Source organism: Salvelinus fontinalis, chromosome 41 (assembly GCF_029448725.1).
Source record: "Salvelinus fontinalis isolate EN_2023a chromosome 41, ASM2944872v1, whole genome shotgun sequence".
NCBI classification, from domain to species: domain Eukaryota; kingdom Metazoa; phylum Chordata; class Actinopteri; order Salmoniformes; family Salmonidae; genus Salvelinus; species Salvelinus fontinalis.
In genome coordinates, this window is record NC_074705.1 from 8,412,513 (window position 1) to 8,537,800 (window position 125,288).

At 43.5% G+C, this 125,288-nt stretch overlaps 4 protein-coding genes across 4 annotated transcripts in view; 1 reads left to right on the forward strand and 3 right to left on the reverse strand.

Moving 5' to 3' along the window:
* The window catches only part of LOC129840322 (melanophilin-like), a 42,571-nt gene extending 37,932 nt beyond the window's left edge, over nt 1–4,639 (reverse strand). The window contains exons 1-2 of the mRNA XM_055908123.1: nt 4,626–4,639; nt 571–792 (exon numbers count right to left, since the gene is read on the reverse strand). Of these exons, the coding sequence (XP_055764098.1) occupies nt 571–792; nt 4,626–4,639 (236 nt within the window). The remainder of the gene's footprint in view (nt 1–570; nt 793–4,625) is intronic.
* Nucleotides 4,640–13,885: 9,246 nt separating this feature from the next.
* LOC129840429 (E3 ubiquitin-protein ligase TRIM63-like) lies at nt 13,886–15,703 on the reverse strand. Its single transcript, XM_055908318.1, has one exon. The coding sequence runs from the start codon at nt 15,526–15,528 to the stop codon at nt 14,467–14,469; it is 1,062 nt and encodes a 353-aa protein (XP_055764293.1). The 5' UTR covers nt 15,529–15,703; the 3' UTR covers nt 13,886–14,466.
* Nucleotides 15,704–59,774: 44,071 nt separating this feature from the next.
* On the reverse strand, nt 59,775–67,341 carry LOC129840410 (atypical chemokine receptor 3-like). Its single transcript, XM_055908257.1, has 3 exons — nt 66,920–67,341; nt 61,847–62,683; nt 59,775–61,589 (listed from the first exon to the last, which is right to left on the reverse strand). The coding sequence occupies exons 2-3, from the start codon at nt 62,623–62,625 to the stop codon at nt 61,244–61,246; spliced, it is 1,125 nt and encodes a 374-aa protein (XP_055764232.1). The 5' UTR covers nt 62,626–62,683; nt 66,920–67,341; the 3' UTR covers nt 59,775–61,243.
* A 4,239-nt stretch (nt 67,342–71,580) lies between these two features.
* Nucleotides 71,581–120,150, forward strand: LOC129840409 (dynein regulatory complex protein 11-like). Its single transcript, XM_055908256.1, has 16 exons — nt 71,581–71,811; nt 73,906–74,233; nt 74,419–74,541; nt 75,119–75,313; nt 90,842–90,913; nt 92,691–92,899; nt 95,464–95,548; nt 95,644–95,799; nt 99,808–99,883; nt 106,482–106,588; nt 108,579–108,677; nt 111,221–111,288; nt 111,878–111,960; nt 114,000–114,106; nt 114,469–114,576; nt 120,034–120,150. Exons 1-16 carry the CDS (start codon nt 71,717–71,719, stop codon nt 120,064–120,066), a joined length of 1,944 nt encoding a protein of 647 aa, XP_055764231.1. The 5' UTR covers nt 71,581–71,716; the 3' UTR covers nt 120,067–120,150.
* Nucleotides 120,151–125,288: the final 5,138 nt, after the last annotated feature.

Below are 125,288 nucleotides of genomic sequence, written 5' to 3' on the forward strand. Positions count from 1 at the left end.
CTATCCTTCTAAGAGTTGGCTCTACTATAACTATATATTATTACTATCCTTCTAAGAGTTGGCCCTCTTCTCTAACTATATATTATTACTATCCTTCTAAGAGTTGGCCCTCTTCTCTAACTATATATTATTACTATCCTTCTAAGAGTTGGCCCTACTATAACTATATATTATTACTATCCTTCTAAGAGTTGGCCCTACTATAACTATATATTATTACTATCCTTCTAAGAGTTGGCCCTCTTCTCTAACTATATATTATTACTATCCTTCTAAGAGTTGGCCCTCTTCTCTAACTATATATTATTACTATCCTTCTAAGAGTTGGCCCTACTATAACTATATATTATTACCATCCTTCTAAGAGTTGGCCCTCTTCTCTAACTATATATTATTACTATCCTTCTAAGAGTTGGCCCTCTTCTCTGACTGCCTGAAGCTTCATAATGATACAGACGATCTGGGTTCAAGACCTGGTCAGTTTTCCAAACCCATCTGTTATTACTATGTGTTCAGGAGATTCCTTTAATGCTGTGTGTTCAGGAGACCTTGACACCCACGGGCCCCCACCTTGTCATACGACAGGGGTCGCACACCCAGCCGTGATCCTTCTTGTTGTAGCGGCTGCATGCCTTGCAGGTGTACATCTTACAGTCTATGCACTGACGCTTACTGTTGACCAGGAACTTGAAGGGCTGCAGACAGCGGATACAGTGAGAGTCTACCAGGGTGGTCTGAGTACCCAGCAGCTCAATCTTAGTGTCCTCCTTCTCTATCTTAGTCTTTAGGTCCCTAGAGGAGAGGAGACGAAAGGAGGGGAGGGGAGGGAAAGAAGAGGAGGAGAAGGAGAAAGAGAGCGGAGGGGAGGAGGAGAAGAGCGAAGAAGAGGGGAGAGGAGGAGAAGAGAAGAGGGGAGGGGAGGCCATAGAGAAGTGTGAAATCATACGGTAGATTAGTATAAAGCATGAAATAATTACAGTAGATTAGTATATATCAAATCAAATGTTATTAGTCACATGCGGCGAATACAACAGGTGTAGACCTTATAGTGAAATGCTTACTTCCGAGCCCCTAACCAACAATGCAGTTTAAAAAAAAGATGGATAAAAATTTGTAGATTACTATATAGCATTAAATCATTATACAGTAGATTAGTATATAACATTAAATCAGTACACAGTAGATTAGTATGTAACATGAAATCATTATACAGTGTATTAGTGTATAGCATTAAATCAGTATACAGTAGATTAGTATATAACATTAAATCAGTATACAGTAGATAGCATTAGATAGCATATATAGCATTAAATCATTATACAGTAGATTAGTTTATAACATTAAATCATTATGCAGTTGATTAGTATATAACATTAAATCATTATACAGTGTATTAGTGTATAACATTAAATCAGTATACAGTAGATAGCATTAGATAGCATATATAGCATTAAATCATTATACAGTAGATTAGTTTATAACATTAAATCATTATGCAGTTGATTAGTATATAACATTAAATCATTATACAGTAGATTAGTGTATAACATTAAATCAGTATACAGTCGATTAGTATATAACATTAAATCATTATACAGTAGATTAGTGTATAACATTAAATCAGTATACAGTAGATTAGTATAGAACATTAAATCAGTATACAGTAGATAGCATATACAGCATTAAATCATTATACAGTAGATTAGTAAATAACATTAAATCATTATACAGTCGATTAGTATATAACATTAAATCAGTATACAGTCGATTAGTATATAGCATTAAATCATTATACAGTAGATAGCATTAGATAGCATATATAACATTAAATCAGTATACAGTAGATTAGTATATAACATTAAATCAGTATACAGTAGATTAGTGTATATGATTAAATCAGTATACAGTAGATTAGTATATAACATTAAATCAGTATACAGTAGATTAGTATATAACATTAAATCATTATACAGTAGATTAGTGTATAACATGAAATCATTATACAGTAGATTAGTATATAGCATTAAATGATTATACAGTAGATTAGTATATAACATTAAATCAGTATACAGTAGATAGCATATATAGCATTAAATGATTATACAGTAGATTAGTGTATAACATGAAATCATTATACAGTAGATTAGTATATAACATTAAATCATTATACAGTAGATTAGTGTATAGCATTAAATCAGTATACAGTAGATAGCATTAGATAGCATATATAACATTAAATCAGTATACAGTAGATTAGTATAGAACATTAAATCAGTATACAGTAGATTAGTATATAACATTAGATCAGTATACAGTAGATTAGTATATAACATTAAATCAGTATACAGTAGATTAGTATATACCATTAAGAAGATAACATTAAGTCCCTGTTAACTCCATGGATTATAATAAATCAGTTAAAGACTGGCTCTGTGGAATCATGCGTGCAGAATCACACGTATAATGTACCATTCTGTTCTGTTTTGGTCAGTTTTAGCAGGGACTACATTACATCATTTATCAAGAACATTTTACACAATGTCCTTGTGACAGTTTGTGAATAAAATAAAGTGATGTCTGACAGGAAGTCTATTTTCCTTTAAGAGTATGACAAGATGAGGAAGACAGACAGAGGAGGCTTTGTGTCCCAGAGAGAATAGGCCTCCTGGCGACTTGTTTTCCCTGGGACACAGTACAGGCAGAACGGGCCTTGTGACTTAGCCATGATCTCTGTGATGAGCTGACTCACAACAGCAGGCCTGTTTCACACTTACATTCCTGAAGCCTGAATACACACACACACACACACACACACACACACACACACACACACACACACACACACACACACACACACACACACACACACACTGTGGAAAACATATGGCTAATATATAGATCGCTGAGGAACTCAGTGTGATCGACTCGTATGGAATCTATAGTGTTGGCATTCAGATAAAAGACAGACAATAAGTATCTATTGTTGTAGAGTCCTAAATGCTGCCAGCGTAAGACTTCATGATTATATATGTCACATACAGACAAGGAGTTTGTTATGTCAGATATGCTATTGAAAAACGCATCCAAGCCTTCCACCCTTCAACATTGATTCAATTTAATATTTTCTCAATAAAACTAGTGAGAATATGGTCCCTGTAAAGTAACCAAAACTAGTGAGAATATGGTCCCTGTAAAGTAACCAAAACTAGTGAGAATATGGTCCCTGTAAAGTAACCAAAACTAGTGAGAATATGGTCCCTGTAAAGTAACCAAAACTAGTGAGAATATGGTCCCTGTAAAGTAACCAAAACTAGTGAGAATATGGTCCCTGTAAAGTAACCAAAACTAGTGAGAATATGGTCCCTGTAAAGTAACCAAAACTAGTGAGAATATGGTCCCTGTAAAGTAACCAAAACTAGTGAGAATATGGTCCCTGTAAAGTAACCAAAACTAGTGAGAATATGGTCCCTGTAAAGTAACCAAAACTAGTGAGAATATGGTCCCTGTAAAGTAACCAAAACTAGTGAGAATATGGTCCCTGTAAAGTAACCAAAACTAGTGAGAATATGGTCCCTGTAAAGTAACCAAAACTAGTGAGAATATGGTCCCTGTAAAGTAACCAAAACTAGTGAGAATATGGTCCCTGTAAAGTAACCAAAACTAGTGAGAATATGGTCCCTGTAAAGTAACCAAAACTAGTGAGAATCCCGAAGGTCTATCACCCATGTACCCAAGCCAACACAACATAAGGATACATTGACACCCCTGGTAAATGTCCACTTACTCCACAGGGTGGACCAGATTAGCCTGGTTGACTAGACTGACCACTCATCTTAACATTGTTTTACTGTGAGTGCAGCCAGCGGTCAGTCTAGTCAACCAGAATATATCACCAGATTGATTTAAAAAGCAGCATATGAATAGATTTTCGAATTCATGTTTATACATTTTCTTGTACTTACTTTTCTAAAGAAAAATACATTGCATGTCAATTAAATCACGTATGCTACAATAACAATCATCTTTGATTTAGCATATTAATATGATGAATTACCTTTACGCCCAGCGCAGAGCAGACAGCTGTGAGGTCAGTTGTTAATTCCCTGGAGTTGAGGCAACACATTTGCGAATGGCCTGAAGAAGTCGGTTGTTCATCACATGCTCTGAGTCTCACACAAAAGAGAGGATGAGCGAGCGTTTCACCCCTCCTCCAACTCCAAGGAGTTTTAACAACTAAGTAACAGGTCAAAACAGGCCTGTATTTTCGCCAAGTTTTAATTCAGTCATAGAATACTGATGTAAGAGCCTCGGATGGCAGTAGCCCCCAAAAGATACCAAAATAACATCATATCAGTAAGTATGTTTTCCCCAACAGGTTAAATACGAGTACAGCTATTTGAAAAAAAATCTTTTCCTGAAAAATGAATAACGACACTGAAGAGTTCGTCTCGAGCCTAACAACACCCGTGCCAATATATCCTCCAAACACTTCTCGAGCTTTATCACTTAATTAAATGTCTGCATTATTCTACCTGTTTCAATAGAGACCACTGACACCTTGTGTTGCTATCATACTCACTAAACTTCTCGGCATGAGTTTCACTCACTCATAATCCTATTTGTACCTCTCACTGCACATTGGTGACTGCACTCTCACTGCACTCTTGGTGTGAAAAGCTATTCTGAACAGTGATAAGTTACAACCATTAAATAGAGCATCAACAACATGAAGGCCTCTATTGTTGACAGTGTGCTGGAGAAAGGTGCCCTTAGCAGCAGAAAGATAGCACTGGCTGTCCACACAGAGGGAAGAGGGCACATTACCCAGTCAGGAAGACTTCATTTCTGGAAACTTGCTTCCTTTCCCCTGTATTTGATGGCAACTTATTGTGGTGGTCAAAGGACAGGATACAGATGTAAGATCTTAATCTGATCACCCTGTTGCAAGAGAACTTTCCTGCAATGCAGGAAATACACAACTTGTAGTTCATTTGAAGTTTAAAAAATGCTTCTGATGTTTGTAATTTCCACTTTTCAGACAGAATTTTCAGACTTGATTTTCCCTTACAAAAAATGTATAAACACCTACAAAAATGGCCATTAATTATAATCCACATAATCATTCACATTTCCTTTTGCTGCAGGATTATTTTCCTGCTGTAGCAAACTGGCTCAAAGCTCAAATGAAGATCCTAGATCTGTAGGTCAAAGTACTATGGTGGAAACAAGGCAGCGCTACTGTATGTATCAGCAGTGGTGGCTCAGCTACTATCTGGGAACTTCTGATCTGCAAGGGCAGGGTGTGCCAGATCATTTTATTAATTGCTGTTGACTTATTTGATTTGTTTCAACACCGGAGGACAGTGATTTCCCCACTGTTGTTAATAAACCTGTCTAGGATCAGCGTGGCGCTAGCGGCACACCCCCCCCCCCCCCACTGAAAAACCAGTGCCGCGAAATTCAAAAGAAATATTTTTTTAAAATATTTAACTTTCACACATTAAAGTCCAATACAGCTAATGAAAGACACAGATCTTGTGAATCCAGTCAACATTTCCGATTTTTAAAATGTTTTACAGGGAAGACACAATATGTAAAGATGTACATCTATTACCTAAAAACACATTAGCATAATCCACCATCTTTTATTTGTCCACCAACACCAGTAGCCATCACCAATTCGGCTAAACTAAGATATTTATAGCCCCTAACCAACAAAAAAACTCATTAGATGACAGTCTGATAACATATTTATGGTATGGGATAGGTTTTGTTAGAAAAAAGTGCATATTTCAGGTAGATGGCATAGTTTACAATTGCACCCACCATCACAAATGGACTAGAATAATTACAATGAGCAACGTGTTTACCTAACTACTAATCATCAAACATTTCGTAAAAATACACAGCATACACGAATCGAAAGACACAGATCCTGTGAATACAGACAATATTTCAGATTTTCTAAGTGTCTTACAGCGAAAACACAATAAATCGTTATATTAGCTTAGCACATAGCAATTAGCAGCCCAGCATTGATTCTAGCCAAAGTGAGCGATAAAAGTCAACATCGCCAAAAGATATTAATTTTTTCACTAACCTTCTCAGAATTCTTCCGATGACACTCCTGTAACATCACATTACAACATGCATATACAGTTTGATCGAAAATGTTTATATTTAGCCCCCAAAATCATGGTTAGACAATGTGAAATGTAGCTCAGTTGGTCAGAAAATGTCCTTGCGCCACTTAGACAGTGATCTACTCTTATACATAAATACTCATAAACGTGACTAAAAAATACAGGGTGGACAGGGATTGATAGACAATTTAATTCTTAATACAATTGCGTTATTACATTTTTTAATTTATCCTTACTTTTCAATACAGTTTGCGCCAAGCGAAGCTACGTCAAAAAACATGGCGTCCTAAGCCACTAAAATGTTTCGACAGAAACACGATTTATCATAATAAAAATGTCCTACCTTGAGCTGTTCTTCCATCAGTATCTTGGGCAAAGGATCCTTTCTTGGGAGAAATCGTCTTTTGGTGGAAAGCTGTCCTCTTGCCATGTGGAAATGTCAACTGCGTTCGGGATGAACTGAAAAGCGTGCCCAACTTTTCACATCGTTGCAAAAATAAATGTCCCAAAATCGCACTAAACGGATATAAATTGCTATAAAACGCTTTAAATTAACTACCTTATGATGTTTTTAACTCCTATAACGAGTGAAAAGATGACCGGAGAAATATAACAGGCTAAACTAACGCTTGGAACAAGTGCGCGCCGGTGTCCTCTTGGCTCATGACGCAGCTCCCAAAGAATGACTAGCTTCAGGGTTTTTTCATTTGTAGGGCCTGTGAACGCGCAATCGACCCCGTTGGAATCGTCATCACGTAAAGGCATCCAGGGGAAGACGTAAGAAGTGTCCGTATAGTCATAGCTACGAGAGTGCCCTTTTAAATGACTTCAGAACAGTGGCCAACATTTCTCAAATCTGACTCCATGTCAGGGAAATTGCTGTAGAATGGGCTCTGTTCCACTTAGAGACAAAATTTCAACTCCTATAGAAACTATAGACTGTTTTCTATCCAATAATAATAATAATATGCATATTGTACGATCAAGGATTTTGTGGGAAGCCGTTTAAAAAATTAGCCAAATTAGCATAAGTAGTCTAAACAGCGCCCCCATCCCCAATTAACCTGTCTAGCCCCAGCGTTCCGGTAGCGGAACTCCTCCCACTGAAAAGGCAGAGCGCGAAATTCTAAAAATATTTTTGAGAAATATTTAACTTTCACACATTAACAAGTCCAATACAGCAAATGAAAGATACACATCTTGTGAATCCAGTCAACATGTCCGATTTTTAAAATGTTTTACAGCGAAAACACCACATATATTTATGTTAGCTCACCACCAAATACAAAAAAGGACAGACATTTTTCACAGCACAGGTAGCATGCACAAAGCCAACCTTACTAACCAAGAACCAACCAAACTAACCAAGAAACAACTTCATCAGATGACAGTCTTATAACATGTTATTCAATAAATCTATGTTTTGTTAGAAAAATGTGCATATTTGAGCTATAAATCAGTTTTACATTGCAGCTACCATCACAGTTACCGTCAGTAATAGCACCGAAGCAGCCAGAGTAATTACAGACACCAACGTCAAATACCTAAATACTCATCATAAAACATTTCTGAAAAATACATGGTGTACAGCAAATGAAAGACAGGCATCTTGTGATTCCAGCCAATATTTCCGATTTCTTAAGTGTTTTACAGCGAAAACACAATATAGCATTCTATTAGCTTACCACAATAGCCAGAAACACAAGCCATTTACCAGCAGCAAAAGTTAGCGATCGTAACAAACCAGCAAAATATATATCATTTTTGACTAACCTTGATAAGCTTCATCAGATGACAGTCCTATAACATCAGGTTATACATACACTTATGTTTTGTTCGAAAATGTGCATATTTAGAGCTGAAATCAGTGGTTATACATTGTGCTAACGTAGCATCTTTTTCCCACAACGTCCGGATATTTTTCTGACACTCACATATTCTGACCAAATAACTATTCATAAACATTACTAAAAAATACATGTTGTATAGGAAATGATAGATACACTAGTTCTTAATGCAATCGACGTGTTAGAATTCTAAAAATAACTTCATTACGACATAAGGCTTACGTTATGGCGAGAGAGTACCCAAAACCTGGGCGCAAAACTAATAGTGCACAGTTCGACAGATATATGAAATAACATCATAAAATGGGTCCTACTTTTGATGATCTTCCATCAGAATGTTGTACAAGGGGTCCTTTGTCCAGAACAATCGTTGTTTGGATTTAGAATGTCCTCTTCTCCAGTCATTTAGCACGGAAAGCTAGCAAAGTGGCGCGAAGCTCTCCTTCCTGAACATACGCAGACAAAGCAACACGCCTAACGTCCCGAAAAAATTCAATAATCTAATAAAACTATATTGAAAAAACATACTTTACGATGATATTGTCACATGTATCAAATAAAATCAAAGCCGGAGATATTAGTCGTCTATAACGACAGCTTTACAGAAGACAATACCAGGTCACTTCTCGCGCGTTCCAGAAAACAGGAAATTGGGGTCACGTCATGCCAAGAGCTTTTATTCGACCTCAGATCATGTTATACACTCCATTTCTTCTCTCACTGCCTGTTGACATCTAGTGGAAGGCGTATGAAGTGCATGTATACAAATAAACATCAAGCACATTTATAGGCAGGCCCTAGAACAGAGTATCGATTTCAGATTTTCCACTTCCTGTCAGGAAGTTTGCTGCAAAATGAGTTCTGTTTTACTCACAGATATAATTCAAACGGTTTTAGAAACTAGAGAGTGTTTTCTATCCAATAGTAATAATAATATGCATATTGTACGAGCAAGACTAGAGTACGAGGCCGTTTAAATTGGGTATACGATTTTCCCCCAAAGTGTAAATAGCGCCCTCTATCCTCAACAGGTTTTAAAGGATATTTCCACTCAACACCAAAAAATAGCAAAGTGTCTCCTGCCACATCTTCATGAGGATGCAAAACGCCTCATCATCATGATGTGGCAACTGACAGTTTGCTTCACTGCTGACGGGCAATGCAGACTAAAATACCAAAATATCGTTTTTCAATGAATTTTTCCTTCACCGGTAATTGATATAAATGTACTGTATGATATGTTATCAGTAAAGGACTCATGCATGCTGGCTAGGTTTGTCATTGAGACAGTATGCTGTAGTTGTCGTTTCAAGGGCCAAACACAATCCTTGAAGGTCTGAAAGGTCCTTACACATTATGTGGTCCTCTGTTAGTCCCCGACTCCCTGCAACCATCCGTCTAACTAAAGCATTGGCCCACTTCCTGGCTTAATCAGGCTTAACAGGGGCAGTCTGATTCAAGGCTCTAAAATTAGCAGCCGGCAAGGCACTGGTAGCCTTCCAGGGGATGTCCAGCTCTTATTTAGTAAAACTCTGCATTGCTATGGCTGCTACACTTAGAAGTGCTGATCTATGATCAGGACCCCTCTGTCCATATCATATTACTCATTATAATCTAAAAAGCCAAACTGATCCTAGATCAGCACTCATACTTTGGCACTACTCTTACTTAGTAAAACACTGGTGCATTGCTGGCTGCTACACTTAGAAAGAGCTGGCCACTGCAGCACAAAGCTGATCGACCTTGCAGCCCAATCAAACCCAAATGTGGAGGAAGTCAATGCTCTTTAAGGTTACAGTAGAGAGCAGACCTTTAGAAAGGTCTAAGATTAGAAATGAAGGGCAAAGGTTAGCTGATTGGCCAGTGGTACTGTAGTTACTGTACACATTTAAGAGTCAAGGACAAGTTTTACTTGAGCTTTAGTGAATTGACAAGTCCTTGATGCCCAGCTTGCCAACCTAAGGTGAGCTGTAACAGATTTGCATTTGTAAAACGGGCTGGACATCTGCCCAACCGGCGAATCAGAGGTCTAAGAATTGTAATGTAATCGATGATATGACAACAATACAACTTTTCCTCTCCTATGTTAAACATGTTGTACACTGCATTAGATTGAGATTGACAAGGCCACATTGTCTGGTGCCTGTCGTGGCCTGCACTGTACATCCACATGCACCGTCTGTAATATGAGGCACTAGGCCATGCACTCTCATGTACCAGACACATGACACCTATAGGCTTCATACAGCTATAGGCATTGCACACGTTGGCAGGCTTCCATAGGTCTATTACTGACCACCTGGACCTGGCAGAAAGCCAAGAATACACCACCTATCATCTCAAATATACTTATCATCTCAGATCATGTCAATGCTACTTTGACAGGTTATGGTATACAATTCCAGCTGATCTAAAGTCCACACAGTCAGTTCACATTCACACTCTGCCTGGGCTGAGTAGTCTAAAGAGTAGAAGCTTGAAGACAGGTGTGTGAAGTTTTCTTTGCAGAGTCAGGAAACGCAGCCGTCGCCTTTGTCATGTCTAGCTTGTTTTACAGTAGACTACCGTCTAATATGGTAGTACAGTATGGGTTGTTTTACAGTAACCTACCGTCTAGTACAGTATGGGTTGTTTTACGGTAACCTACCATCTAGTACAGTATGGGTTGCTTTACAGTAGCCTACCACCTAATACGGAAGACAGTATGGGTTGTTTTACAGTAGCCTACTGTCTAATACAGTAGAACAGTATGGGTTGTTTTACAGTAGTCTACTGTATAATACGGCAATACAGTATGGGTTGTTTTACAGTAGCTTACCATCTAATACGGTAAAACAGTATGGGTTGTTTTACAGTAGTCTACCGTCTAACACGGTAGGACAGAATGTCATTTTTTTTTTTTTTTTTTACAGTATCCTACCGTAAAATATGGCAGTATGGGTTGTTTTACAGAAGCCTCCCATCTAATATGGTAGGACATTATGGGTTGTTTAACAGTAGCCTAACGTCTAATATGGCAGTACAGTATGGGTTGTTTTACAGTAGTCTGCAGTCTAATACGGTAGGATAGTATGTGTTGTTTTACAGTAGCCTGCAGTCTAATACGGTAGAACAGTATGGGTTGTTTTACAGTAGCCTGCAGTCTAATACGGTAGGACAATATGTGTTGTTTTACAGTAGCCTGCAGTCTAATACGGTAGAACAGTATGGGTTGTTTTACAGTAGCCTGCAGTCTAATACGGTAGGACAGTATGTGTTGTTTTACAGTAGCCTGCAGTCTAATACGGCAGGACAGTATGGGTTGTTTTACAGTAGTCTGCAGTCTAATACGGTAGAACAGTATGTGTTGTTTTACAGTAGCCTGCAGTCTAATACAGTAGAACAGTATGTGTTGTTTTACAGTAGCCTGCAGTCTAATACGGTAGGACAGTATGTGTTGTTTTACAGTAGCCTGCAGTCTAATACGGCAGGACAGTATGGGTTGTTTTACAGTAGTCTGCAGTCTAATACGGTAGAACAGTATGTGTTGTTTTACAGTAGCCTGCAGTCTAATACGGCAGGACAGTATGGGTTGTTTTACAGTAGTCTGCAGTCTAATACGGTAGAACAGTATGTGTTGTTTTACAGTAGCCTGCAGTCTAATACAGTAGGACAGTATGGGTTGTTTTACAGTAGCCTGCAGTCTAATACGGCAGGACAGTATGGGTTGTTTTACAGTAGTCTGCAGTCTAATACGGTAGAACAGTATGTGTTGTTTTACAGTAGCCTGCAGTCTAATACAGTAGGACAGTATGTGTTGTTTTACAGTAGCCTGCAGTCTAATACGGTAGGACAGTATGTGTTGTTTTACAGTAGCCTGCAGTCTAATACAGTAGGACAGTATGTGTTGTTTTACAGTAGCCTGCAGTCTAATACGGCATGACAGTATGGGTTGTTTTACAGTAGCTTACCGTCTAATACGGTAGGACAGTATGGGTTGTTTTACAGTAGCCTGCAGTCTAATACGGCATGACAGTATGGGTTGTTTTACAGTAGCTTACCTTTCCTGTGTCTCATTCTAGTACAGAACTAACTGTATATAGTCTCTGGTGACAGACATTTAAATTTAACATAAACTGCTAGCCAGCGGCAACACACTAAATATTTGGTTTCCCTACATAACACTGTGTGCCTCCAGGCTCGGTAGCTGCACGGTAGAGTAGAGTGCTGGTGGTGGTGAGGTTTCTGGGCTCTGGCTACATTGGCTGGTTCTGTACAGTAACTACAGTGAGTGGTGGTGGGGTTTCTGGGCTCTGGCTACATTGGCTGGTACTGTACAGTAACTACAGTGAGTGGTGGTGGGGTTTCTGTGCTCTCTCAATAAGTGCAGCCTGACAGCCTGTTGACTGTCTTTATCAGTTCTTCACCAGCACCATGTGGTCAGTGAGAGGCTGAGAGCAGTCAGATGGATGGCTCCAGAGCAGAGGGCAGTCAGGTCGTTCCCATAAAGATACAGGCCTACCAACGTCAGAGAAATGAACTCTAGTTCCACTAGAGATGGTGATACAGGCTATGGTTCCACACAGTTTCACTGCTGTTGAGGTTGATGTAAGCTACTTACATAAAAGGGTCGTTCCATTTGATTTCAATCACTTTTTGACTGCACCCTTTTTGATTGGAACTACATTTTCTTTATATATTTTCAATTTTCGGACCTGAATGCCAAAGCATTTAGGAGATAGAGGTGCTCAAAGTTGACCCATGTTGCACACTACACCCTGCCATGAGACATCCATGTCTTCATCACTGGAAAATATAAACCGTTGAGTTTAATATCATTTAAAAGCTTACAAACAGGGTTGTCAAACAATTTAATAATTTTCTTTAAAAAAAAAGTTTTATAAAAATAATTTTTCCTTTAACATCAAATATCTAAAAACACGTAAACTCAGATTCTTTTCATTTTCGCATATGTTGTAGCTTAGATCCTATTTTACGTCATCTGATGTTTGTGTTGCTCCCGTCATTCGTTGAGACACAGTATAGAATATAGACATGGATGTCTCATGGTAGGGTGGCGTCTGCAAAATGGCTCAACTTCAAGCACCTCTATCTCCTAAATGTTTATCTGCTTCAAAAAGTCACTTTCTGACCACTTCTAACATGGGTAAATATGTATGGGACATCCATAACTAAAGGGCTGTGGTCAAAAAGGGATTGGAATCAAATGGAACGACCCGTAAGTCTATCCACAGGCTGGGGATTGTACTGTAGAGACATGTGTCGTTGGTATTGAATGGCGAATGGATTAAACATAGCCTATCATTTGAAGTCATCGTTTTATAGACGATCTGCAGAAGATGATCCACAGTGATAACGGATTACAGTACATTGCTTCGAAACCACAAACATCTCCTATTGACTCAGTGCATTGTCATCGCACTAGTATGCATAGCACGTACCACAGGATTCATATGACCAGCTTAACATCAGAAATAACCCCCGGTCAAAGTGGCCTCGACTCGCAGACCGTTTTTGTAAAGTGCTGCTGCTACCCCCTTTTTTTCCATTCATGTCCGATAATGGTATCAGGCTTGACCTCTGACCAGTAGGCATACCAGACAGAGTCAGACAGCAACTGGAATGATCAAGACAAGTGGAGAAGAGGCTAGGTCAGGGAGGGAAACATGAGACCCCCCCACTCCTCTACCCACCCTGCTACACTGATCTATTCCAGACCTTTAAGGCCCTTCACCACCTCTCCCATTCTAGCCCTGTAAAAATAGACCCTCTTTTTCACTAGCAAGAACACTAAGTAAGGCTATAGTCTAAATTCATGAGGCATGTAAATGTGTAGCGCTAAATAAAGCACTGCTCGTCAGTGAGGTGTGTGGGATATTGACAGGACGAGACAAGTATTTCCGCAACACTTTATTTCTTTAAAGTGTCAATTACATTAGAAATATTACAGTTGTGTTAAAAAAACAACACCAAGTGAATTAAGTGCATTTTGCAGCAATTCAAGTTTTCAATAGTTTGACAGACAATGATATATTATACACAACATGAATAATGCTTTGCTATATTTTTTTTGATTTTTTCAATCTAGTCTAGACTTGAGCAATGTACATTATGTGAAAAGCACTCAAGTGTAAACTTAGTTATTTCCATGAGATATCTATTTCAGGAGATATCAAAAAACAGTACCGTATAAACACGTAGAAATACAAAAGTATAAAAAAAGAAAAAGTCTGAACAAAAGGTTGCATTTTGTTAGTGACAAAAACTACTTTTCAGAATTGCACTTTCCACCTTAGCTCTAAATTGTGTATTCACCACAGTGAATATCCTCGTTCTAACTAGTTGATAAATAACTAGTTAGTCTTTCTAAAAAGCAGCTTGTTCATCAAACCAATCCTTATCCTCAACTCCTCAACTGCAATAATACAGTACTTCTAATACAGTCTTAGTTCGAGTTTTTACTATTCCTCCTCTTCTTACTCCTCTTCTTCTTCCTCCTCCTCTTCTTCTTCCTCTGTCACCACATCATCATCATCATCCCCCAGTCCAAAGCCCATTTGGTACAAGATCACCTCCACGTCTTCTGTGCACAGTGTAAGGTGCTCCATGTTCTCGAAACCAGGCTCGGGCCTCTCTAAGTTGGAGCCTTTAGCTGCCTCTTTGGCCTGCGCAATCAGCTCCTTCCCACTAATCAGGAACTCGGCTGCATTGCCCTTCTCCATGGTCTGGGCCGCCTTCTCCTTTAGGTTGATACTAGCCTGGAGCTGCTCCGTGTACCTCTCCACCAGGGACCTCAGCAACCCCAGCTTCCTCTCCTCCTCCTGGGTGATCTTTTCCAGGAGCTGGCCCTTACGTTCCTCCAGGATGGCATAGAGCAAGTCGAAGCTCTCCCCCAGACGTCTCTTCTGAAGCTGGCTGTTCTCCTCGATGCTCTTGCATGTGTCCTCCATCTGAGCCATCACGGCCTGGACACAGCTGTTACCCGCCGCAAGGAGATCTACGGCGTTCCGCAGCTCGGCCTTCTGGGTATCGTAGATGCTCTGCAGGGGTGACACCTCACAGTCCTTGTGCTGGCCGAACACTTTGCACATGGAGCAGGTGGGCGTCTGGCAGGTCACACAGTAAATATTGATGCGCTCGTCCTCGTGCTCCGTACACATGGGCTCCTTGGTGTCTTTGTCCTTCAGCGGTGGGTCTGCAATGTTACCTCCTACTTCTCTGCCGCCGCTCTCTGGCTGCTGCTTGTAGATATCAATGATGTTCTCCACCAGCAGGTTCCTCTGCAGGCCGTAGACGCCGTGGCGGTCCAGGACGACCTCGAAGCGGCAGGTGGGGCAGCGGAAGATGCCCCCGGAGTAGTGGTAAGGGTTGCGGGAGTCATAGAGGTCGCTGGCGCAGCCGCGGCACAGGTTGTGTTGGCAGGGCAGGATGACTACGGGCTTCTGGAACATCTCCAGGCAGATGGGGCAGCTCAGCTGGCTCTCCAGGCTCTCCCTGGGGCTGGGCTGGTGCGTCACCTGGCCGGTCTGGATATCCATGTCTGGATAGATGGGTTTCTCTGTTCTTACAAGGTATAAGTCCTTCAAGTTCTGAGTGGGTGGCCTAGGCGCTTCGTCTTAGGTGGTGTTGCTCTTTCTCTGTGTCTGTCTCGCCTTCTATTGCAGTCTGGTATAGTGACTGCTTTCTCCACTTGGTTTATTTTGATCTAGCCAGTCTCCGGCCACAGCTGACGATTTATACCGCTGGGCTGGCCGTGACACCCGAGCCTCCACGCGGTCTGAGGCACCGGTTCCACCCTTTGCTTGTTTGCAAGGCTCATTTCTGAGATAATTAACCCCTTCTGGCCCCGGCACATGCCATACTTAGCAACACCCCCCGTCCCGCCCTCCCCTCTCTCTCTTTCTGCGGGAGAGGCTAAATCAAATAGACAACTGGCCAACAGGGTCCCGCCAATAACAACATGTCTCGTCACCCACCACACCACAAGACACGACGATGGTCGTTCACATCTGTTTACATCTTTGATTGACCCCTTTTGGCCTCTGCAGAAATAGATCACATGTAATGCATATCCCTTCTCATAGCCAGACATTAGTAGGTATGTTATAAATGAATCTCTCGTGGACAGACTACGTAAACATAAATCAAGCATCTGACCAAATGATGGAAGATTTTAGTTTCTGGGTTAACGGAGATTAGCGATAACATAAACATGTCCACATTCTGGCGTTATACAGAGAAATTGTAAACATGCTGGTTTCCTTGAAGATGCTCTAGCAGACTGTAAATACAATCCATGGCTGACAGAAAGAAATGCAGATTTGACAGAGTAAACAACATAGAAATAGAATGAACACAAGTTGTAGAATCCACATAGTTTGTAATAGAGCCGGTAGAATGTGCCATATTGCTCTACTATATGTCTACAGAGAAGAGTGACTGAGCTGGTAGTACACACTATAGAAATCTAATGACATGTCCTATCCTCTGCCAGGTTCCCCTCCCCCCTCTTCCTTTACCCTGTACCCCTGCATAGCCTAAAAGACAGATTGTGTGTGTGTGTTGCACAACTCTGGGAAGTTTGGGGGTTGTAAACATGAAGTTATGTGCCCTCATTGACACTCCAGCAGGACATGGTCGACCCAGCACGGGCGACCACAGCAGCTTGTGCAACACTGTCCACATCACACACCACAACACAGAACATCCATGGTACTCATTGTGCCGCTCTGAAAACCAGCATCAACAAAATAACAGGTGTTGTACACAGGAGGCGTGTACTCATGCACATGGGCTTGGTTGCAGGGGTGGTATCCTAAATATTTACACCGTGGAGGGGTGTTGTCAGGTTGTGACACGTTGGAGGTGTAGGGGGACTTTAGCCACGTGGGTGTAATCATGTCAACATGCTGGATATGGCTTAGAGAAGGAGATGGGGCCTATCGTCTGTAGTTTAGGACAGACACACAGTATACTGACTGTCATCTCTACCTGCACTGGTTCACAGGTACTGTAGTTTAGGACAGACACACTGACTGTCATCTCTACCTGACTGTCATCTCTATATACTGACTGTCATCTCTACCTGCACTGGTTCACAGGTACTGTAGTTTAGGACACACACACAGTATACTGACTGTCATCTCTACCTGCACTGGTTCACAGGTACTGTAGTTTAGGACAGACACAGTATACTGACTGTCATCTCTACCTGCACTGGTTCACAGGTACTGTAGTTTAGGACAGACACACAGTATACTGACTGTCATCTCTACCTGCACTGGTTCACAGGTACTGTAGTTTAGGACAGACACACTGACTGTCATCTCTACCTGACTGTCATCTCTATATACTGACTGTCATCTCTACCTGCACTGGTTCACAGGTACTGTAGTTTAGGACACACACACAGTATACTGACTGTCATCTCTACCTGCACTGGTTCACAGGTACTGTAGTTTAGGACAGACACAGTATACTGACTGTCATCTCTACCTGCACTGGTTCACAGGTACTGTAGTTTAGGACAGACACACAGTATACTGACTGTCATCTCTACCTGCACTGGTTCACAGGTACTGTAGTTTAGGACAGACACACTGACTGTCATCTCTACCTGACTGTCATCTCTATATACTGACTGTCATCTCTACCTGCGCTGGTTCACAGGTACTGTAGTTTAGGACAGACACACAGTATACTGACTGTCATCTCTACCTGCACTGGTTCACAGGTACTGTAGTTTAGGACAGACACACAGTATACTGACTGTCATCTCTACCTGCGCTGGTTCACAGGTACTGTAGTTTAGGGCAGACACAGTATACTGACTGTCATCTCTACCTGCACTGGTTCACAGGTACTGTAGTTTAGTTCACCTGTAGCCCAGATAGCTCACCTGTGGATGCTGTGTCGGATATCACATCTTCATTATTATCTTGTGTGCAATGATATCATCACTGAATGGTGCTTTCTAGTACACAACATTTGATTTTGAATCATGAATAGAACATCCATCCTTTCATCTGTTCAGCCCAGAAAACACTCAGAAAATATACATTCACAGTTTGAATATATCAACAGCTATGTAACTGACCTCTCCAGCATCCCTAGAGTACCACAACAAACGCATGAGGTAGTGGTGATGCAAGACTTCTCTGAACCTGCCTGTCCCAGTCCTTCCAGTAATGTTGAGAGACAGAGTCATGTGCTGCCTGGTCCTGCAGTGGGTGGTGCTGTGGGACAGGTGGAAGGGAGTGGACAGGGTAGACAGTGCACTTCAGAGAGAGATATACATGTGTGGTTCCAGGAGACCAGTGGCGGGGTGAAGGGTCACACTCCTCAAAATGTCAGCAGGCTCATCCCAGGCCAAGGTCACTGGCACCAGTGAATGATGGAGGGAGGAGCTACGGGAGGACGGGCTCATTGTAATGGCTGGAATGGAATACATGGAACAGTATCAAACACATCAAAAGTATGGAAAGCACATGTTTGACTCCATTCTATTGATTCCATTCCAGCCAATACAATGAGTCCGTCCTCCTATAGCTCCTCCCACCAGCCTCCACTGACAAGCACTAATAATAAAACCCTAGTCTGGAATCCAAACGTATATGCATGAAACAGAGCAAACTCCAGGCTAGACCGAGAATGTGGTTATGTAATATGCATGTTGTTGTTGTTGTTTGTGTTTGTTGATTTTCTGTTTCTTGTTGATCACTTTATCACTGAATTAGATGTTTTTATCTCGGAACCCAGGACCAACTGTTGAATGCGGTGGCCAACTACTCGATTAGTTGACAGTTGCGTTAACGGTGTGTCATGAGAGACTTTTGTACACATTGCTAAAAACATTGTGTCAACTCTTCTATGACATCATCAGTGTGTGCCGGGTTACCAAGGTAAATAGTCAGTCATGAAACGAACCACTAGATGGCGAACCGTACCATTTATCTGATGAGACAAGTTGTATCATTGACCGCCTAACACATCTTCTAGCATGATGCGTGAGTGGGTTTGAGAAAGACTGACAACTTTTTTCCACACAGACACACCCTTAAATGTCAGTTGTTTGGAAACTAAATGAATTTGTTTCCCCCCTATGGCACAATAACATATCCAATGAGACTGAGTAAGCTGAGAGAATGTTTGTGTTCTTGTGACAATCAAAGATAAACAATCAAATGTATGTTTCCTCTGTGGTGCCACTCAGATACATATCAGCTGTCCCATCGCCGTGTCAGAGCCCTGCCAAAAATAATGATCCATTGTGCTGTTGTGTATGGAAACACAATGATGGGGACTGACGTGGGGAGGATAAGTGGCTGAAGGAGACCTAGGACCTACTGGCGGAGGATCTTAATTTGATCACACTTTTGTTTTGAGAATTTTCCTGTAAAGCAGGAAATGCAAACCTATAGTGTATTTTGATGTTTTAAAAAGCTTCTAAAGTTTGTGATTTCCACTTTAAAATGTCAGACTTGATTCGCCCTAATGAAAAATGTATGAGCCCCTACAAAGAATGTCCATTAATTGTAATTCACATAATAATTCACATTTCCTGTTGAGGCATGATTAATTTCCTGCTGTAGCAAACTGGATCAAATTAAGATCCTAGGCCACAGCCCGGGCACAGGACTGACAATATGGGCAGGAGCAGGAACTAGGCAGCAGGAAAGGTCAGCCTTAGCCCGCCATCTTGTATAAACACCATTTCCGTCTCTGAGACTGTGTTTAATTCCCTGGAAATCAAGGTCCACTTTGAGACATTGTGCCATTCTGAGGGTCCTACCCTGTTTTGTTCTGTTCAGCTCTGTTCTCAGTTGTTTTCCCACGGTCAATTAATATACATGTCAGAATGTTTCCATTTTGGTTTTATAATGGGGTATAGGGAGAGAGAAGAGGACAACATCAACGTTGCCCCTCATCAAGAGAAATAGAAGTGATTGAAACGTGGAAACCTGGGCCCGTATCCACAAAGCGTCTCAGAGTGCTGATCTAGGATCAGTCTTGTCTTTTAGATCATAATTAATAATATTATATGGACAGATCCTAGATCCCCACTCCTACCATGAGACACTTTGTGTATGCGGCCCTGACAGTAGACTGCCCTTTCACCAAACTCCTTCTACCAACTGTGTGTTTATTTTGATTTATTTCACCTTTATTTAACCAGCTAGTTCTCATTTACAACTGCGACCTGGCATGTGTGTGTGTGTGTGTGTGTGTGTGTGTGTGTGTGTGTGTGTGTGTGTGTGTGTGTGTGTGTGTGTGTGTGTGTGTGTGTGCGTGTGCGTGTGCGTGTGCGTGTGTGTGTGTGTTGCGTGGTAGAGGACAATGCAGGGATGTGATCTTACTGTGGCCATTCCCACAGACCATGGCCATGCATTCCCACAGACCATGGCCATGGATTCCCACAGACCATGGCCATGTATTCCCACAGACCATGGCCATGCATTCCCACAGACCATGGCCATGGAGAGAATAGGGCTAAAGTCTTATCTCTCTGTTCTCACACCAGTCAGGCTAAAGGTCAGCTTCCTTCTCTAGCCTGACCTTCTCTCTTGCCTTTGGACAATGTACATGTCATGTTATTTTAACATGGCTGTGTTGTTCATTTATCAAATTGGTATGACATTCATGATGGAGGGTGGATGGAGGGTGTATTTGGCAGTACTAAAATGTTACGTCATTATGAAGATCATTTAAAAATAATTTTTAGATGCTATCTTGATACCCAACAGACGTAGCAACAGAACGTTATTTGTTGTCCCGTTACTTCTTGCCAAACGGTTGTTTTATTTCCCAGAGAAGACACAACATACTGTAGAATCTTGTCACAGCAGTTACTCTTTCAGATGTCTTCAAACAGAAGGGTTTGTTTTCATGGAATATTACACTACAGCTCCCATTTCAGCCGGCTGAAAGTCAGTTGAATCAGAATCTCCCAAATAAATGTGTATATTCATCAGACAGTTAAAAGACAAATAGTTGACTCCCAACCCAACAGGGGTAAAGGAGGTTCCAATTAGTAGTGATCTCTCTACCAACCTTCATGGCTCAGTAATCCCTTCGGGAGGAATACAGTGGTTCTCGTCCCACAATCCTGATGAGTTTCATGTTTGCAGGGCTCACACTTGAATCATGAAAAGCTTCTGGACTATTGAAGATGACTTTCAGTTCTGTCTGCTTGAAAATGTCCTTTGGGCATTACGTAACGCTCATGACACAATGTTAGGTCACAAGTTCACAACCCTCCAAGGTCTTTGAGGGAGCACCTATCTAACCTTTTGAGCAACATCCTTTATTTACTAGACTAGCTGTCAATATAAACCGTTTTTTTTACCCAGTGGTGGCTTGTTTCCAGGTTAAACACTTCTAGAGTATTGAGGTTGGCTCTAAAAAATACTGAACATGAAGGAGTACTCCCAGTCCAGCCTGGTCTCATAAACTAGACGTAACATAGTAAACACTCAAAATTGTATGATATGTTACGTTTGATATGGTTACATAAGACAGAAGGTTACTTAAGAAGGCTAAAGGCTAAAACAAAAGTAGGGTGGTTGGTCAGGGTGAATAGGTAGGCATATTACGCGAACATCTAGCAACCCAGAGGTTGCGTGTTCAAATCTCATCTCGGTTGAGATTAGCTAAATTGATCTAATTAGCAACTTTGCAACAACTTACTACTTTTTAACTACTTCGAAACTACTTAGCATGTTAGCTAACCCTTCCCCTAACCCTAACCTTAACCCTTAACCCAAATCCTAACCCTAACCTTAACCCCTAACCATAACGCCTAGCTAATGTTAGCCACCTAGCCTTCTAATGTGACGTGGTGAGGTTGGACCCAGGTGCAAAGAGTCCAGATGAGTAATCAGTGTTTAAGGATAAACATAATATTTCACAGTACACTTGAACGGGAAAAAGAGCAAACACTAAGTCTCGGAAACTCACTCAGTAAACGACCGAGGACGGTAAACAATTCAAGCTTCTGCAAAGGACAACAGAAAACACAGGGAATTCATAATGAGTAAATTGGACACACCTGATTGGCGTTAATGTCTCTAGGAAGGTCTCTGCCACCCCCTGGTGACAGGTCGAACCATGAGACCTAATTAATGTTAGCCACAACACATTGGAATTCATAACATATCATAGTTTTTGAAAATTCGCAACATATCACATGAATTGTAAAAGTAGCAGATCATACAAAATGGATGATGGACAGTCACAAATAAATGGAGTGTCCTGGATTTACATTTACTATGATATGTCTACCCCTGAGTCCAGGTTGCCCAGTCCAGTTATTATTCCCATGCCCCTACTCTGCCTGCCTGCCTGCCTGCCTGCCTGCCTGCCAGCCTGCCTGGGCGGAAGGCGTGAGAATGTGGTAGCCTAGTAGTGGCATTGTTTACTGTGCCAGCCCCAGCGTGTGAGCCCTCACCCCTGCTTGCGAGGCCCTGGCCCACACTGTGCCCGCCTGGAGCCACTGGCGTGCCCTCATTCTCCGGGAATGGAGTTTCCATCCAGGGGCCTCCCTGGCGCCAGAGTGATGCCAGCCCAGATCTCTCAACTTTGACTGAGGACTCAACCATGGTTTTGCCAGAAACTGGGATTTGTATTGTGTTAATTTATTGTGTGTAAGTTTACAGCATCATTCACCCCCATGCCTGTCCTCTTTCCCCCTTCTTTCATTTTGATTTACAGACAAATATATATAGACCATAATGGCATGTCCATCGCACTCCAGAAACAGCTTTGATCCATTTAGAGATGAAAGGATGTTTGGCTTAAAAGATAGTGCTCACTGGTACTTCCTCCTCTCACATACTGCTGTGTCGCCTGACCCTAAACTGCTGTCTCTGTTTGAGTCTGTATACCTCAGACAGCTCTATGGAATAGCTTAAAGTATTTTAAGTCAGAGGGCCTCTTTTTTTTAAAGATCAGTTCAGATTGTGGGATCTCCTCCTATAGGCAGCCTCCTATAGGCAGCGATTAGCCAATGAACAGAGTTGTCTTTTATTTTACCAAAATTGAGAACAAAACACCATCTGAAAAGAAACTGCAGGATTTTCCTCTCCAACCTTTAAAAACAGAAGACTATTGTATTGTTGAAGATTGTCCATATTACATGTTTTGGAAAATAGGTAAAGAAACCGTCCGAGTCACACAGAACATGATGTGTGGAGGCAGTTTGACTATAAATTATTTTGTGCCTTAACATCCATCAGGCAGAGTCACAGTTTACAATTGGCTCATTCATCCCCCTCCTCTCCCCTGTAACTACTCCCCAGGTCGTTGCTGCAAATGAGAACATGTTCTCAGTCAACTTACCTGGTAAAATAACGGTAAAATAAATAAATAAATAAATAAACACAAGATCCACCGCTGGGCACACAAGAGATTAGACAATCATGCTGTATCCTTGACTAATGGAATTAATGCTCAAACATGTGGAACCGGTAAATCAAAGGGATATTTGCGTATGTCCGCCATGTTGCTTGTTCTCATGGGGCTCCTCTCTTTTCTCAGCGGTGACGGTGAAAGACGGGTGGGTTTTGGGTAATATACTTAAGCAGATAGTACACAGAGCAAAGAAGATCAGCATTGACTGACTGGATGACTGACTGACAGTGACTGGCTGGCTGACAGAAAATCTGGTTGCTAACCATTGAGGAAGTCACATTATTTATTTTGGTGGCCACAGTGTTTGGGTTTACGGAGTAAAAATGTCCTCAGTTGAGACTCTTCTCGGAGATTTATAATGATGGATTGGTACAACGTAGTATTTTACAACGTTTGAACGGATGTTGATGTAATCTAAAAGTGTCTGTTACTGGCAACATTTGGGGAGAGGAATTTCAACCCGAGAGCAAAATAGTTCCTTCTGCTTATTTATATATTGTATGTTTTTTATTTAACCAAATTAATGTTAATTTATATGTTCTAAACATATAGACAAAACCTAATTTAGTAAGATGATCTCTGTGTGTTTGGATAAGCTGGGCCAGTGTCTCTCCAACTGACCTAACCATATTTTCCCATGAACTTTCTAAAAGGCATTAGCAAATCTCCCTCAGAGGGACAGCTGTAGGATTTGATATATGTTGAAAAGCCGTGAAATGTCCCTGCCTGAATGCTAGTGTATAACCTCCATGCTGCTTACCCAGGTCACATCTCTCCCTGATCAGATCAGAAATATACACTGAGACCACGGCAGTTCTCTGATAGAATCTGGAGCATGGCCAATGTGTTGAAACTCAGGTCAAAACACAGGATACATATTACACGGTCTATGGTCAAAACAGGAACCTCGTGTTTAGATAATTTTTTGTTATTAGTTATTTCTCCACTTTAGGTGAAGTTAGTAGGCTATATTTATTTGATATATTTGACTATGTTATTTCTGTCCTCTAGCCTCCAGTAGGGAGACAGTGGCATTCTGGCTTATTGTTTTGGATCGATGCCTTGTTGTTGCCAAGGGTGACCTCATACTGGTAGTGAAATACACTGCTCAAAAAAATAAAGGGAACACTTAAACAACACAATGTAACTCCAAGTTAATCACACTTCTGTGAAATCAAACTGTCCACTTAGGAAGCAACACTGATTGACAATAAATTTCACATGCTGTTGTGCAAATGGAATAGACAAAAGGTGGAAATTATAGGCAATTAGCAAGACACCCCCCAAAACAGGAGTGATTCTGCAGGTGGTGACCACACACCACTTCTCAGTTCCTATGCTTCCTGGCTGATGTTTTGGTCACTTTTGAATGCTGGCCGTGCTCTCACTCTAGTGGTAGCATGAGACGGAGTCTACAACCCACACAAGTGGCTCAGGTAGTGCAGTTCATCCAGGATGGCACATCAATGCGAATTGTGGCAAAAAGGTTTGCTGTGTCTGTCAGCGTAGTGTCCAGAGCATGCAGGCGCTACCAGGAGACAAGCCAGTACATCAGGAGACGTGGAGGAGGCTATAGGAGGGCAACAACCCAGCAGCAGGACCGCTACCTCCGCCTTTGTGCAAGGAGGTGCACTGCCAGCGCCCTGCAAAATGACCTCCAGCAGGCCACAAATGTGCATGTGTCTGCTCAAACGGTCAGAAATAGACTCCATGAGGGTGGTATGAGGGCCCGACGTCCACAGGTGGGGGTTGTGCTTACAGCCCAACACCGTGCAGGACGTTTGGCATTTGCCAGAGAACACCAAGATTGGCAAATTCGCCACTGGCGCCCTGTGCTCTTCACAGATGAAAGCAGGTTCACACTGAGCACATGAGCACATGTGACAGACGTGACAGAGTCTGGAGACGCTGTGGAGAACGTTCTGCTGCCTGCAACATCCTCCAGCATGACCGGTTTGGCGATGGGTCAGTCATGGTGTGGGGTGGCATTTCTTTGTGGGGCCGCACAGCCCTCCATGTGCTCGCCAGAGGTAGCCTGACTGCCATTAGGTACCGAGATGAGATCCTCAGACTCCTTGTGAGACCATATGTTGACACATGCACATTTTTGGCCTGCTGGAGGTCATTTTGCAGGGCTCTGGCAGTGCACCTCCTTGCACTAAGGCGGAGGTAGCGGTCCTGCTGCTGGGTTGTTGCCCTCCTACGGCCTCCTCCACGTCTCCTGATGTACTGGCCTGTCTCCTGGTAGCGCCTGCATGCTCTGGACACTACGCTGACAGACACAGCAAACCTTTTTGCTACAGTTCGCATTGATGTGCCATCCTGGATGAACTGCACTACCTGAGCCACTTGTGTGGGTTGTAGATTCCGTCTCATGCTACCACTAGAGTGAGAGCACCGTCAGCATTCAAAAGTGACCAAAACATCAGCCAGGAAGCATAGGAACTGAGAAGTGGTGTGTGGTCACCACCTGCAGAATCACTCCTGTTTTGGGGGGTGTCTTGCTAATTGCCTATAATTTCCACCTTTTGTCTATTCCATTTGCACCACAGCATGTGCAATTTATTGTCAATCAGTGTTGCTTCCTAAGTGGACAGTTTGATTTCACAGAAGTGTGATTGACTTGGAGTTACATTGTGTTGTTTAAGTGTTCCCTTTATTTTTTTGAGCAGTGTATATTAGCCTAAGTATCTTCTTTTCATTTCTAAAACGTATCTCCGTCTCTCTGTAGTTAATTTGTGGAGATCAAAGACCGAGACTAGACGTCTGCACCCTTTCTCTCTCTCTCTCTCTCTCTCTCTCTCTCTCTCTCTCTCTCTCTCTCTCTCTCTCTCTCTCTCTCTCTCTCTCTCTCGTTCTCTCTCTCTCTCTCCTCGCTCTTTCTCTCTCTCTCTCTCTCTCTCTCTCTCTCACTCGTTCTCTCTCTCTCTCACTCTTTCTCTCTCTCCTCGCTCTTTCTCTCTCTCTTTCTCTCTCTCTCTCTTTCTCTCTCTCTCTCTTTCTCTCTCTCTTTTTCTCTCTCTCTCTCTTTCTCTCTCTCTCTCTCTCTCTCTCTCTCTCTCTCTCTCTCTCTCATCATCTTCATGTTTCCTTAACCTCTCCTTTGTCACTTACTTCTGTTGGTATTTTGGATGCTTGCTAAAACCTAAGGCATTCAGAGTATGCTTAATGAATCATTGTTTTCTTACTGCAATGCTTCATTGTTCTTTTGTGAATCAGTCACAATGCTGGTCAGAAGAACATATTCAGGGACACCTGCCTGAAAGTTGATCTGATGTGATTTTCGTTTCCCTTGTCTGCAGGTGAATATCAGAACACACTTGACCCACTTATCAGAAGCTGACTGGTAATGAGCCAAAAGAGTTCAGTGCTAATTGTCAGGGGTCTAAGCTGTCTTACTTTCTGAAGTAAATCCTAGTAAATCTTTGATGAATCATCTTAGGAATTCCCTTAATTGGAACGTTTTGCAGCTTCTACGGGTCACCGCAGGGTCAAAAAGCAGAGTAATTAGAAGAAGAAAAAAATGATTCTGAATGAAGAGAAAGAAAATGCTTCTTGAGTTGATAGCACATGAAAGATTGGCTTGTTTGTGTGGCATGTTTAAGCCTTTCCCAAAATGGTTGTGTATCTTATTTTATTCCAGGCTTGTTTTTGTTTACAGCACAAGGAAGTGTGTGGCATGTTTAAGTGTTCCCCAATATTGTTACGTATCTTATTTTAAGTTCTAGGAAATGTCTGTGAAATGTGTCAGAACCAGCGAAGCACTGCCCTAACCTGTCCTGTCTGGCTCCAAATGTGATTGAAAGGAAGACCATTTATTTTTACAACACTGATTGACTGTGGTGGGTTTATGTTTGGGTTGATTTTAGCCTCTGTGTGACAATAGGGTTCCAGTGGCTTCATTAAGGAGATCAAACACAGAAGGGTGACTGTGTGAAGGTCCTCTCCCTTTGTCTCCCTTCCTCTCCTTCCTCTCCCTTCCTCTCCTTCCTGGCCATTCCTCTTTCTTCCTCTCCCTTCCTCTCCCTTCCTCCCCCTTCCTCCCCCTTCCTCTCCCTTCCTCTCCCTTCCTCCCCCTTCCTCCCCCTTCCTCTCCTTTCCTCTCATTTCATCTCCCTTCCACTCCCTTCCTCTCCCTTCCTCCCCCTTCCTCCCCCTTCCTCTCCTTTCCTCTAATTTCATCTCCCTTCCTCTCCCTTCCTCTCCTTCCTCTCCCTTCCTTTCCTTTCCTCTCCCTTCCTCTCATTCCTCTCCCTTCCTCCCCCTTCCTCTCCTTTCCTCTCATTTCATCTCCCTTCCTCTCCCTTCCTCTCCTTCCTCTCCCTTCCTTTCCTTTCCTCTCCCTTCCTCTCCTTCCTTCCTCTCCCTTCCTTTCCTTTCCTCCTACTTCCTCTCCTTCCTCTCCCTTCCTTTCCTTCCTCTCCCTTCCTCTCATACCTCTCCCTTCCTCTCCCTTCCTTTCCTTCCTCTCCTTTCCTCTCATTTCATCTCCCTTCCTCTTCCTTCCTCTCCCTTCCTCCCCCTTCCTCCCCCTTCCTCTCCTTTCCTCTCATTTCATCTCCCTTCCTCTTTCTTCCTCTCCCTTCCTCTCCTTCCTCTCCCTTCCTTTCCTTTCCTCTCCCTTCCTCTCCTTTCCTCTCATTTCATCTCCCTTCCTCTCCCTTCCTCTCCTTCCTCTCCCTTCCTTTCCTTTCCTCTCCCTTCCTCTCCTTCCTCTCCCTTCCTTTCCTTTCCTCTCCCTTCCTCTCCTTCCTCTCCCTTCCTTTCCTTCCTCTCCCTTCCTCTCATACCTCTCCCTTCCTCTCCCTTCCTTTCCTTCCTCTCCTTTCCTCTCATTTCATCTCCCTTCCTCTTTCTTCCTCTCCCTTCCTCTCCCTTCCTCCCCCTTCCTCCCCCTTCCTCTCCTTTCCTCTCATTTCATCTCCCTTCCTCTTTCTTCCTCTCCCTTCCTCTCCTTCCTCTCCCTTCCTTTCCTTTCCTCTCCCTTCCTCTCATTCCTCTCCCTTCCTCTCCCTTCCTTTCCTTCCTCTCCTTCCTCTCCCTTCCACTCCCTTCCTTTCCTTCCTCTCCTTCCTCTCCTTACTCTCCCTTCCTCTACTTTGTGTCTTGCTGTTAAGAGATATTGTAAGCACAGACCAGGGTTTCCTCTACTTACTCTGTGTCTTGCTAATTGAAAAACACAGTGACATGAACTCAGAGGCTTGATGTTGTAAGCGAATTGCTGTTTACAACATGATCTGAGATGAGATGGTTGATAGCTTGATCTCCTTATTGTATTATGGAAAACGTCATTGTTTACCTGGAAGCCACACACACTAGCTGTATTATGACAAATCTGATATCTGAAGTAACTAAACACAATATGGCTTTAGTAAGGGTATGTACATGTGTTGTCCATGGAAAAAGAAATATGAGTCACTTCAAACAAGCCACATTCTGGTCTCCACCCTTCACTCCACATTAAAGTCTGTTTGCCTGTATTCTTGTAGTATAACTACCGACAGGACTGGGTGGATGGAACTGGTCTGATCTGATCTGAACTGTCCTCTAGAGGCATGTTGTATGAGGGTCTGCCAGTCCTGGGCTGCACACTGCAGAGAGCTGTGACTGTCCTCTAGAGGCATGTTGTATGAGGGTCTGCCAGTCCTGGGCTGCACACTGCAGAGAGCTGTGACTGGACTCTGATGCTGAGACCACCAAGGGCCAACAAGCCAGGGGAGCTGGTGTTTCTATTTAGTAGTTGGTCCAGAAACCAAACTGCCTCCTCTGGAAATTCCTTCCTGGAACTTGGATTTTTGATTTAGTGGAACTTTTGGATCCAGAGTATAGCAAATAAGATTAGCTGTGAGTGAATGAACTGACCACAGTGTATTTTCCCCATATTTATGTGCATTTTGTGTCTATTTCCCTTCCTTTTTAGAAAGTGGCAAGCGATTGGAGGTTCTATACTTGGCTGTTGAAATGTGTGTCTGTCAGGGAACCACTAATCAACTGGACTGTGTGTGACCAAACCATTACAGAAAACATGTAAATATCCTCTACTCATATTTGTTATATATAGTGTTTTTACAATCTAAAACCATGGACTTTCCTGTCTTTTTGTTCTACTGATATTGTCTGTAAGGTCTGTAAACATCTTTAAACAGTTGGTTTTATATGTTTGAACACTGTAACGGCCCATAAAGAAAGAGACGGAGGGAGTTGATTTGGGAAAGCTAATAGCTTTCAGCACTGGTGGAAACACAACACTGACCATGCCTGGCTTTGAGAGAAGAGTCCATACATGAGGCAATGAGAGAATATGTCTGGACAAATGAGGAAATGAAATATTGCTTTTGTAGCAACATAATGAACACATTTCATAATTTCTTCAGACAATCAGACACATTGCCAGCATTTGCACATGTATTTTGATCCTATTCAAGCCACCTCTCAGCTCTCAAAAGGGGATGTGACCAACAAATGTTATATCCGTAACAGTATATCTCCGTATATCCATTATATCTATAAGAACTATGTAATGATAACAGCTAACCAATACCCCACTGCATCCTCTATGGGCCAATCAACCTCCTCAATACACCCCCTTGTTCAAGCGTTTCCTCTGGCAGTAAATCCCTGACAGACAGACAGCTATAGGAAACACTCACTAACACTCACTGACCTGGTCATTGAAGTGTCTATGGTAGTGAATACCCCTGGTCGAACCTGGTCATTGAAGTGTCTATGGTAGTTAATACCCCTGGTCGAACCTGGTCATTGAAGTGTCTATGGTAGTTATTAATACCCCTGGTCGAACCTGGTCATTGAAGTGTCTATGGTAGTTATTAATACCCCTGGTCGAACCTGGCCATTGAAGTGTCTATGGTAGTTAATACCCCTGGTCGAACCTGGTCATTGAAGTGTCTATGGTAGTTAATACCCCTGGTCGAACCTGGCCATTGTAGTGTCTATGGTAGTTAATACCCCTGGTCTAACCTGGTCATTGAAGTGTCTATGGTAGTTATTAATACCCCTGGTCGAACCTGGCCATTGTAGTGTCTATGGTAGTTAATACCCCTGGTCTAACCTGGTCATTGAAGTGTCTATGGTAGTTATTAATACCCCTGGTCTAACCTGGTCATTGAAGTGTCTATGGTAGTTAATACCCCTGGTCTAACCTGGTCATTGAAGTGTCTATGGTAGTTATTAATACCCCTGGTCTAACCTGGTCATTGAAGTGTCTATGGTAGTTAATACCCTGGTCTAACCTGGTCATTGAAGTATCTATGGTAGTTATTAATACCCCTGGTCTAACCTGGTCATTGAAGTATCTATGGTAGTTATTAATACCCCTGGTCTAACCTGGTCATGGAAGTGTCTATGGTAGTTAATACCCCTGGTCGAACCTGGTCATTGAAGTGTCTATGGTAGTTGTTAATACCCCTGGTCGAACCTGGTCATTGAAATGTCTATGGTAGTTGTTAATACCCCTGGTCGAACCTGGTCATTGAAGTGTCTATGGTAGTTATTAATACCCCTGGTCTAACCTGGTCATTGAAGTGTCTATGGTAGTTATTAATACCCCTGGTCTAACCTGGTCATTGAAGTGTCTATGGTAGTTATTAATACCCCTGGCCTAACCTGGTCATTGAAGTGTCTATGGTAGTTATTAATACCCCTGGCCTAACCTGGTCATTGAAGTGTCTATGGTAGTTGTTAATACCCCTGGTCGAACCTGGTCATTGAAGTGTCTATGGTAGTTATTAATACCCCTAGCCTAACCTGGTCATTGACGTGTCTATGGTAGTTAATGCCCCTGGTCTAACCTGGTCATTGAAGTGTCTATGGTAGTTATTAATACCCCTGGTCTAACCTGGTCATTGAAGTGTCTATGGTAGTTATTAATACCCCTGGCCTAACCTGGTCATTGACGTGTCTATGGTAGTTGTTAATACCCCTGGTCTAACCTGGTCATTGACGTGTCTATGGTAGTTAATGCCCCTGGTCTAACCTGGTCATTGAAGTGTCTATGGTAGTTGTTAATACCCCTGGTCTAACCTGGTCATTGAAGTGTCTATGGTAGTTAATGCCCCTGGTCTAACCTGGTCATTGACGTGTCTATGGTAGTTAATGCCTCTGGTCTAACCTGGTCATTGAAGTGTCTATGGTAGTTAATGCATAGTGGCAGTAGTATAGAAACCAATAACCAATGGCTATCACACCACTAATGGTACTTAGACTGACAGCCTGGCTCCACTCTGTGTTTACAGACCCAGAGCCCTCTATTTAGACCCTATAGTAGCATGGTTGCTACAGTGATATGGGATTGATCAGTGGCAGGGGGCTGAAAAGAGACTGGTCTTTACAACTGGTAGTTTGGACTGGCCGTGTTCTACACCACCTGAGTGGTGTTAATGGTACTCAACTGAAAGTCCAGACAGTCTCAAATACCAGTTAGATTATATAGAATATCTGAACATTAGCTTCCTCTACAGGCTTGGAGCCCCACACATCCCCTTCAGCCAATCAGTCTGAACCAGTCTCTTGTAAAAGCCAGAGAAAGTTCATTGTGGCAAGTGTTAGGAGGTGTTGGGTTGAGTTTCCTCAGTGTGTTAGGAGGTGTCATCTCAGATGTTGAAGAGGTGTCGGATTGAGTTTCCTCAGTGTGTTAGGAGGTGTCATCTCAGATGTTGAAGAGGTGTCATATTGAGTTTCCTCAGTGTGTTAGTGCGGGTTCACATTAGTGGTTTGGTCAGGCCACCGCCATTACAGGCATTAGATGTTTTCCTTTCTAATCAGGACCCCTATCGGGTTTCTCTATGATGAGGCAAGGCGCCACACACGCGCACACACACACACACACACACACACACACACACACACACACACACACACACACACACACACACACACACCACACACCACACACCACACACCACACACACACACACACACACACACACACACACACACACACACACACACACACACACACACACACACACACACACACACTCACTCTTCATCCATCCCCTTCTCCAACGACCGCCGACTGGCTGGCTGTGTGTGGGTGTGTGTGATGATGAATGATAATGTGTACGGCCCGAGGTCCTTTTCTCCATTCCTTTCTCCTCCAACAGGGTTTCTTGTAGGTGTCCTATTGAGCCGTGGTTTGAGGGTGGCTGGGTGGTTGAGTCTAGAGACAGTGATGGATGGGGCCATGCGAGACCCTGTTAGCGTACTGTTATTAATTACAGGCTAAGAGAACAGATGAGTGGGAGAAAGACCACCGAGCCAGGGAGAGACAAGTAGAGTTAATGACGACGGCCTCCCTTGACCGGGCTGAGATGGGCCACTTCATTCTCTGACTGGTGGCTGGATTTAATGGGTTTAGTGTTGAGGTTTACAGTTTGGGGGTAAAGGTTGCTCCTAGAGAGGAAGCTGGTAAATGGAAAATGTGATGCTTTGTGCTGCTGAGGCGTTTTGATGGATTTCAGATATGTATAATGATGAACGGCTCTTCTCCATAGAGCGTCCCCAACCAGGAAGACATGAGGGAACAGAATCCTGAGACAAATGAAACGGCAAGGGGCTAATAACTTCCACCTGCGCTTTCCACCCGAGGTCTGTCATGAGGCTTGAGAAATAAAACTTGGGATCAACTAATCCTAACCCGAGCTTCATATCCATATCCTGGTTCAACCCTAACCTTAGCCTCCATCCTAATCCTGACCATAGCTTCATATCCATATCCTGGTTCAACCCTAACCTTAGCCTCAACCCTAATCCTAACCTTAACTTCATATCCATAACCTGGTTCAACCCTAACCTTAGCCTCATCCTAATCCTAACCCTAGCTTCATATCCATATCCTGGTTAAACCCTAACCTTAGCCTCAATCCTAATCCTAACCCGAGCTTCATATCCATATCCTGGTTCAACCCTAACCTTAGCCTCAAACCTAATCCTAACCTTCACTTCATATCCATGTCCTGTTTCAACCCTAACCTTAGCCTCAACCTAATCCTAACCCTAGCTTCATATCCATATCTTGGTTCAACCCTAACCTTAGCCTCAAACCTAATCCTAACCTTCACTTCATATCCATGTCCTGTTTCAACCCTAACCTTAGCCTCAACCTAATCCTAACCCTAGCTTCATATCCATATCCTGGTTCAACCCTAACCTTAGCCTCAACCCTAATCCTAACCTTAGCTTCATATCCATATCCTGGTTCAACCCTAACCTTAGCATCAACCCTAACCCTAGCTTCATATCCATATCCTGGTTCAATCCTAACCTTAGCCTCAACCCTAACCCTAGCCCTAGCTTCATATCCATATCCTGGTTCAACCCTAACCTTAGCCTCAACCCTAACCCTAGCTTCATATCCATATCCTGGTTCAACCCTAACCTAGCCTCCATCCTAATCCTAACCCTAGCTTCATATCCATATCCTGGTTCAACCCTAACCTTAGCCTCAACCCTAACCCTAGCTTCATATCCATATCCTGGTTCAATCCTAACCTTAGCCTCAACCCTAACCCTAGCCCTAGCTTCATATCCATATCCTGGTTCAACCCTAACCTTAGCCTCAACCCTAACCCTAACCTTAGCTTCATATCCATATCCTGGTTCAACCCTAACCTTAGCCTCAACCCTAATCCTAACCCTATCTCTAACTGGTCATTTTATTCATTGTGATAAACAACATTTACATTCCTGTGCTTCATTGCTTCTGGCTTTCTTTGCCCATAACTAAAAGTTGAGCTCCTCTTAGCGATACGAATTGAATCTAGCCCTAACTGTAGGTCGTGTCTGTGATGAGATGGTTGAATGAATGATACGTCACCAGACAATGACCTAAAATAGCTCCCCAGTCTTTTTGTTACCGTGATCTTTCAGTGAACCTAAACTATCACCACAGGGGAACAACAAATACAAGGACTGAGAATAAGATCATCGAAAATCACCTTGGGTTGCCATGGTGATACTGTACTTTTTAAAATGGTGGATTAACTATCCCAAGACTACACTCCATATTACCACTCCCATACATCAAAATCCTTTGTCTGAATCCACCATTAAGACATGTGGTTGAGTGGATACCATGTATATTTCAGTGTTGGGGTCATGATAATGATGGTGTTATTAATGTGAGGTATGCAATTGAATAGAAAATACCTGCATGCATACAAACACAATGGGAAAGGAAATGATGCAAAATGCCAACAAAAAAAGTATCCAGTTACACAGTATAATCAGATAAATAGTTTAGATTCTGTTCAATTCACCTCCTACATTTTGTTTTGCTAAGTATACCGTTTGGCAACAGAATATCGTACCCAGAGAAGCATTAGAATTAAAGCAACATATTAGTCTGTGGCGAGTGTTTGCACCACTGTCTGTTGTTTCCACTATTCTAGCTTTTTCAGTGTAATATAAGACTTTGGCCCCTCAACAACATGGTAGCCTATAGTGTTCATGTCATGGTTCAGGAAGAGTTTTACAATGTTTAGTATAAATCAAATCAAATTTTATTTGTCACATGCGCCGAATACAACAGGTGTAGACCTAACAGTGAAATGCTTACTTACAAGCCCTTAACCAACAATGCAGTTTTAAGAAAATAGAGTTAAGAAAATATTAACCAACACTGCCAAGTCTCAGACCTCCTCCCTATAGGCTGCCTCATCGTTGTCAGTGATCAGGCCGACTACCGTTGTGTCGTCAGCAAACTTAATGATGGTGTTTGGAGTGGTGCTTGGCCACACAGTCGTGGGTGAACAAGGAGTACAGGACGGGACTAAGCATGCACCCCTGAGCGGCCCAGTGTTGAGGATCAGCGTGGCAGATGTGTTGTTACCTTAGTCTTATTCCTGTATTGACGCTTTGCCTGTTTGATGGTTTGTCTGAGGGCATAGTGGGACTACTTATAAGTGTCCGGATTCGTGTCCCGCTCCTTGAAATTGGCAGCTCTAGCCTTCACACAAATTCCCAATCTGGCCTTCAAAAACATCATGGTCACCTAATAATCCCCAGTTTACAATTGGCTCATTCATCCCCCTCCTCTCCCCTGTAACTATTCCCCAGGTCGTTGCTGCAAACTTACCTGGTAAAATAACGGTAAAATAAAAATATATGTATATATTTTTTTTTTTTAGCTCAGTGCGGATGTTGCCTGTAATCCATGGCTTCTGGTTGGGATATGTATGCACGGTCACTGTGGGGAAGACATCGTCGATGCACTTACTGTGACTGAGGTGGTATACTCCTCAATGCCATTGGATGAATCCCAGAACATATTCCAGTCTGTGCTAGCGAAACAGCATAGCATCTGTCCTGTAGCGTAGCATCTGCGTCATCTGACCACTTCCGTATTGAGTGAGTCACTGGTACTTCCTGCTTTAATTTTTGCTTGTAAACAGGAATCAGGAGGATATAATTATGGTCAGATTTGTCAAATGGAGGGCGAGGGAGAGCTTTGTGCGCGTATCTGTGTGTGGAGTAAAGGTGTAGAGTTTTTTCCCTCTGGTTGCACATGTGACATGCTGGTCGAAATTAGGTAAAACTGAATTAAGTTTGCCTGCATTAAAGTCCCCGGCCACTAGGAGCGTCGCTTCTAGATGTGCATTTTCTTGTTTGCTTATGGCCTTGTACAGCTCGTTGAGTGCGTTTTAGGTGCCAGCGTTGGTTTGTGGTGGTAAATAGACGGCTATGAAAAATATAGATGCAAACTCTCTTGGTAATAGTGTGATCTACAGCTTATCATGAGGTACTCTATCTCAGGCGAGAAATACCTCAAGACTACCTTAATATTAGACAGCGCGCACCAGCTGTTATTGACAAATAGACACACACCCCCACCCCTTGTCTTACCAGACGTAGCTGTTCTGTCCTGCCAATGCACGGAAAACCCAGCCAACTGTATATTATCCGTGTTGTAGTTCAGCCACAACTCGGTGAAACATAAAATATTACAGTTTTTAATGTCCCGTTGGTAAGATATTGTCGAACGGAGCTCATCCAGTTTATTCTCCAGTGATTGCACGTTGGCCAATAGAACAGATGGTAGAGGCGGGTTACCTACTCGCAGACGAATTCTCACAAGGCACCCTGATCTGCGCCCCCTGTATCTCCTTCTTTTCTTCATGGGGATTTGGGCCTTGTCCGGGAGCAGCATTATTTCCTTTGCGTCAGACTCATTAAAGAAAAAATCTTTGTCCAGTTCGAGGTGAGTAATCGCTGTTCAGACTGTGGAATGCAAAATGCTGTGTTTCCTCTGGTCCATTTCCATCATATAGAGAAAGACTGCGAGACAGCACATCTCCAGGGTGTAGTGTCATGACAACGCTGCCTCGAAGCATTCAGTAAATAGAGGTGTCATTTGTCAATCTGAGTTACACCCTCACAAAACAGATATCATGTTTGAGATGTAATTTGTCTCTATGTGACAGGAAGCCACAATGGAAGTCGGACCCCAGTTCAATTCCACATCATAATGCCGCTTTCCGCGGGTCTATGAGTGACCCTGGTGAGTGACAGGGTTCAGGACCCCCAAACAAACACGCACACACAAACGCACACACACACACTGCCGTCAGCTGGCCTTGTGTGCTCAACGGCCCCTCGTTCTAAATAAATGAGCCACTGAGTTCATCACACTACAGAGGCCCTCAGACAGGATGAGGAAGATAAGACCATTTCATGCATTTGCCTATAATATCTCATGATTCACTGCAGCTGTCTCCTCCCTTGTGGATCTTTCATCTCTCTTTTTTCAGTTTAATAAGGGATACACTCCTTCACACATCTTCAGTAGTAAGACTCGTGCAGGTGCGCTGGAGACATTCCCAAAAACAGATTGCTAGCCTGAGTTGAACCTTTTGATTGAAAATGAAGTCATTGTTTCGGTCTAATCATATGAAAGGCTTTAACAGAGGTTGGTAGACCAAAACATAACTCAAATGATTTTATACCATACACGTACATTAGCAAATGCTTTCCAACAGATGTTCAATAGGACCTGTTTAGATTTTCTTTGTGTTATGGTTATCGTACTTTCCCAGCTTTGAGGTTTCTCTGTTGCTTATACATGTCATACGATAGATGGGTGTCCTACGGTAATTACTACTAACCATTCATAAAAACAAAAGCAAAAGAGAGCAGCGAGGCAGAACTAAGACAAACCGCTGGCCAGCCAGGCTTTCGTGAACATGGCATGTTACTTCGCGGAGGCGTGCTTCGTTTGCCAACACTGACATGCCCACATTTCACAGGCTCATCCATCAAACTAAACTCTACCCTTTAAAGTGAACAAGTGAAGGGAGAAATATTAAGTGCATCTCTCCCTTCTTCTTCACAGAGGGCACGACAAAACATGCAATGACTGTTTAGGATTTACAAGAATAGGAGCATGATTATTTTGAGGGAGCTGAAGTAGAAGGCCTACTGAAACAACCAGTAAAAGACATCTGGCCTCAGCCAATGAGAGCTCTTAAACACTGTTGTCCTGGAGTCTTTTAGTCTAGGGCTCCATGCTGGGAGGGGAGGTCAGTGAAGCATGTCGTGAGGTTTGACCCCAACGGCATTTCCTATTGGCCCAGGTCAGGATTCTGGAATGTGTGGAGCCGGTGCCCTCTTTGTTTCACACCTGCTCTCGGTTAACATCTCTGTGGATCTAAAGGTTAACTGCATGCCCATTTCTTAAATAGTTATGTGGTTTTTAGAGCAAGTGGCTTGTTTTGGGTGTGTAGGGGTGTACATTGTAAGATACATTCTGGGTAAGAGCGCATACTAAAATGTAAATGTAAGATTGCCTTTATTCAGCTTCTATAACTATAGTTATATAACTATAGTGTTATATTTCCTTGTTATGCATTACGAATGTACAGTTAGGGATTCATGCTGTTATAAAGGCTGATATAAGGAGATATGAGCTGTTATGAATGCTTAGAATACATTATGATCTGATGGAAGGCTATGTAATGGTTTATTGGGGGATCATTTGAATGATGTGATTGGCATAGATCCAGCTCATACACACTTGACGTATGTTTCTGGAACTAGTTGAAAGAACCCCGTGACAGTCAATCATGCCTGATGATTTTCAGTCCTAGTTGAAAGGGTTACAGTGCTGATAAACCTCCAACACAGATTGAGTAAGGAATGTCTGTCATATAAAGCAGGGTTTGTTTTTAGAAGATTTTTCTATTGAGGCTTTTTCTTGGCAGTCGTTTCCCAGTCTGCATCAGAAGGAACCTACCAGGGAAGGATTGTTTCAATTAGATCGAAATTTAACTTAAGTAAATATCATCACAGCGATTTAATCTTGGAACACCGAGCTACCCTTTATTTACTGATTAATGGTGCATATTATCGGAACTCTGGGACATGGTTCTATTTTGATATGTCACGTCTCACTCTCACAGCATATTTAGCCTTTTCACCAATGTACATTTAGGTTTCCGCTCTCAGAGAGAAGACTGTAAATGTGAACTCCTTTTCTGGCCAAAGTTGTCTGAGCGATCTTAGTCGGACTATCAAATTCACCTTGTACATAACTCAAACTGCTCATGCTAAAAGCAACAATGAAAATGGAGACCTAACTCATCAACATGCCAATACTGCATACTTTTGAGGTCAGGGGTCAAGGGATGTTCACTTCTGTGAGTAGAGATTACCTTTCGTCATGGTGACATATTATGGCATTCTTGCACGCCATAGCTTGGGGTGATTAGAAATGCAAGAAGGTATGAAGAGGTCCATTTCTCAGTATCAGATGGGTTGTCTTTGTCCCAAGCCCATTCTCTTCTTTTGATTCCATTCAGACTTCGACATGGTTTGGAAACTCTATCCAGCATTGGATGACACGGGATGACAAGGCAATATAAAAAATATCCAGCTTTCATGTCAAAAGATATATATTTTATTCAACTTCCATTTCCCCCAATAATGTCTCAATGTTGTTTGTTCTGTAGGCTATATTCAGTTAGCTATGTAGGCTATATTTAGTTAGTTATGTAGGTTATATTCAGTTAGTTATGTAGTCGATATTCAGTTAGTTAAGTAGGCTATATTCAGTTAGTTGTGTAGGCTATATTCAGGTAGTTATGTAGGCTATATTCAGTTAGTTATGTAGGCTATATTCAGTTAGTTATGTAGGCTATATTCAGTTAGTTATGTAGGCTATATTCAGTTAGTTATGTAGGCTATATTCAGGTAGTTATGTAGGCTATATTCAGTTAGTTATGTAGGCTATATTCAGTTAGTTGTGTAGGCTATATTCAGTTAGTTATGTAGGCTATATTCAGTTAGTTATGTAGGCTATATTCAGGTAGTTATGTAGGCTATATTCAGTTAGTTATGTAGGCTATATTCAGTTAGTTGTGTAGGCTATATTCAGGTAGTTATGTAGGCTATATTCAGTTAGTTATGTAGGCTATATTCAGTTAGTTATGTAGGCTATATTCAGTTAGTTATGTAGGCTATATCCAGTTAGTTATGTAGGCTATATTCAGTTAGTTATGTAGGCTATATTCAGTTAGTTATGTAGGCTATATTCAGTTAGTTATGTAGGCTATATCCAGTTAGTTATGTAGGCTATATTCAGTTAGTTATGTAGGCTATATTCAGTTAGTTATGTAGGCTATATTTAGTTAGTTATGTAGGCTATATTCAGTTAGTTATGTAGGCTATATTCAGTTAGTTATGTAGGCTATATCCAGTTAGTTATGTAGGCTATATTCAGTTAGTTATGTAGGCTATATTCAGTTAGTTATGTAGGCTATATCCAGTTAGTTATGTAGGCTATATTCAGTTAGTTATGTAGGCTATATTCAGTTAGTTGTGTAGGCTATATTCAGTTAGTTATGTAGGCTATATTCAGTTAGTTATGTAGGTTATATTCAGTTAGTTATGTAGTCGATATTCAGTTAGTTAAGTAGGCTATATTCAGTTAGTTGTGTAGGCTATATTCAGTTAGTTATGTAGGCTATATTCAGTTAGTTATGTAGGCTATATTCCGTTAGTTATGTAGGCTATATTCAGTTAGTTATGTAGTCTATATTCAGTTAGTTATGCAGGCTATATTCAGTTAGTTATGTAGGCTATATTCAGTTAGTTATGTAGGCTATATTCAGTTAGTTATGTAGGCTATATTCAGTTAGTTATGTAGGCTATATTCTGGTAGTTATGTAGGCTATATTCAGGTAGTTATGTAGGCTATATTCAGGTAGTTATGTAGGCTATATTCAGTTAGTTATGTAGGCTATATTCAGTTAGTTATGTAGGCTATATTCAGTTAGTTATGTAGGCTATATTCAGTTAGTTATGTAGGCTATATTCAGTTAGTTATGTAGGCTATATTCAGTTAGTTATGTAGGCTATATTCAGTTAGTTATGTAGGCTATATTCAGTTAGTTATGTAGGCTATATTCAGTTAGTTGTGTAGGCTATATTCAGTTAGTTGTGTAGGCTATATTCAGTTAGTTGTGTAGGCTATATTCAGTTAGTTGTGTAGGCTATATTCAGTTAGTTGTGTAGGCTATATTCAGTTAGTTGTGTAGGCTATATTTAGTTAGTTATGTAGGCTATATTCAGTTAGTTATGTAGGCTATATTCAGTTAGTTATGTAGGCTATATTCAGGTAGTTATGTAGGCTATATCCAGTTAGTTATGTAGGCTATATCCAGGTAGTTATGTAGGCTATATCCAGTTAGTTATGTAGGCTATATTCAGTTAGTTATGTAGGCTATATTCAGTTAGTTATGTAGGCTATATTCAGTTAGTTATGTAGGCTATATTCAGTTAGTTATGTAGGCTATATTCAGTTAGTTATGTAGGCTATATTCAGTTAGTTATGTAGGCTATATTCAGTTAGTTATGTAGGCGATATTCAGGTAGTTATGTAGGCTATATTCAGTTAGTTATGTAGGCTGTATTCAGTTAGTTATGTAGGCTATATTCAGTTAGTTATGTAGGCTATATTCAGTTAGTGTCACGATCGTGTGGAGGATTGACGGACCAAAACGCAGCTTTAGGAAAATAAGCCATCTCCTATTTATTGGTGAAGAAGGCAAACGAAACAAACACACTTACGAACTAAACAAAACAAGAAAACGATCGTGAAGCTAAATAACGATGTGCACACACAGGCTACAAACGTATCACATAGACAACTACTCACAACAAATGAAAGCCTATGGCTACCCTAAATAAGGCTCCCAATCAGAGACAACCGAAATCAGCTGTCTCTAATTGGGAACTCATTCAGGTAACCATAGACTCTCCTAGACAACTAAACATACATAGACAACGCTAGACACATGTACTCAACACAAACCCATATACTACACCCAACAACCCCTTTACCATAGAAACACCCAAAACCAACAAAACACAAACATTCCCCATGTCACACCCTGACCTAACTAAAATAATAAAGAAAACAAAGAATACTAAGGTCAGGGCGTGACATAACCCCCCCCTTAAGGTGCGAACTCCGGGCGCACCATTAACCAGTCTAGGGGAGGGTCTGGGTGGGCTTCCATCCACGGTGGCGGCTCCGGCTCTGGTCGTGGTCCCCACGTCACCACAGTCCCTAACCGCCTCCTTAGCTTCCTCCAAATGACCCCCCTCCACATTAACCCCACTGCATTAAGGGGCAGTTCCGGACTAAGGGGCAGCTCCGGACTAAGGGGCAGTACCAGGGTAAGGGGCAGTACCAGGGTCAGGGGCAGCTCCGAACTAAGGGGCAGTACCAGGGTAAGGGACAGCACCAGGATAAGGGGCAACACCAGGCTGAGGGACTGCAGCTCCGGACTGAGGGACGGCCCATGACTGCCTGACGGATCTGGCTGCTCATGGCTGGCTGACGGATCTGGCTGCTTATGGCTGGCTGACGGATCTGGCTGCTCATGGCTAGCTGACGGATCTGGCTGCTCATGGCTAGCTGACGGATCTGGCTGCTCATGGCTAGCTGACGGATCTGGCTGCTCATGGCTAGCTGACGGATCTGGCTGCTCATGGCTAGCTGACGGATCTGGCTGCTCATGGCTAGCTGACGGATCTGGCTGCTCATGGCTAGCTGACGGATCTGGCTGCTCATGGCTAGCTGACGGATCTGGCTGCTCATGGCTAGCTGACGGATCTGGCTGCTCATGGCTAGCTGACGGATCTGGCTGCTCATGGCTAACTGACGGATCTGGCTGCTCATGGCTAACTGACGGATCTGGCTGCTCATGGCTGGCTGACGGATCTGGCTGCTCATGGCTGGCTGACGGATCTGGCTGCTCATGGCTGGCTGACGGATCTGGCTGCTCATGGCTGGCTGACGGATCTGGCTGCTCATGGCTAGCTGACAGCTCTGGTAGATCCTGTCTGGTTGGCGGCTCTGGCAGATCCTGTCTGGTTGGCGGCTCTGGCAGATCCTGTCTGGTTGGCGGCTCTGGCAGATCCTGTCTGGTTGGCGGCTCTGGCAGATCCTGTCTGGCGGGCGGCTCTGGCAGATCCTGTCTGGCGGGCGGCTCTAGCGGCTCCTGTCTGGCGGGCGGCTCTAGCGGCTCCTGTCTGGCGGGCGGCTCTAGCGGCTCCTGTCTGGCGGGCGGCTCTAGCGGCTCCTGTCTGGCGGGCGGCTCTAGCGGCTCCTGTCTGGCGGGCGGCTCTAGCGGCTCCTGTCTGGCGGACGGCTCTGTAGGCTCATGGCAGACGGGCGGCTTTGCAGGCTCATGGCAGACGGGCGGCTTTGCAGGCTCATGGCAGACGGATGGCTCAGACGGCGCTGGGGAGACGGATGGCTCAGATGGCGCTGGGGAGACGGATGGCTCAGATGGCGCTGGGGAGACGGATGGCTCAGATGGCGCTGGGGAGACGGATGGCTCAGATGGCGCTTGGCAGACGGGCAGTTCAGGCATCGCTATGCAGACGGCAGACTCCTGCCGGCTGAGGCGCACTGTAGACCTGGTGCGTGGTGCCGGGACTGGTGGTACCGGGCTGGGGACACGCATCTCAGGGCTAGTGCGGGGAGCAGCAACACGCACAGGACTCTGGGGACACACAGGAGGCTTGGTGCGTGGTTTAGGCACTGGTGGTAAAGGGCTGGAGACACGCACCATATAGCTAGTGCGTGGAGGAGGCACTGGTGGTACTGGGTTGGGGCGGGGAGGTGGCGCCGGAAATACCGGACCGTGCAGGCGTACTGGCTCCCTTGAGCGCCGAGCCTGCCCAACCTTACCTGGTTGTATGCTCCCCGTCGCCTGACCAGTGCGGGGAGGTGGAATAACCCGCACCGGCCTATGTAGGCGAACCGGGGACACCATGCGTAAGGCTGGTGCCATGTACGCCGGCCCGAGGAGACGCACTGGTGACCAGATGCGTTGGGCCGGCTTCATGACATACGGCTCAACGCTCAGTCTAGCCCGGCCGATACGTGGAGCTGAAATGTACCGAACCGGGCTATGCACGTGTACAGAAGACACCGTGCGCTCTACTGCGTAACACGGTGTCTGCCCGTACTCTCGCTCTCCACGGTAAGTACAGGGAGTAGGCGCAGGTTTCCTACCTGACTTCGCCACACTCCCTTTAAGGCCCCCCCCAAGAAATTTTTGGGTTGTACTCACGGGCTTCCAGCCTTGTCTCCGTGCTGCCTCCTCATATCGCCTCCTCTCGGCTTTAGCTGCCTCCAGCTCTTCACGAGGAAGGCGATATTCTCCCGGTTGTGCCCACGGCCCCTTACCATCCAGTATCTCCTCCCATGTCCACGAATCCTGTGTAGGTGGGTCCTGTTGCCGCTTTCCATGCCGCTTGGTCCTGTATTGGTGAGTAGTTCTGTCACGATCGTGTGGAGGATTGACGGACCAAAACGCAGCTTTAGGAAAATAAGCCATCTCCTATTTATTGGTGAAGAAGGCAAACGAAACAAACACACTTACGAACTAAACAAAACAAGAAAACGATCGTGAAGCTAAATAACGATGTGCACACACAGGCTACAAACGTATCACATAGACAACTACTCACAACAAATGAAAGCCTATGGCTACCCTAAATAAGGCTCCCAATCAGAGACAACCGAAATCAGCTGTCTCTAATTGGGAACTCATTCAGGTAACCATAGACTCTCCTAGACAACTAAACATACATAGACAACGCTAGACACATGTACTCAACACAAACCCATATACTACACCCAACAACCCCTTTACCATAGAAACACCCAAAACCAACAAAACACAAACATTCCCCATGTCACACCCTGACCTAACTAAAATAATAAAGAAAACAAAGAATACTAAGGTCAGGGCGTGACAGTTAGTTATGTAGACTATATTCAGGTAGTTATGTAGGCTATATTCAGTTAGTTATGTAGGCTATATTCAGTTAGTTATGTAGGCTATATTCAGTTAGTTATGTAGGCTATATTCAGTTAGTTATGTAGGCTATATTCAGTTAGTTATGTAGGCTATATCCAGTTAGTTATGTAGGCTATATTCAGGTAGTTATGTAGGCTATATTCAGTTAGTTATGTAGGCTATATTCAGTTAGTTATGTAGGCTATATTTAGTTAGTTATGTAGGCTATATTCAGTTAGTTATGTAGGCTATATTCAGTTAGTTATGTAGGCTATATTCAGTTAGTTATGTAGGCTATATTTAGTTAGTTATGTAGGCTATATTTAGTTAGTTATGTGGGCTATATTCAGGTAGTTATGTAGACTATATTCAGTTAGTTATGTAGGCTATATTCAGTTAGTTATGTAGGTTATATTCAGTTAGTTATGTAGGCTATATTCAGTTAGTTATGTAGGTTATATTCAGTTAGTTATGTAGGCTATATTCAGTTAGTTATGTAGGCTATATTCAGTTAGTTATGTAGGCTATATTCAGTTAGTTATGTAGGTTATATTCAGTTAGTTATGTGGGCTATATTCAGTTAGTTATGGAGGCTATATTCAGTTAGTTATGTAGGCTATATTCAGTTAGTTATGTAGACTATATTCAGTTAGTTATGTAGGCTATATTCAGTTAGTTATGTAGGCTATATTTAGTTAGTTATGTAGGCTATATTCAGGTAGTTATGTAGGCTATATTCAGTTAGTTATGTAGGCTATATTTAGTTAGTTATGTAGGCTATATTCAGTTAGTTATGTAGGCTATATTCAGTTAGTTACTGTATGTAGGCTATATTCAGTTAGTTATGTAGGCTATATCCGGTTAGTTCTGTAGGCTATATTCAGTTAGTTATGTAGGCTATATTCAGTTAGTTATGTAGGCTATATTCAGTTAGTTATGTAGGCTATATTCAGTTAGTTATGTAGGCTATATCCGGTTAGTTCTGTAGGCTATATCCGGTTAGTTATGTAGGCTATATTCAGTTAGTTATGTAGGCTATATCCAGTTAGTTATGTAGGCTATATTCAGTTAGTTATGTAGGCTATATTCAGTTAGTTATGTAGGCTATATTCAGTTAGTTATGTAGGCTATATTCAGTTAGTTATGTAGGCTATATTCAGTTAGTTATGTAGGCTATATCCAGTTAGTTATGTAGGCTATATTCAGTTAGTTATGTAGGCTATATTCAGTTAGTTATGTAGGCTATATCCGGTTAGTTCTGTAGGCTATATGGAGTTAGTTATGTAGGCTATATTCAGTTAGTTATGTAGGCTATATTCAGTTAGTTATGTAGGCTATATTCAGTTAGTTATGTAGGCTATATTCAGTTAGTTATGTAGGCTATATTCAGTTAGTTATGTAGGCTATATTCAGTTAGTTATGTAGGCTATATTCAGTTAGTTATGTAGGCTATATTCAGTTAGTTATGTAGGCTATATTCAGTTAGTTATGTAGGCTATATTCAGTTAGTTATGTAGGCTATATTCAGTTAGTTATGTAGGCTATATTCAGTTAGTTATGTAGGCTATATTCAGTTAGTTATGTAGGCTATATTCAGTTAGTTATGTAGGCTATATTCAGTTAGTTATGTAGGCTATATTCAGTTAGTTATGTAGGCTATATTCAGTTAGTTATGTAGGCTATATTTAGTTAGTTATGTAGGCTATATTCAGGTAGTTATGTAGGCTATATTCAGTTAGTTATGTAGGCTATATTTAGTTAGTTATGTAGGCTATATTCAGTTAGTTATGTAGGCTATATTCAGTTAGTTACTGTATGTAGGCTATATTCAGTTAGTTATGTAGGCTATATCCGGTTAGTTCTGTAGGCTATATTCAGTTAGTTATGTAGGCTATATTCAGTTAGTTATGTAGGCTATATTCAGTTAGTTATGTAGGCTATATTCAGTTAGTTATGTAGGCTATATCCGGTTAGTTCTGTAGGCTATATCCGGTTAGTTATGTAGGCTATATTCAGTTAGTTATGTAGGCTATATCCAGTTAGTTATGTAGGCTATATTCAGTTAGTTATGTAGGCTATATTCAGTTAGTTATGTAGGCTATATTCAGTTAGTTATGTAGGCTATATTCAGTTAGTTATGTAGGCTATATTCAGTTAGTTATGTAGGCTATATCCAGTTAGTTATGTAGGCTATATTCAGTTAGTTATGTAGGCTATATTCAGTTAGTTATGTAGGCTATATCCGGTTAGTTCTGTAGGCTATATCGAGTTAGTTATGTAGGCTATATTCAGTTAGTTATGTAGGCTATATTCAGTTAGTTATGTAGGCTATATCGAGTTAGTTATGTAGGCTATATTCAGTTAGTTATGTAGGCTATATTCAGTTAGTTATGTAGGCTATATCCAGTTAGTTATGTAGGCTATATTCAGTTAGTTATGTAGGCTATATTCAGTTAGTTATGTAGGCTATATCCGGTTAGTTCTGTAGGCTATATCGAGTTAGTTATGTAGGCTATATTCAGTTAGTTATGTAGGCTATATCCGGTTAGTTCTGTAGGCTATATCCAGTTAGTTATGTAGGCTATATTCAGTTAGTTATGTAGGCTATATTCAGTTAGTTACTGTATGTAGGCTATATTCAGTTAGTTATGTAGGCTATATTCAGTTAGTTATGTAGGCTATATTCAGTTAGTTATGTAGGCTATATTTAGTTAGTTATGTAGGCTATATTCAGGTAGTTATGTAGGCTATATTCAGTTAGTTATGTGGGCCACATTCAGTTAGTTATGTAGGCCATATCCAGTTAGTTATGTAGGCTACATTCAGTTAGCTATGTAGGCTATATTCAGTTAGTTATGTAGGCTATATCCAGTTAGTTATGTAGGCTATATTCAGTTCGTTCTTTAAGCCTTAACTTTTATACTTTTCTTACTTTCTTTTGCAAGGCCAGAGCTGGATCAGTGTGTGATTCCAACAGCAGATCTCCAGGTTGTCTCCTCATTTCTCCTTCTGAAAGGAAGCTGATCTGGAGGAGTTACGGCCTCCCTTGGAACAACAATCCAAGGACAGAAGCACAGCCTGTGTGGGCCAAGTCCATTATCCCAACAGCACCATCAGTGTGATTGCAGGCGCCTGCGGTGGGACTGTGCTAAGTAAAATAGGATTTTCATGTTTCACCACAGTAGAGAGAGAGAGACCACCTTTTGTTGAACCCAGAAGGAGCCCTACTTCTGACAAAAACTGCAATGGTAATAATTTTGGTGCTACTTTTGGGGTTTTGGAGGGATGGTTTCGGATAGGTTTTACAGTTTTTGCCGATTGCTTACACACTGAAAGTGAATGCTTCGACAAAAGCGTCAAAACCTTAACTTTTGTAACCATGCCTTAAACAAAGGCACCAATAGTTCAAACACATTTTCTGCTTTGCACTTTGTTTGTAATTCTGCAACACACTTTGCACTTTGTTTGGAATTCTGCAAAACACTTTGCACTTTGTTTGCACTTTGTTTGCACTTTGTTTGCAATTCTGCAACACACTTTCAAAACATTACACACTGTTTCTTACATTAGACACTTCGTTCAAGAATGACATTTCTTGCAATCATAGGGGAATAACTTCTATTCAAAATGCAAAACATACCTGAAATTTGCAACACCCCCACACACACACACACACACATGAAAACACATACAGTAATTGAACACCAATTAGTCTGAGCCTTAGCACTACAATAAGACCTCAGATAAGCTCACCTCTTTTGTGAGAACTTTGCAAACATGGAGGCAGTGAGAGTGAGAGGAAGAGGAAGAGAGAGAGGAGGAGGAGGACGAGGACAAGAACAAAGAAGGGGACCAGGCAATAGACGGAGACATATTTCCAACGACATTAGGGCCACTTTAGTGGACCATGTCATAAATCAAGGTCTGACGATGAGGGAGGCTGGGCAGAGAGTCCATGGTAGCATCCATAATACGGACATATAGACTGGAGAACAGGTATGTCTCCAACTTTCTACACTAGACTGTACCTATGTAATTGTTGCACATCATTCTGCATCACAGTACAATACAATGCAGTCCTACAATATTAGGTCTATGCTCCTCATTGAACAAAAGAAATAGGTACAGTATAGTGCTGTGAAGTACATGTAATACAGTTTTGATGTTACTGTGTACAGTATAGTATGTATGTTGTCTGTGGGGGCACCTGCCTTGCCTGTAGCTTGTAGTTTTGACTGAATGTGTCTGTACCAATGCACTACATAATGCAGTTGTACAGGACGGACCAGAGCAGCCCAGGTTTGTTGTCATCTGGGATAATGTTGTTTCCGTGAGTTTACAGTAACATATTCTATTGATTATTCTACTGTAATTCTACTTTTCTTTGTGTTTTTTTGTTGTTAAATAAGTTGTAAATATTTTATTTTTTTCTGAAGCATTTATATTTTTGAGTTCATTGAAATGTGAGTAGATGTACTGTACTGTACCGGAACAATCTTTCACAGAACCCTGTATGAGAAAATCAAAAAGGTTTACAAAGTACTAAAGACAGCAGTGTTTTGTATAAAGTACATCAGCGTGTTGTTGCTGCTTTGAAAGAGTAATTCAAATGGTGCATGTGTGTATCATTTTGTTGAAAAAATGCCAGTTTGACAAAGGATTGTTAGGTTTTGATGCAGAGTTTCATTCTGACATAGAAGTGAGATATTTATCTCTAAGTGTTGTGTCTTATTGGGCTGGTGTGTAGAGTTCTGACACAATGAGCCAAATTCCGCAACAAGTAGGTAAGCAATTGCAAAAAAAACTATAAATAATTATGGACAGTAATTTGGCCGAGTCTTCTGGCTCAGTCAATTTCTATGGGACTATTTATCTCTAAACATAAACCAATCTCTGGGAGATTGTTTCAAATTGTAACTTTAGAAAAGTCAAAATGTTGAGCCATCTTTTAAACTACTGTCCACAACCCGATCTTGTAATGGGAGTTAGATTGGCTTTCCAAAACCATTCAGGAGTTTGACTTAACCACTGGGGAAATGGTTTCACTGCTACTGCATAAATATATCAGATTTAGATGGTTTAAGGAATGTATCCCTACTTCTAGGATACAGCAGCTGCATACAATATCCAATATACCAGGGGTTCTGTAGATGCATGGGTTTAATCCACTCCTCCCTCACCCTTATCTGACAGCCCCTTGCTGTGCTGGAGTGTCGGTGGAGTATTAGTGATGCATCGTTCCCTAATGACACAGAATACAATCCTCAGTAGATAACCCAGGCCTAGCCAGGCCTAGCCAGGGATAATGGGCCTCACAACGGGCTGCTGAGCTGTAAATGTAAACCTAATATGCCACTGTTTGGCCAGGACAGATAAGCCTTGCTGAGTCACTGCTAGATTCAACTGATGAGCAGAGACATGAATCCTCAATACAAACGGACCAGAGGAGGAACCCCTATCGGAAAGGGTGTGTGCGCGTGCGTGTGTGCGTGCGTACGTGTGTGTGCGTGTCTAGCTCATGGCAATTTAAAGAATTGGTCAATGCACTGGAACATTCTTTTGGTCACGTTTCTTTGGAGCTGAAAGCTGTGGATTGTGTGTCTATGAAAGATGTGTGTCTTTGAGTTAGAATGCAGATGTACTGTGCCATTGTGATTGCATTATTAGATCATTTGAATATGAATGAAAGAAACCTGCATCTCCGCCATGAAGAGAAACCCTTTTGAGGTTTTCACACACAGCCGTCAATCTCACAGAAGTAGCCCTGGCCATAGAGGCCTCTCTCCTCTCTCCTTTTTCTCCCTCTCTCCCTCTCGTCCTGCCTCTCTCCCTCTCCTTTTCCTCCCTCTCCCCCTCTCCTTCTCCCTCTCCCTCTCCTCCTGCCTCTCTCCCTCTCCTTTTCCTCCCTCTCTCCCTCTCCTCCTGCCTCTCTCCCTCTCCTTTTCCTCCCTCTCCCCCTCTCCTTCTCCCTCTCTCCCTCTCCTCCTGCCTCTCTCCCTCTCCTCCTCCCTCTCTCCCTCTCATCCTGCCTCTCTCCCTCTCCTCCTGCCTGTACAGCGGGTGTAAGGTGATGTAGGCTTGTTTGAAACCTCTCTTTCTTTTCAACAGAAGATGCGGCCCTGCCCTTCCACACTCACACTACTCCTCCCATGTCTCTGAAGGACAGAAGAGCGAGATTCACACTCACACTACTCCTCCCATGTCTCTGAAGGACAGAAGAGAGAGAGAGATCCCTACTCACACTACTCCTCCCATGTCTCTGAAGGACAGAAGAGAGAGATCCCTACTCACACTACTCCTCCCATGTCTCTGAAGGACAGAAGAGAGAGATCCCTACTCACATTACTCCTCCCATGTCTATGAAGGACAGAAGAGAGAGATCCCTACTCACACTACTCCTCCCATGTCTCTGAAGGACAGAAGAGAGAGAGAGATCCCTACTCACACTACTCCTCCCATGTCTCTGAAGGACAGAAGAGAGAGATACACACTCACATTACTCCTCCCATGTCTCTGAAGGACAGAAGAGAGAGAGAGATCCCTACTCACACTACTCCTCCCATGTCTCTGAAGGACAGAAGAGAGAGAGAGATCCCTACTCACACTACTCCTCCCATGTCTCTGAAGGACAGAAGAGAGAGATCCCTACTCACACTACTCCTCCCATGTCTCTGAAGGACAGAAGAGAGAGATCCCCACTCACACTACTCCTCCCATGTCTCTGAAGGACAGAAGAGAAAGGGAGAGAATTCGAAAACAAACACGATTTTGATAAACTCCCATATCTATTGGGTGAACTACCTCAGTGTGCAATTACAACAGCAAGATTTGTGACCTGTCCCCACAATAAAGGTCAACCAGTGAAGAACAAACACCATTGTAAATACAACCCATATTTATGTTTATTTCTTTTCCCTTTTGTACTTTAACCATTTGCACATCGTTACAACATATCGTTACATAATATGACATTTGTAATGTCTTTATTATTTTGGAACTTCTGTGAGTGTAATATTTACTGTTCATTTTATTGTTTATTTCACTTTTGTATATTATCTACCTCACTTGCTTTGTCAATGTTAACATATGTTTCCCATGCCAATAAAGCCCCTTGAATTGAATTGGCCTAACTGACAAACTAAGGCACTTCTGCGTCCGTGCCTGGCCAGGCCTGGGCCCCAATGTACTGACACACAGAACGAAGGACCTTTAATGGAATGCTGCATCTCAAATACAGTGGAGTGTAATGCTTCAACCATTCTGTGGTGTGTCTAATAATGATGTTGGCTTGGCCACATATTAATATAGGTCAACTGCTTAGAGTTGTAGACCTTCTGTCTATGCAAATCAGCAATATTACTTTCTGACAATAACACCAGATCTCCATGGCTACAGACTAGTTGCTATGGAGAGAGGTTAGATCTAAGAAACTAACCTCTCAAGTTGTCTAGGCTACTGAGCCTTGACCCACAATGCCGAGCGCTAGCTGCAGACTACCCCCTTGTCGAGGGGATGTCGGCTTGTTCTCATCTCAGCAGGACAAATATGAATTATGGATTTCACTGTTTGAAAGGGGGAAACCGGGCCAAGGCTTTCCAATTAGTGAATTTAGCTGAATGCCAAGTGAAGTTTGTTGCCCTAGTATCTTGTTCCAATGGGAGCCTTTTATATATAACCCCACTGATCTAAAAAATAATATTATAATAATTAGATGTTTCTAATAATGCACCCAAATCTCTGTTAAAAGGCTGCAAGCATTCCTTTTGTAGTCCAGACATCAATCAGCTTAGCCGTTGGTTATTATTGAATCAAAGGTTAAATCCTACGTAGCCAAAGTATGAAAATCATTTATTTTCCCCTTCTTTCTTTTCAGTAACATTGTCCTCACACAGGAGGGCAGGGAAGGACAGGCTCTGTCTGTCTTCCCCTCGCTGTCTGTCTGTCTGTCTGTCTGTCTGTCTGTCTGTCTGTCTGTCTGTCTGTCTGTCTGTCTGTCTGTGTGTGTTTCCCTCCCTCTCCAAGACACATTTTGCTCCAGATAACTCCTCTATAAACATTATTGTTGATACTTTCACAATTTACAGAACATAGAATGGAGGCAACACCACCTCCCTGTAAAAATAATCACCATCATCTCTTCCCATCATTACATGCCTGTTTTCCCAACATGGTGTCACAGGACAGGAACAAAAGAGGGTTTTCTTCCATTTCGGACCGGCCCAGGAAGATCCCATTTGAGAAAATAATAATGTGATCTCTGTACCCAGATGACCCGATAGACCGAAGGTTGTCCATTCCCCAATGCTCCGTCTCCACTGATCCTTGACCCAGTTAGCTTCACCTTTCTCGGGGTTAGGAATAGGATGTCCTCCCCTCACTGGATAAAAACTAACCAATAAGTTAACCTATAACCAGTCCAGGGACCCCCCATGAGAGACCACTATGTCTATTTGCACTTTACAAGCTAATTACCAAACAACGGAGCAGGGTTAAAGTTAGTTTAAACTAGCAGCTCAGACCATGTATACACAGGCAGCTGTTGAAATCCCCATAAGCGCTATGCTAACAGCTAACAGCAGAAGTAGAGGCCCCACAGGGTGGTGCCCAGTGAAACATGAAAATCCACTGACCTCCGCCCTTTCCCACATGACCTATGCAGGTGTTCACTGATTGGCCTAAGATGCTCTGTTCCAATGTTCAAGGCGTACCAATTAGAAGCAATGTGTTGGACATGCATTCTAAATGGTATTCTGGTATGCATATTGGAAAATAGACTTTTGTCTTGGTGAATGCACTGACTACTCCTCATGATACCAATGAAGAGTCTGATCTACTCACTATCGTTTCAGCACTGACCTGTCTGATTGTTATGCTGGACAGGTTTCCTTCTACAAAGGGAAACGCCCTCATATACATTATGTTATGATAATGACACTCAGACTTCCACATTTGGTACAGTGAAATTGATATCCATTTCAGTGCCATGATTTGGAAAGTGAATCAGATTATGTACAGAACTTGTTCACCGTTGCCCCAACGGAGAGGTCAATTACCTAGATGCAGCATAGATGCAATCTATGTTTATTCATCTGTTCCAAGGAATCCACTGACCATCCGACACTACAGGAACAGGTTCCTACACGGATATGGCAGCTCTCACCAACGGTGAGGTCAACTCCAGAAAGACTTTTAATTGGTGGGAATTAAGATTCCGCACAGGACGGTCTGACGACTCTACTCATGCTTGTCATGACCAGATCAGTCCGACAGGTGTCAGCTTTGCTTCCCGCTCCTGCCTTCTAACAGAACAGGGGGATGAGGGAGGATGGGAGGATGAGGGATGTTAGGAGGATGAGGAAGGATGAGGGAGGATGGGAGGATGAGGGAGGATAGGAGGAGGAGGGAGGATGGGAGGATGAGGGAGGGGTGATGAGGGGTGGAGGAGTGGGGTTGGAAAATGAGCTCATACCTCCTGGGAGACTGATCTGACAGTAGATCAGATCGCTGTTTCACTGCCACATTCATGGCCGTGAGAACGAGGAATCCACACACACACACACACAACCACTCATACACACACACACCGCCTGCTTTTCTGTGTCCCAGGAGGAATGAGGATACAGTGAAAGGCTATTTGTTCTGCTACATGGCTGTGCCGCCACGGAGGCCTTTGGCATTCAGACGCACACTGCTCCCACGATCAGTCCATTCAGGAGGCCCTCACACAGGAGAGATGCTCTTAGACCTCTCTGGCGTTGTTCTGGAAGTCCCATTGATGTTTGGTCGGGAGAGTGAAACAGTGAAATAGCACAGGGATTCGTCTTAGCTGTTGTCTTACTGGATTGGTCTTAATGTCCTGACTGTCATGCCTCTTTCTGTATGTTCTCTTATAGAATCTTATACATAGTGGAAAGTGCTTGATTGGGACAGGCTGGGTAGATGCCAAACTAGTCAACCTGAAAACCAGTTGGATACCAGATACTCATGTCTTTGAGTTTCATTGACTGGACTCCCCAGATATCCCTAAACCAGATTCTGAGTCAGCTCTCATAACAATCCATGTAACAGCTAACCTGTAAGCTTTCAAACATCATTCTGTCTCCTGCCAGAACGGCCTCTCTGCCTACCTGCTAGTCCAAGTAACAAACCTAGCCTGAGGCCCCTGGGTGGGGGACACGTTTAGACAGGGCTGGAGGAATCCTCCAGGAGCCAGTCAGGAGCCACTGTCAGTCAGTCTGTTGCCCCAGGGATCATCACACTCCACTGGGCTAATGTGGATGCGACTGCCCCTGACACAGGGGACAACCCTGCTGGAAGAGCATAGTTCCCACCAGGGAGGTGGTTTGTTTGTGTGTTTATTAAATATCATGTCTAGGTTGTTGTTTGATGGTGGTTACTGGAGAAACATGATTAATTGTGATTTCAATATTTCTCCTTTCATGTCCTGAATCTGCAGCAGCTAAACATATAAACTACCCCATATATACAGAGTTCTTTGGGATAAACAGGGTTTTAACAAGATTACTGAATGTTGTGGAAAAGAAGAGATGTGTCCAATAACTTCCATGCTGTGATATCCATTTGTTTCTCTTTCCTTTCTTCCCATCAGCTGGTTAAACAGGGTTCTACCAGGACAGTGTGATTTACACACAGTTGGTACAGCTTCAGACCACGGTGGGTAGAAAGGTCTCTCATTGACACGGTTAACTGACTTGGTGAACACCTGGTGTTTCTCTTCATCCAGACACAAACTACAGGGAATAACTGGGCTGGAGCACAGTTGGTCCTGATTAGGTTCTGCCACTCACGCACAGATACATGTTGTTCTAGAAGAGAACACAACAAATACATTCTAGAACACACACAGACACATGTTGTTCTAGAAGAGAACACAACCCATACATTCTAGAACACACACAGACACATGTTGTTCAAGAAGAGAACACAACCCATACATTCTAGAACACACACAGACACATGTTGTTCAAGAAGAGAACACAACCCATACATTCTAGAACACACACAGACACATGTTGTTCTAGAAGAGAACACAACCCATACAATCTAGAACACACACAGACACATGTTGTTCTAGAAGAGAAAACAACCCATACATTCTAGAACACACACAGACACATGTTGTTCTAGAAGAGAACACAACCCATACATTCTAGAACACACACAGACACATGTTGTTCAAGAAGAGAACACAACCCATACATTCTAGAACACACACAGACACATGTTGTTCAAGAAGAGAACACAACCCATACATTCTAGAACACACACAGACACATGTTGTTCTAGAAGAGAACACAACCCATACAATCTAGAACACACACAGACACATGTTGTTCTAGAAGAGAACACAACCCATACATTCTAGAACACACACAGACACATGTTGTTCTAGAAGAGAACACAACCCATACATTCTAGAACACACAGACACATGTTGTTCTAGAAGAGAACACAGCCCATACATTCTAGAACACGCACAGACACATGTTGTTCTAGAAGAGAACACAACCCATACATTCTAGAACACACACAGACACATGTTGTTCTAGAAGAGAACACAACCCATACATTCTAGAACACACACAGACACATGTTGTTCTAGAAGAGAACATAGCCCATACATTCTAGAACACACACAGACACATGTTGTTCTAGAAGAGAACACAGCCCATACATTCTAGAACACACACAGACACATGTTGTTCTAGAAGAGAACACAACCCATACATTCTAGAACACACACAGACACATGTTCAAGAAGAGAACACAACCCATACATTCTAGAACACACACAGACACATGTTGTTATTGAAGAGAACATAACAAATACATTCTAGAACACACACAGACACATGTTGTTCTAGAAGAGAACACAACCCATACATTCTAGAACACACACAGACACATGTTGTTCTGGAAGAGAACACAACCCATACATTCTAGAACAAACACAGACACGTGTTGTTCTAGAAGAGAACACAACCCATACATTCTAGAACACACAGACACATGTTGTTCTAGAAGAGAACACACCCCATACATTCTAGTACACGCACAGATACATGTTGTTCTAGAAAAGAACACAACCCATACATTCTAGAACACACACAGACACATGTTGTTCTAGAAGAGAACACAACCCATACATTCTAGAACACACACAGACACATGTTGTTCGAGAAGAGAACACAACCCATACATTCTAGAACACGCACAGACACATGTTGTTCTAGAAGAGATCACAACCCATACATTCTAGAACACACACAGACACATGTTGTTCTAGAAGAGAACACAACCCATACATTCTAGAACACACACAGACACATGTTGTTCTAGAAGAGAACACAGCCCATACATTCTAGAACACACACAGACACATGTTGTTTTAGAAGAGAACACAGCCCATACATTCTAGAACACACACAGACACATGTTGTTCTAGAAGAGAACACAGCCCATACATTCTAGAACACACACAGACACATGTTGTTCTAGAAGAGAACACAGCCCATACATTCTAGAACACACACAGACACATGTTGTTCTAGAAGAGAACACAACCCATCCCTTCTAGAACACACACCAACACAAGTTCTAGAAGAGCATTCTATACATTCCAAAACACAAATATTCTCAGACAAAGAAGTTTGAGGCAATAATAAACTGTTTTGTGCATTTATTTGTTATTTTACACAAGAGCGTAAAAACATCAACTGACTGGCAAGAAACTGTGTTTGCAAATTCAAAAACAGTTGCAAATAATTTTCAGGTTGTGACTGAAATGTACACACATTGTTTTTCTTTTGTGTAGTGAAATAAATGCAAACTAGTTGAACAAAAAGAACAAGATAACTAAAATATAACTAATGGTATATTATTTTAAACAGTAGCATAACTGCCATTTTTTTTAACATTACACAGAAAGCACACCTTCATTGATTCCGTTTCACAAAACTTCACAAAATCACTGCACCTACATATCAACAAATATATAAATATGATATTTACAGAATAAACAATGATCTAATAATGTGGATTTGAAAGTCTACTCCTTCATTCTACATACTAAGCACCAATACTTCCTAAATGAGTCATCTAGAGGAGTGTTTGGGACTGGATGGATCCTCCTGGCTTTATATGGACACCTCACTGACCAACATACATCAACATACACACATCAACATACATACATCAACATACATACATCAACATACATCAACATACATCAACATACATACATCAACATACATACATCAACATACATACATCAACATAGATACATCAACATACATACATCAACATACATACATCAACATACATACATCAACATACATACATACATCAACATAGATACATCAACATACATACATACATCAACATACATACATCAACATACATACATCAACATACATACATCAACATACATACATACATCAACATACATACATCAACATACATACATCAACATACATACATCAACATACATACATACATCAACATACATACATCAACATACATACATCAACATACATACATCAACATACATACATCAACATACATCAACATACATACATCAACATACATACATCAACATACATACATCAACATACATACATCAACATACATACATCAACATACATACATCAACATACATACATACATCAACATACATACATCAACATACATACATCAACATACATACATCAACATACATCAACATACATACATCAGCATACATACATCAACATACATACATCAACATACATACATACATCAACATACATACATCAACATACATACATCAACATACATAGATCAACATACATACATCAACATACATACATCAACATACATACATCAACATACATACATCAACATACATACATCAACATACATACATACATCAACATACATACATCAACATACATACATCAACATACATACATACATCAACATACATACATACATCAACATACATACATCAACATACATACATCAACATACATACATCAATATACATACATACATCAACATACATACATCAACATACATACATCAACATACATACATACATCAACATACATACATCAACATACATACATCAACATACATACATCAACATACATCAACATACATACATCGACATACATACATCAACATACATACATCAACATACATACATACATCAACATACATACATCAACATACATACATCAACATACATAGATCAACATACATACATCAACATACATACATCAACATACATACATCAACATACATACATCAACATACATACATCAACATACATACATCAACATACATACATCAACATACATACATCAACATACATACATCAACATACATACATACATCAACATACATACATCAACATACATACATCAACATACATACATACATCAACATACATACATACATCAACATACATACATCAACATACATACATCAACATACATACATCAATATACATACATACATCAACATACATACATCAACATACATACATCAACATACATACATACATCAACATACATACATCAACATACATACATCAACATACATACATAAACATACATCAACATACATACATCGACATACATACATCAACATACATACATCAACATACATCAACATACATACATCAACATACATACATCAACATACATACATCAACATACATACATCAACATACATACATCAACATACATACATCAACATACATACATACATCAACATACATACATACATCAACATACATACATCAACATACATCAACATACATACATCAACATACATACATCAACATACATACATCAACATACATACATACATCAACATACATACATCAACATACATACATCAACATACATACATCAACATACATCAACATACATACATACATCAACATAAATACATACATCAACATACATACATCAACATACATACATACATCAACATACATACATCAACATACATACATCAACATACATACATACATCTACATACATACATACATCAACATACATACATCAACATACATACATCAACATACATACATCAACATACATACATACATCAACATACATACATCAACATACATACATCAACATACATACATACATCAACATACATACATCAACATACATACATCAACATACATACATCAACATACATCAACATACATACATCAACATACATACATCAACATACATACATCAACATACATACATCAACATACATACATCAACATACATACATCAACATACATACATACATCAACATACATACATCAACATACATACATCAACATACATACATCAACATACATACATACATCAACATACATACATCAACATACATCAACATACATACATCAACATACATACATCAACATACATACATCAACATACATACATCAACATACATACATCAACATACATACATACATCAACATACATACATCAACATACATACATCAACATACATACATACATCAACATAAATACATACATCAACATACATACATCAACATACATACATCAACATACATACATACATCTACATACATACATCAACATACATACATCAACATACATACATCAACATACATACATCTACTTCTCACATTCTACAGATTGGCTTTCGTGTTTGTAATGTCTTTTTTATGGCCCCAGCGAAGACCAGAAGCTAAGAGTCAGCTGAGGGGGATCAGAATAAAGAATACAAAATAAAATATAGTTTTAGAGTTTTGACTCTGGTCTCGGCTGTCAGTCCGTTTAAAATTCCTGACTTCTATGTAAACACAGTGGCTTGATTCAGTGGCAGGTCCTTCAGGGTAATGGAGTCTGGTTGACTGACTGCCTGCTCACATAAACACTGGCAGGGAGAGCACCTCGTCTCCCTCCGCTGTGGCTCCGACCAGGGCAGGGGGAAGGGTGTGTGTGTGTGTGTGTGTGTGTGTGTGTGTGTGTGTGTGTGTGTGTGTGTGTGTGTGTGTGTGTGTGTGTGTGTGTGTGTGTGTGTGTGTGTGTGTGTGTGTGTGTGTGTGTGTGTGTCTGTTTACGGTGTCGTTGAACCATCTGTTTGGGTGACACCAAGTCTCCAGTTCAGAAGTAGTGCTTTATGAAGAAGACCCCCCACCCCTGTTACTAGCCAGGGGGAAGTTAACCAAACTCACTCAAAAAGGGGGAAATTATAACAAAACTGGAGTCACACTGTAAATGAAACAGAGCATATGTATTTGGTCTTGGTCTTTTACAGTGCGTCTAATCTGCTTGAGATGTCCTTCCCAGGGACTGCATGCAGTCAGTTAACGGTTTAGCCCGTTCAGCAGGCCTTAAATAGAGTCTGTTTGGTAGAGAGTCAGTTCTCTGTGGGTTGTGTGACATCATCTCTGTGGGTCCAAGACAATTTTCCCCTTAGAGACAATAAAGTGTATCCCATCTTATCCTGTCCTCTCCCAGCGGGCCAATCACACGTTATTCTCCACCGCCGCCATGGCCGAGTACTCCGTCTCGGACACATGTGATGCGTCAATGAGCTTGGCCAGGCCCGTCTTGGTGGAATACTTGAAGATGAAGGCCTTCATGAGGTCGTAACGGTAGTTTCTGTTGATGAAGTTATAGATGACGGGGTTGATGCAGCAGTGGATGAGGCTGAAGCACTGAGTCAGGTGGAGGGACACATACAGGAAGTTCTCCAGCCTGCAGCTGAAGGGCAGGACGTTGAGGAGAGATAAAGTGTCGACCAATAGGACTCCGTGGTAGGGCAGCCAACAGACCAGGAACACCACAATGTAGGTCAGGATGATCTTCCGGCTGATAATAATAATAATAATAATCATTGATTAATCATTGATCATTGATTGGATTTATAAAGCGTATGTGCGTGTGTATGTGTTTGTGTGTGTGTGTGTGTGTGTGTGTGTGTGTGTGTGTGTGTGTGTGTGTGTGTGTGTGTGTGTGTGTGTGTGTGTGTGTGTGTGTGTGTGTGTGTGTGTGTGTGTGTGTGTGTGTGTGCGTGCGTGCGTGTGTGCATGCGTGCGTGTGTGTGTGTGTGTAAGGGAGGCACTCACCTGATGCGTCGCTCCTGGTTTGAGATGGCGCTGGAGCCTGGCGGGTTGGCGTTGCCGATGGCGCCTGCTAATAACAGGTAGAAGACAGCGATGACCGGGAACGGGATGGCGAAGCCCAGGACGATGAAGCTAAGCTGGATGCCCACCATCCACTCTCGGGGGTTGTCAGTGGGGTAGACGGGCCGGCACAGGGTGGCGTCAGAGTGTGTGGACTTGACCGCCTGGAGAAAGTAAGTGTCTGGGACAGAGGCGGCCAGCGCCAGCAGCCAAACCAGGATACAGATCACCCTCCGCACCACCTTCTTCCTGCGGCTGTTCCCTCCGTCTCCGAATAGCGCCACGGACATGTAGCGGTCCGCGCTCATACAGGTGAGGAAGAAGATACTCCCGAAGAGGTTGACGCTGAACACCAGGTGGGTGATCTTACAGACGGCCTCGCCGAAGGGCCAGTGGCCGCGCTGCAGCAACGAGCTGACCCAGACTGGGAGAGTAGCCACCACACAGAGGTCAGCCACAGCCAGGTTGAGGATGTACAGGTGGGTCTCAAAGCGGTTCCTCTCTGAGCGGAGGTTGACCCACACCACCAGGGTGTTGGCGGCCAGGCCCACCAGGAAGATGAAGATGTAGAGGACAGAGAGGGTGTAGAGCACCGCCGCGTGGCTGAACCCAGCCGGGCACAGCAGAGCCTCTACGTGGTGGGATGACATGTTGTCCCCCGTGAAGTTAAGCTCCGCCCACATCTCCATCAGCTCCGTCAGCTCGTTCACACTCAGACTCATGGTGGCGTTCACCGCAGTGGGGGGAAGGCCGTGTTGTGAAAAAGCCAGAATCCACAATCTGTAAAGCAAGAAGTTTGCTGGTTAGAGTTCGCGCAAAACAAATGGATCAACTGAGGGGCTGTATGAGCGGAAATATGTCCATTTGCAAAACAAGACATTTGCTGGGTGACCACACAAACATATGGACCAAATATGTCAAACAATCATTTGTTTAGAGGGACAACAGGCATTATCTAAAACATCTCAAGAGGCCAGGGGCATCAATGACCCCCGAAATCTGAGGGGTTACAAAGTATGTGAGGATGTCTGGGGGGGGCTTGGTGGTCCTGAAGTTGGAGAATCTTCCATTTTTCAAACACCTGAAACAGCGTTTTCCATGCTTAATTCTATGTAAAAAAAGATATGTTTATTTTTCTGCATATCTAAGCATACCTCTTGAGCTGACTGTATCCTCCTGGACGGCAGTTATTGTTTTAAAGAAACTAAATATGCTCTCTGCATCTCTGCTAAAATCTGGGTAAAAGATTGAAAGGTATGTGACTTATTCAGTACATTTAGTTATTGGTTAAAGTCTTCAAACCTTGCCAGCAGGCATTCCAGCTAAGATAGTTTTAGACAAGCTAGTTACTGGAACTTTATTGATAACCTGAAAAGGCTTCTTGGTAGCTAGTTATCAGGTTGGGTGATTGGGAACCTATCTGGACTAGCTAAAGCCAACTTCATACAATTGCAAGGTGGCTAGTAGTATTACAGAGACTTTTTAGTATTTTTTATTACAGGATAAATCTGAGGGTCATGTCCCCTGTGCTCCCCATGGGCATGGCGCCTCTGTCCGAGGCGGCATGGTGGGATGTCAGGGGTTAGACCGATCGCATGCTGTGTCCAGGAATGTTCTCAATGTTTTCCCTCTAGTTCATTAGACAGAGACATTCCACAGGACTCCCGAGTTCCTCCTAGTACATCAATAACAAGCAGTGTTCCTCCTAGTACATCAATAACAAGTAGAATTCCTCCTAGTCCATCAATAACAAGTAGAATTCCTCCTAGTACATCAATAACACGTAGAATTCCTCCTAGTACATCAATAACAAGTAGAATTCCTCCTAGTACATCAATAACACATAGAATTCCTCCTAGTACATCAATAACAAGTAGAATTCCTCCTAGTACATCAATAACAAGCAAGAGGAGTTATCATGGTCTAGAACAGACAGATTCTCACATCTGAGACTAATCTGACTACTGCAAACTGGGTGCTGAGGGACTATTTCAACTATGCCTGTATTACCACTGAATTGTGAACTGAAGTAAGCCAGTAAATGATTTATTACTGAATCAAAATAAAGGGCTTTTCAGATTATACCATTTTCAAATGTAAATGTGGAGATTTAAAAATTCACTCAAAATTTAGCAAGGTCCATTTTAAGCTAAATCAAATAAATGTCAGTAAATACTGTAGGTACATGTGGAGCATGGACATTTATGACTCCATGTATTTGTGTACATCCATTTTTATGACAGTGAAATAGGGACCTCCCAACCTCACAAGGACCTCTCAACGGCATTCACTTAGCCTTTAGCACAAAGAGAGTGAAGAGTGTACTGATGCTTTCAATGTGACCCAGGAATACCTCAAGGTGAGAACTTCACGGACACGGAAACGTAGCCTGCGATTGAGATATGGACAGGATGGAATGTGTGTGTGTGTGTGTGTGTGTGTGTGTGTGTGTGTGTGTGTGTGTGTGTGTGTGTGTGTGTGTGTGTGTGTGTGTGTGTGTGTGTGTGTGTGTGTGTGTGTGTGTGTGTGTGTGTGTGTGTGTGTGTGTGTGTGTGCGTGTGTGCGTGTGTGCGTGCGTGCTCGCACACACTATGGAAGGTATGGAAGGTGAACGGTCCGGTTATTCACTAGAAACAGTGAACCGGCATCATATCATGGCCCTTTCCTTTGAACCGACAGTTCGAGGGTCAGGGGTCAGAGGGCCGCGTTGTTGAGAGAGAGATGTGAAGCGAGCCAGAGAGCTCAGAGTTTATACTTCATAAGACCTGTTCAGACTGTTCAGAGTTTATACTTCATAAGACCTGTTCAGACTGTTCAGAGTTTATACTTCATAAGACCTGTTCAGACTGTTCAGAGTTTATACTTCATAAGACCTGTTCAGACTGTTCAGAGTTTATACTTCATAAGACCTGTTCAGACTGTTCAGAGTTTATACTTCATAACACCTGTTCAGACTGTTCAGAGTTTATACTTCATAACACCTGTTCAGACTGTTCAGAGTTTATACTTCATAAGACCTGTTCAGAGTTTATACTTCATAAGACCTGTTCAGACTGTTCAGAGTTTATACTTCATAACACCTGTTCAGACTGTTCAGAGTTTATACTTCATAAGACCTGTTCAGACTGTTCAGAGTTTATACTTCATAAGACCTGTTCAGACTGTTCAGAGTTTATACTTCATAAGACATGTTCAGACTGTTCAGAGTTTATACTTCATAAGACCTGTTCAGACTGTTCAGAGTTTATACTTCATAAGACCTGTTCAGACTGTTCAGAGTTTATACTTTATGTCTGTAAAACAAATAGGACTAATATAAATGCAATTGAAACGGATTAACTGGATTTAACCATCAAACAACTTAATCGTTTCTTTATTTGCTTATAACATTAGCCAGATGTTTGTTCATCTAACAAAATTACCATATAGCCTTAAAAGCATTGTGGGTAACATGAGTAGATAGACAGCTGTCTTTAAGATGACCTTAAATCAGTGACAGATGAAAACTAAAAGCCTGACCCATTTGGGAGAGGTGGGTTACATTAAAACCAAAAGCTGCAGAAAGCTTGGTGTTTTTACTGTCGTCACTCCCACCATGCATTTGGGAATGGATGACATTAAATGCTGCATCTCCACGTGCCATAAAACGCCGTGGCCCTTTTGAGGACCCCAGTCCTTGTAAATCTGTTGTGTTTTCACTGGTCAAACAGAGTGGCTCTTCACCTGGTTCCCTTGTCCTCCCTCTAGCCCCCAATGGCTCCAGGGCAGCTAGCACCGTCTGGGGCACAAAGAGCTGCCCGTGTGGACACAGCGTCGCTCACCACCACACCCCAATATTACATCCTACCACAGACATACACAAACACACTCACACACACATGCACTCACTCACTCATTCACTTAATCACACACTCACACACTCACACACACACACAGACATACAGTATACACATATTACACACACCTCCACTCTCTTTCTCGCTCCCAGTCTCTCACTGTCTTTCTGTCTCACTGCTTTTTCCTCTCTGCATACTACACTCCCTCCCCCTCTCCATCTCCCTGTCCATCTCCCTTCCCTCTCCCTCCCCATCTCCCTTCCCCCTCTCCTCTCCCACCCCTCTCCCTTCCCCTCTCCATCCTCCCTCTCCCTCTCAATCCCCCTTCTAGTTCTGGTCTCAGCAGAAACCCTGCAACTTTAAACTGTTTCCCTCCTCCTCCAAGGAACCCTCCCCCCCCCCATTTCTCTCTCCCCACTCTTTTTCACAGTGAAAATTCTGCAACCATCTGTACTAAATGAATACATTGAAAGGTCGGCTATTAACGGTGTCCATCCAGCAAATAGCCTGCTGAATATGTGAATGACCAAAATGGGTCAGTCTAGTGGAATTTTAGTGATAGTGCAGAAATCTTCTGAAGATACAGTAGATGACTGTTGTCCTACTATAAACTACTTTTGTTAACAGAAATACACACTACCAACTACAGAACCTTTCCATTAATTATTTGATGCGTGATTTATTCACATAAACAGACCCACAGTTCCTAAACACGCTATCTCTCTACCTGTCAGCTATAATGCATTATGTTAAGATTAAAAATAATAATAATAATAATAACGTTATTGTGCACAATTTAGGTGCGTCTATCCATTGCCGTATCATTTGCTTACATACAGGGCAATCTAGATCTGATTGAATGTAGACCAGTCTGCGGGGATATAACCCACTGTTAATCCGCTGGACCCACTGTTAATCCACACCCCCAACTGTGAGACCCGGGGCGTTTTTACAAATGTGTGACAACTTCAGAGCACAACAAATCTCAGCGCCATGGAATGGTTGGGTAATGTCAAAGCACTCGTTTTCTAAACTCAATAAAAACTAACAAATAACATACATATAACATGCCAGTTAGAAAAACTATAATAGCCTATGAAAACGAAATGTATTTTATTTTCTGTCAGTGAAAAAGTAGGATAAAATGCACTATGGGTAGTGTTATTTAAAGGTTACTTACAAAATGCCTTTCTGTGTCCTTTGTAACTCCTTCAATACAGAAATTGCACAGAATGTCCCCGTGAATGCTTTTGAGAGTCCCTAGACTGGTGTCAATATTGACGTTATAGTAGGCCTGTTGAAGTCTGTAGGTCATACGCAAATTGACTGAAGAGCTCTCGGGTTCCTGCTCTGTCGAGACTACCTCGCTTTGTCCCGGTGCACTTGTTAAATACTGCAGAGAGCAACGCCTACTAGGGCAACTAGGCAGCTTGGTAAAACTGATTCATTGATGTTTCAGAAAAAAAACAATGGAATCGACGGACTTGCGAAACATCGGATTTCCACTCCCACCAACATAATAGAGATATAAACAGTAGTTAGTTATTTGTGTCCGAGTACTGAAAAGTCTGACGTCCAATGCTGCTTTGCATTCCATCACCTTCCGATACTGGTGGTGCTTTGGTGCTGAATTCTTTAGGGGGAATTTCTTATAATAGATTTACGAGCTTTTCTGTAGGGCCATATATTATCATGATATTATTATAATTTAGTAGCCTATGCTAAATTCATTAGAATATTGGTAGATAATTGACTAAATTTAATGTAAAATATTTACAAGAAACTGTTAGCCAATAGGCTATGTTTTACCCTGAATTATAGTCTATGCCTACTTTTAAACATCAATTTGAATGCATTAATAGGCCTATATAATGATGTATTCACATCTTTAAAGGGATACTTCTGGAATTTGGCAATGAAGCCCTTTATCTACTTCACCAGAGTCAGATGAACTTGTGCATACCATTTTTACATCTGCCTGCAGTTTGAAGGAAGTTACTAACTAGCGTTAGCGCAATTGCTATGGTTGCAGCCAACCATCCAGTCACATGCTAGCAGTCATTGCGCTAGCGCTAGTTAGCATTGGCTCACTAAACTACCTCTATCATTCTGGATGCAGAGACATACAACTGGTATCCACGGCGGCAGGTAGCCTAGCGGTTAAGAGCTTCGGGGCACTAACTGAAAGGTCGCAGGTTCGAATTCCAGAGCTGACTAGATTAAAAATATGTTGATGTACCCCTGAGCAAGGCATTTTGACCTAATTGCTCCTGTAAAATGATGACTAAAATGTAGAAAACAAATGCAAGCCACAAGTTCACCTGATGTAAATAAAAATAAAGGGCTTCATTACCAAATTCCCTAATAAGGCTGTCTATTAAACCAAATCCCATTTGGAGTGACCTGAGTGCGCGCATAAAAGATTGGTGTGAAAATTCGATTATCCTGCGCTTCTAGGCAAAATGTGGATGAAGGAATTCATGTAAACATATTATCTAGACAGAAGAGACACTCTCCTTTATTTGACCTGCAGGTGGTTAAAGTTGAACACTTGGTAGGTGAATGTATTTGGTGTTTAACTATTTTTAACCTTTCTTGGAACAAACTCAAAGGCTTGGCGTTCTTTAGGAGCTCACCTGCTCTCCTGCATTCCCTACTGGGATGAGTTTAAACACACAGGCCCTATGCCAGCTTGGCTCTTGTTATCTTGATTTTGGCAAGACATCTTACCATATGCCATATAAAAAAGCACAATGTGGAATCTCATTCATTGAAATATTTGCCAATGTATTGTCTAATTTTATAAAGGAAGGATGGATGTTTGTTTGCCAGGGAATTTGATACAGTAGATAGATTGTGTCTGACAAAGCCAGGGTGCTGCACCTGGTTGAACAATGCATGTCCATCCTCACTGCATCTGACAGAACCATCAGGGCCAGTCTCTGATGTCCTGCAAGCCAACACCAGATTCTGGTACTTTCTGAGGTTGTTCCCACCTAGCCTGGGAACGTCAGAGGGGAATCCAGTGAGATTCGGTAAAAAGCACTCCTCTCCCCTCCACCTTATGTGTTTACAGTTGGCTACATAACTGCCCATGTTGTGTCCTTAAACCTCTATTTTAATGATATCAAACATGTCAGCGGAATATGAAATTGCACTGTGGATCATTGATAAGATGAGTTTATATATACACTGCTCAAAAAAATAAAGGGAACACTTAAACAACACAATGTAACTCCAAGTCAATCACACTTCTGTGAAATCAAACTGTCCACTTAGGAAGCAACACTGATTGACAATAAATTTCACATGCTGTTGTGCAAATGGAATAGACAAAAGGTGGAAATTATAGGCAATTAGCAAGACACCCCCAAAAAAGGAGTGATTCTGCAGGTGGTGAACACAGACCACTTCTCAGTTCCTATGCTTCCTGGCTGATGTTTTGGTCACTTTTGAATGCTGGCGGTGCTCTCACTCTAGTGGTAGCATGAGACGGAGTCTACAACCCACACAAGTGGCTCAAGTAGTGCAGTTCATCCAGGATGGCACATCAATGCGAGCTGTGGCAAAAAGGTTTGCTGTGTCTGTCAGCGTAATGTCCAGAGCATGGAGGCGCTACCAGGAGACAGGCCAGTACATCAGGAGACGTGGAGGAGGCCGTAGGAGGGCAACAACCCAGCAGCAGGACCGATACCTCCGCCTTTGTGCAAGGAGGTGCACTGCCAGAGCCCTGCAAAATGACCTCCAGCAGGCCACAAATTTGCATGTGTCAGCATATGGTCTCACAAGGGGTCTGAGGATCTCATCTCGGTACCTATTGGCAGTCAGGCTACCTCTGGCGAGCACATGGAGGGCTGTGCGGCCCCACAAAGAAATGCCAACCCACACCATGACTGACCCATCGCCAAACCGGTCATGCTGGAGGATGTTGCACGCAGCAGAACGTTCTCCACGGCGTCTCCAGACTCTGTCACGTCTGTCACATGTGCTCATGTGCTCAGTGTGAACCTGCTTTCATCTGTGAAGAGCACAGGGCGCCAGTGGCGAATTTGCCACTCTTGGTGTTCTCTGGCAAATGCCAAACGACCTGCACGGTGTTGGGCTGTAAGCACAACCCCCACCTGTGGACGTCGGGCCCTCATACCACCCTCATGGAGTCTGTTTCTGACCGTTTGAGCAGACACATGCACATTTGTGGCCTGCTGGAGGTCATTTTGCAGGGCGCTGGCAGTGCACCTCCTTGCACAAAGGCGGAGGTAGCGGTCCTGCTGCTGGGTTGTTGCCCTCCTACGGCCTCCTCCACGTCTCCTGATGTACTGGCCTGTCTCCTGGTAGCGCCTCCATGCTCTGGACACTACGCTGACAGACACAGCAAACCTTTTTGCCACAGCTCGCATTGATGTGCCATCCTGGATGAGCTGCACTACCTGAGCCACTTGTGTGGGTTGTAGACTCCGTCTCATGCTACCACTAGAGTGAGAGCACCGCCAGCATTCAAAAGTGACCAAAACATCAGCCAGGAAGCATAGGAACTGAGAAGTGGTCTGTGGTCACCACCTGCAGAATCACTAATTTTTTGGGGGTGTCTTGCTAATTGCCTATAATTTCCACCTTTTGTCTATTCCATTTGCACAACAGCATGTGAAATTTATTGTCAATCAGTGTTGCTTCCTAAGTGGACAGTTTGATTTCACAGAAGTGTGATTGACTTGGAGTTACATTGTGTTGTTTAAGTGTTCCCTTTATTTTTTTGAGCAGTGTACATATATAAGTTTTCTGAAATACCGTTCCACTTCAAACATTATAGGTCTATCTGCTACTTTTGATGTAGCCATTAGCGAACGCGTGGAAAGTTCATTTCAACAGGCTGTAGCGCACCTGTGTGTCACTGTCTGTCTCACCATTCAGTTATTCAATATACCATGGCAGGCACGCATGACGGATCATATAGCACTCATAATCAGCCTTTGTGTTGGGGGACCACCGGGATAAAGGATGTCCTTAGGATCTATTGATGCGTTCACTGCTAATTGAATTTTACACTATGCTGATATTGCACATTAGAAAGCCATTACATCTCTATTCAGCCAGCTCATTTGACTACGCGTGCATATAGTGGCGTGTGTCTGTCTTTACATGTGCTGGTAATGTTGACTAAATATTGTCAACAACTTTTAAAAAACAACTTGTGAAAATGTAGACTGAAAAAAGAGAAAGGAATGCTCTGTATAAATTAATTTGCTGCCGGTAAAGTGAGAGCAACATCTCTCTGCTATAGTTCTAAACGACAGGAGCGCTCGTTTGGTCAAACCTCATTGCGCAGGCGTGGCGTTTCGTTGCTAGACGCTCTGGTGCACACACAGCAAGAAAGCAAAGACGCTTCAGTCGATGGGACGCGCCTAACTTTTTTGGCGAAGTCTTTAAATTGAAAAATAGGTATAGTATGGCATCTTCAGTGTGATTTTATTGATACAAATTTCAATAACGATTCGTGTTTAAAAATATAATCTTATTCTGTGTTATTTGAGAGTATGACGATATTTTCCCACATCAAATGCGATGTTATTGGCTCCTGTTTTGTGTGATAGAGATTTTAACCTGGTCTCCAAAGCACCTGTCTGACCCATGTTTTGACTGCCGAACGGTTTCTGAGAGTCTGAACATCCCAAGGATGGAACCGATCTAGAACAGCGGTGTTTCCCCTAGAATAACGTAAATATAGCTATTATCATCAATTACCCTATTTTTTAATTAGGAAATTAAATCTATCAGATGCGCAATTTTTTATTTTACTAGGCAAGTCAGTTAAGAACAAATTCTTATTTTCAATACCAGCCTAGGAACAGTGGATTAACTGCCTTGTTCAGGGGCAGAAGGAGAGATTTTTACCTTGTCAGCTCGGGGATTTGAACTTGCAACCTTTCGGTTTCTAGTACAACGTTCTAACCACTAGGCTTCCTGTCGCCCAATGCAATGAATGTGCATTAATAGCCTTGTAGTGCATCAAGAAAAACAGAACTCACAATTCTATTGGAAACAGCTCGTGGAATTCCACTCAAGAATGTCACACAGGTATTCTATTTTGTTTTATCTACATGATGTATCTCATATTGTGAAAATTCTGTAAGCAATGTTGTGGCTAGACTATATAGGCCTATAGGACACTTGGAAAAATCAAAATGACATCCACAGACTAATATTTCCAGGAGAGGCACTGCACAACCCTAAACAGAGGAAACCACTTACTCAGTTGTGGTCATACTTCCTTTATGATTTCCTGACTATTAAACGGGCTATGGGAGAGCAGCAGTTTGCGAAAGAGAGAGGAGGTCTACATTGTGTTTTGCTGTTCCCATAACAACAGACAGGCATGCTTGTATCAACCTCGCTAAGCATTTCAAAAGCAGTTAGTCTGAGCTATATTTCCCATCCCTAGATGTCGTTACTGAAATGTTACCACACAGCTTTATTCACAGAAATATGTCTAGTCACCGAGGACATGTGAAACAAATGAAACAAAATAAAGCCTAATCCTTTATTTCCTGGTCCCCTGACCGGTATAAGCCTTTGTGATTTGTTGACCTTGTATTTTGGGGGGTTTTATTGGGGGTCCTTTGAATTATTTTGACTTAACAGTGTTGTTGCCTGGGCACTAGTTGGGTATCTGGTTGAATTCCCCAACACCCTCTCATTTTTATTGTAATGTCCCCCTCAGAAATGTCCTTTCAGCCTAGTCCTCACTACACCTCCCCCATTCCCACCCACTCACCCCTGGCAGCTTTGATTCAACCAGTCCCCTAACAAGAGTGGGCCATGGAAATGCTGCCTTTAGGGTAATGGCATAGGCCTCATAGCAATATGAAAGGAGCATGGTTTCACCATTGTAAGCCTTGGCTCTTTTAGATTTACAGAGGCAGCAACTATGTTAAAAGAGAAAATAATGACATGTATACAGATGTAGGAGCGTAATTTGATCACTCTTTTGTTGCTGAGACTTTTCCTGCACCGCAGGAAATGCAGGTGAGCTTTGTGATTCACATAAATGAACTGAAAACCCACATTAACACACTGTTATATTAACAGTATTGCACTTTTCATGTAGTCTACTTTTGCCCAGCTGAAAGCAAGATTATGGACTAAATGTTCAAATCTGTTAAAATCCTGTTGCTGTTGGTTTATTTTGCTGTGATAATATAGGTCAAATTAAGATCCTACATCTGTAGGCCTATAATGGTTATTTATTGATGGCTGTTAGGGAGTGACATTAGGGATATCTAGCGGCCATTTTTGTTTTCTTCTATGGCATTGCTAGTTCTATGTGTCAAACTCTAATTTTTACTACAGCTATGCCTGGGTAGGAAGGTATTTTTATACCTACAGTAAATATCAACTATGACCAAGAAGACAAGTGCACCCCTCTCATTCCCAGGTGTTTTAGCCAGGTGGTGTTAGGCTTGTTTGAAGGTTTTGACTGACAGATCACCTGCCAGTTACTGCATGACAAAGAGAGGGTTATTGACAATCTAGTTCAAAGTGCAAGAAATAGGTGTTAGTATCTTTCAATCCTTTTAATGGTACTTATCAGACATTACTTGGAGAGATAACTCTGCCAAGGACAGCTATCCTGAAGCAGGTGACGGTTCTACCATGGCCTTTGTTCATCCAGAAAAGTAAGAGAGAAAAGTGATAAAGAGCCAGAAATAGTAAGAAAGAGAACCCTCCCCTCGAAATATGTCCAGTGAAATTGATCTAGATGGTTTAGTCTGGTCCATCACGTTTCCATCCACATACGATATGCCCTTCTCCTTCGCTCTCCCTTCTCCTCCTCCTCCTTCACTCTCCCTTCTCCTTCTCTTTCCCCTTCTCCTCCCTCCCCTTCTCCTTCTGTTTCCCCTTCACCTTCTCTCTCCTCCTGTTCTTTCTCCTTCACCTCCTCCTCCATCTCCTCCTCTTTCCCCTTTGCTCTCCCTTCTCCTCCTTCACTCTCCCTTCTCCTCCTCTTTCCCCTTCTCCTTCTGTTTCCCCTTCACCTTCTCTCTCCTGTTCGTTCTCATTCACCTCCTTCCCCTCCTCCTCTTTCCCCTTCGCTCTCCCTTCTCCTCCTCCTTCACTCTCCCTTCTGCTTCTCTTTTCCCTTCTCCTCCTTCTCCTTGTCCTTCTCCTCAGCTCCTACACCAGGATGTGGGTCCAGGCCCATGGAGCCTTGGAGGACCTCCTGGTGGATGAGCACCCTCCCACTGCCCCTCGGCCACTGAAGGACCGGCTGCAGGTCTTCCAGGGCCTGGCCACCTTCTACCTGAAGTACCTGCAGATCTTCCGCAGCCTGGAGGCTGTCTACGACCAGATAGTTCACCCCCAGAAGAGGCGCGTGGTCAGGCACGTGTTGGACGGCGTGATGGGTAGAATCCTGGAGCTCAAGAACGAGATGGTGGAGCTGGAGTTCTCAGAGTTCCACTACTTTGATGATGTGCTGCAGGACCTCAAGCTGACACCTGTGAGTCAGTGGTACTGTACCGGGGACTGAGTGGTAGGACGTGAAGGGGGAATGAGGAAAATGAATTTCTGTATCCTGACAGTCATTTTCAAAGTATTTGGAACTCACCCCTTTAACTCAGAGATTCTACCTTTTGAATCACACACAACGACAGAGAAATATTTCTGCAATATTATACTTTGCAGGAGGACCTGGAGGTGCCCATTCCTCAGTATTTTGTGAGAGAGAAGATGCATGTGCTGCGGGACAGAGAGAAGATGCTGGCTCATGTCATGGCTAAAGGGGGACACATTGAACAGGTTGAGCAGGTTAGAGAAACACACTATCAGACTCCCTTATGGAAGAAATTATTACAATTGTTACCATGCAATTCATTAAAGAAATACGTTTACCTCAGCTTAGATAGATAGTGTGGATGTAAAATAAAATATAAAACTAAAACATTACTCTAGTCTCACACAGCAGACGCTTCTTCCCCAAGTTGTATGCCTGGGGAGGAGGTTAACATTACTCTAGTCTCACACAGCAGACGCTTCTTCCCCAAGTTGTATGCCTGGGGAGGAGGTTAACGTTACTCTAGTCTCACACAGCAGACGCTTCTTCCCCAAGTTGTATGCCTGGGGAGGAGGTTAACATTACTCTAGTCTCACACAGCAGATGCTTCTTCCCCAAGTTGTATGCCTGGGGAGGAGGTTACCATTACTCTAGTCTCACACAGCAGATGCTTCTTCCCCAAGTTGTATGCCTGGGGAAGAGGTTACCATTACTCTAGTCTCACACAGCAGACGCTTCTTCCCCAAGTTGTATGCCTGGGGAGGAGGTTAACATTACTCTCATAGTGTTGAGGTCCTGTCTCTCTTATGTCTATACTGCTGTCTGTGTCAGGAGCTGTCGGTTCAGACCATGTGTCTGGAGGAAGCTGTTCGGGTCCTTCAGGTTTGTGAGCGGGCACGGCAGGGTCGGCTCAGGCATCGCTTCATGAAGGAGATACGGCAGGCTGAGGAAGAGGGGAGCCAGGCCCAGAGCCAAACACCCATCAGCACCTTGGACCCCGACCAGGCTGCCACATGCATTCAGAAGGTAAGGTGTGCATACATATTGTTTCGTTTCTCATAATTTGTCCACAAACTTTACTTTCAATACCAGGCCTACATTTCCAATAGCTGTTGAACAGTACAGACTGATGTTTTAATACGAGTGAACCACTAAAGACACAACAGTCAGGGAAGCTGATTAACTGGGTTAAAGTAACTGTTCAGTGTTTCCAGATTTCTATGAAATATTACTTATAATTAACTACAACATGAGTGAAATAGTTTTCCTTTTTTATTTATTAAGTATGTTAAAAAGCAGCTTTTCTGTGTTGGAATGGTGTGGGCATTAAACATATTCATGCAAGTAGACCACTGACTGGCCAGCTCATCCTCAGGATGATGACATCATCCTTTATAAGGAAATAATAAGCATTTTTGAAACGGTCTGTTTGAGATACAAGTTTGAGTTGGTTTTTAAAAAGTCCCCAATTTATGCTTTGTCCACAAATACAAGTATTGGATGAGTTAACAACATAATTTGAGTATGAGTTAACTTTTAAAAGTTAGATTTTCACTGGACATTTACTTTAATATGGTCACAAAGGGTTGTAGTTCATCCCACTCTCTCTAGTCAGAGGGTTGTAGTTCATCACTCTCTCTAGTTAGAGGGTTGTAGTTCATCACTCTCTCTAGTCAGAGGGTTGTAGTTCATCACTCTCTCTAGTCAGATGGTTGTAGTTCATCACTCTCTCTAGTTAGAGGGTTGTAGTTCATCACTCTCTCTATTTAGAGGGTTGTAGTTCATCACTCTCTCTAGTCAGATGGTTGTAGTTCATCACTCTCTCTAGTTAGAGGGTTGTAGTTCATCACTCTCTCTAGTCAGAGGGTTGTAGTTCATCACTCTCTCTAGTCAGAGGGTTGTAGTTCATCACTCTCTCTAGTCAGAGGGTTGTAGTTCATCACTCTCTCTAGTCAGAGGGTTGTAGTTCATCACTCTCTCCAGTCAGAGGGTTGTAGTTCATCACTCTCTCTAGTCAGAGGGTTGTAGTTCATCACTCTCTCTCCAGTCAGAGGGTTGTAGTTCATCACTCTCTCTAGTCAGAGGGTTGTAGTTCATCACTCTCTCTAGTTAGAGGGTTGTAGTTCATCACTCTCTCTAGTTAGAGGGTTGTAGTTCATCACTCTCTCTAGTCAGAGGGTTGTAGTTCATCACTCTCTCTAGTCAGAGGGTTGTAGTTCATCACTCTCTCTAGTCAGAGGGTTGTAGTTCATCACTCTCTCTAGTTAGAGGGTTGTAGTTCATCACTCTCTCTAGTCAGAGGGTTGTAGTTCATCACTCTCTCTAGTCAGATGGTTGTAGTTCATCACTCTCTCCAGTCAGAGGGTTGTAGTTCATCACTCTCTCTAGTCAGAGGGTTGTAGTTCATCACTCTCTCTAGTCAGAGGCTTGTAGTTCATCACTCTCTCTAGTCAGAGGGTTGTAGTTCATCACTCTCTCTAGTCAGAGGGTTGTAGTTCATCACTCTCTCTAGTTAGAGGGTTGTAGTTCATCACTCTCTCTCTAGTCAGAGGGTTGTAGTTCATCACTCTCTCTCCAGTCAGAGGGTTGTAGTTCATCACTCTCTCTCCAGTCAGAGGGTTGTAGTTCATCACTCTCTCTCTAGTCAGAGGGTTGTAGTTCATCACTCTCTCTCTAGTCAGAGGGTTGTAGTTCATCACTCTCTCCAGTTAGAGGGTTGTAGTTCATCACTCTCTCTAGTCAGATGGTTGTAGTTCATCACTCTCTCTCTAGTCAGAGGGTTGTAGTTCATCACTCTCTCTCTAGTCAGAGGGTTGTAGTTCATCACTCTCTCTCCAGTCAGAGGGTTGTAGTTCATCACTCTCTCTCCAGTCAGAGGGTTGTAGTTCATCACTCTCTCTAGTTAGAGGGTTGTAGTTCATCACTCTCTCTAGTTAGAGGGTTGTAGTTCATCACTCTCTCTAGTCAGATGGTTGTAGTTCATCACTCTCTCTAGTCAGAGGGTTGTAGTTCATCACTCTCTCTAGTCAGAGGGTTGTAGTTCATCACTCTCTCTAGTTAGAGGGTTGTAGTTCATCACTCTCTCTAGTGAGAGGGTTGTAGTTCATCACTCTCTCTCTAGTCAGAGGGTTGTAGTTCATCACTCTCTCTCTAGTCAGAGGGTTGTAGTTCATCACTCTCTCTAGTTAGAGGGTTGTAGTTCATCACTCTCTCTCTAGTCAGAGGGTTGTAGTTCATCACTCTCTCTAGTTAGAGGGTTGTAGTTCATCACTCTCTCTCCAGTCAGAGGGTTGTAGTTCATCACTCTCTCTCTAGTTAGAGGGTTGTAGTTCATCACTCTCTCTCTAGTCAGAGGGTTGTAGTTCATCACTCTCTCTAGTTAGAGGGTTGTAGTTCATCACTCTCTCTAGTCAGAGGGTTGTAGTTCATCACTCTCTCTATTTAGAGGGTTGTAGTTCATCACTCTCTCCAGTCAGAGGGTTGTAGTTCATCACTCTCTCTCTAGTTAGAGGGTTGTAGTTCATCACTCTCTCTCTAGTTAGAGGGTTGTAGTTCATCACTCTCTCTCTAGTTAGAGGGTTGTAGTTCATCACTCTCTCTCTAGTTAGAGGGTTGTAGTTCATCACTCTCTCCAGTCAGAGGGTTGTAGTTCATCACTCTCTCTCTAGTTAGAGGGTTGTAGTTCATCACTCTCTCTCTAGTCAGAGGGTTGTAGTTCATCACTCTCTCTAGTTAGAGGGTTGTAGTTCATCACTCTCTCTAGTCAGAGGGTTGTAGTTCATCACTCTCTCTAGTCAGAGGGTTGTAGTTCATCAATCTCTCTAGTCAGAGGGTTGTAGTTCATCACTCTCTCTAGTCAGATGGTTGTAGTTCATCACTCTCTCTAGTCAGAGGGTTGTAGTTCATCACTCTCTCTAGTCAGAGGGTTGTAGTTCATCTCTCTCTCTAGTCATAGGGTTGTAGTTCATCACTCTCTCTAGTCAGAGGGTTGTAGTTCATCACTCTCTCTAGTCATAGGGTTGTAGTTCATCACTCTCTCTAGTCAGAGGGTTGTAGTTCATCACTCTCTCTAGTCAGAGGGTTGTAGTTCATCACTCTCTCTAGTCAGATGGTTGTAGTTCATCACTCTCTCTCTAGTCAGAGGGTTGTAGTTCATCACTCTCTCTCTAGTCAGAGGGTTGTAGTTCATCACTCTCTCTAGTCAGAGGGTTGTAGTTCATCACTCTCTCTAGTCAGAGGGTTGTAGTTCATCACTCTCTCTCTAGTCAGAGGGTTGTAGTTCATCACTCTCTCTCCAGTCAGAGGGTTGTAGTTCATCACTCTCTCTCTAGTTAGAGGGTTGTAGTTCATCACTCTCTCTAGTCAGATGGTTGTAGTTCATCACTCTCTCTAGTTAGAGGGTTGTAGTTCATCACTCTCTCTCTAGTCAGATGGTTGTAGTTCATCACTCTCTCTAGTCAGAGGGTTGTAGTTCATCACTCTCTCTAGTTAGAGGGTTGTAGTTCATCACTCTCTCTAGTTAGAGGGTTGTAGTTCATCACTCTCTCTAGTCAGAGGGTTGTAGTTCATCACTCTCTCTAGTCAGAGGGTTGTAGTTCATCACTCTCTCTAGTCAGAGGGTTGTAGTTCATCACTCTCTCTAGTTAGAGGGTTGTAGTTCATCACTCTCTCTAGTCAGAGGGTTGTAGTTCATCACTCTCTCTAGTCAGATGGTTGTAGTTCATCACTCTCTCCAGTCAGAGGGTTGTAGTTCATCACTCTCTCTAGTCAGAGGGTTGTAGTTCATCACTCTCTCTAGTCAGAGGCTTGTAGTTCATCACTCTCTCTAGTCAGAGGGTTGTAGTTCATCACTCTCTCTAGTCAGAGGGTTGTAGTTCATCACTCTCTCTAGTTAGAGGGTTGTAGTTCATCACTCTCTCTCTAGTCAGAGGGTTGTAGTTCATCACTCTCTCTCCAGTCAGAGGGTTGTAGTTCATCACTCTCTCTCCAGTCAGAGGGTTGTAGTTCATCACTCTCTCTCTAGTCAGAGGGTTGTAGTTCATCACTCTCTCTCTAGTCAGAGGGTTGTAGTTCATCACTCTCTCCAGTTAGAGGGTTGTAGTTCATCACTCTCTCTAGTCAGATGGTTGTAGTTCATCACTCTCTCCAGTTAGAGGGTTGTAGTTCATCACTCTCTCTAGTTAGAGGGTTGTAGTTCATCACTCTCTCTAGTTAGAGGGTTGTAGTTCATCACTCTCTCTAGTCAGATGGTTGTAGTTCATCACTCTCTCTAGTCAGAGGGTTGTAGTTCATCACTCTCTCTAGTCAGAGGGTTGTAGTTCATCACTCTCTCTAGTTAGAGGGTTGTAGTTCATCACTCTCTCTAGTGAGAGGGTTGTAGTTCATCACTCTCTCTCTAGTCAGAGGGTTGTAGTTCATCACTCTCTCTCTAGTCAGAGGGTTGTAGTTCATCACTCTCTCTAGTTAGAGGGTTGTAGTTCATCACTCTCTCTCTAGTCAGAGGGTTGTAGTTCATCACTCTCTCTAGTTAGAGGGTTGTAGTTCATCACTCTCTCTCCAGTCAGAGGGTTGTAGTTCATCACTCTCTCTCTAGTTAGAGGGTTGTAGTTCATCACTCTCTCTCTAGTCAGAGGGTTGTAGTTCATCACTCTCTCTAGTTAGAGGGTTGTAGTTCATCACTCTCTCTAGTCAGAGGGTTGTAGTTCATCACTCTCTCTCTAGTCAGAGGGTTGTAGTTCATCACTCTCTCCAGTTAGAGGGTTGTAGTTCATCACTCTCTCCAGTCAGAGGGTTGTAGTTCATCACTCTCTCTCTAGTTAGAGGGTTGTAGTTCATCACTCTCTCTCTAGTTAGAGGGTTGTAGTTCATCACTCTCTCTCTAGTTAGAGGGTTGTAGTTCATCACTCTCTCTCTAGTTAGAGGGTTGTAGTTCATCACTCTCTCCAGTCAGAGGGTTGTAGTTCATCACTCTCTCTCTAGTTAGAGGGTTGTAGTTCATCACTCTCTCCAGTCAGAGGGTTGTAGTTCATCACTCTCTCCAGTCAGAGGGTTGTAGTTCATCACTCTCTCTCTAGTTAGAGGGTTGTAGTTCATCACTCTCTCTCTAGTCAGAGGGTTGTAGTTCATCACTCTCTCTAGTTAGAGGGTTGTAGTTCATCACTCTCTCTAGTCAGAGGGTTGTAGTTCATCACTCTCTCTAGTCAGAGGGTTGTAGTTCATCAATCTCTCTAGTCAGAGGGTTGTAGTTCATCACTCTCTCTAGTCAGATGGTTGTAGTTCATCACTCTCTCTAGTCAGAGGGTTGTAGTTCATCACTCTCTCTAGTCAGAGGGTTGTAGTTCATCTCTCTCTCTAGTCATAGGGTTGTAGTTCATCACTCTCTCTAGTCAGAGGGTTGTAGTTCATCACTCTCTCTAGTCATAGGGTTGTAGTTCATCACTCTCTCTAGTCAGAGGGTTGTAGTTCATCACTCTCTCTAGTCAGAGGGTTGTAGTTCATCACTCTCTCTAGTCAGATGGTTGTAGTTCATCACTCTCTCTCTAGTCAGAGGGTTGTAGTTCATCACTCTCTCTCTAGTCAGAGGGTTGTAGTTCATCACTCTCTCTAGTCAGAGGGTTGTAGTTCATCACTCTCTCTCTAGTCAGAGGGTTGTAGTTCATCACTCTCTCTCCAGTCAGAGGGTTGTAGTTCATCACTCTCTCTCTAGTTAGAGGGTAGTAGTTCATCACTCTCTCTAGTCAGATGGTTGTAGTTCATCACTCTCTCTAGTTAGAGGGTTGTAGTTCATCACTCTCTCTCTAGTCAGATGGTTGTAGTTCATCACTCTCTCTCTAGTTAGAGGGTTGTAGTTCATCACTCTCTCTAGTCAGATGGTTGTAGTTCATCACTCTCTCTCTAGTCAGAGGGTTGTAGTTCATCACTCTCTCTCCAGTCAGAGGGTTGTAGTTCATCACTCTCTCTCTAGTTAGAGGGTTGTAGTTCATCACTCTCTCTCTAGTTAGAGGGTTGTAGTTCATCACTCTCTCTAGTCAGATGGTTCTAGTTCATCACTCTCTCTCTAGTTAGAGGGTTGTAGTTCATCACTCTCTAGTTAGAGGGTTGTAGTTCTTCACTCTCTCTAGTCAGAGGGTTGTAGTTCATCACTCTCTCTAGTCAGAGGGTTGTAGTTCATCACTCTCTCCAGTCAGAGGGTTGTAGTTCATCACTCTCTCTAGTCAGAGGGTTGTAGTTCATCTCTCTCTAGTTAGAGGGTTGTAGTTCATCACTCTCTCTAGTCAGAGGGTTGTAGTTCATCCCACTCTCTCTAGTTAGAGGGTTGTAGTTCATCACTCTCTCTAGTCAGAGGGTTGTAGTTCATCCCACTCTCTCTAGTTAGAGGGTTGTAGTTCATCCCACTCTCTCTAGTCAGAGGGTTGTAGTTCATCCCACTCTCTCTAGTTAGAGGGTTGTAGTTCATCACTATCTCTAGTCAGAGGGTTGTAGTTCATCACTCTCTCTCTAGTCAGAGGGTTGTAGTTCATCACTCTCTCTCTAGTCAGAGGGTTGTAGTTCATCACTCTCTCTAGTCAGAGGGTTGTAGTTCATCCCACTCTCTCTAGTCAGAGGGTTGTAGTTCATCACTCTCTCTAGTCAGATGGTTGTAGTTCATCACTCTCTCTAGTCAGAGGGTTGTAGTTCATCACTCTCTCTAGTCAGATGGTTGTAGTTCATCACTCTCTCTAGTCAGAGGGTTGTAGTTCATCACTCTCTCTAGTCAGAGGGTTGTAGTTCATCACTCTCTCCAGTCAGAGGGTTGTAGTTCATCACTCTCTCCAGTCAGAGGGTTGTAGTTCATCACTCTCTCCAGTTAGAGGGTTGTAGTTCATCACTCTCTCTAGTTAGAGGGTTGTAGTTCATCACTCTCTCTAGTTAGAGGGTTGTAGTTCATCACTCTCTCCAGTCAGAGGGTTGTAGTTCATCACTCTCTCTAGTTAGAGGGTTGTAGTTCATCACTCTCTCTAGTCAGAGGGTTGTAGTTCATCACTCTCTCTAGTCAGAGGGTTGTAGTTCATCACTCTCTCCAGTTAGAGGGTTGTAGTTCATCCCACTCTCTCTAGTTAGAGGGTTGTAGTTCATCCCACTCTCTCTAGTTAGAGGGTTGTAGTTCATCACTCTCTCCAGTCAGAGGGTTGTAGTTCATCACTCTCTCTAGTCAGAGGGTTGTAGTTCATCACTCTCTCCAGTTAGAGGGTTGTAGTTCATCACTCTCTCTAGTTAGAGGGTTGTAGTTCATCACTCTCTCTAGTTAGAGGGTTGTAGTTCATCACTCTCTCCAGTCAGAGGGTTGTAGTTCATCACTCTCTCTAGTTAGAGGGTTTTAGTTCATCACTCTCTCTAGTCAGAGGGTTGTAGTTCATCACTCTCTCTAGTCAGAGGGTTGTAGTTCATCACTCTCTCCAGTTAGAGGGTTGTAGTTCATCCCTCTCTCTCTAGTCAGAGGGTTGTAGTTCATCACTCTCTCCAGTTAGAGGGTTGTAGTTCATCCCACTCTCTCTAGTTAGAGGGTTGTAGTTCATCACTCTCTCCAGTCAGAGGGTTGTAGTTCATCACTCTCTCTAGTCAGAGGGTTGTAGTTCATCACTCTCTCTAGTTAGAGGGTTGTAGTTCATCACTCTCTCTAGTTAGAGGGTTGTAGTTCATCACTCTCTCTAGTTAGAGGGTTGTAGTTCATCACTCTCTCTAGTTAGAGGGTTGTAGTTCATCACTCTCTCTAGTTAGAGGGTTGTAGTTCATCACTCTCTCTATTTAGAGGGTTGTAGTTCATCACTCTCTCTAGTTAGAGGGTTGTAGTTCATCACTCTCTCTAGTTAGAGGGTTGTAGTTCATCACTCTCTCTATTTAGAGGGTTGTAGTTCATCACTCTCTCTAGTTAGAGGGTTGTAGTTCATCACTCTCTCTATTTAGAGGGTTGTAGTTCATCACTCTCTCTAGTTAGAGGGTTGTAGTTCATCACTCTCTCTAGTTAGAGGGTTGTAGTTCATCACTCTCTCTAGTTAGAGGGTTGTAGTTCATCACTCTCTCTAGTTAGAGGGTTGTAGTTCATCACTCTCTCTAGTTAGAGGGTTGTAGTTCATCACTCTCTCTAGTTAGAGGGTTGTAGTTCATCACTCTCTCTAGTTAGAGGGTTGTAGTTCATCACTCTCTCTAGTCAGAGGGTTGTAGTTCATCACTCTCTCTAGTTAGAGGGTTGTAGTTCATCACTCTCTCTAGTCAGAGGGTTGTAGTTCATCACTCTCTCTAGTTAGAGGGTTGTAGTTCATCACTCTCTCTAGTCAGAGGGTTGTAGTTCATCACTCTCTCTAGTCAGAGGGTTGTAGTTCATCCCACTCTCTCTAGTCAGAGGGTTGTAGTTCATCCCACTCTCTCCAGTCAGAGGGTTGTAGTTCATCACTCTCTCCAGTCAGAGGGTTGTAGTTCATCCCACTCTCTAGTCAGAGGGTTGTAGTTCATCACTCTCTCCAGTTAGAGGGTTGTAGTTCATCCCACTCTCTCCAGTTAGAGGGTTGTAGTTCATCACTCTCTCTAGTCAGAGGGTTGTAGTTCATCACTCTCTCTATTTAGAGGGTTGTAGTTCATCACTCTCTCTAGTCAGAGGGTTGTAGTTCATCACTCTCTCTAGTTAGAGGGTTGTAGTTCATCACTCTCTCTAGTCAGAGGGTTGTAGTTCATCACTCTCTCTAGTCATAGGGTTGTAGTTCATCACTCTCTCTCTAGTCAGAGGGTTGTAGTTCATCACTCTCTCTAGTTAGAGGGTTGTAGTTCATCACTCTCTCCAGTCAGAGGGTTGTAGTTCATCACTCTCTCTAGTCATAGGGTTGTAGTTCATCACTCTCTCTAGTCAGAGGGTTGTAGTTCATCACTCTCTCTAGTTAGAGGGTTGTAGTTCATCACTCTCTCTCTAGTCAGAGGGTTGTAGTTCATCACTCTCTCTCTAGTCAGAGGGTTGTAGTTCATCACTCTCTCTCCAGTTAGAGGGTTGTAGTTCATCCCACTCTCTCCAGTTAGAGGGTTGTAGTTCATCACTCTCTCTAGTCAGAGGGTTGTAGTTCATCACTCTCTCTAGTCAGAGGGTTGTAGTTCATCACTCTCTCTAGTTAGAGGGTTGTAGTTCATCACTCTCTCTAGTCATAGGGTTGTAGTTCATCACTCTCTCTCTAGTCAGAGGGTTGTAGTTCATCACTCTCTCTAGTCAGAGGGTTGTAGTTCATCACTCTCTCTAGTCAGAGGGTTGTAGTTCATCACTCTCTCCAGTCAGAGGGTTGTAGTTCATCACTCTCTCTAGTCATAGGGTTGTAGTTCATCACTCTCTCTCTAGTTAGAGGGTTGTAGTTCATCACTCTCTCCAGTCAGAGGGTTGTAGTTCATCACTCTCTCTAGTCAGAGGGTTGTAGTTCATCCCACTCTCTCCAGTCAGAGGGTTGTAGTTCATCACTCTCTCTCCAGTTAGAGGGTTGTAGTTCATCCCACTCTCTCCAGTTAGAGGGTTATAGTTCATCACTCTCTCTAGTCAGAGGGTTGTAGTTCATCACTCTCTCTAGTCAGAGGGTTGTAGTTCATCACTCTCTCCAGTCAGAGGGTTGTAGTTCATCACTCTCTCTAGTCAGAGGGTTGTAGTTCATCACTCTCTCTAGTTAGAGGGTTGTAGTTCATCACTCTCTCTAGTCATAGGGTTGTAGTTCATCACTCTCTCTAGTCAGAGGGTTGTAGTTCATCACTCTCTCTAGTTAGAGGGTTGTAGTTCATCACTCTCTCTCTAGTCAGAGGGTTGTAGTTCATCACTCTCTCTAGTTAGAGGGTTGTAGTTCATCACTCTCTCCAGTCAGAGGGTTGTAGTTCATCACTCTCTCTAGTTAGAGGGTTTTAGTTCATCACTCTCTCTAGTCAGAGGGTTGTAGTTCATCCCTCTCTCTCTAGTCAGAGCGTTGTAGTTCATCACTCTCTCCAGTTAGAGGGTTGTAGTTCATCACTCTCTCTAGTTAGAGGGTTGTAGTTCATCACTCTCTCTATTTAGAGGGTTGTAGTTCATCACTCTCTCTAGTTAGAGGGTTGTAGTTCATCACTCTCTCTATTTAGAGGGTTGTAGTTCATCACTCTCTCTAGTTAGAGGGTTGTAGTTCATCACTCTCTCTAGTTAGAGGGTTGTAGTTCATCACTCTCTCTAGTTAGAGGGTTGTAGTTCATCACTCTCTCTAGTTAGAGGGTTGTAGTTCATCACTCTCTCTAGTTAGAGGGTTGTAGTTCATCACTCTCTCTAGTTAGAGGGTTGTAGTTCATCACTCTCTCTAGTCAGAGGGTTGTAGTTCATCACTCTCTCTAGTTAGAGGGTTGTAGTTCATCACTCTCTCTAGTCAGAGGGTTGTAGTTCATCACTCTCTCCAGTCAGAGGGTTGTAGTTCATCACTCTCTCTAGTCAGAGGGTTGTAGTTCATCACTCTCTCTAGTCAGAGGGTTGTAGTTCATCACTCTCTCCAGTCAGAGGGTTGTAGTTCATCACTCTCTCTAGTCATAGGGTTGTAGTTCATCACTCTATCTCTAGTCAGAGGGTTGTAGTTCATCACTCTCTCTAGTTAGAGGGTTGTAGTTCATCACTCTCTCTAGTCAGAGGGTTGTAGTTCATCACTCTCTCTAGTCAGAGGGTTGTAGTTCATCCCACTCTCTCTAGTCAGAGGGTTGTAGTTCATCCCACTCTCTCCAGTCAGAGGGTTGTAGTTCATCACTCTCTCTAGTCAGAGGGTTGTAGTTCATCCCACTCTCTAGTCAGAGGGTTGTAGTTCATCACTCTCTCTAGTCAGAGGGTTGTAGTTCATCACTCTCTCCAGTTAGAGGGTTGTAGTTCATCCCACTCTCTCCAGTTAGAGGGTTGTAGTTCATCACTCTCTCTAGTCAGAGGGTTGTAGTTCATCACTCTCTCTATTTAGAGGGTTGTAGTTCATCACTCTCTCTAGTCAGAGGGTTGTAGTTCATCACTCTCTCTAGTTAGAGGGTTGTAGTTCATCACTCTCTCTAGTCAGAGGGTTGTAGTTCATCACTCTCTCTAGTCAGAGGGTTGTAGTTCATCCCACTCTCTCTAGTCAGATGGTTGTAGTTCATCACTCTCTCTAGTTAGAGGGTTGTAGTTCATCACTCTCTCTAGTCAGATGGTTGTAGTTCATCACACTCTCTAGTCAGAGGGTTGTAGTTCATCACTCTCTCTAGTCAGATGGTTGTAGTTCATCACTCTCTCTAGTCAGAGGGTTGTAGTTCATCACTCTCTCTAGTTAGAGGGTTGTAGTTCATCACTCTCTCTAGTCAGAGGGTTGTAGTTCATCACTCTCTCCAGTCATAGGGTTGTAGTTCATCACTCTCTCTCTAGTCAGAGGGTTGTAGTTCATCACTCTCTCTAGTTAGAGGGTTGTAGTTCATCACTCTCTCCAGTCAGAGGGTTGTAGTTCATCACTCTCTCTAGTTAGAAGGTTGTAGTTCATCACTCTCTCTCTAGTCAGAGGGTTGTAGTTCATCACTCTCTCTCTAGTCAGAGGGTTGTAGTTCATCACTCTCTCTCCAGTTAGAGGGTTGTAGTTCATCCCACTCTCTCCAGTTAGAGGGTTGTAGTTCATCACTCTCTCTAGTCAGAGGGTTGTAGTTCATCACTCTCTCTAGTCAGAGGGTTGTAGTTCATCACTCTCTCCAGTCAGAGGGTTGTAGTTCATCACTCTCTCTCTAGTCAGAGGGTTGTAGTTCATCACTCTCTCTAGTTAGAGGGTTGTAGTTCATCACTCTCTCCAGTCAGAGGGTTGTAGTTCATCACTCTCTCTAGTCATAGGGTTGTAGTTCATCACTCTCTCTCTAGTCAGAGGGTTGTAGTTCATCACTCTCTCTAGTCATAGGGTTGTAGTTCACCACTCTCTCTCTAGTCAGAGGGTTGTAGTTCATCCCACTCTCTCTAGTTAGAGGGTTGTAGTTCATCACTCTCTCCAGTCAGAGGCTTGTAGTTCATCACTCTCTCTCTAGTTAGAGGCTTGTAGTTCATCACTCTCTCTCCAGTTAGAGGGTTGTAGTTCATCCCACTCTCTCCAGTTAGAGGGTTATAGTTCATCACTCTCTCTAGTCAGAGGGTTGTAGTTCATCACTCTCTCTAGTCAGAGGGTTGTAGTTCATCACTCTCTCCAGTCAGAGGGTTGTAGTTCATCACTCTCTCTAGTCATAGGGTTGTAGTTCATCACTCTCTCTCTAGTCAGAGGGTTGTAGTTCATCACTCTCTCTAGTTAGAGGGTTGTAGTTCATCACTCTCTCCAGTCAGAGGGTTGTAGTTCATCACTCTCTCTAGTCAGAGGGTTGTAGTTCATCCCACTCTCTCCAGTCAGAGGGTTGTAGTTCATCCCACTCTCTCCAGTTAGAGGGTTGTAGTTCATCCCACTCTCTCCAGTTAGAGGGTTGTAGTTCATCACTCTCTCTAGTCAGAGGGTTGTAGTTCATCACTATCTCTAGTCAGAGGGTTGTAGTTCATCTCTCTCTAGTTAGAGGGTTGTAGTTCATCACTCTCTCTAGTTAGAGGGTTGTAGTTCATCACTCTCTAGTCAGATGGTTGTAGTTCATCACTCTCTCTCTAGTCAGAGGGTTGTAGTTCATCACTCTCTCTAGTCAGATGGTTGTAGTTCATCACTCTCTCTAGTCAGATGGTTCTAGTTCATCACTCTCTCTCTAGTCAGAGGGTTGTAGTTCATCACTCTCTCCAGTCAGAGGGTTGTAGTTCATCACTCTCTCTAGTCAGATGGTTGTAGTTCATCACTCTCTCTAGTTAGAGGGTTGTAGTTCATCACTCTCTCTAGTCAGAGGGTTGTAGTTCATCACTCTCTCTCTAGTCAGAGGGTTGTAGTTCATCACTCTCTCTAGTCAGAGGGTTGTAGTTCATCACTCTCTCCAGTCAGAGGGTTGTAGTTCATCACTCTCTCCAGTCAGAGGGTTGTAGTTCATCACTCTCTCCAGTCAGAGGGTTGTAGTTCATCACTCTCTCCAGTCAGAGGGTTGTAGTTCATCACTCTCTCCAGTCAGAGGGTTGTAGTTCATCACTCTCTCTATTTAGAGGGTTGTAGTTCATCACTCTCTCTAGTCAGAGGGTTGTAGTTCATCACTCTCTCTCTAGTCAGAGGGTTGTAGTTCATCACTCTCTCTAGTCAGATGGTTGTAGTTCATCACTCTCTCTCTAGTCAGAGGGTTGTAGTTCATCACTCTCTCCAGTCAGAGGGTTGTAGTTCATCACTCTCTCTAGTCAGAGGGTTGTAGTTCATCACTCTCTCTAGTCAGAGGGTTGTAGTTCATCACTCTCTCTAGTTAGAGGGTTGTAGTTCATCACTCTCTCTAGTCAGAGGGTTGTAGTTCATCACTCTCTCTATTTAGAGGGTTGTAGTTCATCACTCTCTCCAGTCAGAGGCTTGTAGTTCATCACTCTCTCTAGTTAGAGGGTTGTAGTTCATCACTCTCTCTAGTCAGAGGGTTGTAGTTCATCACTCTCTCTAGTCAGAGGGTTGTAGTTCATCACTCTCTCTATTTGGAGGGTTGTAGTTCATCACTCTCTCTAGTCAGAGGGTTGTAGTTCATCACTCTCTCTAGTCAGAGGGTTGTAGTTCATCACTCTCTCTATTTAGAGGGTTGTAGTTCATCACTCTCTCTAGTCAGAGGGTTGTAGTTCATCACTCTATTTATAGGGTTGTAGTTCATCACTCTCTCTAGTCAGAGGGTTGTAGTTCATCACTCTCTCTAGTCAGAGGGTTGTAGTTCATCACTCTCTCTAGTTAGAGGGTTGTAGTTCATCACTCTCTCCAGTCAGAGGGTTGTAGTTCATCACTCTCTCCAGTCAGAGGGTTGTAGTTCATCACTCTCTCCAGTCAGAGGCTTGTAGTTCATCACTCTCTCTCTAGTTAGAGGCTTGTAGTTCATCACTCTCTCCAGTCAGAGGGTTTTTGCTCAAAGATGGGTAACAGAATACCATCTGTATTAAACCCTGCTATACACTTGGACTGAGTCCAAGTCCATATCGATGGCTGCTTTTACTTTGTGTGGAGAAATGGGTCCAAGTGATATAGTTTTCTGCCTGCTTTGCAAAAAGGCACAAGAACTTCATCTCAACAATGTTATCTCAATGTCACCTCTCTGCTGTTGGTTGGTTCAGAACCATAGTACCACCTGTCACCTCTCTGCTGTTGGTTGGTTCAGAACCATACTACCACCTGTCACCTCTCTGCTGTTGGTTGGTTCAGAACCATAGTACCACCTGTCACCTCTCTGCTGTTGGTTGGTTCAGAACCGTAGTACCACCTGTCACCTCTCTGCTGTTGGTTGGTTCAGAACCATAGTACCACCTGTCACCTCTCTGCTGTTGGTTGGTTCAGAACCATAGTACCACCTGTCACCTCTCTGCTGTTGGTTGGTTCAGAACCATAGTACCACCTGTCACCTCTCTGCTGTTGGTTGGTTCAGAACCATAGTACCACCTGTCACCTCTCTGCTGTTGGTTGGTTCAGAACCATAGTACCACCTGTCACCTCTCTGCTGTTGGTTGGTTCAGAACCATAGTACCACCTGTCACCTCTCTGCTGTTGGTTGGTTCAGAACCATAGTACCACCTAGATGTTCTCGTACAGACACCCAGATGTCAAAACGCAGGGTCATCACATTACATGATCAGCAAGGTCATGGAAACAAACACCTACAATTCAGACTCACTTTCAGTTCCCCCCACCATTCTCTCTCATCGGCCCAAGTGTAAACCATCTCTGGCCTAACAAAGCCGCTGGGCACATTGCTTTCACGGAGGAATCGGGTGTGTAGATATTTTCTGGAGAGGTTGGATCATGTGTCGTTATAATAATGTGGCATGGCTGAGGTAGTGACAGGTGGTTCTGTTGACCTGACCTGTTAGGGTTCATGTTCAGGTCAGAGCGCTGGGTCAATGTTAATCCCTGTCTTGCACAAGGGACAGTATCGATCAAACACTGTTAGACAAACCTGACTTTGTAAGCAGCACCTTGGTAGAACAGGACACTACTTTTATATCAGATGTCACCACCACTGTGACTGATACAGAGGCTCATTCCTCCCTGCAGTAGTGTTGCATTCCTCGTCTATGTCGGTGGGAGATATCATTGGAGCAGAGCAGCCAAAGAGAGGGGTCTCTTCCGTGGGGGGGAAAAAGCAGGTGTTATCATGTGTAGCGTCTGTCTCCTGCCTGCCAGCCCCCAGGACCTGAGTGTTTGGCATTTGTCGGGCTCTGCTCAGCTCTCAGCTGTTCATGCAATGCAGTATGGGCATGCTGGTTATAAAATCCCCTTTTGTCTGTCCCCTTGTGTTGTGTTCTACTCGACTCGTTTTATGTTCTATGTGTGTCTTGTTTTGGGTTCTAGGTATGTCTTTTTGTGTTCTATGTGTCCTGTTTTTCTGGTGTGTTCTAGGTGTCCTGTGTTGTGTCCTAGTTGTTCTGGTGTGTTCTAGGTGTCCTGTGTTGTGTCCTAGCTGTCCTGTTGTTCTGGTGTGTTCCAGGTTTGGCGGGGCTACAGTCAGAGGAAGAGGACCAGGAGAGAACGGCTGGAGGAGATGATATTCCTGGGAATGGTGGGTGTACTTGTTCACTGTTCTCTCTACCAGGACTGTGTTGGGTAACAAAGGGGCAGGGTTACTCTGAGTCAGTAAACACAGACTATCACAGACACGTCAATATTGTGAAGGTCAGCCAATCAGTACCAGTGGTGATAACCAGACAAGCCTTGGTGCCATGGTAACTTTGTTAAATCTGTTTGTCACTCTCTCTCTCTCTCAATTCAATTCAATTTTAATTAAATTTAAGGGGCTTTATTGAGATGGGAAACATTGCCTAAGCAAGTGAAATAGATCATAAACAAACGTGAAATAAACAATAAAACAGTAAACATTACACTCACAAAAGTTACAAAAGAATAAAAACATTTCAAATGTGATATTATGTCTATATACATTGCTGTAACGATGTGCAAATAGTTAAAGTACAAAGGGGAAATAAATGGTGTTTGTTCTTCACTGGTTGCCCTTTTCTTGTGGCAACAGGTCACAAATCTTGCTGCTGTGATTGGATTGGATTTGGATTCAAATTCTTCGTGGTTCTGTGTAATCTGAGGGAAATATGTGTCTCTAATATGGTCATACATTGGGCAGGAGGTTAGGAAGTGCAGCTCAGTTTCCACCTCATTTTGTGAGCAGTGTGCACATAGCCTGTCTTCTCTTGAGAGCCAGGTCTGCCTATGGCGACCTTTCTCAATAGCAAGGCTATGCTCACTGAGTCTGTACTTAGTCAAAGCTTTCCTTAATTTTGGGTCAGTCACAGTGGTCAGGTATTCTGCCACTGTTAATTCTTTCCAATGTGTCAAGTAATTATATTTTGTTTTCTCATGATTTGGTTGTGTCTAATTGTGTTGCTGTCCTGGGGCTCTGTTCACAAACACAAACACACCCCACAGAGCCCCAGGACAGCAACACAATTAGGGTCTGTTTGTGTTTGTGAACAGAGCCCCAGGACCAGCTTGCTTAGGGGACTCTTCTCCAGGTTCATCTCTCTGTAGGTGATGGCTTTGTTATGGAAGGTTTGGAAATCACTTCCTTTTAGGTGGTTGTAGAATTGAACGGCTCTTTTCTGGATTTTGATAATTAGCGGGTATCGGCCTAATTTTGCTCTGCATGCATTAGTTTGTGTTTTACGTTGTACACTGAGGATATTTTTGCAGAATTCTGCATGCAGTCTCAATTTGGTGTTATTCCCATTTTGTGAATTCTTGGTTGGTGAGTGGACCCCAGACCTCACAACCATAAAGAGCAATGGGTTCTATAACTGATTCAAGTATTTTTAGCCAGATCCTAATTGGTATGTCGAATTGCATGTTCCTTTTGATGGCATAGAAGGCCCTTCTTGCCTTGTCTCTCAGATCGTTCACAGTTTAGTGGAAGTTACCTGTGGCGCTGATGTTTAGGCTGAGGTATGTTTAGGTTTTTGTGTGCTCTAGGGCAACGGTGTCTAGATGGAATTTGTATTTGTGGTCCTGGCGACTGGACCTTTTTTGGAACACCATTATTTTAGTCTTACTGAGATTTACTGTCAGGGCCCAGGTCTGGCAGAATCTGTGCGGAAGATCTAGGTGCTGCTGTAGGCCCTCCTCCTTGGTTGGTGACAGAAGCACCAATTCATCAGCAAAGAGTAGACATTTGACTTCCGATTCTAGTAGGGTGATGCCGGGTGCTGCAGACTGTTCTAGTGCCCTCGCCAATTCGTTGATATATATGTTGAAGAGGGTGGGGCTTACGCTGCATCCCTGTCTCACCCCACTAATCTCTATAGCTGTGTCTGGTCCTCCCTGGTCCTCAGGTCCCTCCAGAGCAGCAGCAGCAGAGGCCCAGCGTGGCCCAACTGAAGGCCCAGCAGGTGGAGACGACTCGCAGGCTGGTCCAGGAGGAGAATGAGGCTGAGTACCAGAGGGCCCTGGTCAGCATCAAGGAGTCTGTGCGTGCCGTGGACGGCCCTGACCTACGGGAAACTCTGCAAGAGCAGATCAGACAGTGGTTTATTGAGTGCCGGTGAGACAGGCAGGCAACGGGAAGTCTGTCTTCTTTCACAGTAGCTGTATCTTTTTTGTGTTATCTTCTCTCTCTCCCAACCTAAGTCCTCCCTCTTTCACTGCCATGTCTCTCAGGTTATCACACCCATAGACTCTTCCTGGCTCTTGCAAAACCCTTCACCACCAGTATGTGTCTATCCCTGTTCGTGTCATTAAGAGGAGGTTGGAATGGAAAAGGGGGGAGAACAAGAGCAAAAACAGAGTGTTAGTGTGAGGCCTAATGTCTGTTAGGTGCAGGATATGGCTGGAGGAAAGGAGTCACAGTCAGTGGCTATGTGTGTCTTCCCTCTATGTGTGTCTTCCCTCTATGTGTGTTTCCCCTCCATGTGTGTCTTCCCCTCTATGTGTGTCTTCCCTTTATGTGTGTATTCCCCTCTATGTGTGTCTTCCCTCTATGTGTGTCTTCCCCTCTATGTGTGTCTTCCCCTCCATGTGTGTCTCCCCTCTATGTGTGTCTTCCCTCTATGTGTGTCTTCCCCTCTGTGTGTCTTCGCCTCTGTGTGTCTTCCACTCAATGTGTGTCCTCCCTCTATGTGTGTCCTCCCTCTATGTGTGTCTTCCCCTCTATGTGTGTCTTCCCTCTATGTGTGTCTTCCCCTCTATGTGTGTCTTCCCCTCTATGTGTCTTCCCCTCTATGTGTGTCTTCCCCTCTATGTGTGTCTTCCCTCTATTTTTGTCTTCCCTCTATGTGTGTCTTCCCCTCTATGTGTGTCCTCCCTCTATGTGTGTCCTCCCTCTATGTGTGTCCTCCCTCTATGTGTGTCTTCCCCTCTATGTGTGTCTTCCCCTCTATGTGTGTCTTCCCCTCTATGTGTGTCTTCCCTCTATGTGTGTCTTCCCCTCTATGTGTGTCTTCCCCTCTATGTGTGTCTTCCCCTATGTGTGTCTTCCCCTATGTGTGTCTTCCCCTCTATGTGTGTCTTCCCCTCTATGTGTGTCTTCCCCTCCATGTGTGTGTCTTCCCTCCATGTGTGTGTCTTCCCCTCCATGCTAGCTGCCTATTAGTGCATTCCAGGGTGATTTATGGTTGGCCAGCGGTGGGTGCTGCCTGCCTACCCAGTAGATCAGGAACAATGGACATAAGTCATCCAGGCTGGGGGCCCTGGAGAGCCCTGGGGAGTGAACAGAGAGAGAACAGCTCCCATGGGTACGAAGCAATGACCCACAATGGCCCTGGCCTCCACATTCAGCCCCAGTGTGCATCCCAAAAGGCACCCTATTCCCTAAATAGTGTACTACGTTTGACCAGAGCCCTATGGGCCCATTTGGGATGCAACACCAGTGTCTCAGGCTCCAGCCCGGCCTCCACGGCCCTGCCCTCTGCTGTGACCTCGGCTGAGCTGCTGACAACATTATAAGCACCGTGACGGATGGATGAGGTGGTCACACCCTCCAGGGTAGTCTAAACTCTAAACCCTGTCGGTACAGCTTCCTCAACCTGTCTGATGAGAATCTAAACCCTGTCGGTACAGCTTCCTCAACCTGTCTGATGAGAATCTAAACCCTGTCGGTACAGCTTCCTCAACCTGCCTGATGAGAATCTAAACCCTGTCGGTACAGCTTCCTCAACCTGTCTGATGAGAATCTAAACCCTGTCGGTACAGCTTCCTCAACCTGTCTGATGAGAATATAAACCCTGTCGGTACAGCTTCCTCAACCTGTCTGATGAGAATCTAAACCCTGTCGGTACAGCTTCCTCAACCTGCCTGATGAGAATCTAAACCCTGTCGGTACAGCTTCCTCAACCTGTCTGATGAGAATCTAAACCCTGTCGGTACAGCTTCCTCAACCTGCCTGATGAGAATCTAAACCCTGTCGGTACAGCTTCCTCAACCTGTCTGATGAGAATCTAAACCCTGTCGGTACAGCTTCCTCAACCTGCCTGATGAGAATCTAAACCCTGTCGGTACAGCTTCCTCAACCTGTCTGATGAGAATCTAAACCCTGTCGGTACAGCTTCCTCAACCCGTCTGATGAGAATCTAAACCCTGTCGGTACAGCTTCCTCAACCTGTCTGATGAGAATCTAAACCCTGTCGGTACAGCTTCCTCAACCTGTCTGATGAGAATAGAAAAGTTTCGAGGCCAAGAGGAGAGGACCAGATTTGAAGGAAGTTGGAAGCTAAACTTTGGTTCACAGGGTTGCTCTAAGGTTTAGGATAATGAGAGCTGGAAGGGAAGTGAGGATACATATGTTGCTCTAAGGTTTAGGATAATGAGAGCTGGAAGGGAAGTGAGGATACATAGTTTGGCATTCTGAAGAGCAATTCCTGGTCGGGTGATTATTTTCTCTCCACGTAGAGATAACTGCTCCATGACGTGAACCACCCCTAATTAGTGGAAGTATCTGAAGCATTTAGTAAACCATTAGGAGGGTCTGCCCTCTGGTGACCTTGTTGGAGGTCTGCCATCTAACTCTGACATAGTACAACTCATCAAGAATGATATATCTGTAATGAAAATGATCATTTAAGAACAGGAAGTGTCCCAGATTGTGCCTTTAAAACATGCTATTTATTGTAGAGATGCTACTGGAAAGTTTCCTGACTTCCCCAATGCTGAGGATGGGGGATCAACAGCCATATTTGCACAGAAGACACCTGACCAGGTAGAATAAGGACCCATGGTCTTCATCTAACCCACAGACAGTTAACAAACACTCCCTTTCTTTTTCTATGCTCATCTCATTTTTGTTCCTGCTAGGTCGCTGCAGAATTAGCAGTGAAAGAGGAAGAGAAGGAGAAGAAGAGGAAAGACAACATAAATAAAGATAAGAAGGGTGGGAAGGACCGCAAGGATCAGAAGAAAGACAAGAAGCGGAAAAGCAAACAGAAGAAAGGAGGAAAAGAAGAAGGAGAGGTGGGCTCAGACAAGGCTTGGCCAATAGTGGCTCATGTTATTAAACAGACAAGGCTTGGCCAATAGTGGCTCATGTTATTAAACAGACAAGGCTTGGCCAATAGTGGCTCATGTTATTAAACAGACAAGGCTTGGCCAATAGTGGCTCATGTTATTAAACAGACAAGGCTTGGCCAATAGTGGCTCATGTTATTAAACAGACAAGGCTTGGCCAATAGTGGCTCATGTTATTAAACAGACAAGGCTTGGCCAATAGTGGCTCATGTTATTAAACAGACAAGGCTTGGCCAATAGTGGCTCATGTTATTAAACAGACAAGGCTTGGCCAATAGTGGCTCATGTTATTAAACAGACAAGGCTTGGCCAATAGTGGATCATGTTATTAAACAGACAAGGCTTGGTCAATAGTGGCTCATGTTATTAAACAGACAAGGCTTGGCCAATAGTGGCTCATGTTATTAAACAGACAAGGCCTGGTGGCCAATAGTGGCTCATGTTATTAAACAGACAAGGCTTGGTGGCCAATAGTGGCTCATGCTATTAAACAGACAAGGCTTGGTGGCCAATAGTGGCTCATGTTATTAAACAGACAATGCTTGGCCAATAGTGGCTCATGTTATTAAACAGACAAGGCTTGGTGGCCAATAGTGGCTCATGCTATTAAACAGACAAGGCTTGGTGGCCAATAGTGGCTCATGTTATTAAACAGACAATGCTTGGCCAATAGTGGCTCATGTTATTAAACAGACAAGGCTTGGTGGCCAATAGTGGCTCATGTTATTAAACAGACAATGCTTGGCCAATAGTGGCTCATGTTATTAAACAGACAAGGCTTGGTGGCCAATAGTGGCTCATGCTATTAAACAGACAAGGCTTGGTGGCCAATAGTAGCTTCAGAATTGCTTTATCCAGGCTTTTGATAAGAAGAGCTCAGTTTATTCTCTTCCCCTGAAACATAACTGATCTGAGTCTGACCTTCATTCCATTCTTAAAACAAAGTGAATCATAACTGATCTGAGTCTGACCTTAACGACATTCTTAAAAAAAAGTGAATCATAACTGATCTGAGTCTAACCTTAACTACATTCTTAAAACAAAATGAATCATAACTGATCTGAGTCTGACCTTAACGACATTCTTAAAACAAAGTGAAACATCCAAAACCTTCAGAAGCCCACAGAGTCTCAAAGTCAAACCAGTCGACCGAAAGTGTAAGTGACAGAGTGCTTTTCCTCTTAAGCGAATTGAAGTAGGCGCTTTATTGCAGCCTCTCTCCACCTGTTTTCCTCATGAAGGCCCAATCCCACTGGACGTGCACAATTAAGACCATCAAATACACCTCCGCTACTAAATCAGAGGCTAAGCGGTAGAGCTTTGTCCCATGGTCTTCTCAGATGATTGAGGGTGTGGTGGAACGATAGAGATGTTTACTGCTGAAGACTGTGAAGAATCTGTGAGGAAATGTTTCTGATTTCAGTCAAGTGTTCCTCAAAATGGTTTGTTCAAGCCAAGGATTCAGTCCCAGTCCACATCCCCCTTGCATGAACACACCCCATGGAACAACAATATGTCTCTCGTTGTCCCACATCAAGCCAATGAAACTAAGGGCTATATTCATTCTGTATCGCTGAAGCGTTACAGATTACGCAATACAAATGTAAAGGTAAATTCCTATGGAGCTGACATGTGCAGCGTTTATTGTGAATGAAGGCTCAGCTAATGCTGGAACATTGGCTTTAAATTTAAATCACTCTGTAACACTGTATTTCCTGGATACGGATTGAATAGAGCACTAAGATTATTCATGCCTACTTTGTTGAATGACTTCTATGACTATAAATCTCTTATTGAAGTAGCTAATATGTGTTCCTGAACAGAATAGCAACAGCTATTGGATAAGGAGGTCACTTGTTTTCAATCAAAGTCTATTTAACCGGGTTTACCGTACAATCCTGGACATCCGGTTACAGAGTTTGCTTGAATAGGGCTCTTAGAATAGCTGTGATGATGGTTGAGGGTGATAATGTAGGATTAAAGCCATAAGAACTGAGATGTTCAGGAGAACAGAGCTGAGGCTTGGCAGAGCTTCTCTCCTTTGTAGTTGGGAGTCACTTTAGCCTCTCAGACAGAATGGCACAGTGTGCTTCTGAGTGAGGTGTGTGATTAAACTAGCACTCTGCAGTCTGGCAGAGAGTCTAAAAGCAGACTGACCGTCTCAGAGATAAAACCAATGTGTCTCAGTCTGTCACTCACGCCTTTACCAGAGACAGATAGAGTTCAAAATGGCATGATACTTCTCGTTTTACAGTATGGCTAATCCTGTACACTGGGGACCTTACAATGTTCTAGAATCAGGATGATGTCATGACTAGTGGTTACCGTGCAACAGAAAGAGGATTACAAGTCCTCACTCATATTGTCTGGCTCTGATCCCACAGACTAGAATGGAAGCATTGTTCACGTAAAAACCAAGAAATGCCCCTTTAATTTGCTGTGGAGGAACATGTCACATCCACCTGACCACAGCTCATGAACCAGAGAAATAGCGTGGCTAGAAGGGGACACACTTTACAGGCTTCATTCCTGGAGGAGCATTCCAGATGTGCTTGGTATGGGATGGTCGAACTCATCAAATAGACACGTCATCTCTATACTGCTTTCTGTGACGGGCAGTATTACGTCTGTAACGGAGGTTAAGTTACACATTGACTCATGGTGGTGTGAACGGTTATATTTTAAGCCCTGTGGTTGTGCCCTGACTTGTTATTGGACTTCTATGGGACTTCCTTAACCTTGTCCTGAACAATCCTGAACAGCCCTACAAAGAGAAACAATGAAGTGTTGTCTATAGATAAACACTGGTTTACCAGGTCACTAAAACCCCCCCACTCTTAAGCACGATGATCGACATCAGTTCCTCACTACCTGATCCATCTCTATTAAAACCCTAGTACGTTTTCACAGTCCTGAAACGCAACATCTGACATTCGGATCATGCCTGTCCTGGTCCTGGTCCTGGTCCTGGTCGATCCATAAGGACGCTTCCTGCCTCGCACCATGAGTGTCGTCATCCAACATTGGAGCGTATTATGAAGCACTTAAGATTCCTCCAATATTTTCAAATGGATTTCTCCCTCTTTTGGGAGCCATTAAATGCTAATGGAGAAATGTATTAAAGAATGAGAGGTAACATAAAACATGCCATGTCTGAATAACTGATTCCCTTTGAGAACAGCCCCCCCCAGTCCACTCCCTACCTGTCTAGAACTCTCCTGTGTGTGTGCGTGCATGAGCGCGTGTGTTTCCGTATGCGTGCATGTGTAATGGGACTGGATGTTGATGTAGTTCTATAAGTCATCCACCCAGCATCTCTCTGTCTGCTACTGTTTATCCACATCATCAACGTTAGCATGGATAGTTCTGGATCTGATCTGGTGTCACAGCATGGATAGTTCTGGATCTGACCTGGTGTAACAGCTTGGATAGTTCTGGATCTGATCTGGTGTCACAGCATGGATAGTTGGAGCGATGGGTAACGACGCTTTGTGGGTGACTGTTGTTGATGTGTGCAGAAGGTCCCTGGTTCGCGCCCGTGTCGGGGCGAGGGGACGGTTTAAAGTTATACTGTTACAACAGCATGGATAGTTCTGGATCTGACCTGGTGTCACAGCATAGATAGTTCTGGATCTGACCTGGTGTAACAGCACAGCGGAGGGCAGGTCATCTGTAGAGCAGCTTTGAACTCTATCCAAGTCATGTGGAGTCTCTGAAAACCTCAACTCTCTCCACTAAATTAGCCATAAGACCTGACACCCCTGGCATTACCTTAAACTACAAGGTGCTATTTCCTTTCTGCCTTGCTTAGATTGCATCTATCCTAAAATGCATAGACTATACATAGGACTTTGAGAAAATAATACGGAATTAAACTACTTCTAAAGCTTTAAAACTGTGTCCAGCTGTAATACACCTAATGTAATTGATTGGTTCATTTCTTGTCTCTTGAAGGAGGAGGAGAAGGGCTGGAAAATGCCCCCGAGCAACTTCCTCCCAACTGTTGTGGAGGGAAACAAAATGTACAAAGGTGAGTTAGAGAGTAGGTATGAGGACCATAGTAATGTATAAAGGTGAGTTAGAGAGTAGGTATGAGGACCATAGTAATGTATAAAGGTGAGTTAGAGAGTAGGTATGAGGACCATAGTAATGTATAAAGGTGAGTTAGAGAGTAGGTATGAGGACCATAGTAATGTATAAAGGTGAGTTAGAGAGTAGGTATGAGGACCATAGTAATGTATAAAGGTGAGTTAGAGAGTAGGTATGAGGACCATAGTAATGTATAAAGGTGAGTTAGAGAGTAGGTATGAGGACCATAGTAATGTATAAAGGTGAGTTAGAGAGTAGGTATGAGGACCATAGTAATGTATAAAGGTGAGTTAGAGAGTAGGTATGAGGACTATAGTAATGTATAAAGGTGAGTTAGAGAGTAGGTATGAGGACCATAGTAATGTATAAAGGTGAGTTAGAGAGTAGGTATGAGGACTATAGTAATGTATAAAGGTGAGTTAGAGAGTAGGTATGAGGACCATAGTAATGTATAAAGGTGAGTTAGAGAGTAGGTATGAGGACCATAGTAATGTATAAAGGTGAGTTAGAGAGTAGGTATGAGGACCATAGTAATGTATAAAGGTGAGTTAGAGAGTAGGTATGAGGACCATAGTAATGTATAAAGGTGAGTTAGAGAGTAGGTATGAGGACCATAGTAATGTATAAAGGTGAGTTAGAGAGTAGGTATGAGGACCATAGTAATGTATAAAGGTGAGTTAGAAAGTAGGTATGAGGACCATAGTAATGTATAAAGGTGAGTTAGAGAGTAGGTATGAGGACCATAGTAATGTATAAAGGTGAGTTAGAGAGTAGGTATGAGGACCATAGTAATGTATAAAGGTGAGTTAGAGAGTAGGTATGAGGACCATAGTAATGTATAAAGGTGAGTTAGAGAGTAGGTATGAGGACCATAGTAATGTATAAAGGTGAGTTAGAGAGTAGGTATGAGGACCATAGTAATGTATAAAGGTGAGTTAGAGAGTAGGTATGAGGACCATAGTAATGTATAAAGGTGAGTTAGAAAGTAGGTATGAGGACTATAGTAATGTGGTGATAAGAGGCAGTGATGAACTATTTACACAGCATTGCTAAAGGGTCGAGCTGATAGGCACAGATCTGAAGTCTACCTTCCACAGTGTTTCTCTCTGTGATGGTTCATGATGTCTCACTGAAGACAGCGGTGTATAGTGACAGGAGTCACAGCTTGAGAGGCTAGTGGTTTCTGAATCTTTACCATGGGCCTGTTGTTGGTGTTTTTTGAATCAGTGTGGGACCACAAATCAATCTGATCACCTGACAGACTTCCTGTCTCCCATGGTGCCCTGGGCCCTTAACGAGGACGTGATGCATGCCGCCCAGGCTCCTGTCTCTCAGTGACCCGTGGAGGAGCGTGTGTCCAACCCCCATGTCTGCCTTTACGCAATGACTCAGTGAGGAGCAGTTGGACCTGGAGCCTCCAGATTGTTGTTTCAAGTCAACCACCCTGCTTCCTCCAAATCCAATGGAGATGGATGACTGACTTTGTTTTGGTGTTTTAGCTTTTCGCAGGTTTAGTCATTAGCCCTTTGACAGCTATCCCCTCTTCTGGTTAAGTCAGTTTGACTCTTTCCACATTTTGATAGGCGACCAAGGGAGATTTCAACAGAATGGTGAGTACTGAAGTCTGTGTTGACTGACTCCAGCTGTCTCCCCTAATGGAGAAACAATGCAGAGAAATTACAGAAGCTGCTGCTTCCCTCCTGTTGCTGCCAGATACAGGCCAGACATCCAGGAGTAACTCCACCTATCTCCAAAACCTGCTGCTTCCCTCCTGTTGCTGCCAGATACAGGCCAGACATCCAGGAGTAACTCCACCTATCTCCAAAACCTGCTGCTTCCCTCCTGTTGCTGCCAGATACAGGCCAGACATCCAGGAGTAACTCCACCTATCTCCAAAACCTGCTGCTTCCCTCCTGTTGCTGCCAGATACAGGCCAGACATCCAGGAGTAACTCCACCTATCTCCAAAACCTGCTGCTTCCCTCCTGTTGCTGCCAGATACAGGCCAGACATCCAGGAGTAACTCCACCTATCTCCAAAACCTGCTGCTTCCCTCCTGTTGCTGCCAGATACAGGTCAGACATCCAGGAGTAACTCCACCTATCTCCAAAACCTGCTGCTTCCCTCCTGTTGCTGCCAGATACAGGTCAAACATCCAGGAGTAACTCCACCTATCTCCAAAACCTGCTGCTTCCCTCCTGTTGCTGCCAGATACAGGCCAGACATCCAGGAGTAACTCCACCTATCTCCAAAACCTGCTGCTTCCCTCCTGTTGCTGCCAGATACAGGTCAAACATCCAGGAGTAACTCTCCGTTTGAGCTCGTCTGGCTTCAATATTTTACTCCTTAAAGACTCAAACCCTTTCAACAACGTTTCAACAACCAGATGAAGCTTCTTGGTCCCGAGTAGGGAGGGATCTCTCTCTCTGGAGGAGTCTGCATCCTCCGACCACATACATCCTGGGTCTCATCACTCCTTTCTCTCCCCCTCTCCCTCCCTTCAGTTAACTTATCTGACCCAGTCACCTGAGGTGGAATGGTTCTAGGTGGAATGGTGGAATGCTTCTCTGAGGGCAGCATGTGTTATTTGGCTTCTCACAGGCGGTTCCACTGCTGCACAAACACCCACAAATCACAGAGGGAAATATGCGGGATCAGTCACCACTGCTCTCCGGGCGTGTCTCGAAGGTCTACAGGGTTGGTGCCAAAACAACAAACATTATTCAGAGGAGAAATGGCGTGATTATTATATTACGCAGGCTTATCCCACAAAGCTGTGGGGAGTATTATGGATAGCACAGTAGTTTCATTTAAATGTCTATGAACTCAATAGTTCCATTCTGAATTCCAGGCAGTTTAGTAATTGAAATGGAATTGACTCCCTCTCTGATACAAAGCTACCAGTCAATATCTCGGCTCATTGAACGTTCATGGGCCTGTGATATCCTTGGATGAAAGGTAAGTGAATGAGGCTGAAGGGAAGTGAGTGAATAGTCGCTGTGTGTATATCTGTGCGACAGTGTCGAATTCAGCCCTTTCAAGCTGCTGCGCTACTTCCTAATCTACACAATGAGAGCATTAGAGTCAAATCACTGGGATATCCTGTTGACGTCCCTATGGAGGACAAAGATACAGCCTTCTCAGAGTTCCCAGCTTAATGAGATATGTCATAACAACACAATAACGCCTTTATTCAAAGATACCTATAGTCCAGTTGTAAACACACGTATTCAGAGCAGGTGACCCATGTGGGAATTCAATTGGAGCCACAACATTGGTCTTGCCATCACTGGTTTTACAAACTCCACTTTTTTGGGAGAAGCTCATTGGTCTTTTGATCAGAATCATACTCCAACCAACAGAACCAGCTGGAGAAATCATTACCACGCTGATAGAGACTAACATCTTACTTGTGTCTAACCCTAGTCTGTCAGTGACCGTAGAAGGTCTCTGCTCTGCGTCACCTTTAGTTCAGCATGGAGAGGGTGAAGGAGAGGGTAACAGAACCTACAACCAATAGTCAGTCAGCAGCTGTAGAGTTAGCAGGAAGTCATTATATTCCCAGTCAAAAGTGTTCAATTCTCTCCTCGTTATGATTCACCTCAGAATGTCAACTGGTACAACACAGGGCTTTAGGTTACATTCCTGTTAGAAGCAACACACACACAGACCTTTGAGATGTAATGAAGACCAGATGCTGGCCCAGCGCTTTACACCTCACCACCTGACCTTCACAACGTTTATAATGTTTATAACGTTATATGTGTGTGTGTGTGTGTGTGTGTGTGTGTGTGTGTGTGTGTGTGTGTGTGTGTGTGTGTGTGTGTGTGTGTGTGTGTGTGTGTGTGTGTGTGTGTGTGTGTGTGTGTGTGTGTGTAGTGAGGTCAGCGGTTTCTACAAGGCCATAGAGCGGCTTTGCCTATATCAGGGGCCAGTCTCTCTTATTAGCCCAAACTCGCCCCGGTCTAAGTTAGCTGTAGGTTGAAGGCGTCTAGACTCCAACATGAGAGGGGAGTGATTGATTTTGAGGTTTTTATTAGGAGTGACCTCTCCTCTTAGTGCCTCATAGTAAAGGGGGAGGACAGGGACTAAAACACTGCAGTTGGTCCTCCTCCCTCTCCTCCCACTCTCTCTTCTCCCTCTCTTCCCTCTCCCTCTCCTCCCTCATCCCCCTCTCCCTCTCTTCTCCTCCTCCCTCCTCTCTTCTCTTCCTCCCCCCTCTCTTCTCCTCCTTTCTCTCTTTCATCATCTCCCTTTAACCTCAGCATTAAAGATCCTAAAACACAGTTTGTCCTTAACATTCATAAAGAGCAGAATATAGCTCTTAAACCCATGTAAAACATCCAGCCTGTCAAAGGCCTGATTAAAAATAATAATAATAAACGTCAGGGCGCTTTGTAAATGGTGGTCCTGTCACATCAGCTCTGTTTTATCAGGTGTGTGTAATTGGAAAATGGTTTAATGACTGGCTCGTTAGGTTGATTTAGATGTAATGAAGCGGAAAAGGTGAAGCAAATATTTACCCAGAATTCAATGAGGGTTCAGGTCTATAGGTCCGTTCCTCTGAGAGTTTGTGTTTGTTGGGAAAACAAAAGACGCTTGACTTTCTCGGTAGTGTGAGACTTTGTCATCTTGTCCACACACTAGTCACGGCTAAGTGTTTCATTGAGGTGATAGTTCATTGTGTGCTACTTTATCCTGTTATTTTTGTTTTGTTTTGTTTCCGTCCCTCTCGCTGGGTACTTTTTTTTGTTTATATCACTTTTTTCCCACTACCTCCTCTACTTCCCCCCACACATCCCAGCTGGGCTGCGGGCTGGAAGGGAACCGTGGACGGACAAACCCTGGGAGCGTGATTGTAACTGGAACTCTCTTCCTGTGTGCCCAGGCAAGCCAGAGCCAGCGTCACGGAGCAGCGGTTGGATGTGAACCATGGATATCATTTTAATTTCCTGGCCAGAGGACCGTGCAATAGGAAGCATTCTTTACTTAGTGGACTCACTCTTCCTGTTTGCAGCTCAGCTCAAAACACCTTGTTTTTCCCAGAGTGAACAAGCATAAAAGAAGGGGGCTCTGTGGTAGAAAGGTGTGCAGCAGCATACTAATGGCTAGATATATATTGGAAGCCGAAGCACATACTGTGGATGTAGCAGCCTGTGGCCCTGGCAAAGGAAAACGCTGTTGATCACACTTCAGCTCTAATCTGTGTCTTTCACCAGGCCAGGTGGTATATACGCATGTATATATATATATATATATATATATATATATATATATATATATATATATATATATATATATATATGGCCAACACAGTGTATCCAATGACAGAGCAGCCTGTTCTTACAGGTGTGTGTGTGTGTGTGCGTGGCCGGTATGTGTCGCGAGGAATCATTATATTAGATATGCTTGACGTGAGCTTGTCCAATAGCCAGCTTGGTCAAGTGAACTGATTAAATTGTCGTTGGCTTATCCTCAGACCTAGTGAGGCTTTATTCTCTACCCAGCCTAAGTCTCTTAAACTCTCCTAATGGCAATATAGTGGACTTGAAATGCTGACCACTTGCACCACTGCTTTCTCTTCACACCCTTCTACTTTCAGAGGCATAGAAACAAACAGACAGATTGAGTTTTGGGAACACACACGAGACAAGAGAAAAGGTAATTACGTGTATCAGATTGCCTGGGGGATGTTTTGCAACGGGGGACTTTAAAAAAGCGGGCTTTGTGGAGGAGGAGAGGAAAGGTTGATCTCTGACCTTCCGAGCAGATCTCATTTCAAAGAGACGCCGTATATAGAGGTGCCACCGGAGCAAGCTGTTAAACCAATGGCCTTTGACTCCTGCCTGAACTTGACAGGTCTTCATCCGAAGGGGGGGGTTTATCTGTCAAATGGGAAAACAACGCGGATGTTGGTAATTATCTTGTGATTCCATGTTAACAAAAAGGCCTCACAAAATGGCACATTTTGACCACAACCGTTACCATGCCAATGCAGAGACCAAAGGAGGATTTTAGAAGAGAGATGGCAGAGCAGCTGGGGTCTTCTGTCTGTAATGGCCTTTGGCTGTACCAGTGTTTAGTTGTGTCCGGCATTTTGAGTGGTTGTTTTGAAGGCTCAGATCCCATTCCCCCCACCTGTCTGGCTTGATGTGGAAATCTTTGCTTGGCGTTGTGACAGGCCGGTAGCAGGAACAGGAAGTTAATTTCCTGACCAGGAAGTGGTGCCTGAGAGCGGACAGAGCAACTTAGAGAGGACAATATGCATTGCCTTAGTCCCACACACAAACACATACACACACACACACACACAGTCCTCCACCTGCACCTGCCTCTCTCTCTGGTCCTGTCTGCTTTCCCTACTGACCACTCCAGCATGCTTCCTCATGCTCTACTGTCAGTGATGGATTGTGTGTGTGTGTGTGTGTGTGTGTGTGTGTGTGTGTGTGTGTGTGTGTGTGTGTGTGTGTGTGTGTGTGTGTGTGTGTGTGTGTGTGTGTGTGTGTGTGTGTGTGTGTGTGTGTGTGTGTGTGTGTATAGACGTGTGGCAGGGGCGTGATGAGAAACAGAACTTCCTGCAGCGGTTTGATGCGCAGCTGGTGCGTGAGGAGAAGAGGTTGGAGGTGGAGGAGGAGGTCAGAGTTCAGGTGAGAGACTAGGCCGTTGGTCTCAACACACACTCACCCATAAACATTCACACACACACACACACACACACACACACACACACACACACACACACACACACACACACACACACACACACACACACACACACACACACACACACACACACACACACACACACACTTCAATCATATGTGACCGACCGCCTCGATTCAGTCTTATGTTGCAAAATTTGAAATTGTGTTTTTTACATTGGATAAAAGTAGATGACTCGGAACTAGAAAATGGTATATCATACACTGCAGTTGTGGAACAATGGGAAAGAAATTCTGCTTTGAAAGTTGATAAACTTGTAACCCCCCTTTTGAGAAAATTCTCCTTGAATGTTTTGGTACCTACTGGAGAGCTCTTCATTAAGGATTCACTTGAGACCATTTGCTGAACAGAGTGCGTAGTTTAGTAAACAACCAAAAATGTGAAGACTAAAAGTGGTAAAAGTAGTAGCCTACAATAAGGAAATACACTTGATCTCGTCCTTGGCCTGTTTCCTAATCTGACTTTGTTGCAGGTCATGTTGTTCTTCACATTACCGTCTCTGGTAAACACACACTATATCAAATACAAGTTTATTTGTCACATGCACAGGATACAGAAGGTGTAAACGGTACAGTGAAATGGTTACTTGCATATTTGTATAGTAGCAATATCAAAATATTGTATATTATATATATTGTATAAATATTTTACATTTATTAGATGATGCTTAGTGCTTACCCAGACACACTAACCAACCCCCAGACACACTAACTAACCCCCAGACACACTAACTAACCCCCAGACACACCGACCAACCCCCAGACGCACCGACCAACCCCCAGACACACCGACCAACCCCCAGACACACTGACCAACCCCCAGACACACCGACCAACCCCCAGACACACTGACCAACCCCCAGACACACCGACCAACCCCCAGACACACCGACCAACCCCCAGACACACCGACCAACCCCCAGACACGTTAACCAACCCCCAGACACGTTAACCACACGTTAACCAACCCCCAGACACGTTAACCAACCCCCAGACACACTGACCAACCCCCAGACACACTGAGCAACCCCCAGACACACTGACCAACCCCCAGACACACTAACCAACCCCCAGACACACTGACCAACCCCCAGACACACTGACCAACCCCCAGACACACTGACCAACCCCCAGACACACTAACCAACCCCCAGACACACCTGTCTAAATTGATGGGTCATGTGAAAGAAATGCTGAAACCAGCCCCCAGCCACATCTAGCTAAGTGAATGGGACCCTATGGTCTAGACATGTACACGTGTTCATGAAATACAATAGGTGGCTGTAATCACCCTCAAACACAGCTGGCTAACTTGATGGGTCATGTAATCATCTGGTGAGGTGAGTCTTTTGTTTAGACATGTAGCGAGCTAGCTAGCTAAACAATTAACCATAATCCCAGCCCATACTACTGGCAATACAAACGGTTTGTCATAGCTAGCCACCATGCATGAAATGCTGTAGTATGAATCTGAAGATAGCTAAAGCTAAGCAATTAGGCTCAATGTTAGCTAGCTAGCTAACATTAAGCTATAACTAGCAATGTAAATGGATTCTGAGATACAAATAATATTACTACACAGATCATACACGTAACGTTAGCTAGCGAGCCAGCAAGCTAACGTTTGTTAGATAGTGAACAGTACGCTTTAACTTGCAATGAAAATGCAGTTTAGCCCATGCATTCATGTCAGTCCATCCCGATTAAAAAATGAAAATGCATTATTAACCTTTAAAATTCTGTTCATCACCTGAAGATAATATTACCTCAAATGTAACAGAATTCACCTCTACCCTGTTGCAAACATCAGAAGCGGACTTCAAACGCTGCACATCTGTGAACGATTTCCAACTATGAGACGAGTCGAGGGTTTATGGTGACTGGTGAGCGTGCATGTTAAAAAATCTCTCTACAGGTCGATGAGCTGATGAGACAGGAAGTGAAGAATCTCAAGCTGGCTGTGGACCGAGAGAAAGGGAAGAAGAAGAAGAAGGGAAAGAAAGGTGGCAAGAAGGTAAAGAGTCGCTCTGCTCTGAACTCGTGTGGATATGGGGGCTGGATAGTTTGGATGGAGATATGGGTTAATCCAAGTCATATGATCAGACGTATGCACGGTTGAATGAAGGATTACACATTTCGTATGGTAAGCAATAATAGCTTCCATATGGCATTTCTACCATTGCTTAATGTAGGAATAATATAAAATGGACATCCGTAATCTCAAAAGAAAATGATTGTTATGAATTAATATAATGAAATGAAAGTAATCAATCATTGTCCTCTGTAACGGCTTTCATCGGTGGAAGGAGAGGACCAAAGCGCAGCGTAGTTAGTGTTCATCTTAATTTAATGATAATCAAAAAACTGAACACTACAAATTACAAAACAACAAAAGTGAAAACCGAAACAGTTCTATCTGGTGCAGACACACAAAGACTGAAGACAACCACCCACAAAACACAATAGAACACAGGCTACCTAAATATGGTTCCCAATCAGAGACAATGACTAACACCTCCCTCTGATTGAGAACCATATCAGACCAAACAAGAAACCCCACATAGAAACAGAAAACATAGATAATACCCACCCAACTCATGCCCTGACCACACTAAAACAAAGAAAATACAAAAGAGCTATGGTCAGAACGTGACAGCCTCATTGTCTGTTGGTGTGAATGTAATTTTATTGTACCTTACAGCTGTCTTCTCTGTCCTTTTCCAAACAAACTAAGTAGATATGAGAACAGTCATTACATTTCTACACTAGTGTCAGTTCATCCCCACAATTTGCATATGCCCTGCACATTCCCCTCCCCCATATCTCAATTTGTGCCAAATCTGTGAGACATTTTTGAGAAATCTACATGCCAAGTATAAACATGTCAAATATATTGTGTTCCTTGCCGGTTATAGAAAAGAGCAGAAACACTGAACCTATCGGTTCAGACCCCAGTCCTACCTACCTACCTACAGGTTATGGAAAATATGTTGTTTTCCTCAAGGAGAAAGCCCCCCACTTCTATGTCAAAGATAATAAAACAAAAGCACTATAGTAAATACTACAGTAGTCTGAAAAAACACTACAGTAAATACTACAGTATACTACAGCCCACAAAAACACTACAGTAAATACTACAGTATACTACAGCCCACAAAACACTACAGTAAATATTACACTATACTTCAGTCCACAAAAACACTACAGTAAATACTACAGTATACTTCAGTCCACAAAAACACTACAGTAAATACTACAGTATACTTCAGTCCACAAAACACTACAGTATATACTATTTATTTTACTGCAGTATTTCTAATATAGTAAACTGTAAATACTACAGTATACAACAATAGACTACAGTGAATAATACAGTTAAGTCTGCAAAAACCCTACAGTGAGTACTTAAGCAATAAGGCATGAGGAGGTTTGGTATATGGTCAATAAATCACGGCTAAGGGCTGTTCTAAAGCATGACACAACGCGGAGTGCCTAGACTCATCCCTTAGACGTGGTATATTGGCCATATACCACAAACCACAAGGTGCCTTATTGCTATTATAAACTGGCTAACAACATAATTAGAGCAGTAAAAATAAATGTTTTGTCATACACCTGGTATACGGTCTGATATACCACAGCTGTCGGCCAATCAGCAATCAGGGCTCAAACCACCCAGTTTATACTATAGTATTTTTTCATGTGGATCTCCAAAGACATATTTGGCAGATTATTTTGTGATTTACCTCAGCCAGAATAGCTGAGCGTGTTGATTATTGAATCAGTAGGCCTATGTATCGCTTGTTTGTGTCTTGTTCATACTGTAATGAAAGTAATGTGGTATACAAAGAATGTCAAATCCTAAACCATCCAACATAATCATAGCTCGTTCTTTGAGAGGTGTTAATTTATGGTTTGCTGCCAGCATTGTAGGCTACGATTGAACATAGTTTCACAGTGGTCTAAAATTCCTGAAGAAAGAGAGGGGAATTCTTCAATATTTCTGTGAGAGGAACAGCCTCTCATAGCAACAGGGAGGTGGTGTATTTACTAAATGAAACAACACATGTATTTTGCTTCATAGGTTGTGTAAGATCATCTCTCTAGGAGTGTTATTATAGACCAGGAACATGTTGTTATCCCCAAAGACTGTTTTTCCTTTCTGATGTTTTTTTCTGAACTCAACATCTTCCATGTTGTTCGTTTTAGGTTACCTCTGTATGACGATTCTGTCGAGCTATGAGCTAGATTCATCTCAATGTTTTCAGCTGTCTTCTGTGCATGTCTGACTATCTTTTGGGACATTCCTAGGCTGCTCTGCCGGCTTGGTTGTGGTTTTGGAAGAACCCTCAGTTCCAGAGGAGGCTGGTGGGAGGAGCTGTAGGAGGATCAGCTCGTTGTAATGTCTGGAATGGATTAAATGGAACCGGATCAAATATATGGAAACCACATGTTTGACTCTGGTACATTGATTCCATCCCAGCCATTACACTGAGCCCGTCTTCCTATAGCTCCTCCTACCAGCCTCCACTGCTTAGTCTTATGTCTCCATTGTAGAAAAAGAAGAAAGGAAAGAAGGGCAGTAAGAAGAAGAAGAAGAAAGAGAAGGATCTGACTGCCGACAGGTCAGTGTCTGATAATGTCAGTCTGCCATATGGAGCAGATGATTGGTTGGCAGAGGGCAGGAGTATGATGTCATGGAGTGACCACCACTCCAGTAGGCCTGGTTAAGGATTAGTGTGTTTGTGACCTGCTCCCCCGCCCTCAGTTTAACACCATCTCTCTCTCTCCCTCTCTCTCCCGATTTACCATTCTCTCTCTCCCTCCCTCCCTCCCTCCTTCTCTCTCCCTCTCTCTTTTCTCTCCCGACTTACCATTCTCTCTCTCTCTCCTTTCCTTTCTCTACTTCATGTTTATCTCTCACTTTCATTGCCCTTCTCTCTCACTCTGTCTGTCCCTCCACACACTCTCTCTCTTTCTCTCTCTCTTTCCTCTCTCTCTCTCTCTCTCGCTCTCCTTCTCTCTCCCTCCTTCTCTCTCTCTCTCTCTCTGTGTCTTACTATCTTTCCCTCCTTCTCTCTCTCTGTGTCTTACTCTCTCTCCCTCCATTTCTCTCCCTCCTCTCTCTCTCTGTCTCTCTGTGTCTGTCTCTCTCTCTCTCTGTGTGTCTCTCTCTCTGTGTCTCTCTCTGTGTGTGTCTCTCTCTCTCTCCAGAACCCTTGAGTCTCTGTATGAAGAACTGGTGCTGGAAGGCTTCTTGATTAGACCCTTGAACATCAAGCTCTCTGAGTACATTGGTACAGTACTCACATCACACACACACACACGCATACAGCGCGGAAAGTATTCAGACCCCTTGACTTTTTTCACATTTTGTTACCTTACAGCATTCTAAAATTGATTAAATCGTTTTTTCCCCTCATCAATGTACACACAATAGCCCATAATGACAAAGCAAAAACAAGTTTTTAGAAATGATTGCAAATGTATAAAAAAATCGAATAAAACTGAAATATCACATTTACATAACTATTCGGAACCTTTACTCAGTACTTTGTTGAAGCACCGTAGGCAGTGATTACAGTCTCGAGTCTTCTTGGATATGATGCTACAAGCTTGGCACACCTGTATTTGGAGAGTTTCTCCCATTCTTCTCTGCAAATACTCTCAAGCTCAGTCAGGTTGGATGGGGAGCGTCGCTGCACAGCTATTTTCAGGTCTCTCCAGAGATGTTCGATTGGGGCCACTCAAGAACATTCAGAGACTTGTCCCGAAGCCATTCCTGTGTAGTCTTTGCTGTGTGCTTAGGGTCGTTGTCCTGTTGGAAGGTGAACCTTTGCCCCAGTCTGAGGTCCTGAGCGCTCTGGAGCAGGTTTTCATCAAGGATCTCTCTGATCTCTATCTCATCAAGGATCGCTCCGTTCATCTTTCCCTCGATCCTGACTAGTCTCCCAGTCCCGTGCGCAGAAAAATATCCCCACAGCATGATGCTGCCACCAGCATGCTTCACGGTAAGGATGGTGTCAGGTTTCCTCCAGACATGATACTTGGCATTCAGGTTTCATCAGACCAGAGAATCTTGTTTCTCATGTTCTGAGAGTCTTTAGGTGCCTTTTGACAAACTCCAAGTGGGCTGTCATGTGCCTTTTACTAAGGAGTGGCTTCCGTCTGGCCACTCTACCATAAAGGCCTGATTGGTGGAGTGCTGCAGAGATGGTTGTCCTTCTGGAAGGTTCTTCCATCTCCACAGAGGAACTCTGGCCCTTCTCCCCCGATTGCTGAGTTTGGCCGGGCGGCCAGCTCTAGGAAGAGTCTTGGTGATTCCACATTTTTGTCCATTTAAGATTGATGGAGGCCACTGTGTTCTTGAGGATCTTCAATGATACAGAAATGTTTTGGTACCCTTCCCCAGATCTGTGCCTCAACACAATCCTTTCTCGGAGCTCTGCGGACAATTCCTTCAACCTCATGGCTTGGTTTTTTCTCTGACATGTATTGCCAACTGTGGGACCTTATATAGACAGGTGTGTGCCTTTACAACCAATCAAACATCTCAAGGATGATCAATAGAAACAGGATGCACCTGAGCTAAATGTTGAGTCTCCTAGTAAAGTGTTTGAATACTTATGTACATAAGGTATTTCTGTTATGTATTTTATATACATTTTCCAAAAATGTCAAAAAACCTGTTTTTGCTTTGTATTTATGGGGTATTGTGTGTATATTAATGAGGGAAAAAATGTATTAAATACATTTTAGAATAAGGCTGTAACGTAACAAAATGTGGAAAAGGTCAAGGGGTCTGAATACTTTCCCGAATGCGCTGTATATATAAAATGTCGGTGACTTAGGTCTGGCTTCAGTCAATTGGATAATCCTTAGTTACAGCTATATGAATGTTCATGCATACGTGTGTGTCTGTCTACTTTGGTGTGTGTGTCTGTTTGCTTTGGTGTGTGTGTCTACTTGCTTTGGTGTGTGTGTCTACTTGCTTTGGTGTGTCTGCATCCTTTGGTGTGTGGGTCTGCGTGCTTTGGTGTGTGTGTCTGTGTGCTTTGGTGTGTGTGTGTCTGCATGCTTTGGTGTGTGTGTCTGCGTGCTTTGGTGTGTGTGTCTGCATGCTTTGGTGTGTGTGTCTGCATGCTTTGGTGTGTGTGTCTGCGTGCTTTGGTGTGTGTGTCTGCGTGCTTTGGTATGTGTGTGAAAAGGTGTGTTTGCTCACGAGTGTCTAGTAGGGCCAGCTGGATATCAGACAGGGAGCCTGCCTCATCTCCACAGGGATTTATGACTCAATATCCCACCCTGTGCCTCATTCTCTCCGTGCCTCCCGCCCTAGATGTCTCGCTGCGGCCGTGTTGCAACAAGGGTCAGGATGACGCCACACTCTATCATGTTGAACAGACAGACACACGCGCCTGGCTCCCCAGAGGCTCCCCAAAACCAGTTACTGTTGGTTTCAATTATATCCACATACTGTGCCTTTGATGTTGGGAGAGAGTTTGGAATGGTTGAGGAGAAGAGTTATTTCAGTTCTAGCCACAGTATAACTAGATGCCTTAGAGGCTCCTGAATTACAGCCAATCAATGTCTTAGTTTCATTAGTACAGGTTTCTGCTGAGTTGATTTATGTCTGAAGATATGCATCAGCCAATGTACAAAGAGCAAATTCCATACCTCAAAGAACAAGACTATTGTCTGATGGATGTCTGACTTCTCTCCCTCCCCCCTCCCCCCTCTCTCTCTCCCACTCCCTTCCTCGTCTCTCCCTCCCTCTCCCTCCCTCTCTTCCCTCTCCCTCCCTCCAGGTGAGTTCAGCTACCTGGGTACGACCCTGCGTCAGGCAGACATTGAGCCCATGCCCTCTCTGTCAGACGTCAGACAGCTCATTGCCCTTTATGGGATCCTGCCTCTGGGTGAGTGAGAGAGAGCCCATCCCATCCACTCTCATCATTGTGACTGTGATCACATCACCCCACAACCTGGCTAGTCTGATTCATACTTATTGTACTTGCAACACACACACACACACACACACACACACACACACACACACACACACACACACACACACACACACACACACACACACACACACCGTACATACTATACAGTATAACATTACTCACTAATATCTGGATGTGTGGGCTGGATCAGTTCTGTTTTGCATGCCTCTTTTAAAGCCACCTTCCTTTGATGCCATATGGCCCATGATAACAGGTCGAGTTAATTCATGACGTCTGTATGAAAGTCAGTTCAGGACTGCTTACCTATGAAGCAATTTGACTGAGAGGATAGGTACAAGAAATTGACCATGACCACCTCATAACCCACCTCAGTGCCCTGCCCTTGTCTCAATGCTGTGGAAGGATTAAGAGTGGCACAGCTCCCAGAGACAGAAACGGAAACCCTAGAGTGCCACGGATGGCATGGCATACATTTTTCAGGGCAGAGTGTATCTGGTGTGTGTGAGAGGTGTGTGTGAGAGGTGTGTGTGCGGGGGGGGCTTGTGAACTGTGCGTGACCCTGGCTGCTCTTAACCAGCAGCTTTGATCCTTCAGCCTGTCTCTCCTGGCTGAGCCTTTCTGTCACTGTCTCTGCCACCACTATGCTACAGCTGCAGAACACAGGGGAGTCAGGTAACAGTGGGCCAGAACCCAGAATAGAACAGTACAGGGAAGAACATAGAATACCAGAGGAAAGTAGAACAGAACAGAACAGAATAGAACAGAACAGAATAGAATAGAACACAACAGAATAGAACAGAATAGAACACAAATACAGAATACAAATACAGAATACAAATACAGAACAGAAATACAGAACAGAAATACATAACAGAACAGAATAGAATATTCCACACCACTAGATCATCAAGAAGCAGCTACTGGGCTGAAGCTAATCCAGGGATCCTAATGGTAATAGAATACAACTCACTGACGTTCACCCCAACCCTGAAGGGACGTGATCTTTCTCCCCAACACGTCTCATGTCACCTGGCGTTAAGGCCCATTTCCATCCCACACCCCTACGCCAGCGTCGTGGACCCCCAGATGGAGCTCCTGAAGAGGGGAGGGTTACTGAACAAACAGGCCACCCACCCTGGAGAAGAAGAGGATGTCTTTCAGCACCTCAGACCTAATCAAAGGCAATATGACTACCAGAGGCCTGGATGGGCTGGTGTGGATGTCCATCACCACCACCGCTACCATCATCGCCACCACTACCATCATCACCACTACTACCATCACCACCACCACCACCACCATCACCACCACCCCCACCACCACTACCATCATCACCACCACTTCCATCATCACCATCACTACCATCATCACAATCACTACCATCACCACCATCACTACCATCATCACCACTACTACCATCACCACCACCACCATCACCACCACCACCATCACTAACATCATCACCACCACCTTCGTCACCACCACTACCACCCCCACCACCCCCACCACCATCACTACCATCACCACCACTACCATCATCACCATCACTACCATCACCACCCCCATCACTACCATCACCACCACTAAAACCACTACCACCACCACCACCACCACCACCACCACCACCACCACCACCACCACCACCACCACCACTACCATCACCACCATCACTACCCCTCACTACCACCACCACCACTACCATCACCACCACTACCATCACCACCACCACTACCATCACCACCACCACTACCAACACCACCATCACCACCACCACTACCATCACCACCGCCACTAACACCACCATCACCACCACCATCACCACTACCATCACCACCACCACTACCATCACCACCACCACTACCATCACCACCATCACCACCACCACTACCAACACCACCATCACCACCACCACTACCATCACCACCGCCACTAACACCACCACCACCACTACCATCACCACCACCACTACCAACACCACCATCACCATCACCACTACCATCAGCACCTCCATCATCACCCCCACCACTACCATCACCACCTCCATCACCACCACTACCATCACCACCCCCACCCCTTCCAACACCATCACCACCACCACCACTACCACCACCACCTCTACCACCACCATCACCACCACCACCACTACCACCACCACTACCACCACTACCACCACCACTACCACCACCACTACCACCACCACCATCACCACCTCTACCACTACCATCACCACCACCACCATCACCATTACCATCACCACCACTACCATCACCACCTCCATCACCACCACCCCCACCACCACCACCACCACCACCATCATCACCACCACCATCATCACCACCACTACCACTACCATCACCACCACCACTACCAACACCACCATCACCATCACCACTACCATCATCACCATCACTACCATCACCACCCCCATCACTACCATCACCACCACTAAAACCACTACCACCACCACCACCATCACCACCACTACCACCACTACCATCATCACCATCACTACCATCACCACCCCCCTCACTACCACCACCAACACCACCATCACCACCACCACTACCATCACCACCGCCACTAACACCACCACCACCACTACCATCACCACCACTAACACCATCACCACCACCACTACCATCACCACCGCCACTAACACCACCACCACCACTACCATCACCACCACTAACACCATCACCACCACTACCATCACCACCACCACTACCAACACCACCATCACCATCACCACTACCATCAGCACCTCCATCATCACCCCCACCACTACCATCACCACCTCCATCACCACCACTACCATCACCACCCCCACCCCTTCCACCACCATCACCACCCCCACCACTACCATCACCACCTCCATCACCACCACTACCATCACCACCCCCACCCCATCCACCACCATCACCACCACCACCACCACCACTACCACCTCTACCACCACCATCACTACCATCACCACCGCTACCACTACCATCACCACTACTACCACTACCACCACCAACACCATCACCACCCCTAACACTACCATCACCACTACTAACACCGTCACCTCCACCATCACCACCACCACTACACCTCACTACCACCACCACTACCACTACTACCACTATCATCACTACCACCACCACCACTACCATCACCACCACTACCATCACCTCCACTACCACCATCACCACCACTACCATCACTACCACCACTAACACCATCACCACAACTACCACCATCACCACCACCACTAACACCATCACCACCACCACTACCATCACCCCCACTTCCACCACCATCACCATCACCACCACTACCACCACCACTACCATCACCACCACTGTCACCAACACCACCACCATCACCACCACTACCACCACCATCACCACCACTACCATCACCACCACTGTCACCTCCACCATCACCTCCATCCTCACATACTACAGTTTATTTATATCTGGACTGTGTACACACAACACTGCCTAAGCTTCCACCTATTTTTATGAAATTAATCACAATAGGATATTGTTTTGTTTTGTTGTTCCCGGAACTTTATTCTCATTCTCACCAAGAGTTGGCTCAGTTTCAGCTACTCTGTGATGATTCAGAGATTCCTTAGAGACGGGTTTGGTTTTCTGAAGTATAAGCATTGGATACTGGAGGGAGGCTGGCTAGATGGTGTCCTTGGTGGAGAGATATCTCTGTGTACTCCCTTTGTTAGCGATTCACAGCCAATTATCCAGACTGGCTGCTATCTCATTCTCAGGGGTGTCTGTTATTTTCACAAGAAAGTGACAACATTTGAACATGATAGTGTTCCTTCTTTTAAGCTGTGTTTGACCTTATTGTTCAAGCTTCTACATTTCATCTCCTATGGAAAAGGACAAGTGCACGTTGCACTAGTCAATTGATCGGCTAATCTGTCCCAGATGGGTTAGAAGCAGGAAAGAGATCATCATTAGACCTTAATGGGAGGAGTAGTCTTCTAATCAGTGCTCATAGTGTACCTAATGAACTAACACTGTGACCTGATCTAACAGAGAGTGAACTAACCCAATAAACAGCCTGCAGCTTAGAGAGAGAGAACAGAGGCCAGAGCCTGTTGCCAGCTATTGTAGATTTAATGAGTTCCGGTCAGGGCAGCAGGAGCGGGACTTCTTGGCTGGACCTACCCCAGGGACAGGAGGGGATTCCTGGGGATAAGGGTTACACGGCTGCACCTGCTCTGGGTCTCTGGGTCTAGAGGTTAATGGAGGGGTGTTGTGATTGGATGCGTTTACTCTCACGTTCTGTATCCTGGCCCTCTGGCCTCTGTCCAGCCTGGACTTTAAATACGGTTAGTATCAGAGAGCACACAATGCTGCACTCTCAGCCCAGCCTCACTGCAGCCTCACTGCATCCTCACTGCAGCCTCACTGCATCCTCACTGCAGCCTCACTGCATCCTCACTGCATCCTCACTGCAGCCTCACTGCATCCTCACTGCAGCCTCAGCACACCCTCACCCCAGACTCAGCCCACACTCAGTCCAGCCTCACCCAGGCTCAGTCCAGGCTCATCCCAGCCTAACCCCAGCCTCAGCCCAGCCTAACCCCAGCCTCATCCCAGCCTCAGCCCCAGCCCAGCCTAACCCCAGCCTCAGCCCAGCCTCAGCCCAGTCTCATCCCAGCCTCAGCCCCAGCCCAGTCTCAGCCCAGACTCAGCCCCAGCCTAACCAGCCTAACCCCAGCCTCAACCCAGCCTAACCCCAGCCTCAGCCCCAGCCCAGCCTCATCCCAGCCTCAGCCTAACCCCAGCCTAACCCCAGCCTAACCCCAGCCTAAACCCAGCCTCAGCCCAGCATCATCCAGCTGGGTAATTCAACTATTGTTTGCTGTGGTAGGAGGTTAACCTGTCTGAATCAGTTAATACCAGTTAAGCAGCACTGCTGCTGCTGAGGCCCTCAGGGACCTCACAGGGGCTACAAACACCTATAGTGACCTTCTGGCTCTGTTCAATCCGCATGGCGGACGTTCAGCTTTACGCTGTGATTGAAATTTAAAGACAATGTTCCCGCTTTAGACTGCATTCACCATAAACGCTGCATCTGTCGTCTCAATGGGAAATGACCTTTACATCTCTGTCTGGAATCTGTAACGCTTCAGCTTTCCAGACTGAATAGAGCCCTTAGTCTCACAGGTTCATGGTTGCTGCTGTGTTGTCCTGCTACTAGTGTATTCACAGCTTGGCTCGGTGCAGTCTGGAGGTTACATTATACAGTCCTATCCTGGTCCGGCCCAGTTGCCATCAATGGTAAGAATTACTACCAGCTAACCATCACCATCTATATGTTATTATCCTCTCTCTCTCTTTCTCGCTCTCTCGCTCTCTCGCTCTCTCGCTCTCTCGCTTTCTCCCCCCCTCCCAGGTTCCCAGTCCGTCCATCAGAAGGCTCCCCTGATGAAGACTCTGCTGCTGGCTGGTCCTGGAGGCGTAGGGAAGAGGATGCTGGTCCATGCTCTGTGCACTGAGACCGGGGCCAACCTCTTCAACCTGTCCCCCAGAAACCTGGCTGGGAAGTACCCCGGCAGGAGCTGCCTCCAGTACCTACTGCACATGGTCTTCAAGGTGTTTTTAATCTGCTACTGTACATAGTGATGAAGGCAGGAGTGATTGACAGACGTAGCCTGCATCAAAATGGTCACATGTACGAGGGTAGAGGTCATTGTCTGGTTTGATTCAGATAGTATATGCACACATACTGTATGCCCCACAAAAACTATTTGGCAGTGTACATGATTCAGTATCAGTGTTGTGAATGAAATGCCTGCTGGTGAAGTCTGGAATAATAAGCTGCACTATGAGCTTGATGTTGCTATGTGTTGCTATGTCAGCTTGATGTTGCTATGTGTTGCTATGTCAGCTTGATGTTGCTATGTGTTGCTATGTCAGCTTGATGTTGCTATGTCAGCTTGATGTTGCTATGTGTTGCTATGTCAGCTTGATGTTGCTATGTGTTGCTATGTCAGCTTGATGTTGCTATGTGTTGCTATGTCAGCTTGATGTTGCTATGTGTTGCTATGTCAGCTTGATGTTTATCAGATCAACATAGTTGTCTATCGGTTAACACAGTTACTGTTCACGGTTCCCCTGTGACATTCTGCACCACTGACTCATCTGAGACATGGAGGGGGGACGAGGGACATGAGAGAAGAGAGAGACATGGAGGGAGAGAGAGAGATGGGGCGGGGGGAGAGAGAGATTTTGTCTTGCTTGGACACCTCTCTATGCAGCTGTCTTGAGAGGTAAACAAGTCAGGAGCCCATAGCCACTAGTGACATTGTTCTGAATCTCACCTGTCAGCACCTCATTGGTTGGCACCCTCTCTAAGTGCATTCTGGGACAGCACTTCCTGCTTGCTGAGACAGTGTTGTTTCTAAAAGGCTTGTAACATTTGGGTGTGACTGCCTCCCTCACCCCAAGTTGTTTTTGTCAATGCCAGCCATGGAAACACTGCAAGTCCACAATACTGTTTCTCCATAAGCCTGTATGTGTCATTAACTAAAGACCTACTAGCTCTTCCTCCCCGATGGGACATAAGGCAACAATGAGCTCCTTCCAACGCTCTCTGTCCTTGGCCACGTGTTGTGCCTCGTGACACGAGATGTTCATCTTGGCCAGCTCGTCCGTCACAGTTGTGCACCGGGTATTCTTCTTCTCCCTGGTCGAGGCCACCGTGTTGGGATGCCGTGTTGCTCCACCTGGAAAACATGGCCGAGTCAACACATTCTGCTGGTCGGGATTTGATGTGATGCTCTGGCTTTTAGACTTCCTTTAGAGTTTGTGCTTGGTGATTTTATTTGTCCAGAAAATGCAGCAAATTCTTCAGAGGCATCCATTATGGAAGGCCTCAACCTTCTCCATGTCCGCTTTGACGACCCGCCTGCATTCAGACCCATACAACAGGATGGACTTTACATCGCTGAATTACAGAGACCATTGTTAATGTACTCTTTGACGACCCGCCTGCATTCAGACCCATACAACAGGATGGACTTTACATCGCTGAATTACAGAGACCATTGTTAATGTACTCTTTGACGACCCGCCTGCATTCAGACCCATACAACAGGATGGACTTTACATCGCTGAATTACAGAGACCATTGTTAATGTACTCTTTGACGACCCACCTGCATTCAGACCCATACAACAGGATGGACTTTACATCGCTGAATTACAGAGACCATTGTTAATGTACTCTTTGACGACCCGCCTGCATTCAGACCCATACAACAGGATGGACTTTACATCGCTGAATTACAGAGACCATTGTTAATGTACTCTTTGATGACCCGCCTGCATTCAGACCCATACAACAGGATGGACTTTACATCGCTGAATTACAGAGACCATTGTTAATGTACTCTTTGACGACCCACCTGCATTCAGACTTGTACAACAGGATGAACTTTACATCGCTGAATTACAGAGACCATTGTTAATGTACTCTTTGGTCACACTTTATTTGGATAGTCCAACTGTAGATGCTCTACAGATAGTTTGTTAATAGTATGACCATCTGTTGATAAGCAACTGAATATCTGTTGATAAGCAACTGAATATCTGTTGATAAGCAACTGAATATCTGTTGATAAGCAACCGAATATCTGTTGATAAGCAACTGCTTGCTAAGGTTACATTAGGATTAGGGTAAGGTTTATAATAAGGATTAGGGTAAGGTTTAGAATAAGGATTAGGGTAAGGTTTAGAATAAGGATTATGGTAAAGTTTTAGAATAAGGATTAGGGTAAAGTTTGGAATAAGGAATAGGGTAAAGGCTAAATTAGTGTTAGGGTTAGGGTTAGGGTTATGGTTATGGTTATGGTTATGGTTAGTGTTAGGGTTAGGGTTGGGGTTATGGTTAGGGTTATGGTTAGGGTTAGGGTTATGGTTATGGTTATGGTTAGTGTTAGGGTTAGGGTTGGGGTTATGGTTAGGGTTATGGTTATGGTTAGGGTTATGGTTAGGGTTAGGGTTATGGTTAGGGTTAGGGCCAGAGTTAGGAGATACACTGTAGTTTAAATGTTACTGATAGTTCAGTTAATTTACGACTTGTTTGTGCGTGTTCTTTTGTTGGTTTGGTTGTGTGAGACTGATGTTTCTGCTGGTTAGACTGTTTGTTTGGTTGTGTGAGACTGATGTTTCTGCTGGTTAGACTGTTGGTGTGTGTGTGTGAGACTGATGTTTCTGCTGGTTAGACTGTTGGTTTGGTTGTGTGAGACTGATGTTTCTGCTGGTTAGACTGTTTGTTTGGTTGTGTGAGACTGATGTTTCTGCTGGTTAGACTGTTTGTTTTGTTGTGTGGGACTGATGTTTCTGCTGGTTAGACTGTTTGTTTTGTTGTGTGAGACTGATGTTTCTGCTGGTTAGACTGTTTGTTTTGTTGTGTGAGACTGATGTTTCTGCTGGTTAGACTGTTGGTGTGTTTGTGTGAGACTGATGTTTCTGCTGGTTAGACTGTTGGTTTGTTGAGGTTACTAACTTGCCCGTATGGCTGAGAGTTGTTTGAACATTGGCCTTGATGTGTGAAATAAAGAGGTGAAGGTTTCTCCTCTGTGTTGTTCTGCTGTGGCAGGTGGCTCGCCAGCTGCAGCCCTCTGTAATATGGATCGGAGATGCAGAGAAAACCTTTTATAAGAAAGTCCCCAAACTGGAGAAAGAGGTATGTTCTCTACATAACAGCAGCATATCTCAACACCACTGTTCATCTCGGCAACAAAAATAGTCAATCAAATATTCGGCAAACACATATTTTTCAGTGGCAATTGGCGACTGAAAACTATAACTATAACTATAACTGACTAAATAGACTCAGAAGAAACTGTATGTCACGCCCTGGCCTTATTATTCTTTGTTTTCTTTATTATTTTAGTTAGGTCAGGGTGTGACATGGGTAATGTTTATGTTTTGTTGGTTTTGGGTGTTTATTTGGTAAAGGGGTTATGGGGTGTAGTAGATGGTTTTGTGTTGAGTGTATATGTCTAGCGTTGTCTATGTTGGTTAGTTATCTAGGAGAGTCTATGGTTACCTGAATGAGTTTCCAATTAGAGACAGCTGATTTCGGTTGTCTCTGATTGGGAGCCTTATTTAGGGTAGCCATAGGCTCTCATTGGTTGTGGGTAATTGTCTATGTAGAACGTTTGTAGCCTGTATGTTTGTGCACAACGTTTGTAGCTTCACGGTCGTTTTGTTAAAGTGTTTTTGTGTCGTGTTCATCTTCGTGGTGTTAATAAAGAAGATGGCTTATTTTCCAACTGCTGCATTTTGGTCCGTCAATCCGCCACACGATCGTGACACTGTAACTAAACAAAAAAGAAGAGACTAAATTATCTCTGTGACTAAAATCTGTTGGACTGAACAAGAGTTTTTGGACAGATTGAGAGCTTTTCAGCGATAAGTACCATTAATATTAGCAGAACAGATGCCCAGTCCAGTTCTGTTCTTGTGTGGGCAGACAGCCTCCGCTCCGGCTCCGCCTCCCATTATACACATTGTGCAGGCGACTCTGTTGCTTCCTCGTAGCTAACAGTCACCACCAGCCTTCTAGTTAGATGCCACCCTTTGCCTGGTTAACTGGTTAACAAACACAAGATGCTTTACAAAATGAAAAACAACAGCAGCATTAAGTTTAATAGTAAAACAACCGTCTAGCTATGTTTAACTCTCCCTTGAGTAGAGAAACGTTTTGGAATTTGTAGTCTTGCTCAACACTCACACTTTCCCCACTGCATTTCATAGCCAGGTTCTGTCGCCGACTTCTAGCCAAGTCTCCCTCTTTTCCTCTGAGAAAATGGCTCTATTGTAGCCATTACCTTTCAAAAGATATGACTCATAATACCAGCGCTACATTTGTTTTCTTTCTGTCGTGGCGGGCCGTTCTACAACTAGACTACTTGCTGACTCGAGATTAAGTGGATGGGCTACATCACTGGGTGAAACAGTCATTATCTCCCATTCAGAGTCATTAGCCCTGGTACTGTACTACTTCTGCATCTCAATGTGTCTGTGGAACGTTGATAACGACGACCTCAGAGTGACGGAGGTGCAACACATACTACTTTACCAATACTTTACATCTCTGTCTGTCTGTCTGTCTGTCTGTCTGTCCCTCAGGTTGTGGCAGGAGGACACATATTTAGCTGCCAAAACATTGCACATTTTGGCTTTTCACCCAATAAATATTTGATTATTTCTTCATATTTTATAGTTTCAAATCTTTGTATTGAATTATAGTTTTTGGAAAGAAATATTCTCTTAGGTCTGAATATTTGTCACAGTGTAATAGGAAATGCAGCTCTGTCTCTACCTCTCCCCGGGAGCAGAGTGAGCACAGCCTGTCCTCTCTGGGCAGCCAGGTTTGTCTGTGACGACCGGTCTCTATAGCCAGACTGTGCTCACTGAGTCTGTTCCTAGTCAGTGTTTTCCTCAGTTTTCTATCAGTCACAGTGGTCAGATAGTCTGCCACCATGTACTGTCTGTTTAGAGCCAAATAGCATTGAAGTTTACATAGATTTTTTGTGGTGTCTTTCCAATAGGTGATATATTTTTATTTTTGTTTTGTGATGATTTGGTTGGGCCAAATTTGGTTGGGTCAGATTTTCTGAATGCTGTCCTGAGGCTC

Excerpts from the sequence above, each read along its gene's own strand:
- LOC129840410 (XM_055908257.1), bottom strand. The coding sequence starts at position 62,625 with ATGAGTCTGAGTGTGAACGAGCTGACGGAGCTGATGGAGATGTGGGCG. Across the intron at positions 61,590-61,846 it reads AACCAGGAGCGACGCATCAG|CCGGAAGATCATCCTGACCT; the intron begins GTGAGTGCCTCC and ends TATTATTATCAG.
- LOC129840429 (XM_055908318.1), bottom strand. The coding sequence starts at position 15,528 with ATGGATATCCAGACCGGCCAGGTGACGCACCAGCCCAGCCCCAGGGAG.
- LOC129840409 (XM_055908256.1), top strand. The coding sequence starts at position 71,717 with ATGTGCATTAATAGCCTTGTAGTGCATCAAGAAAAACAGAACTCACAA. Across the intron at positions 74,234-74,418 it reads AGGACCTCAAGCTGACACCT|GAGGACCTGGAGGTGCCCAT; the intron begins GTGAGTCAGTGG and ends TATACTTTGCAG. Across the intron at positions 99,884-106,481 it reads GGGAAACAAAATGTACAAAG|ACGTGTGGCAGGGGCGTGAT; the intron begins GTGAGTTAGAGA and ends GTGTGTGTATAG.